This window comes from Symphalangus syndactylus, chromosome 6, assembly GCF_028878055.3.
Source record: "Symphalangus syndactylus isolate Jambi chromosome 6, NHGRI_mSymSyn1-v2.1_pri, whole genome shotgun sequence".
Lineage (NCBI taxonomy): Eukaryota > Metazoa > Chordata > Mammalia > Primates > Hylobatidae > Symphalangus > Symphalangus syndactylus.
In genome coordinates, this window is record NC_072428.2 from 55,093,270 (window position 1) to 55,215,542 (window position 122,273).

At 42.5% G+C, this 122,273-nt stretch overlaps 1 protein-coding gene across 3 annotated transcripts; it reads left to right on the top strand.

The window, feature by feature from the left end:
* The first annotated feature begins 54,960 nt into the window (after positions 1–54,960).
* Positions 54,961–105,636, top strand: POLD3 (DNA polymerase delta 3, accessory subunit). Of its 3 annotated transcripts, XM_063641354.1 has the most exons (13): positions 55,078–55,161; positions 55,625–55,656; positions 56,802–56,857; positions 67,407–67,509; positions 74,797–74,836; positions 76,177–76,309; positions 81,825–82,092; positions 83,305–83,377; positions 88,360–88,525; positions 92,131–92,237; positions 97,508–97,620; positions 99,111–99,189; positions 103,466–105,636. In XM_063641354.1, the coding sequence occupies exons 2-13, from the start codon at positions 55,648–55,650 to the stop codon at positions 103,666–103,668; spliced, it is 1,350 nt and encodes a 449-aa protein (XP_063497424.1). In that variant the 5' UTR covers positions 55,078–55,161; positions 55,625–55,647; the 3' UTR covers positions 103,669–105,636. The 3 variants fall into 3 exon arrangements, with proteins under 3 accessions (XP_055138901.1, XP_063497424.1, XP_055138904.1); XM_055282926.2 differs by lacking the exon at positions 55,625–55,656 and having other exon boundaries at positions 54,961–55,161; XM_055282929.2 differs by lacking the exon at positions 55,078–55,161 and having other exon boundaries at positions 55,648–55,748.
* Positions 105,637–122,273: the final 16,637 nt, after the last annotated feature.

A 122,273-nucleotide genomic window follows, 5' to 3' on the forward strand; every position in this document is an offset into this window, starting at 1 on the left:
TTAAATCCAGATCTCTGCAGGAGTAGATTTTGAAGCTAGTCTTTGAGGTTTGTTCAAACCCCAGGAAGTCTCTTTTTGCTCTTTCCCTGGTTCTCTCAAATAAAATAGCAGGCCTATGGCTTAGCTTGTTGCTGTCAAGAATTACCAGCCTCCTTTTAATTGCTTACCCCCCAAACTTTTGTTGTTGTCAAGAGCACCCTAGACTTGAACTTCTCACACTTTGTTTCAAGTAAAGCCAGTCCCTTTGGGAAGAGCTTCAGAGATTTCTGTTCTTATAGACTGCCTCTTCTCCTGGGCAAAATCTCTGAGCCATGGCTTCAGACTCTTGGTGGAGGTGATAGCCTCTGGTCTTCTAGGCTTGCTGCTTCCTGAATGGAACCTCCTCTTTATCAGCAAGGTACAGTGTGAATGATCAGAGTCCCAGTATTCTCAGCCTGCTGCATCTGTGGAGGGGCCTCTTTTTATGAGTGAGGACTGGGTGGAAGAAGAGAGCCCCCAACCTCTTGGCTGCACTTGCCAGGAATTTAGCTTCTGCAACTCAGAGCTGGAAATGTTGAAAAATGCTCATGACCTGTTCCTTATAGTAATGTACTGTATCCCTTTACTTGGAACTGAGGGAAGTGGGAGCCCCATCTTCCTGGCCACACCTTCTGGATGGAGCTTCCATCACTCTGAGTTGAAGGCAGGGCAGGGAGCAATGAGAAATGGAGGGGGTCATGGCTCAAATGCCACAAATTCTTGTTATTATTACTGAGATTTAGTAGATTTTCTTGAATAAGCATTTCTTCATTTGTTGTATGTCTTGGGACAATTCACAGAGACTTTATTTTCTTTTCCTTTTCTTTTTCATTGTTTTAAATTTAAAATTATAGTGAAAATAGAGACAGGGTCTCACTATGTTGCCCAGGCTGGTCTCAAAGTCCTGGGCTCAAGTGATCCTCCCACCTCAGCTTCCCAAAGTTCTGGGATTACAGGCATGAGCCACCACGCCTGGCCAATTTGCAGAGACTTTAAATGATTGCTTAATAATTTTTAACAGTTAAGGTTGTTTCACTGGGGAATGGGTCTGTGGGGGCTCCTTACTCCACTATTCCAGAAGCAGAACCTCTTTCATTTAACATGTAAAATGTACTTTCCACCCTTTTCTACTCTCTTCTTTTTCCTAGGAAGCTGAAATGTATGGGCTACATCAATAAGGCTCCATGCCTTCAGACTTCCAGTTGCCAATAAATGCCCCAGTAGGAGACCTGAGGGAGGAAGGAGGATGAGATCAGAGTGTTTATTCCCTTGGCTTCCTTCAGTTGTGCAGCCTTCTTTGCTCTTTCATTGTTTTAAATTTCCTTCTCTCCTTCTCATTTCCAATTGCCATTCCCTTCCCTTTCTCTTCTGGCTAGAAGCAGTTACTTCACTATCCCTTGCAACTCCCCTACGCATTGCTTATACCTTTATGAAGGGGAATGGCTGCACTTTAGTCAGGAATAGGCCAAGGCAGCCTTTTGGCACAGCGTGACTCAAACAGGTTTGGAGCGCAGGCACACAACTCCGCACCTTATGTAGCCACACCACGTGAGGTGCTTTAGGTAACCACTCACATGTGCTCGTGCTTGACTGAGCCACTATTGTTTGTAAAAGGTATAACTACCCAGCTGACGCTGTACATATGGCTTGTGCCCCTGGCTTGTGCCCACGGCTCGCACTGAGGCTGGCGCCCAAGCTCGCTCGCGCCCAGGGAGAGACAGAGAAAATGCTATGTCAAAACTCGCTACAATTCCTTGAGTGTTCTTTCAGCTGGCCACCACTTGTCCACTGACTCCCCTCAGACCTCAGTTAGAACATGACAATTGGCATCATGAACACGATCCCAGAGTGAGTGAGCCTTTGGTTCCCAGAGTCCAGGTCGGCCATGTGGCCGCAACATGGGTGGTGGTACCCGGTGGCAGCTGTGCTGCTCAGATGGGCTCTAGTAGAAACCTGGGCAGCAGTAGATAGGCTCCCTGCGAGCATGGAGAAGGCACTGAAGCATCTGAAAGCACAGAGCACTGAGAAGGAGTGAGCCTTTCCCGACAGAGTTGAATGGGTGTTTTTGATTGCACTATGAGAGGTACACACCCAGTCCCTGAGGGGATGCAGCAGAGGTAAGGGCCCCCCAGGTGCCAGAAGGCCTGGTTACACAGCTCAGAAAAAGTGTTAGAAGCTGCCATGAATGGGGACGTCCAGGCATAGGCGTAGTGCCTGGAGGCCTGGCCACAGAGCTTAGAAAAGGAATTAGAAGCTGCTGTGAATGCTATCCTGGGTCCGTCATCTTGGCGGGAGAGACTCCCACTTGGTCTGAGTTTGCACTATAAAGAAGGAGAAGATGCCCCACTCGCAGGGCCCCCCGCCTCGATGGGAGGAAAGGGGGTCCCAATGAGTGACACGCTGACAGATGTGGGTAGATTTGATTTTGGCTGGGGTTGACTGAGAGAAAATTAATAAGCAGCCCAATGAAGTACTATTAACTTTGTGGAGACAGTTGTCTCCAGAGCAGCAATTCCAGAAAATGTCCAAGGGGAAAAAGGACATTGCTGCATGACCTGGTCCCACCTGGGTGCTTCAGCTCAAAGACTACGTGCTGCAGCCAGACGGGGGTGTAAAGCCTTTTCTGTTTGGTGAAGGAGCTGGCCGAGGTGCCCAGCTTGGGGCAACACCAGATGACGGGAGGCCACATGTGAAATTAGCAATTCACTGGTCCACCACCAATGTACAGCAAGTGCTGGTGCTGGTAGACACCAGTGCAGATATATTCTGCGGGTGGATGTTTTACACAGCTTGGCAGCTATGCCATCAATCATGGATTTGATGGACTGTTTGATGATAGAACTGGAACCGTACCACTATGTGGTGGACTTGGCTAATGCATTCTTTTCCAGAAAGCCAGGAACAGTTTACCTTCACGGGAAGGCGACTGTGGACTTTCACAGTGCTGCCACAGGGCTATACGCAGAGCCTCACCATATGTCATGGTCTCGTTAATAATATTGTACTAACCTCTGATTCTCTTGCAGATTTAGAAGTGGCAATGCTCCCCTTTCCTAGAATTAAGATGATGAGGCTAAGACAGCCTTTCTGGCAGCCAAGCAGGCTATTCGGCAGGCACAGGCCCTACTGGTAATTAACCAGGGGCACCTATTTAAACTTGATGTGCATGTGACCACAGATAGTTTTGGCTGGGCCTATAGCAGCACATGGAGAGCTTGAGAACGCCAGCAGGCTTTTCATCCCAAGTATGGAAAGGAGTTGAGCTCCAGTATTCATTGATAGAGAAGCAGTCAGTAACTGCATATGCTGCCCTTTGGGCTCATGAGAGCATGGTAGGACAGGCTACAGTCATCGTGCAGACAACTTACCTGATAGCGGGATGAGTGTGTTCGTGGACAACAACCCCCTGGATGGGGAAAGCAGTTAGTAACTGCATATGCTGCCCTTCGGGCTCATGAGAGCATGGCAGGACGGGGACGGGCTACAGTCGTTGTGTGGACAACTTACCCGAGAGTGGGATGGATGAGTTCATGGATAACAACCTCCTGAACTGGGACGGCGCAGACATCCACTTTGGCAAACTGGGTCGCCTACTTGGAGCAGTGGAGTATGCTGAGCACAAGTCCCTTAGCAGTAGAGTTGCAAGAGATCTTGGGACCTGTAGTCCTAATGCAAGATAAGGCCATGGGGCCTGAGACACCCTTAGACCCTGAACCTTCACCATTTAAGGAAGGGCGTCCCCCTATTCCCAATGGGGTATGATACACAGATGGGTCTAGCCGAGGTGCTACTGCTGCTTGGATGGCTCTTGTGGTCCAACCTAGTACTGACACCATGTGATTTGAAACCAGGTGTGGACAGAGTGGTCAATGGGCTGAACTTAGAGTAGTATGGATGGTGATCACCAAGGAGGTGACACCTATGGTAATCTGTACCAATAGCTGGGCGGTCTATCGAGGCTTAACCTTGTGGTTAACTACCTGGAAAATACAGAAGTGGCTAGTTGGCCACCGACCCATATGGGGCTAAGCCATGTGGCAAGACCTCTGGGAAATGGGTCATCAGAAAGAGGTAACTATCATCTGTCAGGCCATATGCCTTTGGCCACCCTTGGCAATGATGAGACAGATGCTTTGGCCAACGTCTGATGGTTAGAGACAGCACCTACTCGAGATGTGGCCTTGTGGCTACACTGGAAACTGGGGCTAAACTAATGCAACAGGTCAATAAGTGTTGGGGTCTGTCCCTGCCCATGCAAGATATTTGGGAGGCTTGTCAGAAATGCCCAGCATGTGCTCAGACATACCCTAAACGGAGACTGCTACCCAGTGTTACACAACAAGTAATGATATGGCGAGTGCCTTAACCAGGTAGCAAGTAGACAAGATCAGGCCCCGATGGATTTTGTGCCCCCTGGGAGTTTATGGGTCTGTGGTGACACAGCGTGTCCTTACCTACCAGTGGACTAGACTGAATATTGTACTTACGGGTGGCCTTATGTACCTGCCACTGTTCTCCCCAGATGTCCATCCCACATAATGGGGAGGCACTAATTCTCAGTTTTTGCCAGTGCAACGAGCCCCCTGGTGGTTCTACCCCTTGGCAATGACTATTCTTAGAGCGGGTGTCATAACTGTAGAAACACAAGTTACTGCTCTTGCAGAGCACACCGCTTGGGCTCTGAATCACACCCAAGTGGCCCTCCTCCTGTTAACAGGTGAGGTTGATCAGATCAGAGAGGTGGTGTTGCAAAACTGAATGGCCTCAGACTTAATGACTGCTGTCCAAGGAGGCACCTGTCCTTTTTTAGGAACACAGTGTGGTAACTTTGTCCCTGACAATTGGCAGAACATAACAGCAGCCCTGCAAGGAGTCTCACAGGAGATTAAGGTAGTCAAGAGCCTTGCTGACAACCCCCTGCAGGATGGGCATCCCTGGGCTCTAGCCTGTGCTGAGCCCTAATAGTCAAAAGTAGCATAGTTGGGATCCTAGTAGTGAACTATTGCTCTCTGTGTGGTTGTTGTGGGTTATAGATTCAGGGCTCCAGTCTCTGGGCATGTGTCCCTTCCTGGAGGATGGCCTTGGTGTAGGGGGTACAGTATAAGGGTAATGGCTCTGCTTTAGTCAGGAATAGGCTGAGGTGGCCTTCCAGCACAGCATTACTCAGCAGGTTTGGAGCACAGGTGCACAACTCTGCACATTATGTAACCGTGCCATGTGAGGCACATTAGGTAACCAGGTGTGCTCGTGCTTGGCTCAGAGCCATTATTATCTGTAAAAGGTGTAACTATCCAGCTGATGCTATACATACAGCTTGTGCCCACTGCTTATGCCCATGGCTTGTGCCCAAGCTCATTCGTGCCCAAAGAGAAAAAGCCATGTCGAAAATCTCTATATGATTCCTTGAGTGTTCTTTCAGCTGCCCGCCACTGGTCCACCAACTCCCCTCAGACCTCAGTTAGAACATGACACTTTAAAATCATCCCTGGCCAGGTGTGGTGGCTCACACCTGTAATCCCAACACTTTGGGAGGCTGAGGCAGGCAGATCACAAGTTCAAGAGGTGGATCACAAGGTCAAGAGATCAAGACCATCCTGGTCAACATGGTGAAACCCTGTCTCTACTAAAAATACAAAAATTAGCTGAGCATAGTGGTGCATGCCTGTAGTCCCAGCTACTCAGGAGAATGAGGCAGGAAAATCGCTGGAACCCGGGAGGTAGAGGTTGCAGTGAGCCAAGATCGTGCCACTGCACTCCAGCCTAGTGACAGAGCTAGACTCCATCTCAAAGAAAAAAAAAAATCATCCCTTTGTGAAAAACAAAGCAAAACCCGAAAAAACACGTCCTTGAATTATCCTAATTGTGCTATTTTCTGTTGTGAGCCTGATCGGTACATTACCCGTTTCTTCTTCAAGCACTCTATTAGATATTCTTCAGAAATCTATATTAATATATGAAATAAGATGGACATAGGTTCTAATACCAGTTCTGGAAGCTAATTATTGGGGAAAGTTCTTTAGCTTCTTTGAGCTTCAATTTCCTTATCTGTACTATGGATGTCTGATAGTTATTGTAAGGATTAAATGAGATGATGTATATAAAATTACTGGCATATTATCTGTGGTAGACTCGAATATGCTGCATTATATCCCTCTTCAAGGAGGACTCGTTGCCCTAATTGATGGGGGTGTTGCCAGCAGACAAATTCTAGCTGTCATCTCCTTTAGGATTTGCCCTAGTTGTTTAGCAAGCTGCCTTACCCAAGGCCTTGCCCTTCTTGGAGCAGCCCATGTGAGGTGACTGAGCAAAGCATGGGTATAAAAGTTTGGCCATTTTGGCCCACTGTGGGAAACACTGATGGTTTATGTATGTTCCAGAGGTCCCCATGGATTGGCTGAAGCTTTGTCAGACCTGTATAGCTTTTGGGCTTTCCCTCTGTTCAGTGTTTCTTCCTTCTAAGGAATTGGTGCCAGGAGTAGCCCAAAAATGCAGGTGGTAAGATGGGATTTTATTTTATTTTATTTTATTTTATTTTATTTATTTATTTATTTATTTTTTAAACCTGGATCACTCACCACATTGTTGGCCATAGGGACCTCATCACTGGTAACAGAAGGAGCAGAGACAACACCTGGCACAAGATGGAGGTCCGATTGTTAAAACTTTTACCAGTGGCTGGGTGCGGTGGTTCACACTTGTAATCCCAGCACTTTGGGAGGCCTAGGCAGGTGGTTCACCTGAGGTCACGAGTTCGAGACCAGCGTGACCAACATGGTGAAATCCTTTCTGTACTAAAAATACAAAAACTAACTGGGCATGGTGGTGGTGCATGCCTGTAATCCCAGCTACTCAGGGGGCTGAGGCAGGAAAATCGCTTGAACCCAGGAGGCAGAAGTTGCAGTGCGCTGAGATCACGCGACTGCACTCCAGCCTGGGCGGCAGAGTGAGACTCCGTCTCAAGAGAAAAAAAAACCAAAAACCTCTTATCCTTGATGAATTAGGGTTGTATAGACATGGAGGGGAATTCACTAGCTGGTTCAATGTATTCAGCATTTGGGAGGTATAGGAGAAACAGTAACTATTTCTATTGTGGAAATTGAGTGACTATAATGGAATTAAGTGACTATTGATAAATTCATGGATATGTTAGAAAAAGGCAGTAAAAAGCTGCAGGCATTTAACAGGCAATGAAAGCCAAATGTGAAAGCTTACAAAGAGGCTTTCATTTCCTACAGCAAGAAGGCAGAAAAAGCTGAAGACCTGAGCTGGGAATTAATACAGCCGTCAAGCTCCAGAGAAAATTAAATGACCACGATAGGTCCAATACGCTAAGGTTAGTAGAACTCTGGCACTTAGGATGGGGACATGTGGGTATATTTTGAACTCCCAGACTCCTCTAAATCCTCTGAGCATTCAGAAGTAGTGCGCTTCTCCTCTTAAGAGCTAGCACCCCCACCTCCCTCGCTTGTTCAAAGGCAATGCAGAGAACTCAGACCCTCAAGATAAAATGTGCCTCCCTCACGTTGTGCCAAACCCCTATCAACTCCAGTGAGGATGGCACCAGGTTCAAGAGGCTGAAAAAGAGACCCGGAGCCAGCAAATGAGACATAGGGTTTTACTGGGGGCTTATATACAGGGGAGAGTCCAGCAGCGGCGGGCTGGACAAGAGAACAGGTCCAGTAGTGGTACGCTGGGCAGGAGAATTGCAGCTGCTTGCAAAAGGCCTGCAGTTTCCATAGCATGTTCACTTAGTACCCTCCCCCTAACAACCTCCACCTGACAACCTTCATTTAACCCAAAACCCAATGCTTTGATCCCCTGTATGGCCCATGTTCCACGGGATGCACCAGAGGCTCAAATGTTCCTCATTGACAAGAAACGAGTCTGTGGTTTGGCCACTTCCCAATTCCCTAGCTCAGAACACACATTCAGGTGTGTTTGCCATACAGGGTCATTCTCAGGGGATGCTTAAGTTATTGCTATCAGGTGTTCTTACCATACACCTCAGGATCTGCCCCACCTCTGTTCCTAACCACAAGGACTGTAACTAGAGTTAAGTCATGGGCTGGGCCACAGTGGCTCATGCCCATAATCCCAGAGCTTTGGGAGGCAGAGGCAGGAGAATTGCTTGAGGCCAGGGGTTTGAGACCAGCCTGGACAACATAATGAGACCTTCATCTCTGCAAAAAATAAAATAAAATTACCTGAGCATGGTGATGCACCTCTGTAGCCCTAACTACTTGAGAGGCTGAGGTGGAAGGATCCCTTGAGCCCAGGAGTTTGAGGCTGGAGTTATTATTGCACCACTGCACTCCAGCCTGTGTGACAAAGACCTGATCTCTTTAAAAACAAATAAAAAACCCAGAAATCGGCTGGGTGCGGTGGCTCACACCTGTAATCCCAGCACTTTGGGGAGCCGAGGCAGGCAGATCACAAGTTCAGGAGATCGAGACCATCCTGCCTAACATGGTGAAACCCCGTCTCTACTAAAAATACAAAAAATTAGCCAGGCGCGGTGGTGGGCGCCTGTAGTCCCAGCTACTTGGGAGGCTGAGGCAGGAGAATGGCGTGAACCTGGGAGGCGGAGCTTGCAGTGAGCTGAGATGTGCCACTGCACTCCAGCCTGGGTGACAGAGCGAGACTCCGTCTCAAAAAAAAAAAAAAAAAAAAACCCAGAAATTTATTTTCACACAGTTCTGTTGGTCAGAAATCTGAAATCATGGCCGGGCGCGGTGGCTCACGCTTGTAATCCCAGCACTCTGGGAGGCCGAGGGGGGCGGATCACGAGGTCAGGAGATCGAGACCACGGTGAAACCCTGTCTCTACTAAAAATACAAAAAAAATTAGCCGGGCGTGGTGGCGGGCGCCTGTAGTCCCAGCTACTTGGAGAGGCTGAGGCAGGAGAATGGCGTGAACCCGGGAGGTGGAGCTTGCAGTGAGCCGAGATCGCGCCACTGCACTCCAGCCTGGGTGACAGAGCGAGACTGCGTCTCAAAAAAAAAAAAAAAAAAAAAAAAAAAAGAAATCTGAAATCATTTTCACTCAGCCAAAATTAAGGTGTCAGGGCAAGGTCACATGTAATGCGTGTGATTACATTTAGGGCCCACCCAGGATAATTTCCTCACTGCAAGATCCTTAATTACACCTGCAAAGACGCTGTTTCCATATAAAATAACATTTACAGGTTTCAAGGATTGGGATCTAACATCTTTAGCGGCTACTAGTCAACCTACTACAGGGGCAAATCTGGGTTTTCCTTCTCTCTTGTCTCAACAAGGAAGTGTGGTCTTTGGAAAGGAGTAAGGAGACAAGAGACTTTGTTTGCATAGTGACACAATGAAGAAGTTGTGTTTTGGGTGGTAGGTATTTATTTATTTATTTATTTAGAAATAGAGTTTTGCGGCCTGGCGTGGTGGTTCACGCCTGTAATCCCAGCACTTTGGGAGGCCAAGGTGGGTGGATCAGGAGGTCAGGAAATTGAGACCATCCTGGCTAACACGGTGAAACCCCATCTCTACTAAAAATACAAAAAATTAGCCGGGCGTGGTGGCGGGTGCCTGTAGTCCCAGCTACTCGGGAGGCTGAGGCAGGAGAATGGCATGAACCTGGGAGGTGGCGCTTGCAGTGAGCCGAGATGGTGCCACTGCACTCCAGCCTGGGCGACAGAGCGAGACTCCGTCTCAAAACAAAACAAAAAAACGAAATGGAGTTTCACTATTTCATCCAGGCTGGAGTGAAGTCACGCCATCTCAGCTCACTGCAACCTCTTTCTCCCGGGTTCAAGCGATTCTTAGGCCTCAGCCTCCCAAGTAGCTGGGATTACAAGTATGCACCACCGGCCGGGTGCAGTGGCTCATACTTGTAATCCCAGCACTTTGGGAGGCCGAGGCGGGCAGATCACGAGGTCAGGAGATCGAGACCACGGTGAAACCCCGTCTCTACTAAAAATACAAAAAAAAAGAAAAAAATTAGCCGGGCGTGGTGGCGGGCGCCTGTAGTCCCAGCTACTCAGAGAGGCTGAGGCAGGAGAATGGCGTGAACCCGGGAGGCGGAGCTTGCAGTGAGCCGAGATTGCACCACTGCACTCCAGCCTGGGCGACAGAGCGAGACTCCGTCTCAAAAAAAAAAAAAAAAGAAAACAAGTATGCACAACCATGCCTGGCTAATTTTTGTATTTTTAGTAGGGACAGGGTTTCTCCATGTTGGCCAGGCTGGTCTTGAACTTCTGACCTCAGGTGATCTGCCCGCCTCAGCCTCCCAAAGTGCTGGGATTACAGGTGTGAGCCACCACACCCGGCCAGTAGTTAATATTTTAAAAGAAGATTTGGTTTGTCATGTGATGTTTCATTCTGCAGGAGCTGAAGGACGCAAGAGTCTCCAAATGATGTGTAGCTTTTCAAAGATCTCATGCTTCCTCTTCCATGATGAGGGAGTTCTACAAGGAGGCAGAAGTTTAAAGAGACCAAGAAAATGGTTAGGGAGAAGAGGGAGGGAGACCAAAGAGAGGCAGAGAGAGAGAAAATGCCAATGGTCAAATGTTTCCTGGGACTGATCTGCATTCACACACCCTCCCGGTTGATCTAGGCATTGTGTTTATTCTTCCCAGGTGATGGAGAGGTATTCCTGTGGGTGACTGTAATTACAGGCTATAGGAGGTAGGGTACAGATAGTTAGATATTGTTAAAATCAGCTCTGTCCATTCAGCAGAGGGGATAGTTCACACTAATATTTCACATACCAGAGACTTCACTAGATGTTGGGGCTTAAGCTAGGCTGTGTAGGCTGAGAAGTATTCAGACAAGTTATGAGAAGAGTGTTCAGGCAGGGCCAGTGGCAGAGGTAAGGAAAATCAACCGGGCGCCGTGGCTCACACCTGTAATCACAACACTTTGGGAGGCCGAGGTGGGCAGATCACCTGAGGTCGAGAGTTCGAGACCAGCCTGGCCAATATGGCAAAACCGTCTTTACCAAAAATACAAAAATTAGCCAGGCACTGTGGCAGGCGCCTGTAATCCCAGATACCTGGGAGGCTGAGGCAGGAGAATTGCTTGAGCCCTGGAGGCAGAGGTTGCAGTGAGCTGAGAATGCACCACTGCACTCCAGCCTGGGCGACAGAGTGAGACTCCGTTTCAAAAAAGAAGTAAGGAATATCAGAGGTACTAGGACTCTTGGAGAAAGACATTTCTAGAGCATAGCGCTCTTGGAGGGCAGTGGATTAATCTACCCTTTCAGCCTGATAACCCAGCCCCAAGCACTACTAGACACATTACTTAAGGAAGTAGTTAATAACTCCACACAGCATTTCAACTTGGTGGGTCAGTCTTAAGTGTGAATTTTGTTTTTCTTCACCGACTCTAACACAGTTATTGTCTTTTTGGTCCAATATTATCAAGTTTCATTACCTTATTAATAGCCAGACTTTTTTTCATTTTTAAATAAATGAAGCATATGTGGAATTCTAAAGACCTCAGCTCATTTATTTCCTTTGAAAAATCTTACTCCTGCACCAACAAACATCATTATAATGCACCCAGCCAATTTCATTTCAGAACAAGTTGGTACATTACTTGAGTATTGATCACTTGCTTTGTCATCTTATTAGTTAATTATTATTATGGTTACAGGTTCCTTAGACTTCAGGCTTGGTGATATTTTCTTTCTTCTGGATCAGCACATGGAGTACAGCGCACGGCCCATAATGGGCCATTAATAAGTGTTAATTGACATTTCATACCTGAGTTGGGCCAAAACATCAAATTCTTTATGTCAAGGTACAGTTTTAACATAAATGTAATAATAATAATAATATAATAAACCTTAACTTTAGCCTCAAAGTCATTAAAAATCTAACATTTTGGAACACTCATTTTTAGCTTAATTTTTTGTGTAAAAAATGCCATTGTCAGAGGCATGTGAACCAGAGCAACTCAATCTTAAATAGGGGCTGGGTAAAATAAAGCTGAAACCTACTGGGCTGCATTCCCAGACTGTTAGGCATTCTAAGTCACAGAATGAGACAGGAGGTCGGCACAAGACACAGGTCATAAAGACCTTGCTAATAAGACAGGTTGCCAGTAAAGAAGCCAGCCCAAACCCACGAAAACCAAGATGGCAACAAGAGTAACCTCTGGTCGTCCTCACTGCTACACTCCCAACAGCGCCGTCACAGTTTATAAATGCCCTTGGCAACGTCAGGAAGTTACCCTGTATGGTCTAAAAAGGGAAGGTATGAATAATCCACCCCTTGTTTAGCATATAAGCAAAAAATAATAATAAAAATGGGCAACCAGCAGCGCTTGGGGCTTCTCTGTCTATAAAGTAGCCATTCTTTCTTCCTTTACTTTCCTGACAAACTTGCTTTTACTTTATAAACTCACCCTGAATTATTTCTTGCTCGAGATCCAAGAACCCTCTCTTGGGGTCTGGATTAGGACCCCTTTCCTGTAACACAATGACTCCTTTTGTTTGTAATATAGGCAAAATTATAGAATGCTGGAATTGTGAGGAATTTTAGGGATAATCTAGCCTAAAGCTCTCATTTTATACCAGGGGAAACTGAGGACCAAAGACATAAAGTAAAAGTTGGGTGTGGTGGGTCAGATCTGTAATCCGGGCTTGAGGCCACAAGACCAGCCTAGGCAACAGAACCTGTCTCTTAAAGAAAATTTTTTTTAAATTTTAATTAGCCAGACCTGGTAGCATGACTGCAGTGCCAGCTACTTGGGAGGCTGAGGTAGGGGGATCACTTGATATCGGGAGATTGAGGCTGCAGTGAGCTGCGATCATGCCACTGCACTCCAGCCTGGGTGACGGAGGAGACTCTGACTCAAAAAAAAAAAAAAAAAAGTGACCTGCCCAGGGTCATACAATGGGGATCTGAGCTGGAGGAAGGGGCAGGTCAGCTGAGCAGCTGACCAAGACCCATGCCAAAACATCCCTGGGTACCAAAGTATTGCTAGAAATTTAACAAGGTGGGCAAAATTGTGTATATCAGAACTCCTCTGGGACAGAGTACTGTAGTTGTTGTAAGGAATACTTTGATGAATAATGTAAGATGAGAATGAACAGCAATGAATGTTCACTCAGCAGCTTCCTAAGGAGACTGGGTTGGATAAACAAACAGCTTTTGTTTTGCAGAATGGAGTATGCAAGTTTGAGTCCAGGCTGAATTGCCCTGGAAAATAAAGGTGAGGGTTAGTACTGCTGCCTCTGGTGTTCCTTCCAGCCCTTCCCCTTCATGGCATTCAACTGTCCTCTAACTCATGGTTGAACAACAGTTAAAGAAAGCTGATTTGATGTAAGTGTGCTAGTGTCTCTTAGCTACACCTTTTACAGCTAAGAGCTGAGCCCAAACTCTGAGAAGCTGGGGCTAGGACTTGCAAACCACACTTTGCCTTTGCCAGCCTTGTCCCCTGTTAGACTCTGCTGTAAAGGGCCCTAGAGAAAGCTGGAACACTGGAGGAGGGAGAGGGAATCTGTTGCTTCTGTTTGCTTCCTGTCCTGTCAGCAACCCCCAGCAAAGGCCATTCACCTTGACAGCAGCAGTTGGTGCCAGTTTCCAGATTTAGAAAGGCTCTCTGAGAACATGCCCAGATGCAAAGCTTCTAGGTTTTGATAACCGTATCCTCTTCCCTTTATTCCCCCACCCCTGGGGGAGGTAGCTGCTTATAGTAATTCTCTCTGTTATCTCCTTACTCTCGTTTTTCAGTCCTCTAGTGCCTATTTAACTAATTCCCTATATTACATTCTCTCTATTAAAGTGTCTGGAGTGAATTCTGTTTCTGAAGGGACTCAACTGCTGAAAGGTGCCATTATCTTGCTCGGGGTTCCTCCAAGTCAATCCAATCCTAAATGGGAATAATAATAGCTATTGGCTGGGCGCAGTGGCTCATGCTTGTAATCCCAGCACTTTGGGAGGCCGAGGCGGGCGGATCACGAGGTCAGGAGATCGAGACCACGGTGAAACCCCGTCTCTACTAAAAATACAAAAAATTAGCCGGGCGTGGTGGCGGGTGCCTGTAGTCCCAGCTGCTCGGAGAGGCTGAGGCAGGAGAATGGCGTGAACCCGGGAGGCGGAGCTTGCAGTGAACCTAGATCATGCCACTGCACTCCAGCCTGGGCGACAGAGCGAGACTCTGTCTCAAAAAAAAAATAATAATAATAATAATAATAATAGCTGTCATTTATTTGAGGACCTACTATGTGCTCAGCACTTAAATAAATTCTGTCATTTAGTCCTCAAAACAACTCTGGGGTGTATTACACCCATTTTAACAGATGACAAACTGAGGCTCAGAGAGGTTTAAATAGGTTATTTATGGTTACCAAGCTTGTTAGTGATAGAGTGGAAATTCATACTTGCATTTTCTGACTGCCAAACCTATGCTATTTTTTAATTTAATTTTTAAATATACTTTTTGATACGGTTTGGCTGTGTCCCCCTCCAAATCTCACCTTGACTTGTAATAGTCTCCACATGTCAAAGGTGGGGCCAGGTGGAGATACTTAATCATGGGAGCGGTTTCCCCCATACTGTTCTTGTGGTAGTAAGTCTTCCAAGATCTGGTGGTTTCATAAATGGGAGTTCCCCTACACAAGCCCTCTTGCCTGCCACCATGTTAGACGTGTCTTTGCTCCTTTACCGTCTGCTGTGATTGTGAGGCCTCCCCAGCCATGTGAAACTGTGAGTCCATTAAACCTCTTTTTCTTTATAAATTACCCAGTCTCCAGTATGTCTTTATTAGCAGCATGAGAACAGACCAATATACTTTTTTTAATTAGAAGAGTATTGTATATTCTTTATAATAAGTCAAACAATAAAAAATTAACATATAAAATACATGTTAATTTCTCCCTTCTTCCCTGTAATACCTTCACCACTCCCTTATCACCATTCCCCAGCCCACGCCCCAGTTAACCAGTATTAACACCATATTGTGTAACTTGTCACATTTTTTTTCACTAATACAAAAATATAAGCATACAAAGGGCTTATTTTTCCTTTATTTAATTTAATTTATTTTATTTCTTTTAGAGACCAGGTCTTGCTATGTTGCCCATGCTGGCTTCAAACTACCAGGCTCAAGGGATCCTTCTACCTTAGCCTTCCCAATAGCAGAAACTACAGGCATGCAACACCACACCTGGCTGTTTTCTCTTTCGTAAAACAAAAACAAGGGCATGCAATATACATTACTGTGCAACCTGCTTTTTCACGTAACAGTATTTCATTGTCATTCCTCCTGGTTGGTACTATAACTGGGACCACGTTCAGCTGCTCGCTGCTCAAAAGCCAAATAGGAGTCACGAGGGTTGGTGGGAGGAAAAGCAGGTTTAACAGGAGAGCCAGCAGACCGAGACAATGGAGAACTAGCATACAAAAGTGTTAGTTTATACATTTTTACAATTTACCATAGGGTTTTTAAAGAGAAGTTTGGTATGGGAGACATGGGGGAGTGCAGCAGAGTGCAGCTCTGGGTCTTTGTTCTGATGGCTATCTTGGGTCATTGTCTCTCTGGAGGTCTGCTTGGCATTATCCTGACTTTGGTCTGATGGTGGTGACCTAATTGTTCTGACTCCCCCTAAGTGGGAGGATTCCTTAGGGAGGATTCCACAGGGGCTTCCTGCATGGTTTGTTTCAAGATTAGCCTCTGGAATTTCTTTTTTTCTTTTTTTTTTTTGAGACAGAGTCTCACTCTGTCACCCAGGCTGGAGTACAATGGTGTGGTCTCAGCTCACTGCAACCTCCGCCTCCTGGATTCAAGCAATTCTCCTGCCTCAGAAGCCTCCCAAGTAGCTGGGACTACAGGTGCCCTCCACCACACTCGGCTAATTTTTGTATTTTTAGTAGAGACAGGGTTTCACTATGTTGGCCAGGCTGGTCTTGAACGCCTGACCTTGTGATCCACCTGCCTCGGCCTCCCAAAGTGCTGGGATTACAGGCGTGAGCCACCACGCCCAGCCAGCCTCTGGAATTTCTTAACAACATAATTAGATAAGCATACATTGCCAGAGAGAAGTGTCTAGACGGGGAAGGAATGATTAGGTGAGAGGGGAGGGAAGGAAGAAAAAGAAAAAGTGTGATTTTTAAAACTGAGGTCCCTGGTTACAGTACATATAGATTTAACTGGTTTCATAAATAGATCATATTCCATAATAGAATATAAATATATACAAATATATTCAATCATTTATCTGCTCTTGGACCTTCAGGTTATTTCTTTTTTTTTTTTTTTTTTTGCTACTGTAAGCAGTGTTCCCATAAACATTCTTTTTTTTTTTTTTTTTGAGGCAGGGTCTCACTCTGTCGCCCAAGCTGTAGTGCAGTGGAGCGATCTAGGTTCACTACAGCCTCCGCCTCCTGGACTCAAGAGATCCTCCTACCTCAGCCTCCTGAGTAGCTGGTACTACAGGTACACAACACCACACTGGCTAATTTTTTTTTTTTTTTTTTTTTTTTTTTTTGAGATGGAGTCTTGCTCTGTCACCCAGGCTGGAGTGCAGTGGCGCAATCTCGGCTCACTGCAAGCTCCGCCTCCCGGGTTCACGCCATTCTCCTGCCTCAGCCTCTCCGAGTAGCTGGGACTACAGGCGCCCGCCACCACGCCCGGCTAATTTTTTTGTATTTTTAGTAGAGACGGGGTTTCACCGTGGTCTCGATCTCCTGACCTCGTGATCCACCCGCCTCAGCCTCCCAAAGTGCTGGGATTACAGGCGTGAGCCCCCGCGCCCGGCTCACACTGGCTAATTTTTTAAAACTTTTATTTTTTTGTAGAGATGAGATCTCACTGTGCTGCCCAGGCTGGTCTCGAACTCCTGGACTTGGAGTGATCCCCTGGACTCGGCCTCCCAAAGTGCTGGGATTATAGGCCTGAGCCACCTTGCCTGGCCTCATAAACATTTTTGTACATGTATTTTTAGGTAATGATACTTTCGTTCCAACAAAATAGTCTAAAAGAGCGATGCATGGGCCAAAAAGTATATTCATTTAAAAACTTTCTTCCAGAATACTTTCCAAACAGATTATGGTACAATGTAATACCTTCATCAGCAATGTGTAATGACGTCCATTTCCTTACTTTGTAATGATGGAGCTCAGGACATGCTACCCAAAAAACATCAGAAGCAGGAAAATCACTCACACCTTCCTCCTGCCTTATTCTCCTGAAGCAAGTCCTAAAACCTTGGAGGGCTGTTCTGACCTTCCCCTGCAGCAGGTCATAAGACCCTCATTCGAGAAGTGCCCTCCCTGCACCCAGAGGAAAGGAGCCTCCTTATCTCTGAAGACAAAGGATCATGGAGGAGAATCTGAACAAGCAGACCTTGCTAAGTTCCCCTCAATTTATTACCATTAGATCATACTTTTTAATATAACCAAACTTCTCCACCGCTATCCACTTCTTCATCAAAACTAGCATTAAAAATACCTAGGTTTACTAACTTCTTTGATGGGTACGTGGGTTTACCCATTTCTTCAGATTTTTCTGAAGGCTCCTATGTCACATAAAATTTATATTCGATGAATGTATATGCTTTTCTCTTATTAATCTGTCTACTGTTTTAGAGACCTCAGCCATGAACCTAAGATGGGAAGGAAAAACATTTCTTTTCCCTTACATTGACAAGAGCTGGATGTTCTCAATATTTCAATTTGTGTCAGACATATTATTGAAAAACTGTATCCTATTTTTTAAAAATTTTCATTTCTCTGATAACTAGTGAGTTTTAGTTGCTTTTCATATGTTTATTGTCCATCTGCATTTCCTCTTCTGTGAATTGCGTGTTCAAATCATTTGCCTTTTTCTCTGTGGGTTGTTTGTGTTGTGTAGATTCCACATTGCAACTTAAGTGGTCAGTGAAAGAATGGGAACTACAACTCAGTCTTCCAACTCCCAGTCCAGGAATTTCTCTACTCTGGCCTCTTCCTGAACTATAATGTGTTTTTGTTGTTGTGCTATATATTTGTTTTATTGTATTTATGCCTACTATTCTGTAATGTAGATATAACTAGTTTGTTGAACAAGCTAGAGTCATACTCTTTCAGGCAGGAAACCTTATTTTTTTCCCACCAGTTTCTCTAAAATTCAATTTGCCAAATAGGGCTTCCCTTGCCACTTAATGAAATCTTGGGAAGATCTCATAGGGGTGTTTTGGTTGTTGGTTTTTTTCTTTTGGTCCTCAGAGAATGAAAGTTCTCTAGTCTCTTGTAAGATGTTTCCTTCCCATTTTAGATTTATGATCGAGGCCTCCAAAACAGAAGACAGATTAACAAGAAAAAAGCATAACACATTTAGGTTGGGCACAGTGGTTCATGCCTGTAATCCCAACACTCTGGGAGGCCGAGGTGGGAAGATCTTTTGAGGTCAGGAGTTCGAGACCAGCCTGGACAACATGGTGAAACCCTGTCTCTACTAAAAATACAAAAATTAGCTGGGCATGGTAGCATGCACCTGTAATCCCAGCTACTTGGGAGACTGAGGCAGGAGAATTGCTTGAGCCTGGCAGAGGCAGAGGTTGCAGTGAGCCGAGATCAGGCCAGTGCACTCCAGCCTGGGTGACAGAGCGAGACTCTGTCAGGAAAGGAAAGGAAAGGAAAGGAGAGGGGAGGGAAGGGGAGGGGAGGGGGCATACACACATTTATTGAATATAAATTTTAGGTGACACAGGAGCCTTCATAAGGAACTGAAGACCCAAAGAAATTGATAAACCTGTGTATTTTTTTTATGCTGGTTTTGACAAAGAAGTGGATAGCTGTGGAGAAGTGTTACTATATAAAAAAGTATGATCTAATGGTAATAAACTAAGGGAAACTTAGTTTGCCAGGTGCAGTGGCTCATGCCTATAATCCTAGCACTTGGGAGGACAAGGTGGAAGGGTTGCTTCAGCCCAAGAATTTAAGACCAGCCTGGGTAACATAGGGAGACCTGGTTCCTAAAAAAATTTTTTAAATTAGCCATGTGTGGTGGCTCATGCCTGTAGTTCCAGCTGCTCAGGAAGCTGAAGTGGGAGGATCGCTTGAGCCCAGGAGGTCGAGTCTGCAGTGAACTGGTATCACACCACTGCATTCCAGCCTGGGCGACAGAGAAAGAAAGAGAGAGAAAAAAAAAAGCTCACCGGCCATGGTGGCTCATGCCTGTAATCCCAGCACTTTGGGAGGCCGAGGCAGGTGGATCCCCTGAGGTCAGGAGTTCGAGACCAGCCTAGCCAACATTATGAAACCCTGTCTCTACTAAAATAATACGAAAAAAATAGCTGGGTGTGATGGCGGGTGCCTGTAATCCCAGCTACTTGGGAGGCTGAGGCAGGAGAATCACTTGAACCTGGGAGGCAGAGGTTGCATTGAGCTGAGATTGCAACATTGCACTCCAGCCTGGATCACCTAGCCCTGATCTAGCCCTGTGTGATATCAGATCTCCAAGCACGTGGAAGTTGATTTGTCCCCTCCCGAAACTGAAAGGAAGCCTGCAGCGGTAGAGCAGGTGTACAAGGCTTATTTCTTGCTCCCTCACCTCCTCCCTATTCCATAGCACCTGTTTCTGACACCCTCCAGACAGGGTGGATTCAGGTTTTGTGGGGGCTGAAGCTTCCAGAATTTGGGCAGCCTTCTTTATATTAGACAGAATTCTAAGATTATTACCCCCTCCCTCAATGACCTTTGCACTTGTATAATCTCCCCTTTGAGTGTAGGTGGAACCTGTGAATCTGGTGACATCACTGCTGTCATTCTGTTAAGTGGCAAGAGAGATTATCTTGGGTGGGCCTGACCTAATGAGGGAAGCTCTTTAAAAGAAGATAATTTTCAGCCAGGTGCGGTGGCTCATGCCTGTAATCCCAGCACTTTGGGAGGCCGAGGTGGGCAGATTACGAAGTCAGGAGATCGAGACCATCCTGGCTAACACATGAAACCCCGTCCCTACTAAAAATACAAAAAAAAAAAAAAAAAATTTAGCTGGGCGTGGTGGTGGGCACCTGTAGTCCCAGCTACTCGGGAGGCTGAGGCAGGAGAATGGCATGAATCCAGGAGGCGGAGCTTGCAGTGAGCCGAGATAGTGCCACTGCACTCCAGCCTGGGAGACAGAGCAAGACTCTGTCTCAAAAAAACAAAACAAACAAAAAAAAAGAAGATAATTTTCTCCATCTGGCTGCAAAAGAGGAAGCCAGAGAGATGCACTGTGGCTGGTCTGGAAGAAAGCAACATCTGTGCTGTGAACTGCATATGGGGGTGTGTTAGTCTGCTAGGGTGCCATAACTAAATACCATGGACTGAGTAGCTTAAAACAGCAGCAATTTATTTTCTCACAGATCTGGAGGCTGGAAAGTCCAAGATCAGGGTGCCAGCATGGTCAGTTTCTGGGGAAGTCTCACTTCTTGGCTTGTAGTTGGCCACCTTCTTGCTGTGTCCTCACGTGGCCTTTCCTCAGTGTGTGCAGGCAGAGAGAGAGAGTGAGCTCTGGTGTCTCTTCTTATAAGAACACTAAACCTATTGGGTCAGGATCTCACCCTTGTGACATCATTTAACCTTAATTACCTTCCAAAGGCCCCACCTCCAAACTGTCAGATTGAGGTTAGGGCTTCAACATGTGAATTTTAGGGGAACACAATCATTCAGTCCATAACAGAGGGGCATGTGACAAAGTACTTTGAGTGGCCTGTAGGAGCTGAGAGTGGTCCCTGGCTGATAACCAGCAGGACAATTGGGACCTCAGTCCTACAACCGTAAGGAACTGCATTCTGCCAATAACCAGTGAGCCTGAAGGAGAACCCTGAGCCCCATACATGACCAGCACTTTCAGTCCAGCCTGCTGAGATCCTGAGCAGAGACTTGAGTCATGCCCTACCTAGACTTCTGGTATACAGAAACAGAAATAATAAATTTGTAATAAGTGGCTAAGTTTGTGATAATTGTTTATGCATCAGTATAAAATGTTTATTATCAATACAAAAATAATATAAATTTTATAATACATATTTTAAGGAAAAAAATACAAAATTACAAATACAAAATTTGTGAGACTAAAGAAGTCTGTAAGTGAGGGGCCCTGAAACTTAAGCTTCATTAGTCTCAAGGTAAGTCTATCTCTGCCTCCAAGAAGGAGAGAAGATGAAGGAAAAAGGGTGTCAACTACAATATGATGTTGCTGTTTTGGGCAGGACAGATGCCCAAAACCAATTCTATCTCTTTGAAAGGCTTTAGGGGAACTTTTAAGGGATCCTCCCTTGGAGCCCCCAACTATACTTCCCTTGAGAAGCAAAGCTTCTCCTCTGGCTTGGCTCCTGAACTTTAGCAGTCCATCTTCTCTGTTGGGGTCCCAGTGCCCTCAGTGCAATTCTTTTGAGGACAGACCTCTTTTAGGAAGATCTTAGGTCAGTTCCCTTCTTCCAGGTCTACCTCAGTTCCTAGGAAAAACCTGCTTTTGCCCCATGGCCAGTGGGAGAAGAGTTTGCTCTCAGCCCAACCATCTCTCTCCAGTCCTACAAATTCCATTCAGTCTCTCATATTTAAATTCCTCAAGCATATGTCAAACTCCATATCTTATGATCCCCAAACTTCAAGGTAACATGTCAAGCTCTCTGAGTGGTTTTCTTGAAGTCCCCAGTTTCCTTTGGCTTAAGGAAGGAGGAGAATATGGCTCCCCTCCCCTGTGCACTGATTGTCACCCAGTTATTAACAGAAAGAATAGGGATTCAGGAACCCTGAGCTCTAGTCTGGGTTCTGATACTAACTCACTGTGTGTCCTTGGGAAACGTCCTTTTCTATTTCGGGCCTTGCTTTCCTGACAGCTCACTTAAATGAAGATGCAGGACTAGATCCACTCATTTATTCAATAAATGTTTATTGAGTCTCTATTATGTGTCAGGAACTGTCTGGGTATGAGGAATCATCAGAAAACAAACTAGCTGTCTTCTCAGGCCCTACCAGCCCTCACATTCTCTGATGCTTCTCCCCCACCTAGTTCCCACTCACCCCTCAACAGTGAGTGGTCAAGTTCCGGCTGCGATCATGACTGCTTTTCCACCTCAGCAGTGTATAGCCTCTTCTTGCAGGGATATTTATTTATTTATTTATTTATTTATTTATTTCTGACAGCGTCCTGCTCTGTTGGGTGCAGTAATGCGATCAGGGCTCACTACAACCTGGACCTCCTGGGCTCAAGCGATCCTCCTGCTTCAGCCTCCCAAAGTGCTGAGATTATAGGTGTGAGCTGCCATGCCCAGCCCACAGGGACCTTTGATGGGACTACGGGTAAGCTTCCTTTGAAGGCAGCATTGCTGTTTTGGTTACTGCCCATCAACCTGGGCTGTCTGGCCTGGAAGTACTGCCTGGACAACGACAATGGAAAGGTTTATTTGCAGAGGCCAGGAAGTCCCCATGACCCCTCTCCATTCACCTCTGAGACAGGAAGCCCCAGGAGGAAAAAACAAAAGATGAAATGCTGGCTGACTTCCCAGCTTCCAAGTGCTCAGCTGCACTCTGGACTGGAGGATCCCTTCTGCCCAGCGGACAGGGACCTCTTTCAGCAGCTCCTTCCTTGTCATTGATCCCCAGGGCTTCAGTTCCCGTCCTGAGGATCCAGAAGGACTTAGGTGACGTAAAAGAGGTATGAAATGAAGATTGAGTCTCTGGGAAAGGATGCATGATGTCTTATCCTAAGCTAAGCCTCCATGTCTGGGAAGTGGGGGGAGGCTGAATGCACAGAGTGGGAAAAATATTCTCAGTGGTTAAGGAAGCAAGTGACTCACCTGCTCTGACCTTCATCCATCCACTCCCATGTCCAGAGTGACTTCAGGGAGGAGGTGGGGTGGAAGAGATTTCCAAGTCTCAACTTTTTTCTTGAGTTGTTTGAGACCTCTTACTTATGATGCCCCTTCCATCCATCACACTTCTCCCAACAGCTTAGCTAACCTGCCTGGAAAAAACAGTCATCAAAAAGCACACAGCATGCTGAGTAGAAAATGAAAAAGCAGGAGGTGCCTCCACTCTTCCAGCAGCTTTTCCACTGGGTTCTGTGCCTGAGGAGTTGCTCCCCCCAGTCCACAGAGTAGCTGGAATGCATTTTCAAAATTCAACTTTAAAAACGGAGGTGGCCGGGCGCGGTGGCTCACGCCTGTAATCCCAGCACTTTGGGAGCTGAGGTGGGCGGATCATCTGAGGAGTTCGAGACCAGCCTGGCCAACATGGTGAAACCCCGTCTCTACAAAAAATACAAAAATTAGCCGGGCGTGGTGGCAAGCACCTATAATCCCAGCTACTCAGGAGGCTGCAGCAGGAGAATCGCTTGAATCCGGGAGGCGGAGGTTGCAGTGAGCTGAGATCGTGCGACTACACTCCAGCCTGGGCAACAAGAGTGAAATTCCATCTCAAAACAAAAAACAAAAACAAAAACAAAAAACAAAAACAAAAACAAAAAACTGAAGTATAACATTCATAGAAAAGTACATAAATCATACATGTACAGTTCAATAAATTTTGAGAAGTGCACTTCCATGTAACCAACACTCAGGTGGAGAAATAGAACATGACCAGCAGCTCAGAAACTCCTTTGTGCCTCCTTCCAGCCACTTCACCCTGCAAAGCTAAATGCTGTCCTGAATTCTAACGTCAAAAATTAGATTTGCCTGTTTTTGAACTGTTAAGTAGAATCACGTAGTATGTGTTCTTTTGTGTCCAACTTCTTTCACTCATAACAGGTTTGTGATATTCACCTTAGTTGTTGCAGGTATCATTCTCACTGCTGTATAGTATTCCATTGATTGGTTATATCCAATGTCTTTATTCTATCAACTATTGATGGACATTTGGTGTGTTTCCAGTTTGGGGCTATTACAAGTGGTGCTGCTATAGACATTCTTATACATGCTTGTTGATGTAAATAGGGGGGAAATTGCTGGGTCATCTGGCATGTACATGTTCAGTTTTATAAAATACTACCAAACTGCCAAACTAAAGTGGTTATGTCAGTTTACGCTCCCATCAGTGATGCATGAGAGTTCCAGTTGCTCCATATTCTTGTTAACACTTGATGTTGTTTGTGTTTTTCGTTTTGGTTCTTTCAGCAGATAAGTGGTGGTATCTTGTTGAAGTTTCAGAGCAGTATTTTTTTATGAGAAAGGCCCTCCCTTTGATAGAGCAGTATTTTTAACATTCAGATATAGCCAGATCACTTCTCTGGGTCCCCACAGTCTACAGGATTAAGCCTGAACTCCATAGGTGTACATTCAAGGCCCCTTATGATCTAGCAACTATTGACCTATTTACTCGTTGGGGCAAGGCCCCTTATGATCTAGCAACTATGGAGCAACTGTTGACCTATTCAGTTGTTGATGAGGTGGATGGCTTTTGCTTCATCCTACTTTCCCCCAAGTTCTGTTCATGTGGGAGGGCCTGCTATTACCCCAACCATGCTCTTTCACGCTTCTGTGCTGTCCCTCTTTCTTGGGACAGATTCGTTCCTCTTCTTTGCCTTGAAAACTCTTATTTTCCTATTCTGTCACCATTCTCTTGGGCACCCACAGACCCTGTGCTTTCCTCAGTCATAATCCTGACCCCAAGTATGGTGATAATTTGTTTCCATGTTTATCTTCTCCACCAGACTGTGAGCCCCTGAGGGCAGAGCCTGGGTCTGCTTCATCTTTGGGTCCCTAGTATCCAGTGCAGGACCCGTCAGAGTTGGCATCAGTAAGTGGTTTCTGATTGACCACCTGAGTATCCCAGATCCTGCCCAGAAGGAGAGGCTGTGGAGCAAATAGAAATCACAAAAGGTGTCCTGAATCCTGACTTCCATCTCCCTGAACATCAACTGTCCTGGGATCCTATTATCTTAGTGGGAAAGGACCTAAGAAATCATCTTCCCACTGATGGGAATTTCATGACAAGCTACCCTTCCTTCTGGACCTCTGGGAGTAGAGAACTTAATTCTTTCTTTCTTTCTTTTTTTTTTCAAAGCTAAAGCAAGTTTATTAAGAAAGTAAAGGAATAAAGAATGGCTACTCCATAGACAGAGCAGCACTGAGGGCTGCTGGTTGTCCATTTTATGGTCATTTATTGATTATACGCTAAACAAGAGGTGGATTATTCATGAGTTTTTTCAGAACTCAGGGTTCCTCCCCTTTTCAGAGCATATAGGGTAACTTACTGACGTTGCCATGGCATCTGTAAACTGTCTTGGTGCTGGTGGAGAAGTTATTTGTTTCCAGACAAGCCTTTCCTTGAGACTCCACAGCCAGTGACAGCTCTACTTTTGGGGCCACCAGACAGTCCTTCTGAGACAGGGAAGCAGGAAGTGTGCTTTTCTTTAGGCTGTATGGCCCCATATCTGCACTTCGTCTGTTAGCCCAAAAAAAGTAGGTGGCTCTTAGGCCTACTAGGAGCTTGATTTGAGGGCACTCCTGGAAAGCGTCACCCATCACAGTCTAGCATAGCCTCTCATCACTGAGCAGTCATTTCTTTGGATCTTGAAGCTTCTCTGTTCTCTAAGAATCCCTTGTTAAAACAGAAACAAATCAACAAACCAGTGATATTCACCTTAGTTGTTGCAGGTAGCATTCTCACTGCTGTGTAGTATTCCAATGATTGGTTATATCCAATGTCTTGGAAGGGAAGGAGGTTAACATCGAGAACACATCTCCTGTGTAGATGTCCAGGGCTCTGTACTTAGAAGGACCTCCTGCTTAGTTTAATGTTCTACTGTTGCCATCTTTGAATGCTTGATAATTTCTGAAGAAGAGGCCCCCACATTTTCATTTTGCATGGGGCCCTGCAAATTATGTAGCTGGTTCTGATTGAGAATGTCCCATGTGCTGGGTTCTATGTCAAGTATTTTACATACTAGCCTCACAACTGTGCTGAGCTAGGAACTGTTCGCTCCAAGAGGAAATTTAGGCTTAGGTAAATGACTTGCTGGAGGTCACATACCAAGTAAGGGGCAGAGCCAGGATACAAACCCCACGTCTAACTTCAAAGTTAGTGCCTATTCCTGTCCTCAATGCTGTCTCACCAAGAAAAATGCCTTTACTTCCCACCTTCTGGGAAAGCTGAGTATGGGAGAGCAATTCAGGAGAGTCGGGCAGGGGTGGGGGTAAATGAGCTTCCACCAGAGCTGAAATTTTAAGCAAGCCTTGGGAATATCTTTTTTTTTTTTTTTTTTGAGATGGAGTTTCACTCTTGTTGCCCAGATTGGAGTGCAATGGCACGATCTCAGCTCACCGCCACTTCCACCTCCTGAGTTCAAGTGATTCGCCTGCCTCAGCCTCCCAAGTAGCTGAGATAACAGGCATGCACCACCATGCCCAGCTAATTTTGTATTTTTAGTAGAGACAGGGTTTCTGCATGTTGGTCAGGCTGGTCTTGAACTCCTGACCTCAAGTGATCCACCCTCCTCGGCCTCCCAAAGTGCTGGGATTACAGGCGTGAGCCACCACACCCGACCAGGAATATCTTTTTTAATATTGACCTACATGCATATTCATACACAACCACACACACGCACTGTCTCTCACTCAAATGCTCATGCATACACACTCACACCCATCCATATCCACTCACACATACCACCTAGCCTGAAACCTGCCTTTAGAAGCAGTTCAATTATGTGTGCCGTATGGTGTCCTAGAGTGACAACTCCACAAGGGCCCCTTGAGAAGCATCTAATTTAGAAGCATCTAATTTAATCATCTGATTCCCTTATCTGACAGATGAGAAAACTGAAGCTCAGAGAGGGAAGAGACTTGTCTAGGTCACACACTACCAGTGGGCAGAGCTAGGGGCCATAGGCTAGCCTCCTGAATCTGGATTCAACAGCACAGCATGAAGGTGCACTGATGGGAGGGAAGGTGAGATTTGAGCAGAAAGGAAGCTTGATCTTGAGGTCAATCAGGCTTTTTTTTTTTCTTTCCTAGGCACCTTTCATTTGCACCCCACATAAAACTTATGCATCAGTCTCTGAGAAATGCTTTGCTTCTGATGCTGGCTGGGCACAGAATCCCCCTACCTCTATCTAAGTGTTTGTAATAATGCTATTGCTCAAGACCAGAAACACCTGCTTTAAGGGGTCAAGTAGTTTGGATTCAGAAGGCTAAATTGTTCTTTCACTTATAAGCAAAACAAAACACAAAAGCAAAATATAAACAGGACGAGGCATGAGAAGCTTAATTACCCTGTAGAAACAGCAGAGTTTCTATAAAGTAAAAACACAAAAGAAAACAAAACACCACAATCTGCCAGGGACTGCCCAGGATGAGCGGGTGGCAGGGGCTGGGCCCAGCTTTTGGCTTTCTCTGGGCAATCTCCCACCACCAGCGCTGAGACCAAGCTGGGCTTGAGACTGAGTCACGTGGCTAAAGAGCAGGGTTTGTTACTCTTCAGCCATCATTCTAAAGCTTCTCCCCGCATATTTCCTCCTTGACAGATCTGGGTTCAAATTTTGACTCTGTCACTTACTAAGTGATTCGGGGCATGTTGCATAATCTCTCTAAGCCTCTTTTTCCTCATTTGCAAAAGGTATGACACTCAAACCTATGTCCATGTCCAGGGGATTCCCAGGTTGTGAGACTTTCAATGCTAAACCCCGGGCTGGTTACCTTAGGGTATAAGGAGGATAATGTCGAGAAAGCATTTATCACAACACCCAGCACACTGCAATTGCTTTATAAGTAATTGTTATTATCCTTTCTTCTTGCCTCAGATATTTTTGTTTTTGTTTGTTTCCATTGCCCAGGCTGAAGTCCAGTGGCACCATCTCAGCTCACTGTAGCCTTGACCTCCTGGGCTCAAGTGATCCTCCCACCTCAGCCTCCCGAGTAGCAGAAACTACAGGTGTGCGCCACCACACCTAGCTAATTTTTGTATTTTTTTGTAGAGACAGGGTTTCACCATGTTGCCCAGGCTTTTACCTCAGATATTAAAGAGCACCTTTGGTCTGCCATACTTTGTGTTAAGCACTAAGAAAATTACAAACATTTATTGAGTTCACTTTATACTTTATAGAGTATTTTCATGTCCATGATCTAATTTGATCCTTACAAGAGCCCTTTGAGGGAGGCAAAACTCTTAATATTCCTGTTTTACAGTTGAGATAACTAGAGCACAGTAAGATGAATGACTTTTTCAAGGTTACTCAGTCAATAGTTTGCTATGGACCGAATGTTTGTGCCCCCCAAAATCCATGTGTTAAAGCTCTAACCCTCAATGTGATGGTATTTGGAGGTGGGGCCCTTGCAAGGTAATTAGATTTAGGTGACATCATGAGGGTAGAGCTCCCATGATGAGATTAGTGCCCTTATAAGAAAAGGAAGAGACCAGAGCTCACTCTCTCTCTGCCATGCAAGGATACTATAAGAAAGTGGACGGCCAGGGCACAGTGCCTCACACCTGTAATCCCAGCACTTTGGAAGGCCAAGGTGGGAGGATCACCTGAGGTCGGGAGTTCAAGACCAGCCTGGCTAACGTGGTGAAACCCCGTCTCTACTCAAATACAACACTTAGCCAGGTGTGGTGGTGTGCACCTGTAATCCCAGCTACTCGGGAGGCTGAGGCATGAGAATTGCTTGAACCCAAGAGGCAGAGGTTGCAGTGAGCTGAGGTTGCACCACTGCACTCCAGCCTGAGCAACAAGAGTGAGACTCCATCTCAAAGAAAAAAAAATAGAATCCTTTCTTAATCTTTGACCTTTGGGAGTTTAATTATTAAATGCCCTGATGCAGTCTCCATCCTAGGCCACCTAGGCTACTGATAGCTCCTGCTCCTTTTCCTCATTATCAGGCAGGATGCCTTCCTGCAAGCAACAGAAACATATTCCGGCCGACTGAAGCAGAAAAGGAGTTATTGAAAGGCTATTAGGTAGCTCACAGAATCTCCTGGAGGGCCAGAGAACAAGGCTGAGATTTTTCACTGCAAGAGCGGCTCCTAAATTCGCCGTGTAGAACTGGCTCCGTGAATACATGCCAGCTGCTGCTTTGGGGAGGTGTTACCACCGCAGGCACTGTCCAGACGGCAAAGGCCAGGCCCTGGACTCTGCTGCTGGTCATGGCTTACACCGATTCTGCACGGCCTGCTCCTTTGCCTCACTAGCTTCCAATTCAAAGTCTATCTAAGGCAGGTGGTCTGATTTATAGCACTTAGGCCATATGCCATGTCTTGGTTGCAGGGGATTCTGGAGAATTGAGTCTAGCATTTTCAGTTCCTGTGATAGGAAACCGGCTTGGTTTTTAATCAACTGGCTTGTTTATTAATCAACTAGCTAGTTGATTAATAACCAAGCCAGTTGATTAAAAACCATGTATTAGTGCTAGTTGATTAATAGCTAAGCTAGTTGATTAAAATGTATTAGTATTAGTGCCAATGTATTAGTGCTAGTTGATTAATACTGACATAGTAGTTAAAGTATGTGCTGAGAAGAATTCAGGGAGTAGTTTAATTAGAATTTCAGCTTTGGGTGTTGATGGTGAAGTGGGAATACTTTTACCCTGAGTTGTCCTGGGGAGGGATTCTCCGTTTCTGGTTTACAAGACCAGAGTATTAAATTATACTACAACCATCTCATCCTGTGATGAGAAACTCTGGTGGGCTTGCACCTGTAGTCAGCTACTCGGGAGGCTGAGGCAAGAGAATCACTTGAGCCTGGGAGGTCAAGGCTGTAGTGAGCTATAATCGTGCCACTGCACCCCAGTCTGGGAGACAGAGTAAAACTCCATCTCTAAAAATAAAAAAAATTGTAAATTTTTTTGAAAGATGAGGAATTCACCAAACATGAAAAAGAGGTCTGTAGCTCCTCAGCCCAAAATGATAACAACAACATGTTATCTCATCTTTTCTCCACTCTCTCTGTACCTCCAGGCCATCTATCTCTGAATTTCAATTTTTTTTGTTTGTTTGTTTAAAACCAGGACAATACTGCTTTCATTTGCTTTATTTAAAAATCTACAACCTAGTGACTGTATTGGTCATAAGCATGATTGTTGTTGCAATGTGCTACTTATAATGAATGACAGCAAACAAGCTAGGGATTCTGTCTGCCACTTCCAGGCTTTCCTCTTTTTACTTCAATAGGCATCAATGATAAATCAATCTTATGTAGAATTTCTTATAACTTTTTGTATTTTTTGTAGAGGTGGGGTTTCGCCATGTTGCCCAGGCTAGTCTGAAACTCCTGAGCTCAAAAGATCCACCCATCTTGGCCTCCCAGGGTGCTGGGATTACAGGCATGAACCAGTGCTCCTAGCCTTTGCATTTTAGCTGGGTAATGTATATAAGTATAGCTGCCAGGTTTTAAAAATTTTTGTCTGTTGCTTGGTTGGCTGGTTTTCTTGTTTTGGTTGCCCAACATCTGAATCCTACCCCTTCCTTATATTCGGAGAACTCTTGACCATCTGAGCCTTGGAGAGAGGCAGATTTTGTCTCCTATTATGGAAGTGAAAAAGTCCAGATATTTGCTTTCCAGCACGCCCTTAACAGCTAGGGCATGCGCATATGATATAGGCTCAATCAATTAGGTATGTCCTCTTGGAACTTTGATTAAGAAACTTGTGCCACAAAGAAGCAGGGACAGTGGAGAGTTCATTTTGGCAGAGGTGGAGGCAGTGGCAGTAACATCTAGGTATAGGGCAGCAATGCCAGCAGAGCAATGGGTGGCCTTGGGGTCCAGGGTTCAGGGTAGGGATAGAGGTGGCAGTGGTGTCTTTACTGAATTTGTTCCATAGCAGGATTTGGGCTAAGTTAGTACCTGTCTTGGCTCCTTTAGTCTCTGCCATTTTTAAAACAGCTTTATTGAAATATTAGGTTGGTGCAAAAATAATTGCAGTTTTTGCTATTACATGTCTACAATTTGCCCTTTTAAAGTGTAAAATTCCATGACTTTTAGTATATTTACAAATATGTGAGACTATCACCATAGCCAATTTTTATTACCTCAAAAAAAACCATACCCTTTAACTATGATTTCCTACCCCCAACCCCACCCCCACCCCTCCCCAGCCCTGAGCAACCACTGATCTGCTTTCTGTGTACAAATTTCCCTATTCTGGACTTTCACATGAATGGAATCATATAGCATGTAGCCATTTGCATCTGTCTTATTTTATTTAACATGATGTTTTCAAGGTTCATCTATGTTGTGGCATGTATCAGTACTTCATTCCTTTTTATGGCTGAATCATATTCCATTGTATGCCATATTTTGTTTATCCATTCATCTGTTGACAGACATTTGGGTTGTTTCCATGTCTTGGCTATTACAAACAATGCTGCCATAAACATTCATACACAAGCTTCTGTGTGGGCATATGTTTTCATTTTCTGCCCATTTGTTGACCCTAATTCTTCAGGCTTTCTGGTGACTCCATGAGTTACAGAAAATTATCTTAACAAATTTTTTTCTTATTCAAATAAGACAATATTGATTTCTGTTAGCTGGATTCACTTCCAGCTAATTTTTGTAATTTTTTACATAAACAGGGTCTTGCTATGTTGCCGAGGCTGGTCTCAAACTCCTTGCCTCAAGTGATCCACCCCCATCAGCCTCCCAAAGTGCTGGGATTACAGGCATGAGCCACCATGCCCAGAATTTTCTTACTTTTGTTAAAAACATGAGGCCTTTACTATTTTCTTTGGGGCCCAGTTCTTAGTCCCAGGACAAAAGGGCTATAACTGGCTAATGTGACACACTTCCCAGTTAACCTTCAGTGCTCAATTTAATCTTCCTTATACGTTGTTGTAGAGAATGAGATCCAGAAAAGGAAAGTGACTTGCTTAAGATCACACAGCCAGTCAGTGACACAGCTATGACTAGAATCTAGAACTCCTTAAGCCAACTTAATGTTCTTCCCCCTACACTAGGCCTCCTGTCATCAATTCAACAACCATTTGTTAAGCTCTGTGGCCACAGGAGATATGGAAGAAGCAGGGGAGACAGAGTCCAAAGACATGATTTCTGCTCCTGGCTTTGCCACTTCCTATCTTCGTGACCTTGGACAATTTATTCTGTGTCTCTGGGTCTCAGCTATCTCATACAAAAAAGCAGGAGTTGGAGATTGGAGGCTAGGCAGGGAGAGGGGTTGGATTAGAGAAGACAATCTCAAATGCCGACAACCTCCAGAGGGTGTTACTCTTTCATATTCAATCGTATTTTATTCACTTATAATTTATCACCTCCTTTTTTTGAGATGGGGTCTCATTCTATTGCTGAGGCCAGAGTGCAGTGGTGCGATCTTGGCCCACTGCAGCCTCAACCTCCTGAGCTTAAGCAATCCTTCCACCTCCTTCTCCTGAGTAGCTGGACCTATAGGCATGTACCACCACTTCCAGTTAATTTTTGTACAGACAGGGTCTTGCTATGTTGCCCAGGCTGGTCTCAATCTCCTGGCCTCAAGTGATCCACCCCCATCAGCCTCCCAAAGTGCTGGGATTACAGGCATGAGCCACCACGCCCAGAATTTTCTTACCTTTGTTAAAGACATGATCAATAAATATTTCACACATTAAAAAAAAAGGTTTAGGCCAGGTGCAGTGGTTCACGCCGGTAATCCCAGCAGTTTGGGAGGCCGAGGCGGGTGGATCACTTGAGCCCAGGAGTTCAAGACCAGCCTGGGCAACATAGGGAGACTCCTGTCTCTACAAAAAATATGAACCTTGCTGATATGGTGGCATGTGCCTTAGTCCCAGCTACTCAGGAGGCTGAGGTGGGAAGATAGCTTGAACCTGGGAGGTGGAGGTTGCAGTGAGCTGTGATGGTGTCACTGCACGCCAGCCTGGGTGGCAGCGTGAGACCTTGTCTCAAAAAAATAAAAAAGTTTTAAGAAAAAATAATAGTACAACCACCTTGATCAATGGCAAAAATAACTTTTGCCTCAGTGTTGGGAGGACATAAGGAATGATAAGGACCAAGGATCACCATGGTAGTGCACAAGATATTTGGATTTTTTTAAAGCCTGAAATACGATTTTACTAGGACATCTCTTATTCTTTAAATTTGGGCAATTAATTCAGTTAAACTTTTTCACATAGAGCATTTTCTAATTGTTTATTGAGGTCCTATCTTTATTGTTATTCTTCATGGAGGAAGGAGCGGCAATAACTCCTAATGGGAGACGGCAAAAGGAGAGGTGACTCTGCCATCTGCTGCTCACTGATGGTATGTACCTGCAGGCCTTCAGTAGGATTGAGGTGCCACCCTTAAAAAGGATCACCTCTGAAAGGCTTTGTCAGGGACATCTCCTGTTACGCACATGGAGGCCTTATATCCCAACACCTGGAAACCATGAAGCCAGCTCCAAGGTAAAGCCCACAAAACGAATCTGACCTCTGGTAGGCATCAGGCATGTGTTGCCACAGCGCTGAAAGTGTGGCTGGAGAAGGACGAGAGGAGAGGAAAGAGGATTGCGGTGGGAGTCGCCAAGGAAGCTGGAAGCCATTGCACAGCTCCAGGAACAGGGGCGAGGGCTGACGTAAAAAAAAAAAAAAAAAAGAGAGAGAGAGAGAAATGAGTGGATTTGAGAAACAGTACAAGAAAATCCGACTTGATAAGACATTGGATTCAGAGAATGAAGGGCTGGAACTGCCAGTGCCTGCCAATGAGTTGTACTTTGTGTTACCGACTAATCTCTGTAGAACTTCAGTTTGATTATTCATTACCTCCAGCCTATTTTGGCTTCCTACTGAAATCAGGACACAAGGAAATTTGTCACCAGGTAGACAATAAATGTCCCTCCCCACCCCCTGCCAGTCACCCCACTAGTCTTATTAGGAATCCTACACTTGGTAGGAATTGAGAAGTCTTGCGTGTGAGTCCCAAGTTCAGTCATTTTCTGGCTGACTGACCTTGGGGAAAGTGACCAAACACCTGGGAGTTTAGTTTTCTCATCTTCAGTTTACTCATCTGAACAATGGAGCAATGGCAACAATGGCTCCCTTTAGGCTGAGCCAAGCTTCATACAAGCTAATGTCAGACATCGATCATCTTATTGAATTCTCGCAACCCCAGGAAATGGGCACTACCATTACCCCCATTATTCAAATGAGGACACTGAAGCTCTGAGAAATGGAGTGGCTTGCCCAGGGCCATATAGCTAGAAAGTGGCAGAGCTGTCTTTCCAACTCAGACTGCTTAGCTCCAAAGCTTTATTGCTCTGGATCTCTGTCTCAGTGAGCTTTTGCTATAAAATGACCCACCCTGAAACACAGTGGCTTACAACAACAATCATTTTGTTTATTTCACAATTCTACAGTACAGTATATTTATACAGGTCACAGTTTTGGTCTTGGCGAATTTAGCTGATTTATGCTAGATTCCCATATGCATGGGTCTATGGATAGCTGGTGAGTTGGCTCAATCACATATTTGGTGATCGGCAGTTGGCTGGAGCACCCTGATGCTCCTCCATATAGCCTCTCATCCTCCAGCAGGCTAGCTTAGGCTCATTGACTTGGCGGGCTAAAGATTCCAAGTTTAACAAGAGAAGACAGGCCAGATGCAGTGGCTCACACCTGTAATCCCAGCACTTTGGGAGGCTGAGGTGGGCGGATCATGAGGTCAGGAGTTCAAGACCAGCCTGGCCAATATGATGAAACCCCGTCTCTACTAAAAATACAAAAATTAGCCGGGTGTGGTGGTGCATGCCTGTAATCCCAGCTACTCAGGAGACTGAGGCAGAAGAATCGCATGAACCCGGGAGGCAGAGGTTGCAGTGAGCTGAGATCACACCACTGCACTCCAGCCTGGGTGACAAAGCGAGACTCCATCTCAAAAAAAAAAAAAGAGAGAGCAGACAGCCTCTGTGCTCAAGCATGTTTCAAGTCATCGCAAAGCCAAACCAGACTCAGTGTGCAAAGGCACTTTCAAAAGGTGCAGGTAGAGGGAAGGGGATAATTTGTGGTCATTTTTACAGTCTGCCATAACTGCTATGTTATAATCCCTGTTTCACAAGGTTGATCACATGAGATAAAGAACGTGAATCAGCTTTGACGTGAATCAGCTTTGTGAACTTCTATAAAACATTGTCCAGAGGAGCGGCATTGTTTAATGATTAGCACTGTATTCCAATAGTACCTCAAACTCAACACATCTGGTAATTATCTCCATTTTCCAGATGAGGAAACTGAAGCCTAGAGAGCTTAGGGGGCTTGCAGATGATCATACAGCCAGAATCTGAACAGAGATCTGTGTGTGCAGTGCTCTTCAGCAACTTGATTCTTTATTGCATTGTTCTATAATCCGTTTTCCTGAGCAGATCTTGTTTCCCCAACTGAAATTCCTTAAGGAATTTTTTTTTCTTTTTCTTTTCTTTTCTTTTCTTTTTTTTTTTTTTTTTGAGATGGACTCTTACTCTGTTGCCTAGGCTGGAGTGCAGTGGCGCGATCTTGGCTCACTGCAACCTCCATCTCCCGGGTTCAAGCAATTCTTCTGCCTCAGCTGCCCGAGTAGCTGGGACTATAGGCACGTGCCACCAACGCCTGGTTAATTTTTGTGGTTTTAGTAGAGACAGGGTTTTGCCATATTGGCCAGGCTAGTCTCAAACTCCTGACCTCATGATCCGCCTGCCTTGGCCTCCCAAAGTGCTGGGATTACAGGCGTGAGCCACTGCACCCGGCCCTTAAGGACGTATAATAGGTCTTTTATTTCTTTTGTGGCCCCGGTGGTGGCTAGCATTGTACTAAACGCATGGTAGGCACTCACTAAAGACTTTTCAAATGACTGAATCACTCATTCATTTATTTATTCCCTTTTTAAGCAAACATTTATTGAACACCAATTAGGTCCTGGACACTGAGAATACAGAAATAAATAACACAATATTCCTTTTCTTAAGAAACTCGCCTAGTTAAAAAAAAATTCAACCTGACACTGTAATCTAGCATGATAGAATCAAAGGGTTATGAGAGCAAAGGAAAGGAGCCCTAAACTAGCCTGGCAGAGAAGACACTTGCCTTCTTTATGGCTGAGGACACTAAGGAGGATACTTCTGAAGAGAGCACAGCATATACAAAGACTTGTGGGAAATAACACGGTATGTGCCTGGACTTATCAGCAGTCTGTGTTGCTGGAGCATACATAAGAAGCAGCTAGGGGTGAGAGGTGAAGTTGAGGTGGTAAAAAGCTCAAATTTGGTCTCTTTTTTTGGGACAGGGTCTTGCTCTGTCACCCAGGCTGGAGTACAGTGGCGTGGTCACAGCTCACTGAAGCCTCAAATTCCTGGGTTTAAGTGAACCTCCCACCTCAGCCTCCCCTGTAGCTGCGAACACAGTCACATGCTACTATGCCTGACTCATTTCTTCAGTTTTTGTAGAGATGGGGTATGACTATGTTGCCCAGGCTGGTCTAAAACTCCTGGGCTCAAGTGATCCTGCCACTTCAGTCTCTCAAAGTGTTGGTATTACAGGTATTAGCCACAGCACCCGGCCTCAAACTTGATCTTAAAGGCACTGAGAGGGTCAGGCGCGGTGGCTCACGCCTGTAATCCCAACACTTTGGGAGGCTGAGGCGGGCGGATCACAAGATCAGGAGTTTGAGACCAGCCTGGCCAATATGGTGAAAACCCGTCTCTACTAAAAGCATACAAAAAAATAGTTAGCCAGGGGTGGTGGCGGGCACCTGTAGTCTCAGCTACCCAGGCGGCTGAGGTAGAAGAATCGCTTGAACCCAGGAAGCAGAGGTTGAATGAGCTGAGATTGCACCGCTCCACTCCAGCCTGGGTGACAGAGTAAGACTCCGTCTCAAAAAAAAAAAAAAAAAAAAAAAAAAAAAATGGCCAGGCACAGTGGCTCACGCCTGTAATCCCAGCACTTTGGGAGGCCGAGGCAGGCGGATCATGAGGTCAAGAGATCAAGACCATCCTGGCCAAACAACATGGTGAAACCCCGTCTCTACTAAAAATACAAAAATTAGCTGGGTGTAGTGGTGCACACCTGTAGTCCCAGCTACTCGGGAGGCTGAGTCAGGAGAATCGCTTGAACCCGGGAGGCAGAGGTTGCAGTGAGCCGAGATCACTCCACTGACTCCAGCCCAGGCGACAGAGTGAGACTCCATCTCAAAAAATAAAATAAAATAAGGCACTGAGATGCACCACTAGGTAACAAAAACACATTCAGAGCAAGACTCATATGCAAATTTTTTAGTACCAAAACTGGAATTTATCCAACACCCATCGTCTTGTCAGTAAATGAATAAAATATGGTACACTCATACAATAAAATACTACTCAGCAATAAAAAGTAATCAACTACTGATATTTGCACTAACATGAAAGACAATACATTCGTTTGCTTGGGCTGCCATAACAAAGTACCACAGACTAGGTGACTTAATACAAATTTTGGCCAGGTGTGGTGGCTCACGTCTGTAATCCCAGCACTTTTGGAGGCTGAGGCGGGCAGGTCACTTGAGGTCAGGAGTTTGACAGCAGCCTGGCCAACATTAGCGAAACCCTGTCTCTACTAAAATACAAAAATTTGCCAGGTGTAATGGTGGGCACCTATAGTCCCAACTACTGGGGAGGCGGAGGCAGGAGAATCGCTTGAACTTGGGAGGTGGAGGTTGCAGTGAGCTGAGATTGTGCCATTGCACTCCAGCACTCCAGCCTGGGCAACAGAGTGAGACTCCATCTCAAAAAACACACAAATACACAAAAAAAACAAATATTTTTTCTCACAGTTCTGAAGGCTAGAAATCAAGGTGTTGTCAGAGTTGATTTCTTCTGAAGCCTCTCTTTTTGGCTTGCAGAAGGCCATCTTCTCCCCATGTCTTCACATGGTCTTCCCTCTGTACATGTACAAGTCCTCATCTGTTCTTATAAGGACACCTGTCATTAGATTAAGACCCACTCTAATGCCCTAATTTTAACTTAAGTACCATTTTAAAGACTGTCTCCAAATACAGTCACATTCTGAGGTCCTGGAGGTTAGGACTTTGACATATGAATTTGGGAGGGACAAAATTCAGCCCAAAACAGAAGTCATACATAAAAACTACATGTTATATGGTTCCATCTGCATTAAGTTTCTGTTTTTATTTTTTAATTTTGTTGTTGTTGTTGTTGTTACAGGGTCTTGCTCTGTTGCCCAGGATTGAATGCAGCGGCACAGTCATGGCTCACTGCAGCCTCGACCTCCCAGGCTCAAGTGATCCTCCCACCTCAGCCTCCTGTGTATATCAGACTACAGGCATACACCACCATGCCCAGCTAATTTTTTTTGTAGAGACGGGGTCTTGCCATGCTGTCCAGGCTGGTCTCAAACTCCTGAGCTCAGGCTATCCTCCTGCCTCAGTCTCCTGGCTCATGCCTGTAATGTGCTGGGATTACAGGCATGAGTCATCATGCCCGGCTTAATTTTTTAAATTTAATTTTTAAATTTTTTATAGAGAGAGGGTCTCACTATGTTACCCAAGCTGGTCTTGAACTCCAGGAGCTATCCTCCCACTTTGGCCTCCCAAACCACTGGGATTACAGGTACGAGCCACCATGCCCAGCACGTTGCATGAAATTTTTAGAACAGACAAAATTATAGAGACAGCAGGTCAGTGGTTGCTTAGGGCTAAGGGGTGAGGTAGGGATTGACTGTATAAGTGGAGAATATAAGGCACAAGGAAACTTTGGGGACGATGGAAGTGTTCTAAGATTGGATTTGGGTGATGTTTACACAACTATAAATTTACTAAAATTCACCTGACTGTATACTTAAAATGGGTAAATTTTATGGTATGTAAATTGTTTATCAATAAAGTTATTAAAATAAAGCAGTAGGGGGTCATGGAAGGAATTTTACCTGGAGTGGGGGGGTGGTGGTGAAGGTCAGTTTAGCATTTAGAAGCATCTTTTTTTTTTTGAGATGAAGTCTCACTGTGTCGCCCAGGCTGGAGTGTAGTGGTGTGATCTCAGCTCACTGCAATGTTCGTCTCCCAGGCTCAAGCCGTTCTCCTGCCTCAGCCTCCCAAGTAGCTGGGATTACAGGCATGTGCCACCACGCCTGGCTAATTTTTGTATTTTTAGTAGAGACGGAGTTTCGCCATGTTGGTCAGGCTGGTCTTGAACTCTTGACCTAAAGTGATCCGCCCACCTTGGCCTCCCAAAGTGCTAGAATTACAGGCGTGAGCCACCATGCCTGGCCTAGAACCATATTTCTAGTGGTGAGTGTGGAGGACAGACTGGAAGAGGTGGAAATGGAGACAGGAAGACAGCAGGGAGGCTGAAAGATGGCGGGGCCTGTGCTCAGCGAGGGGCAGTAAGGATGGGAGTAGACTTGGCACCTGCTGTTGGACAGGTGATCTGTGGGAAATATGGTTCCCAGGGATGGCCACAGAGGGAGACCAGCTTCCTGGAGGAGGAAATGCCTTGTGAAAGTGCCCAGCAGGCCAGACGTGGTGGCTCACACCTGTAATCCTAGCATTTTGGGAGGCCGAGGCAGATGGATCACCTGAGGTCAGGAGTTCGAGACCAGCCTGGCCAACCAGGCAAAACCCTGTCTCTACTAAAAATACAAAAAATTAGCTGGGCGTGGTGGTGGTGCACACCTATAATCCCAACTACTTGGGAGGCTGAGGCAGGAGAATTGCTTGAACCCAGGGGGCGGAGGTTGCAGTGAGCTGAGATCACGCCGCTTTACTCCAGCCTAGGCTAAAGAGCGAGACTCCGTCTCAAAAAAAAAAAAAAAAAAACGAAAGAAAGAAAGTGCCCAGCAGATGGACGGTCCTTTTGTCTGGCCTAATGGGGTTCTGAAAGGCTGAGATGTATTGACAGAGGCAGAGGATATATTTCTGGGTATGAATCAGCTCTGAGAACAGTGGGGGGCTGGGGGCAGCTCATCAGAAACCCAACCCTCCAGGATGAAAAATGAAGGCATTCCTTACTGACCTGCTATCCCATACTTCCCAGCCTCTTCTAGCCATGCCACCGTCTGGTGGCTCATTTGTGGCCTGGCCATGTGTGTGCCAGGCTCCAGCTGGAACAGGGACTAGTGATGAATTAGACATGGGCCTGGCCTTCAGGAGCTCACAGCAAACCCAGTGAGAGAGATGTGTAAGGAATGGACGCCTCTTTAATTTTTTTAGCAACTGGTGCCAAAGTATCTTGAGAAGAAATTAGGATAATCTATGAAAAACTACCCTATAGCCTCCTGGAACTTGGGTAGAGAAAGGGTGGGATTGTGTTGCGTGAGACAAGGGAGGTTTACACACACACACACACACACACGCACGCACACATACACATGCACGCACACACACATTCACATACGCATGCACGCACACATGCAACACATGTGCGCACACGCACACACACATGCACACACGCACACACACACACACGCACACACACACATGCATGCACGCATGTGTTCCTAACAAGGAGAAGGGGGAAGACTAAAATACCCTGGGCTGGGAAGCTGGCTGAAACAAGGGAATTTTGGAGAGGAGAGACCTCAGGTGGGAAATCTTAGGTGTAAATTGTGTGAACTGTGCAGTGTACCCCTTCCCCCACACTCCTCACATCCTTGGTACACTGCCCAAATCCCCAAATGCCTGATGGGATTGGATATTTCGTGGAAATCACAAGCTGAAACAGAATCTTGCCCAGCCAGATGAGAAGCAGCAGCACCATCTGAACTGTGTTTAATCAGCAGGAGGCCATGAGACAAATGCCAGGAAGGAGGCTCTCAAGCTTCCAGACACAAAGGAATGGAGCAGAGTCAAGGGCGATATTTCAGGCTGCAGCAGAAGCAGGAAGCGAAGGCATGTGGCTGTGAGAGCAGGTGTGTGCTGTTGGATGATGCTGGCGCTACTGCAGTTTGACATTGCTGAAGAGGAAGGTGGAAGAAGGACCAGAACCTGAAGAGCCTTGAACGCTCCTGTCTTCTCTACTAAGAAACTGAGACTTGCCGGACACGGTGGCTCACACCTGTAATCCCAGCACTTTGGGAGGCTGAAGTGGGCAGATCATTTGAGGTCAGGAGTGAAACCCTATCTCTACTAAAAATACAAAAAAAATTAGCCGGGCGTGGTGGCATGCATCTATAGTCCCAGCTACTCAGGAGGCTGAGGCAGGAGACTCCTTTGAACCCGGGAGGTGGAGGTTGCAGTGAGTTGAGATCGTGCCACTGCAGTCCAGCCTGGGTGACAGAGTGAGACTCCATCAAGGAAGAAAGGAGGGAGGGAGGCAGGGAGGGAGGGAGGGAAGCAGGGAAGAAGGAAGGAAGGAAGGAAGGAAGGAAGGAAGGAAGGAAGGAAGGAAGGAGAGAGAGAGAGAGAGAGAGAGAGAGACTTTATTCTAAAATCAACAGAGAACCACCAAAGGGTTTTAAGCAGGGAGTAACATCATCAGATCTGTGTTTCAGAAACATCATCTGGGCCTGGGGCAGTGGCTCACACCTGTAATCCCAGCACTTTGGGAGGCCGAGGCAGGTGGATCATGAGGTCAAGAGATCGAAACCATCTTGGCCCACATGGCGAAACTCTGTCTCTACTAAAAATATAAAAATTAGCTGGGCATGGTGGTGGGCACCTGTAGTCCCAGCTACTTGGGAGGCTTAGGCAGGAGAATCACTTGAATCCAGGAGGCAGGTTGCAGTGAGCCGAGATCACACCACTGCACTCCAGCCTGGCGACAGAGCAAGACTCTGTATCAAAAAAAAAAAAAAAAAGAAAGAAAGAAAGAAAAGAAACATCATCCTAGAACTTGTGTTAAAGATGAACCAGGGCCAGGGAGGGCAGATTGGAGGAGAGATGAGGCTAGAAAAGATGAGAACGAGCAGGCATTTCCTTTATTAGCAGAAAAACAACTTAAAAGAAAAGACTGATGATAGGAGGGCCTGAAATAGGGCAGGTATGAGGAGAGCAGAGGGGTGGTGGAGGCATCATAGAGCAAGGGGAAATGAGGGAAGTTAGTTGGGGAGGTCCACTATCTGATTTTGCCTTAGGAAGAAAATATTGAAAGGTAAGATACTTTAAATTGGTCAACCCCAAACATATGGAGTGTGTACTAAAGTACTGTGTGTCAAGGTTGTACGTAGGAACATGTGAAGCCTCCCTATGGGGTCTCTAGCAGCAGGGCTCTTTGCAGCCCTCAAGCCTGTTTAGGACCTGGGCTCGTCGCCTCTCTGTCCTCATTTCTGATCACTGGGTCTTTGAAGGAAGCTGGATTTCCCCATTAGCTTATCTATAATGCTCACTTGATAACAGACAATAGTCATTGCAGTGGTGCAAGGAAAAGTAGACAACACCTTCCACAAACAATATTCTGTAACTCAACAAAAGGGACTATAGAGCAGAACAATATTTAATTCAATTTCATCCACCCATCCATCTATTCACCAGGCATTCAGTTTCCAGCCGATAAATATTTGCTAAGGGCCTGTCCATTCCAGTTTCAGCCAAGCAGGGTGCTGGGAACCAGGGATGAAAACCTGCACATTGTGCACATGTACCCTAAAACTTAAAGTATAATAATAATAATAAAAGGCCTTTGAAGAATTCCCTTTCCATGTCGCCTCCTGCAGATTCCAGCCTTCAGTTCCTCCAGTCAGGCCTCCCTGACTGACAACACTCTAGACGGAGCAGACCCCACAATGCCTGGCATGCCTTTTCCTAAGACAAACGTCCACCACCACCTCCTAGCCCTGTGGCTTAGACAGACATGCTATGAAGCTCATGACCATCCTCAACCCCTTCCACCTCTCCATTTCCATGTAGTTAATTGGCCAGAGTTGTCTTCACCTTCTATCTTCAGTTCTTCTCACTCTTCATTTCTTAAATTACTGAACTCTGGCTTTTGTGCCTGTCACTCTTCTAGCCGATGGAGACCAAATTCAATGCATTCTTTTTTTTTTTTTTTTTTCTGCGATGGAGTCTCGCTCTTTAGCCCAGGCTGGAGTGAAGTGACATGATCTCGGCTCACTGCAACCTCCGCCTCCTGGGTTCAAGCAATTCTCCTGCCTCAGCCTCCCAAGTAGTTGGGATTACAGGCGCCCACCACCACACTCAGCTAATACTTTTTGTTTGTTTGTTTGTTTGTTTGTTTTGAGACAGAGTCTTGCCCTGTCGCCCAGGCTGGAGTGCAATGGCGCAATCTTGGTTCACTGCAACCTCCGCCTCCCAGTTCAAGCAATTCTCCTGCCTCAGCCTCCCGAGTAGCTGGGATTACAGGTGCCCGCCACCACACCCAGCTAATTTTTGTATTTTTACTAGAGACGGGGTTTCACCATGTTGGCCAGGTTGGTCTCGAACTCCTGACTTCGTGATCTACCTGCCTCAGCCTCCCAAAGTGCTGAGATTGCAGGTGTGAGCCACTGCTCCTAGCCTAATTTTTGTATTTTTAGTAGAGATGGGGTTTCACCATGTTGCTCAGGCTGATCTTGAACTCCTGACCTCAGGTGATCCACCTGCCTCGGCTTCCCAAAGTGCTGGGATTACAGGCGTCAGCCACCGCATCCGGCCAACATGGTCTTTTAACTGTTTGTTAACTTATCTGTCTCCAACCTGGGCCATATGTCTCTTGTATACTATTGTATCTCATATATATAGTGAACTCTAAGAAACTCAGTGAACAAGTGAGGAATGAATGAATGAGCACTTGTTCAAGAGGAACCTGTCCACGGGCTGCTTAGTATCCTGAAAAAATTTTGATAATCTGAAATTTAAAAGAAAACAAAAACTGAAATAAGTTGAGCAAATTGGACTGGGCCATTTAGGAATTACAAAATGGGGAACTGTTGAGAAAATCTGTAGTTAGTCATGGGCCAAAAGCTGGAAGTGGTAGTTAAGATGAGCCATGGCAACAATGGCTGTGTTTACACTAAAATTATGAGGAAACAAAAACTATGGTTAAGCAGAGAAGAAAACAGAGCAGTCATACAGAAAGAAGCAATTAGGTCAAAAGACAATGAGGCAAAGAGAGCAGCTCACTCCATCCAGACTGTGTCTGGAACAGCCCTTGCCCTTCTTTACCTGACATGAAAGCTGAGCCCACGTGACAGCTCCTCAGGAAGCCTCCCTGACCAGCAGTGTTTGGGGGCAGAAACCAATGTTCTCTGAAAAAAGGATCATATGCTTCTTTCTAGCCCTGAATGCCAACCCCACCTGACACACATTGTAAGAATTCAGAGGCCGGGTGCAGTGGCTCACGCCTATAATCCTAGCACTTTGGGAGGCTGAGGTGGGCGATCACCAGGTCAGGAGTTCGAGACCAGCCTGGCCAATATGGTGAAACACCATCTCTACTAAAAATACAAAAATTAGCCTGGCATAGTGGCGGGCGCCTGTAATCCCAGCCACTCGGGAGACTGAGGTAGGATAATTGCTTGAACCCAGGAGGCGGACGTTGCAGCGAGCCAAGATCACGCCACTGCACTCCAGCCTGGGTGACAGAGGGAGACTCTGTTTCAAAACAAACAAACAAAAAATTCAGAAATGATGTGCTTAAGACAAAACTGCCCATAGCCAGTTTCCAGTTATCTTCACTTTTAGCATCACTACTCCAAGCATTCTCCCAGCCCCCAAGGGAAGGGAGAAAGGAAAAAATTTATACAAAGCATATGCAAGGTGGGGATGGGAGGTCCTCCTGCTCTTTTTCTGAATGTCTGAGGCAGCAGAGGTAGAGATGTGAACCTCTGGTGAGCGAGCTGAGGAATAAACAGGCTGGGATGTGAGTGTAGCTGGGAGCATGATGGGGTGGTATATGTATGGAACAGGAAAACCAGTATCACAGTGTCCTCTTGGCTCACCCACTTAGTTTTGGTAACTGAGGGATTTTACACTGATTTTTATAGCGCTGATAAGGTGTTTTAGAACAAGCACCTGGAGGCTTATCTCATTGTCCTTGAGGTCCTACGTCACCAGCTGTCATGAGGGTTATGTGTCCTGGCCTGGCCTGGGTAGCTATACATTCCACAAGACAGTCTATGCAAGATACACATGTTCTCATAAAAGTTTATGATAACTTTAAAAAATGCTTTTATTTTTGAGATAGGGTCTTGCTTTGTCACCCAAGCTGGAGTGCAGTGGCATGATCATAGCTCAATGCAGCCTTGATGTCCTGGGCTCAAGTGATCCTCCTGCCTCAGCCTCCCGAGCAGCTAGGACTACAGGCACAAGCCACCACACCTGGCTATTTTTTTCTTTTTCTTTTTTTGTAGAGATGCGGTTGCTCTGTGTTGCCTAGGCTGGTCTCAAACTCCTGGACTCAAGTAATCCTCCCACCTCAGCCTCCCAAAGTGTTGGGATTATAGGCATGAGCCACCATGCCTGGCCTAAATAACTTTTTGAAAAAGAAGAAATACAGGCTTGTGATGTATTGTTAAAAGTTGTAACAAAGACAGCACTCTGGCCAAGCATGGTGGTTTATGCCTGTAATCCCAGATCTCTGGGAGGACAAGGTGGGTGGATCACTTGAAGCCAGGAGTTTGAGACAAGCCTGGCCAACATGGTGAAACCCTGTCTCTACCAAAAATACAAAAATTATCCAGGCGTGGTGGTGCACACTTGTAGTTCCAGCTACTCGGGAGGTTGAGTTATGAGAATCACTTGAACCCAGCAGGTAGAGGTTGCAGTGACCCAAGATTGCACCACTGTACTCCAGCCTGGCAAAAAAAAGACAGCACTCCGATTTCATTTCTTATATATTGTGCCAAATGAAAGGAAGGATTACATGGTATATATCCCTGGTATCCAGGTCCAAAGTCTTTCCCTGATTTCCTCTGATCTTTGGGCTAGGTGAGCTGCCTCCTCCGGTTCTTGTGGCACGCTGTGATTCCCTCACACTGTATTGCTGTTTACTCTATACAGACTGTAAACTCCCAGAGATGAAGACCATGCTGTGTCCCCATGAATCACATAGAGCCTGGTGTACAAGAGGCCTGTAGCAATGTTTGTTAAATGAATGAATGAATGAGTGATCTAATTACTAAATACATCTGTGTCAACAAGAAATATGTTAGTGTTAAGATTACTTCTTTTTTTGTTTTGTGTTTGATACAGGGTCCCACTGTGTTGCCCAGCCTGGAGTGCAGTGGCAGGATCTTGGCTCACTGCAAACTCCACCTGCCAGGTTCAAGCAATCCTTCCGCCTCAGCCTCCCAAGTAGCTGGGATTACAAGAGTGAGCCACCACACCTGGCTAATGTTTGTATTTTTAGTAGAGACAGGGTTTTGCCATGTTGGCCAGGCTGGCCTTAAACTCCTGGCCTCGAGCGATCCTCCTGCCTTGGCTTCCCCAAGTGCCGGGATTATAGGCATAAACCACCGAGCCCGGTCTTAAGATTACTTTAATCTTATACTCCTTAGTTGACCTGTTACCCTGCTTGGAAAACGTTACCCCCAATAAACCTGTAGTATCCCTGAAGGCTAGCCAACTGGTAGGGTTCCTAAGTTGTGCCCAAGGGCTTCCTTTCCTGTCCAGAGGCCTTGCCTTCTTCCCTCCTCTGAGTTTGGGGATCCTGCCTGCATATAGGTTGATTGCTCATCACCCTGCCCCAATATTGAGCCCTGTCTAGATTTCCCACTGCATGCCCTATCAGAATCATTAGACTCTCTGATGCGATTATTTCTGGGATGAAGTGGGGATGAAGAAGAAGACAGAGGAGGGTCAGCTTTCTACTTCTGACACCTATCTTAGGTTCTTTTTTGAGGCATGGAGGCTGAGGTGGTTCGGTCCTATGGTTCCCACTGCTGGTGGCACCTGACACCAACATCCCCAACAGTTTTGTCTGACCTCTCCTTTGGCTAGAAAATGCTTTGGCTGATTGATTATTCTGGCTTCTGGAGAACTGCTTTTGTTCTCAACATGAGGCACCTATGGTAAGTCTCATCCTTAAGGAATAAGGAGTGAGTTTCTTTTTTTAATTTTTAAAAAAGTGACATTTAAGATGTTGTAGGTAGGAATGGTGGTTCTAGTCCTTTCTGGAGATTGCCTTTTACATTTTATTTTTTTTGAAATGGAGTCTCTGTCGCCCAGAGGGGAGTGCAATGGCAGGATCTAGGATCACTGCAACCTCCGCCTCCCGGGTTCAAGCGATTCTCCTGCCTCAGCTTCCTGAGTAGCTGGGATTATAGGCGCCTGCCACCACACCCAGCTAATTTTTGTATTTTTAGTAGAGACAGGGTTTCTCCATGTTGGTCAGGCTGATCTCAAACTCCCAACCTCAGGCGATCCGCCCGCCTCGGCCTCCCAAAGTGCTGGGATTATAGGCATGAGCCACCTCGCTCAGCCACCTTTTACATTTTAAATAGGGAAACATTACAGAGGACTGGAATAAAAAGAGTTAATTTGACGTTGCTAAATGCTGCATTTTTTCAAAATGAAAATATGTTCATTCTTTTCTGATTATAAAAATGATACGGAATCTTGGCCGGGTGCAGTGGCTCACGCCTATAATCCCAGCACTTTGGGAGGCTGAGGTGGGCGGATCACCTGAGGTCGGGAATTCGAGACTAGCCTGACCAACATGGAGAAACCCCGTCTCTACTAAAAATACAAAATTAGCCGGGTGTGGTGGCGCGTGCCTGTAATTCCAGCTACTCCAGAGGCTGAGGCAGGAGAATCACTTGAACCCGGGAGGCGGAGGTTGCAGTAAGCCGAGATCATGCCATTGCACTCCAGCCTGGGCAACAAGAGTGAAACTCCATCTCAAAAAAATAAATAAATAAAAATGATATGGACTCTTGTTAAAATTTCCAAACACATATAAGAAAAAATAGATATAAAGAAGAGAACAAAAATCAGCCAAATGCTATCGTGTAAAGACAACCACAGTGTTGAGAACATGGGCTTTGGGCACACCTGGGCTGGAAACACATCTTTACCACTTACTACCTATATGGTTTGGGATAAGTTACTTAATTTCTCTGAGCTCCAGTTTCTTCATCTGTACAATAGGGATAATAATTTAAGCTAAGTGACGTCTATAAAATAGAGGTAATAGTAGGTAAGTAATAATACTTACTTTATCGGTCGTTCCAAAGATTAAATGAAAATATTCAAGTAAAAGGCCTAGCATAGTGCCTACACATGCAGTGAATGATAATTCACAGTGAACACTCTTTGAGGTCTCCTTGTTTCTCAATCCTATATTTTCCCCCTTAAATCTCACTGCTTTTAGTGTAATTACACCTAAGTTAGAACAGGCGTGGTGGCTCACGCCTGTAATCCCAGCACTTTGGAGGCCAAAGCGGATGGATCACCTGAGGTCAGGAGTTCAAGACCAGCCTGGACAACATGGTGAAACCCCATCTCTACTAAAAATATAAAAATTAGCCAGGCATGGTGGCAGGTGCCTGTAATCCCAGCTACTCGGGAGGCTGAGGCAGGAGGATTGCTTGAGCCCAGGAGGCGGAGATTGCAGCAAGCCAAGATCGTACCACTGCACTCTAGCCTGGGAGAGAGAGTGAGACTCTGTCTCAAAACACCAACCAACCAACCAAACAAACAAAAAGACTAAATCAGTAAACATTTATTAAGAAGTATTAAATGCTGGAGGTGGTGTTGTCATTATTATTATTATATTAGGATGAGGCTAGTTGTAAAGTCCTACTTAGTTATTTGTTTAAGCAAACCTTGTCTTAGAACTTACATGGAATTGTTTTCTACTCACTCTTCCCATTAACATAAAATTGACCTCAAATTTGGGTCCTTTTTTGGTGAAGGGATAATTGAATCTAACAGGATTGGCTGAGGATTAAATCAGCCACTCTAGGCAAGGTACTCAAAACACGGTATGTGCTCAATCAATGATAGTTATTATCATCCAAGCAATGTATACAACCTAAAAGACTCTTCATCTAGGATTCATGGGAGTAAAAGTACAGAGGAGTTCTCTTTTCTGGTTTACTTTTGACCCTAAAATGAAGCCTTCAGGCATCATCTAGATAAAATACTAATCTCCTGGACACAGTCCTAGGCTTCTTCACTGGCATTTGCTAGCTGTAGTTCCCTTCTAAATCTAATCAAAGGTCTATACTCCCCCCAAACTTCCCTTACCTCCAATACCTGACTCAAAAACTTTCAAGATTAACTTTTATTTGCCTGGACTCTATATTGTCATACCATGTGACACTCAACATATCCAGTTTGTTACTTGGTTTCTACTGAAAGCAATTCTCACTTGACTGATGTGCACAGGAATCCCAAAATTCTGCAATAAAACGTGTTAGAGTTCACTGTACTTATTATTGGTTTTATATGTACAGTTGTAAACTAATAATGAGACGGCAAAACACAGTGTTTAAGATCATGGATGCTGTAGCCAGATTGCCTGGGTTATAATTCTAGCTGTGTTGCTTTGTGACCTTGGGCAAGTTATTTAACCTCTCTGTGATGGAGTTTACTTTTCTGAATAAAGGGAATAATAACATGCTTTACTTTCTAGGGTTGTTATGGAGATTGGATGGGTTTATATTTGTAAAGCACTTGGAATGGAGCCTGTCATATAGTCAGTGGTATATAAGTGTTTGTTATATAATAATAGTTGCCATTTATGGAGCACTTAATTATCTCCAAGGCACAGAACATGTTACTTTCAACCCTCTCAATCATGCAAGGTAGACAAATTATTTACAGTGATGCACGAGAGCTGGCTGGTACTTGCTTATGAGAGCTGAATGTTAAATTTTCAGAAAGTTTGCAAGTCAGTTAAACAGAGCCATTACTAAAAATTAAATTATATAAATGTACAATCAAATTATATTAAACACAAGCCAATATTCAAATTTCATCACTTCCTAAGTGTTTTACTACTATCTATGCTCTTTTTCGTTTGTGGTTTTTTTTTTTTTTAGAACGACAGGTCTCACTATGTTTCCCAAGCTGGACTCGAACTCCTGGGATCAAGGGATGCTCCTGTCTTTGCCTCCCAAAGTACTGAGATTACAGATGCGAGTCACTATGCCTGGCCTATCTATGCTCTTGAGGTTATTTATGTTTATTGGGTCTGTATGGTGGAAATAATGGTGTGATACTGTGCATCTCTTCCTAACTCTGCATTCTACGGCATCAATATCTTGTAGCTTGAATTCTGCTATGTGGAGTATTTATACCACAGAAGTGCAACCACTTCAAATCAGGGCTTTTTTATTTAGCAAGTTGGTTATTACACATTTATCTGTACATCGCTGGACATTATTGTCTCTCTTCTTTTAAGATGATAAAAGAAGTTAAATGATTTGCCTAAAGCCACACAGCTAGTAAGTGGTAAAGCTGGAAATCAGGCCCAGATTTTTGTTTGTTTGCTTTCTTGCTTTTTACAAGAAAAATTGTTTCCAACCCCCATATGCTTTTCATTCAATTACCCTCCAAATTGGAAAAGGAAAAATCAAACTGGGTAGGCCTTAGACACAGAAACAGAAAAGCTATCTCTTCTCTTCCCCTTCCAGCTCTCCTGCCCTTAATGTACACACCCAACCCCCAGCCTACCCAATCCTGTGCGGAGCTGTAGTCATTCCTTTCTAGTCCCATTATCCCAACCCAGACTTGGAAATACCTTTCATTATTTATCTTGATTTGATAATCCAATTACTGCCTTGCTTTGCACCACTTTTGCCCATGATCCCTTCTTCCCAGAATCTCCTTTCTATTGTCCAAGGTTAAGATTAAACCCATTCTTTCTAATACTTCTACCTATTTTCTATTTTCCTAGTTTGAAAAGGCTTGACACTGTAGTTAAGATTCCTCAAATAATCAATTTCCTTAAACTTTTGATTAATGCAAACATCCATATAGAAAACTATATATACATACCAAAAGTATATACCTCAAATCATTTTCACAAACTCAACACACCAAGATCAAGAATATTACCTTCATCTCAAAAGCCTTCTCATACTCCCTTCCAGTTTCTACCCTTCCAAGGGTAACCACTAATCCAGCTAAGTCATTCAACCCTAATATTGGCAGGTCCATTGGGTTGAGCTGGGTGCTCTAAACAGTGTGGTTGATATAGGAGTTAAGAAGAAATCACTTAGGCAGATAGTAAGGGTATAGAAGTTCACGGTAAGGCTTTTCTTTTTAATGAAAAGCTGCCCCAAATCACTTTCTAACAAAGACCAGCCTGTAAAGTTGAGCTGCAGACATAGACAAGCAAGTTGGGAGCTTGCACCGGTGAATGTGGGCAGGAACTAGGGACTAGACATGTTCAAGATGGCTGCTCCATCATCCCTTCTCTGCCAGCCACGTGTACAATAAGAAGCAGACAAGATGGTGCCAGCCAAGGAGGGTTCATTTGCATCATAAGATTAGGGTGGGGATACCAGCCTTCCCCCTGGGCTATGTAAATGTCACACCTAATCGAAACAATCTGTGAGCCCTACATAAATCAGACACCGCCTCCTCAAGCTGGACTATAAAGTCCAGCGCATCTGCCACCATGATCACTAGGAGACCCCTCTCTCTATATATAAAGAGAACTGTTTCTCTTTCTCTTCTGCCTATTAAACCTCCGCTCTTAAACTCTTCGTGTTAGTGTCCTAAATTTTCCTGGCGCCAGACTACCAACCCCAGGGTATATAGCCCAGACAATGTAGCCACCTCATTGTCATCTGCTCCATTTGGCATGGGGATAGTATTAAGGCTCTTCCCTGACCAATTATCTTGACTTACTTCCCACTCCTGTGGAGCATTGACAAGAAGCCTGAGTTCTGATCCCACAGCAACCACCTAATAATCCTGGAAAAATCTATTTCTCTCTGAGCCGCAACAATCCAGTCTCTGAAATATGGACAATGGCCAGGCACAGTGGGTCACACCTGTAATCCCAGCACTTTGGGAGGCCGAGGCCGGCGGATCACTTGAGGTCAGAAATTTAAGACCAGCCTGACCAACAAGGCGAAACCCCCTCTCTACTAAAAATGCAGTTGGGTGTGTTGGTGCATACCTGTAATCCCAGCTACTCAGGAGGTGGAGGCATGAGAATCGCATGAACCCGGGAGGCAGAGGTTGCAGTGAGTGGAGATCGTGCCACTGCACTCCAGCCTGGGCGACAGATTGAGACTCCATCTCAAAAAATAAAACAAAATAAATAAATAGGCTGGGCATGGTGGCTCACACCTATAATCCCAGTAATTTGGGAGGCTGAGGTGGGTGGATTGCCTGAGGTCAGGAGTTCGAGACCAGCCTGACCAACATGGATAAACCCTGTCTCTACTAAAAATACAAAATTAGCTGGGTGTGGTGGTGCATGCCCGTAATCCCAGCTACTCAAGAAGCTGAGGCAGGAGAATCGCTTGAACCCGGGAGGCAGAGGTTGCAGTGAGCCGAGATTGCGCCATTGCACTCCAGCCTGGGCAACAGGAGCAAAACTCTGTCTCAAAATAAATAAATAAATAAATAATAAAATAAAATATGGACAATATAACACATTTGCAGCATTGCTATGAGGACTAAATGAAATATTGCTCTTAAAGTACCTGGTATAGTATGTCTGGTATATAATAATGTAATAGTCAATGATCGTAGATTTCATTGTGTGCAGGTACTGCATGAGGGTTTTATGTATATTATCTCATTTATAACTGGCCAAATAGAATTATTTGATTTTCTCATCTGCTTCCAGTCTTTCACGTCTCAGTCAAGGGCATCACCATTTACCTAAAGATTTATGTTCCATATCTAGGTATTTTCCTTGATTCCTGTTTTTTCCACACTCCACTCGTGTAATTCATCGGCAGGTTTTGCCGACTCTAAAAGAAAACTCAAGTCACTCAGTTCTCTCAATTTCTACTACCACTACACTGTTTTAAAAAATGTATTGGTCGGGCGTGGTGGCTTACGCCTGTAATCCCAGCACTTTGGGAGGCCGAGGCGGGTGGATCACCTGAGGTTAGGAGTTCGAGACCAGCCTGGCCAACATGGCAAAACCCCGTCTCTACTAAAAATACAACAAAATTAGCCAGGTGTGGTGGCGCATGCCAGTAATCCCAGCAACTTGGGAGGCAGAGGCAGGAGAATCACTTGAACCCGGGAGGCAGAGGTTACAGTGAGCCGAGATCACGCCATTGCACTCCAACCTGGGGAACAAGAGCAAAACTCTGTCTCAAAAAATATATATATATTATTTTTTGAGACAGCATCTCACCCTGTCACCCAGGCTGTATGCAGTGGCATGATCAAGTGCTCACTGCAGCCTCTACCTCCTGGGCTCAATCCATCCTCCCACTTCAGAGCTGGGACCACAGACCACAGACCACAGGCTTGCGCCACCATGGCTTTTTTTTTTTTTTTTTTTTTAAGTAGAGATGGAGTTTCAGTATGTTGCTCAGGCTGGTCTCGAACTCCTGGGGCTCAAGCGATCCACTTGCCTTGGCCTCCCAAAGTGCTGGGATTGTAGGTGTGAGCTACTGTGCCTGGCACTGCTACCCTATTTTATTTTATTTTATTTATTTATTTTGAGAGGGGGTCTCACTCTGTTTCCCAGGCTGGAGTGCAGTGGCACGATCTCAGCTCACCGCAACCTTGGTCTCCCAGGTTCAAGCAATTCTGCTGCCTCAGCCTCCCGAGTAGCTGGGATTACAGGCATGTACCATCACACCTGGTTAATTTTTGTATTTTTAGTAGAGACGCGGTTTCGCCATGTTGGCCAGGCTGGTCTCGAATTCGTGACCTCAGGTGATCTGACAGCCTCGGCCTCCCAAAGTGCTGGGATTACAGGTGTGAGCCACTGCGCCGAGCCATTTTATTTTATTTTTAGACGGAGTCTCCCTCTGTTTCCCAAGCTGAAGTGCCGTTGCATGATCTCAGCTCACTGCAACCTCCACCTCCTGGATTCAAGACATTCTGGTGCCTCAGCCCTGGGAGTAACTGGGACTATAGGCATGTGCCACCACGCCCGGCTAATTTTTATATTTTTAGTAGAGACAGGGTTTCACTATGTTGGCCTGGCAGGTCTCAAACTCCTGACCTCAGGTGATTCATCCCCCTCGGCCTCCCAAAGTGCTGGGATTACAGGCGTTAGCCACCGCGCCCGGTCTGCTACCCTATTTTAAACCACCACTATCTTTCACTTAAAAATCTCAGAATGTAAGTTACATGTGAACAGACTCGGTTTATTATTGCTCACAGCTGCAGCCCCAGCACCTCAACACTCAGAATAGTATCTGGCCTTTCTCAGGATTTTGCTATGCTTTGAATGAATGCATGCCGCAATAAGCCTTTGAAGCAGGTACTGTTGTTATTCCCATTTTATAGATAAGGAAATAGGCTCCTAGTGGCTAAAGAATTACCTAAGTTTACACAACAGCAAAACCAGGATTCAAACCCAGTAAGTCTGACTCTAGAGCCCACTCACTTACGCACTACAGCTGCGGTACTGAACTGCACCGGCTTATGCTGAAGTCAATTATTAAAGATTTTTGGGGGGGTGATACTAGTAAAAATTAGAGTTGAAATTCCCCAATCTGATAACTTTTCTCCAAGTTTTCCTGAGAACACAGCTCATGCGCCTCTTCACAGTCTCCTAGGCACAACGATTTGGTTTCTCCCGTCTCTTTCATCCGCCTCTTCTCCTAACAATCCAGAGATAATGAACTCTTTTCCAGCAAATTCTCCTGCTTCTATCCGAAACACTCAGCCTCTCCTCATCCCCTCTGGAAAAACCTTCCCTAATTTCTCAACTCTGAGGGATTATAACAGGCAGTACTTTTCCCCAGTTGGAGCACTACTAAAATTACTTGTTTTCAATAGTCTCCCCTTTATCCCGGCTTTCCCGGGTTTCATCACCCGCAGCCAACCTCAGTAGGGAAATATTATATCCAAAGACATCTGCTGAGAGACCATATTCACTAATGTTTATTACAGTATAATAATAATAATTGTTCTATTTTATCGTTTGTTATTTTTGTTAATCTCTTACTGTGCCTAATTTATAAATTAAACTTTATCATAGGTACGTAGGTATAGGAAAAAACCAGCCAGGAGGCCCCGCAGTTCGGTGCTTCCTGCTAGCTCTGCCTACTTCAGTCTGCGCCGTCTCCCTGACTAGTTTGACCCTCCGAGGGCCGCCGTAGTGCGTCGCCTCCGTTGCCGCGGAAACGACCCGGGACCTGGGAGGGAGCAAAGACGTTTCCCGCCGGCGGGAGCTGTGGTTCTGATTGAGAGAGGGGCTAGACGCGGGTCCCAGCGCTGCCGCACCATGGCGGACCAGCTTTATCTGGAAAATATAGACGAGTTCGTCACGGACCAAAACAAGATCGTGAGCAGCTACTACTGGGGAACGCGGGCGTGCGACCGGGGTCCTGGGCCCGGCTAGGGCGGCGGGAGCCTTGACCCCCTCTCTGCTTGTGGCTTCGTGGGGACCAGGGGAGACAGGTCCCCACGAGGGGACCTGGGCGAGCTCTGTGCCCCAGAGCGAGCGAGGACTCGTCTGGAAGGTCCTGCGGCACACACGGAAGTCCGCGTCCCTTGGGTGGGCGTGCTGGGAACAGAGCCTGGGGCTGGAGCCGCGGAGACCGGGCGCGGAGGGAGGGCCGTTGGCTGAGAGTACTTCTAAGGCGTCCCTACACCTTTCTTTTAAGGTGGTTGGCGTTTAAAGTTTTAAGTTTACAGTTGAGGAAATCGTGTCTTAACTGTGTTAAGTTACAAGTTGCGTAACCTCCAGATACTGTTTCCTCTTCCTGGAAATTTAAGCATTGATAGAGGTTTGATCCGCTTCACAGGGGTGAGGAAAAGATCAAGCGAGATGATGGATGTGAGTGCACTTTGCAAACCGTGATGATTGAGTGCCTGCTGTGTGCCAAGGCACTTTAATCTTTACAGTGACCTCCCCGCACCCCATCCCAGGTCGGTGGTGGTATCCCGAGATGAGGAAATTGAAGCTGAGGGGCCAAATAAGTTGTTTATTTGCGGTTGGTATGGGATAGGCAGTTTTTCAACCTAGGTCTGTCCTCTTACTAATGCTTTCTTCTGCATCACACTGCCTTTGCCTAACCTGTGCAAGTCTTCTAACTATTGGAAGCTTGACATTTGGAATTGGAAGAGACTTTGAGAGAAGACAGTGCAGGCATCCTGGGTCTAGGAGGAATGAAGGCTTGATGCTGGTAGTTCCCAATCTAATCTCTTATAAAAATATTTACCCACTTTGTTCATTTCCTGACCCCTGCACCACCTGTGCCCTTTAATGTTTGCATGGGTGCAACTTTCTTTAGAAGTTTCTGGCCGGGCGCGGTGGCTCACGCTTGTAAGCCCAGCACTTTGGGAGGCCGAGGCGGGCGGATCACGAGGTCAGGAGATCGAGACCACGGTGAAACCCCGTCTCTACTAAAAATACAAAAAATTAGCCGGGCGTGGTGGCGGGCGCCTGTAGTCCCAGCTACTCGGAGAGGCTGAGGCAGGAGAATGGCGTGAACCCGGGAGGCGGAGCTTGCAGTGAGCCGAGATTGCGCCACTGCACTCCAGCCTGGGCGACAGAGCGAGACTCCGTCTCAAAAAAAAAAAAAAAAGAAGTTTCTGAGACATCACACTTCAAAGTCATCTAGCTTCTGGATGAGTTTTAGGATGGCTTTGGCTGGTGGCCCCAAATAAAGACATCATGAGGAAAGGGCCCGAGTAAAACAAGGAATGTGAGGAAAATGAGAGTTTTTTCTGTTGGGTATGTTCAGCCTGTCTTTTTAGATTACTTTTCATTAGTTCATGAAACAAACTTCTTAGCATTTTTAAGATAAATAGGTCCTGCCTACCCAGATAGATAGTTCTTGACAAAACTGCAGTGGCATTTATTTTAATTTATAAGGCATAGTCATCTAAGAATAGGAATCTTTAGCAACAGACTCTCGGTTCTGATCTGCACTCTGGAGTCATCTAATAAAACATTTGAAAAATTTTTTCTTCTTACAGGTGACATACAAATGGCTGAGCTATACACTAGGGGTTCATGTTAACCAGGCCAAACAGTAAGTCCAGTTTACTACCAATTTTAATCACATTGGAGTTTTTTTTGTTGTTGTTATGCTTTGCTTTTAACTCTACAGATAGCCTATAGATTAGAGCTAATTTGGTTTGCTGGCAATCGTTGGCATTTCTTGGCTTGTAGCTGCCTAATTCCAATCTCTGCCTTCATTGTCATGGCATTCTCCCTGTATGTCTGTATCTTTGCATGTCCATCTTATATGAACACCAGTCATACTGAATTACGAATCCAGCCTACTCCAATATGATCTTGTCTTAACTAATTACATGTGCTATAATTCTATTTCTAAATAAGGTCACATTTTAAGGTATTGGGGGTTAGGGCTTTAACATACCTTTTTGGAGACATGATTCAGTCTGTAATATGGATACAACAAATTTTGTTTATTCATCATTAATGGACATTTGGGTTATTTCCATATTTTGACTGCTATGAATGATGCTGTTATGAACACTCATGTATACAACATTCACGTATAAGTGTTTATATGAACATATATTTTCAGTTATCTTGGGTATATGTGTTAGTCCATTCTCATGCTGCTATGAAGACACACCTGAGACTGAATTTATAAAGACGAGGTTTAATTGACTCACAGTTCCGCATGGCTGGGGAGGCCTCAGGAGACTTGGCGGAAGGCACCTCTTCACAGGGTGGCAGGAGAGAGAATGAGTGTCAAGCGAAGGGGGAAGCCCCTTGTAAAACCATCAGATCTCGTGAGAACTCACTGTCATGAGAAGAGCATGGGGGAACTGCCCCCATAATTCAGTTATCTCCACCTGGTCCATCTTTAACATGTGGGGGTTATTACAATTCAAGTTGAGATTTGGGTGGGGACACAGCCAAACTAGGATTGGAATTGCTGGGTCATGAGATAATTCTGTATTTAACATTTTGAGGAACTGACAAACTATTTTTCAAAATGGCTGCTCTGTCTTACAGTCCTAACAGTATATGAGTATTTCAGTTTCTCCACATTCTGGTCAACACTAACACTTTTTTTTCCCTCAGACTTCTCATGGATGAACTTTTTTTTTTTTTTTTTTTTTTTGAGATGGGGTTTTACTATGTTGCCCAGGCTGGATCTGAACTCAAGGATCCTCCCACCTCAGCCTACCAACTAGCTCTACAGGTGTACATCACACCTGGCAAAAACTTTTTATTATGTCTTATTTTAACCATCCTAGTGGATGTGAAGTGGTATCTCATAAATTATGTTGATTTGCATTTTCCTAATGATTAATGATGCTGAATATCTTTTCATATGCTGCTTGGCCATATCTTTGGAGAAATAGATATTCAAAATTTTGCCCATTTTTGTCATTGGGTATTTTTGGTTGTTGTTGAGTTTTAAGAGTTGTTTATATATTCTGAATACAAGACCCTGATTGAAAAATGATTTGCAAGAATTTTCTCCCATTCTGTGGATTGTCTTTGTACTTTCTTGATGGTGTGCTTTGAAGCACAGACATTTTTTGTTCTTGTTGTTGTTGTTTGAGACAGGATGTCACTCTGTTGCCCAAGCTGGAGTGCAGTGGTGTGGTCTCAGCCCACTGCAGCCTTGACTTCCCTGGGCTCAGGTGATTTTCCCACCTCAGCCTCCTGAGTAGCCAGGACTACAGGTGCGTGCCACCACACTCAGCTAATTTTTTTATTTTTTGTAGAGATGGAGTCTCGCCATGTTTGCCAGGCTGGTCCCAGGCTGGTCTTGAATTCCTAGGCTCAAGCCCCTGCCTTGGCCTCCCAAAGTGCCGGGATTACAGACATGAGCCACCATGCCTGGCCCATGGAAGTTTTTATTGCTGATGAAGTCCAATTTATTTATTTTTCCTTTTGTTGCTTATGCTTTTTTAAGTTTAAATTTTAAAATGATTAAATTTTTTTAAATCTTACTATTTTTTTTTTTAGTAGAGACAAGATCTCGCTATATTGCCCAGGCTGGTCTCAAAACTCCTGACCTCAAGTGATCCTCCTGCCTTGGCCTCCCAAAATGCTGGGATTACAGATACGAGCCACTGTGCCCGGCCTAAGAAGATTTTTTTTTCTTTTCTTTTTTTTGAGGCAGAAGCCTTGCTCTATCCCAGGCTGGAGTCCAATGGCATGATCTCAGCTCACTGCAACCTCCACCTCCTTGGTTCAAGCTATTCTACTGCCTCAGCCTCCCAGGTAGCTGGGACTACAGGCATGTGCCACCACACCCGGCCAATTTTATTGTATTTCTAGTAGAGATGGGGTTTCACCATGCTGGCCAGGCTGGTCTCGAACTCCTGGTCTTAAGTGATCTGCCCGCCTCGGCCTCCTAAAGTGCTGGGATTACAGACATGAGCCATCGTGCCCAGCCAAGATTTTTTAAATTGACAAATAAAGTTGTATATATTTATTGTATACAACATATGTTTTGAAGTATATATACATTGTGGAATAGTTAAATCTAGCTAATAAATGTATTATATCACACAGTTATTTTGGTGGTGAAAACATTTAATGTCTATCATCTTTGCATTTTTCAAGAATATAGTATATCATCACTATGCTATACAATAGAGCTCTTGAACTTATTCCTGTCTAACTGTAATTATGTATCCTTTAGACTGACATCTCCGCATTCCCCCTCCCCTAACCACCTCAGCCTATGGAAAGAAAATTCTGCTTTCCACTTCCGTGAGATCAACTTTTACAGATTCCACAAATGAGTGAGATCGTGTGGTATTTGTCTGTGTCTGGCTTATTTCAGTTAACATAGTCTCTTCCAGTTTCATCCATTTTGTTGCAAATGATAGGATTTTATTCATTTTTATGGCTGAATAGTATTCCGTTTTGTAATACACTATATTTCCTTTATCCATTTATCCATTAATGGACATTTGTTGATTCCATATCTTGGCCGTTGTAAATAGTGTTGCAGTAAACATGTGAGCGCAAATATCTCTGACATACTGATTTCATTTCCTTTGGATGTATATCCGTAGTGGGACTGCTGGATCATATGGTAGCTCTATTTTTGATATTTTGAGGAACCTCCATACCGTTTTACATAATGGCTGTATTAATTTACATTCCCACCAACAGTGTATAAGCATTCTCTTTTCTCCATACCCTTGTTGTGTTTTCTTTTTGATGTGTTGCTTGTGCTTCTGCAATAATATCTAAGAAGGCTTTGCCTAACCCAGGGTTGTGAAGATTTACTTTTGTGCTTTTTTCTAAGATTTTTTAGTTTTTGCACTTATATTTAATTCTGTAATCCACTTAGAGTTTAAAGAAATCATTGTTATCACTATATTTAAGTTTTCTACAGATCATGTGCTTGTTAACATATTATTATTACTATTATTGTTTTGAGACAGGGTTTCACCCTGTTGCCCGGATGGAAATGTAGTGGCGCAATTTTGGCTCACTGCAACTTCGGCCTCCCAGGCTCAAGTGATTCTCCCTCCTCAGCCTCCCAACTAGCTGGAACTACAGGCGCATGCCACCACACTTGGCTACTTTTTGCATGTTTTGTAGAGACGGGGTTTTGCTGTGTTGTGCAGGCTGGTCTCGAACTCTCAGGCTGAAGCCATCCTCCTGCCTTGTCCTCCAAAGTGCTGGGATTGCAGGCATGAGCCACTGCACCTGGCCATGTACTTGTTAACATTAGAAATGCTTCAGTTGGATGGCTGTGGTGGCTCAGTTGTATCAGTCCCAACACTTGAGGAGGCTGAAGTAGGAGGATTGCTTGAGCCCAGGAGTTCAAGATGAGCCTGGGCAACATAGTGAGACCCCCATCTTTATAAAAAGTTTTTTTAAAACATGAGCTGGGTGTGGTGGCATGCACCTGTAGTCGTAGCTACTCGGAAGACTGAGGCAGAAGAATTGTCTGAGCCCAGGAGTTCGAGGCTGCAGTGAGCTATGATCACACCTGCGTGACAGAGCAAGACCCTGTCTCTAAAAGAGAGAGAGAAAAAAGGAAGGAAAGAAAGAAGAAGAAAGAAATGCTTTAGTTCCTACAGTAAGACTATACTAAAGCTTTCAGATTAGGTGTTAGTTCAAGCTAATTTTTAAATGAATCACTGAAATATATAAATATTGACTATGTCTTCTAGGAATCACTTGGAGTTGATTTTTTGTGGATGGTGTAAGGAAAGGGTCCAGCGTCATTTTTTTGCACATAGGTATACAGTTATCCCAGCATTTTATAATTCTTATTATTGTCTTGGCATTTTCTTGCTAATTATACGTCTTTCCCCACTCGAATATAAACTCTATGAACGCAGGAAACTTGTCAGGTTCATCACTGTTCTGATTACTATTGCTGTGTCAGAAATCACCCCAAAATGTAGTGCCTGGGAACATCGTTTTATTATGTGCATAGATTCTTTTGCTTTGGAATTTGGATAGGGCACAGTGGGAATGGCTTATGTCTGTTCCATGATGTCTGGCATCCCCGCTGGAAAGTCCCAATAACTGGAACCTGGTCATCTTTAGGCCTCTTTATGCACATGTCTGGCTGTTGATTCTGGCTGTCTGTTGGGCCTTTAGCTGGGGCAGTGGACTAGAGTGCTTGCATGTGGTCTATCTGTATGGCCTGGGCTTCCTCACAGCCTGGTGTCTCCAGGTAGTCAGACTTCTTACATAGAAGCTCAGGGCTCCAAAAGCTTGTGTTCCAGCACAATGTAGAGCCAATTGCCTTTTCTGACTAGCCTCAGAAGTCAAGCAGTGAATAACTGGCCATACCAGATTCAAGGAGTGGGCTCTGCTTCTCAATGAGAGAATGTAGAAGAGCATATGGAATGGAAGATGCTGTCTCAGCCATCTTTGGAAAATATAATATGCCACAGTTATTCTGTCTTCAGTGTCAGGCACACAATGAATGCCAATACATGCTGAATGAATACCAAGCACTATGGTTTATGTTTGTTTTGAGATAGAGTCTCACTCGATTACCCAGGCTGGAGTGCAGTGGTTCAGACATGTCTTCCTGTAGCCGTGACCTCCTGGGCTTAAGGGATCCTCCCACCTCAGCCTCCTGAGTAGCTGGGACCACAGGTACACGCCACCTTGCTAGCTGATTTTTTTATTTCGTAGAGATGGGATCTTGCTGTGTTGACCAGGCTGGTCTTGAATGTCTGGGCTCAAGCAGTCCTCCTGCCTCAGCCTCCCAAAGTGCTGAGATTATAGGCATGAGCCACCATGCTCGGCCTCACTATAGTATTTTCACAAACATTTCTCTCACGTAATTTTTTTTTTTTTTTTTTTTTTTTCTGACGGCATCTCACTCTGTTGCCTAGGCCGGAGTGCAGTGGCAGAACTCGGCTCACTGCAGCCTCCGCCTTCCAGGTTTAAGTGATTCTCCTGCTTCAGCCTCCCGAATAATGGGGATTACAGCGCCCGCCACCACGCCTGGCTAATTTTTGTATTTTTAGTAGAGACAGGGTTTCACGATCTTGGCCAGGCTGGTCTTGAACTCCTGACCTCGTGATCTGCCCACCTCAGCCTCCCAAAGTGCTGGGATTACAGGCTTGAGCCACCGTGCCCGGCCTCATACTGTTTTTTTTTTTAGCATTATTTCAGGCTATGTCGTACAACAGTAAACCTGACAGACAAGGTCCCTCCCCTGGTTGATTTAAACAAGATAATTTCAGACTGTGAAAATGCTGTGAAAGAATTAAGTTGGGTTAGAGAAAGCAGTATGGGCAATACACTGTACTCATCCTGGGGAACATTATGGGTGGAACTTATCAGGAGGGAAGATTAATGAATTAAAATGGGAAGCTGTAATTAATCATATGTGTAGGAAGTGTATCTTGTAAGAAGTCATATATGTTGTTATTATTATTATTATTATTTTTTGAGATGGAGTCTCACTCTGTTGCCCAGGCTAGAGTACAATGGCGCAATCTCGGCTCACTGCAACCTCCGCCTGCGGGATTCAAACAGTTCTCCTGCCTCAGCCTCCCGAGTAGCTGGGACTACAGGCACATGCCACCATGCCTGGCTAACTTTTTGTATTTTTAGTAGAGATGGGGTTTCACCATGCTGGCCAGGCTGGTCTTGAACTCCTGACCTGGTGATCTGCCTGCCTCGGCCTCCTAACATGCTGGGATTACAGCTGTGAGCCACTGTGCCCAGCCTGTTGTCATTCTTATTTAAGAATATTTTATATTTTGTTTATTAAAAAATATTTGGCTTAGGCCGGGCACAGTGGCTAATGCATGTAATCCTAGCACTTTGGGAGGCCGAGGAGGGCAGATTGCCTGAGCTCAGGAGTTTGAGACCAGCCTGGGCAACACGATGAAACCATGTCTCTACTAAAATACAAAAAATTAGCCAGCATGTGCCTGTAGTCCCAGCTACTTGGGAGGCTGAGGCAGGAAAATCACTTGAACCTAGGAGGCAGACATTGCAGTGAGCTGAGATTGCGCCACTGCACTCCAGCCTGGCAACAGAGTGAGACTCTATCTCCAAAAAAAAAAAAAAAGTTTGGCTTAAATTAGATAAAACACGTTTTAAAGACTCAAAAAGTAGGCAGGAATTCTTTCCCTTTTTCTTTTTTTTTTTTTTTTTTTGAGATAGGGTTTTGCTCTTGTTGCCCAGGCTGGAGTGCAATGGCACGATCCCGGCTCACTTCAACCTCTGCCTCCCAGGTTCAGGTGATTCTCCTGCTTCAGCCTCCCGAGTAACTGGGATTACGGGCATGCGCCACCATGTGCCCAGCTAATTTTGTATTTTTAATAGAGACGAGGTTTCTCTATGTTGGTTAGGCTGGTCTCAAACTCTCGACCTCAGGTGATCCGCCTGCCTTGGCCTCCCAAAGTGCTGGGATTACAGGTGTGAGCCACCGCACCCGGCTGTAGGAATTATTTTTTAAAATAAGAGTTTGCTTTGCATTTTCTGTTAATAATATAAGAGAGAAGAACTGGGGTCAATTTGGGGAGACAAGTGCATAGAGGACAATGACTGATGATATGGGCAGGACTATTAATTGTGGAAAAAAGATAGTGCATTTGGCCAGCAAGCTTGCGAGCATCTTGGGCATGGTACCTGCCTGTCATGTCTTCCTTTAGCATGGTCCAAACTAGCATCAATAAACCAAAACGTTCATGGATCTGTTAGCTCATTTATCCTTCTAACACAATTGTTGCAATGGAAAGAAACATTAGAGGGCAAAGAGGAGGAATCAGCAAAAATCCTGACTAGGGCACCTTTTTGTATTCAAGGTGTTAACAGTCTAGAAGGGATGCCTCATATGTAAAATAAGTAGTTAGAAGGCAGGGTGATATGTGCTGTAATAATAGATATGGGATAAGATTTGTTAGAGCTTGGACGGCAAAGGCTCATTGTCTAGGCATGATGGCTCACTCCTGTAATCCTAGCATTTTGAGAGGCCAAGGCAGGAGGATCGCTTGAGCCCAGGGGTTCGAGGCCAGGCTGGGAGATATAACAAGAGCCAGTTTCTACCAGGAAGAAAAAATAATAATAATAACCAGGCATGGTAGCATGTACCTGTGGTCCTATTTACTTAGGAGGCTGAGGAAGGAGGATGGCTTGAGCCCAGGAATTCAAGGTTACAGTGAGCTGTGCCACTGCACTTCAGCCTGGGCGACAGAGTGAGACTTTATCTCTTTAAAAAAAAAGATGTGCCCTGGTGACCTGATGGTGTTGGGGAAGGGTTCATACTTCATAGAGGAGGTGACAACTGAGCTGCTGTCTTGATGAGAAATTAGGTAGTTGAGGCCTGAGAAGAGCCTTCTAGGCAGAAGGAAGGGCATATACAAAGGAATAAAGAGAACTGTAGAATGTTTCATAAGGATGAAGATAGTGTAGGTATGATGGGGAATGGTCAGAGATACAGGGCCCAGAACAAGAAGGGTCTTACCTGTCATTGCTAGAGATTTGAAGTTGATCCTTAGGGGATGAGAAGCTACTGAAAGCTTTGTTACACTTTTTTTTTTCCTCCCTTTTTGTGGAAAACGAGGTCTCGCTATATTGCCCAGTCAGGTCTCGAACTCCTGAACTCAAGCTGTCCTCCCGCCTCTGCCTCCCTGAGAGCTGGGATTACAGGCGTGAGCCACCGCAACCTGGCGCTACTGAAAGCTTTATAACAAGGAATTATATTTCAGACAAGACTCTCTAGCAACCTTTTCAACATCAACAGTGACTAATAGGCATTGCAAATTTAATATGCCCCAAAACCTAACTCCTGACTTCTTCCCTCAACACCTGCTTTTCCTGCTTTTCCCCCATCTCAGTGAATTACAGCTTCCTTCTTTGGGTTGCCTAGTCCAGTCATTTTTGACTCTTCTTTCTCTTACACTTCAACACAGTATATCAGCAAATCCTGTTGTTTCTCACTTTAAAATATACCCAGAATTCATTCACTGATTACTACCTGCACTGCTACCGCCCCAAACTGAGCCACCAATCATCTCTAGGCTGGTTTATTGCAATAGCCTCCTAACTGGTCTCCTTGCTTCCTGCCTTGCCCCTCTACAGTATATTGTCCACATAACCTTCTCAGATCCTTCTGAAAGGTGAGATCACATTACCTCTGCTCTCAACTTTCTAATGGCTTCCTAAAGTCCTATGGTACTCACAAAGCCCTATGTGCCTGGTACTCTGCCCTCTCTCCCCTGCTACTGTCGTTATTCCACTACAGCACACTGGCCTCCTTTCTGTTCCTTGGATCTTGCTGACCTTCCTGCCTCAGAACCTTGGCATTTGCTGGACTCTCTGCCTAGAACATTGTTTCCCAAGGTATCCACCTTGCTGGCTGGCTCCCTCCCTCCCTGCAGGGCTCTGCTAATGAGGCCTTCCCTAATCACCTTATATAAAATAACAAAACTTCTCAGGCACCCTCTGTCCTCCTTAACTTACTTAATTTTGTTTCCATAGACTTACTGTCATCTGAGATTATATATTATATGTTTATTGTGTGTCTCATTTCTAGAATGTAAGCTCTAAGAGCAGACTTTGCTTTATTCACTGTTCTTTCCCAAGGCATAGAACATAAAGTAACCACTCAGTAAAGTTTTGTTGACTGAATGACTTGATTTGCATTTTTTAATCTTCACTCTGGCAGCATCATGGGTAATGAAGGTGAGGTGGGGAGGAGAAGAGGAATTGATACTTGGAATTGAAATAGTCTAGTCAAGAGATTTGGAGGGCGTGAAGTCAAGAATTACTTGGGAAGGAGAGCTGATGAAACTTGGCAACTCACTGGATAGGAAGAAGTGAAGGATAATGACTCCCAGATTTCTGGCTTGCGTGGTTTCAGCAGATGATGTTGTTGTCAGGGATGGATGAAATAAACCGAGGAAAATATGTAGTAGGGTGACCAGCCACCCTGGGTTTGCCCAGGATGGTCGGTTTTGTCACTGCAAGTTCCACATCCCAAGAAACCCCTCAGACTCAGGCAGACAGGAATGGTCAGTCATTCTAATACACAGAGTGAAAAAACAGCTAAAGACAGAACACTAACAGTTAAGGAGAGGGAGGAGGTAGAGAAGTCCCTTCAGAAAGTGAAGCAGAAGCAGTGAGAGGGGTAGCAGGAGACTCAGTGGGGCATGGTTTTATGGAAGCTGAGAGAGCAGGCTCTTCAAGAAGAGAGTGAACAGCAATGTAGGTTGAGTTTCTCTGGGGATTTTTTAATTTCTAGCTGTGCTTGGCAGAAGTATATTATAGAGAGACTGTAAATGTTTCTCGAAATGAAAGACATGTTATGTCTCTTTTTGTTGTTTTTGAACTAGATTATTGAACGGAGCCAACTTCTGATACTTGCTGGATCATAGAGTAAAAATGAATTTAGAGATTTTACTAAAAGCAACATTATTTCTGCATTTAGTATTTGGCTATCTCAGGTTAATGAATTATTCTGAATACTGGGCAATGTGAGTAAGCTGTTACATTCTGCAATTCTGAACCAGCATTAAATCTGAGTAATAATAAAATTGGAATTTCAGAGCTCGACATTTGTGATCATATACTTAGTAGTTCTTAATGTTTTGGAGTAATTCACTCTTCAGAATCCATTGAAAACTCTCACACATCTCCTTCCAAAAAAGCACATAAACATTTGCTGAAACTTTAGGGTTGAAGGGTTGTAGATGGCCACCTGAATCCCAGGTTAAAAGAATCACTAATATAATATAACACTCCTGTTTACGCCTTGGGATATTAAGAGGCCTAGACAAATTAATTAACTTATCCAGAGCTTAGACAGTTACCAAACTACTTCTTGATTCAGTGTTCTATTTATTATGTATCATTTCCACTGTTTTAATGCAGGTTCAGTCCCTCTTGGTCTATTATTAATCTTATTTCAGTTAATGTACTGATCACTGTGCCAGCTCCAAACACGTGAACTCTACTCCCCATGTCCTGTCTAAAGTCCATCCTTTTTTTTTTCAACTGTCCATAGGCCAAGGAAAAATGCTGCTGTTCAGAAAATTTGATGGACTACCAGATTTCATATATCTTTTAAGCCATTAATTAAGAGTTGATCACGTAAAAACTCTTACTGGTGACTTACTTGTGCCTTCTTTTCTTTGGAATAGGATGCTGTATGATTATGTTGAAAGGAAACGAAAAGAAAATTCAGGAGCCCAACTGCATGTTACCTATTTGGTGTCTGGCAGTCTCATTCAGAATGGACATTCTGTAAGTCCTCAGAGCCTTGTAATGAGCTTAAATGTGTTTGTGTTATGAAGAGTGTTATAACATAGTTCAGGGGAGAGAAAAAATTAAGATTCTGTGTTATAGTAGTTTTAAAGAGCTATTTGATGGTGATGATTATTTTGGATTTTTAGATTAAATCTAAAACTGAGAAGTTTGGGTAATATCTTGGCTGTGATGCAGAGACTGTATCATTATTATGCAATAAGATGTTAGGAGACTGCTTCTGTTATTCCCTATATCTCATTTTTTCCTCTTGAAGGTATATGGAGAACAATGGTGTTTAATTTTCCACCTGTTCAAATTTCAAACCATGAATACAAGTATTCAAAAATTATAATTTTTTTAACTGAACTTCTTTTAATTTTGAACATTCATTTGGGTAGGCTTATGTCTAACTGCCTGAAGGGTAAGAGTTTTTGGCAGGAGCATAGCTAATGCAGTGCATAGGCTGGGAACATTTTATTCTCCTTCCTCTTCTTTTTGTAGTCCCACCTGGTATCTGGTCATCTGGCAACACAGGTGACTGCTAGATTTCATCATCCTGACTGTAAAGCTTTCTCAGGTCTGCTTGACTTTTCTCTTAGCTATTTTCATGTCCCTCTCAGGGGCACAGGGATCATTCTATTACTCCCATGCCTTGGTGGCTACCAGAAGCTCTGCTAAGATATCTTGTTCCCTCTCCTGCACCAAACTGGGCCTTGGGAACTTTAATAATTCCCCCTCTCTGGCGTCCTCCCAAAAGTAAGGCATACCTGCTCCTTTCTCACTTCCTCAAACTTCCTATCTGAAGGTTCTTTCGGGCATAAAAAGCCCCATGGGACTTGGCCCAAAGGTCAGGTGGCCGCTTCTCAGAGATCCACTATGTTTCCCTCTTTCCTTTGATTTCCCCTCAGAATCATAAGTTCAGAGCCCTGATTTGTCAAAATATTGACTGGATTTGTTTTTTAGCGATTGAGTCCCCAGCATGTGAGATTTAAAACTGAAATGTCAGGCTGGGTACAGTGCCTTGCTCTTGTAATCCCAGCCCTTTGGGAAGCTGGGTTGGGAGAATCACTTGAGCCCAGGAGTTCGAGACCAGCCTGGGCAACCTAGCGAAACCCCATCTCTACAAAAAATACAAAAATTAGCCGGGCATGGTGGCATGCGCCTGTAGTCCCAGCTACTCAGGAGGCTGAAGTGGGAAGGATCACTTGAGCCCATAAGGTCAAGGCTGCAGCGAGCTGTGATTGCGCCACTGCACTCCAGCTTGGGTGATATAAAATAAAACTGGAATGTCAATTTAGTAATTTACAAGGAGCAACAAAACTGCTAGAGGGATCCGATCCTTATACTCTTTAGCCAACATATTCTTTTCTTGTTTGCAAGCTATTTGGCAAGCCAAAAGATAACCAAGATATTTACAAGTGTAAAATAAGATGTCATTTATATCTCTGAAGCAAAGTTAAACAGATGTGACTCATTTACTTGCAGAGATAAACCTGTCTCCAGAGTTCTGCCACTGTAGAGCTCTTGAATGGATACTGTCAAAGTTTATAGCTGATTGTCATATTTTCTTCTGTTTCCAGGGTCAACTGACCTTCCGTCTCCTTCTTTAGTTATGTCAGTACCCTCAATCTAGTCATATTCAAGCCTTTACTTGGGAATCATTATGTTTCTTTAAAGCAGTGATTTTTATTTTTTTTTGGTCATTGATCCCCTTGAGAATCTGAAAGAAAAATGCATATGTTGACATTCATAAAATTTTGAGTTCATGGATCTTCTGGAATAGGATCCAAAGTTAAGAATTTATGTTTTAAGATAAGGTAGATTTTTACTCAAACTGACCTAAGAATCTAAGGATTCTTAGATAGTCTTTATGGTTGGTCTTCAAAGTCCAGGGTTTTCTTGGATGACACTGAACGTGTTCAAATTGTGTTCCTCAGTGCATATTTCTGAGACCATTTTTCAAAATGATGTATAACCTATAATCAGTTAAAAACTTCTAAGCCATGGCTTGCTTATAAAAAGTTATTCTGTTTCTAAGTATAAGATGGTATTTAAATTCTGCCTATCTTTTTTTAGCAGGAGAATGCTTTTTCTTTTTTTTTTTTTTTTGTTTGTTTGTTTTTTTGAGACGGAGTCTTGCTCTGTCGCCCAGGCTGGAGTGCAGTGGCGCCATCTCGGCTCACTGCAAGCCCTGCCTCCTGGGTTCACACCATTCTCCTGCCTCAGCCTCCCGAGTAGCTGGGACACAGGTGCCCACCACCACACCTGGCTAATTTTTTGTATTTTTAGTAGAGACGGGGTTTCACCATGTTAGCCAGGATAGTCTCGATCTCCTGACCTCGTGATCCACCCGCCTTGGCCTCCCTAAGTGCCGGGATTACAGGCGTGAGCCACTGCACCCGGCCGAGAATGCTTTCTCAAACAAAATCTTCATCAGAGTTCTATATATAAAATTTATTAAGAGTGGGGTTGCTGTGGTTGAAGTGGTTGTGAGGATTTCGGAGCCCTGGACTTGCCCTCCCAATAGCCTCACTGGGAAGCTCTGTGGAACCCTGTAGAACGAACTGACCAAATGTGGATGCTTACCTATGCCTTTTTTCCCTTAAAGGGAATCCTCCTAAGGAAAGGCAAATTATTAAGCATTATGATCAGGTTTCGTTCTTTTAATTCTCTATTAATAATTTCCTTTTTAAGTTTTTAGTGCTTCTAGAAAGAAAAAAGACATTACGCGGCTTTGTATGAAATTTATTATTATTATTATTGTTTTTTTTTTTTTGAAACGGAGTCTTGCTCTGTCGCCCAGGCTAGAGTGCAGTGGCGTGAACTCAGCTCACTGCAAGCTCCGCCTCCTGGGTTCACATCATTCTCCTGCCTCAGCCTCCCGAGTAGCTGGGACTACAGGCGCCCGCCACCACACCCGGCTAATTTTTTTTTTTTTTTTGTATTTTTAGTAGAGACGGGTTTCACCACGTTAGCCAGGATGGTCTCGATCTCCTGACCTCGTGATCCACCCGCCGCGGCCTCCCAAAGTGCTAGGATTACAGGCATGAGCCACCGCACCCGGCCTTGTTTTTATTATTTATTTATTTATTTATTTATTTTTTGAGACAGGGTCTCACTTTGTCATCCAGGCTATAGTGCAGTGGCAGAATCTCGGCTTACTGTAGCCTCGATCTCCTGGGTTTAAGCCATCTTCCTGCTTCAACCCCCCTAAGTAGCTGGGATTACAGGTGCTCGCCACCACACCCAGCTAATTTTTGTATTTTTTGTAGGGACAGGGTTTTGTCATGTTGCCCAGGCTGGTCTTGAACTTCTAAGCTCAAGTGATCTGCCCTTCTCGGCCTTTCAAAGTGCTAGGACTGCAGAAGTGAGCCACTGTGCCTGGCCTGGATTTTTTTAAATGTAAATAATTTTTATTTTTCCAATGATTATTATAAAAAATGTTTAACAACATATAGAACGGGAAAGCTTTCTTCAAATCTCATCCCAGAGATTCTTCCAGAGGATTATTTGAAAATTTCAAGGAAATGTTTGGTTGGTTCTTTTTGTAATGTGAAGAACTGTCAATCTGATCTATGCTTTATGGGTTCCCTATTAGCTTTTCATCTAATGATTTTAACTGAGATTAGTTTTAATCATTGCCTAAATCATTAATTCACTAAAGGTTACAAAATGGTGATGTTTTGCCTTGAACTCCTGGGTCCAAGCAATCCCCTTGCCTCAGCTTCCTCAGTAGCTGGGACTGCAGACATGCACCACCACGCCCGGCTAATTTTTTATTTTTATTTTTATTTTTGTTAGAGACGAGGTCTCACTATGTTGTCCAGACTGGTCTTAAACTTCTGGGCTCAAATGATCCTCCACCTTTGGCCTCCGTAAGTGCTGGGATTATAGGCATGAACCACGGCACCTGGCCTTTCTGTTTTTTTAGCTGTAATTTTTCTATGAATAGTTTTCTTTCATCAACTAGCCATGTTTTCCCTGTTATGCTAAGAACAGAGGGCTTACCCCCTCCTAGGCTCTGGGTTTGTGGATGCTCCCTAGCTCCCGTGTCCACTTTAATAGGAACCCATTGAATCAGAGCTCCACTCTGGTCTGCATTGTTTTAGCACCAGCTGGCATTTCCATTCTGTTGTTTTTATGTACTTTCAGTATCCCCCAAGGCAGTATATAGCCACACTGACCTGTGGTCTATTCGGATCTTCTCATGAGGTGCGAGTTACTGTTTTTAGGGCTCTTACTGCAAACTGCATAGGTTTTGAGTGGTTCATTCCTAATGGTCTGTAATTTTTATAATAAGCTCTGTAATTTTTAGTGTGCAGTTTTACGGAACATGACTTTTTTATTCCCTTGAATAAACCAATGAAAATGACATTTTTAGGAGTGCCAGTTTTAAGAGAAAACACATTATGAGAACATTAATAATCCCAGCTCAAACTTATGGTTACACTTTTTAAAAAACTTATTTGATGTTTAGATTGCTGTTTTTTTTGTTTTTTTTTTTTTTTTTTTTTGAGACGGAGTCTCGCTCTGTCGCCCAGGCTGGAGTGCAGTGGTGCGATCTCGGCTCACTGCAAGCTTCGCCTCCCGGGTTCACGCCATTCTCCTGCCTCAGCCTCTCCGAGTAGCTGGGACTACAGGCGCCCGCCACCACGCCCGGCTAATTTTTTTGTATTTTAGTAGAGACGGGGTTTCACCATGGTCTCGATCTCCTGACCTCATGATCCGCCCGCCTCGGCCTCCCAAAGTGCTGGGATTACAAGCGTGAGCCACCGCGCCCGGCCAGATTGCTGTTTTTTTAATGTTGTGAATTTTGGTGGTTCCGAACATTAACAAAAATACCTATTTGCTTTAGACAAATATACGAGGTTTAGAAAAGCAAAACCAATATTATTACCAACAATTTGATTACTGAAGATAAGATTTCTTTGCAGTTCTTTGTCTGTAGGATATGTCCTGCTAAGGATGCACAGTCATCCTGTATTTTAGAATCACTTGAAATAATTCCTCACTGTACTGAAGACACCAATATCTGGTTCAATTCAATTTTTTTTTTCCATTTTGCTTTCAATTGATAGGTTCCCTCCTTTCCCTTACAGGTAACTGTTACATTGGGTTTGCCTTCTCCTTCCATTGTTTTATATATATATATATATTTTTTTTTTCTTTTTTTTTTTTGAGGTGGAGTTTTGCTCTGTTGGCCAGGCATTGGAGTGTAGTGGTGTGATCTCAGCTCACTGCATCCTCCACCTCCTGGGTTTAAGCAGTTTTCCACCTCAGCCTCCCGAGTAGCTGGGATTACAGGCGCCCACCACCACGCCCGGCTAATTTTGTTTTGTATTTTAATAGAGACGGGGCTTTGCCATCTCAGCCAGGCTGATCTTGAACTCCTGACCTCGTGATCCACCCACGTCGGCCTCCCAAAGTGCTGAGATTACAGGCGTGAGCCACTACGCCTGGCCTGTTGTATATATTTTAAATATAAGGAAATATATATTCATTTTGCCTCTCTTTGTTAGATAAGTGTTTTCATATGTGCAACCTATTTTGCACTCTGCTTTTTTTTTTACATAACAGTAGATTCAGAGCATCACTCCACAGCAGTTATAGAAATATTCCTCATTAATTATTATAGCCACATAGTGCCACATTGATAGGGATACCTTAGCTTATTCAGCAATCCCTTGTTGGTAGCTGTTATTTACGATCTTTGGCTATTACAAATATTAATAGTGCTGTAGTGAATAGCTTAGTGTCTGTGTGTTTTGTATATTTTTGCTAGTGTGTTTCAGGGTTACATTCCTAGAGTAGGATTGCTTGGTCAAAGGGTGAGTGCATGTGTACTTTTGTTGGATATTGCCAAATATCACTGTTTCTTTTTCCTACCAACAATGTATGAGAGTGCCTGTTTCCATATAGCATTATGTTATAATGTGTTTTAGGGCTATTTATATTTCTTTTTCTGTGAACTGTCTGTTCCTGCCACTTGCCCTTTTTTTTTTTTTCTTTTTTGAGACGGAGTCTTACTCTGTCACCAGGCTGGAGTGCAGTGGTGCGATCTCAGCTCACTGCACCCTCCGCCTCCCGAGTTCAATCAGCTGTCCTGCCTCAGCCTCCCGAGTAGCTGGGACAACAGGCACGCACCACCATGCCCAGCTAATTTTTGTATTTTTAGTAGAGTCAGGGTTTCACCATGTTGACCAGGGAGGTCTCCATCTCTTGACCTCGTGATCTGCCTGCCTTGGCCTCCCAAAGTACTGGGATTACAGGCATGAGCAACCGCATCTGGCCTTTCTTGCCCATTTTCTAAAGAGTTGTTAGTCTTTGTTTTCTTTATTTTTAGAAGTTGTGTATTAACCCTTTGTGATGTAAGTTGCAGATTTTTTTCCGCTTTATCGTTTGTTTTTGTACTTAAAGTTTTTTTTTCATTTAAAAGTTGTTTTTTTTTTAAATAGATTATTTTAGTTATTTCTGGATTTTGAATTATACTTAGGAAATATTCCCTCTTTCTTAGGTTATAGCAGGTTATAGAATTCACACATGTTTTCATGTGCATATGTGTGTTCTTCTCTTTTTTTTGAGACCAAGTCTCACTCTGTCACCCAGGCTGGAGTGCAGTGGCACAATCTCAGCTCACTGCAACCTCCGCCTCCCAGGTTCAAGTGATTGTCCTGCCTCACCCTCCTGAGTAGCTGGGATTACAGGCACCTGCCACCACGCCCAGCTAATTTTTGTATTTTTAGTAGAGACAGGGTCTCACCATATTGGCCAGGGTGGTCTCAAACTCCTGACCTCAGGTGATCCACCCACTTCGGCCTCCCAAAGTGTTGGGATTACAGGCGTGAGCCACCACACCCGGCCTTATTTTTTACATTTAAATCTCTGATCCATTTAGAATTTATTTTGGTATATGATGTGAGGAACAGATCCAATTTTTATCTGGTTCCATGTGATTATACAGTAATTCTTATTAAATCACTCACTAAAAAGCCTTTGCTCACACTGATTTGAGATGCTGTATTTTTTTAATTGTAGTACTGAAATCTGTGCTAGATCACTTTCCTTAACCTTATTGAGAAGTTTTAAGATAAGCAAATTATTATTTTTTTCCTGAAAGTAAGCAAATTAAAAGTGAGTCTGACCTTATTAAATTATAACATATATTTTAAGGAGTGCCTGGTGTTTTCCTAATTTCACATCCAAGCACAATTGAATTATTGGGGCAAGGAAACTAAAATTGCAGATTCTTACATTAAGCACTAATAAAGTGTTATTTTCTTACAGTGCCACAAGGTTGCAGTAGTGAGAGAAGATAAATTGGAAGGTAAGTGTTTTAGTGACTTAGCAAGTTTTTCCTCTTATGGCATCAATGTAGGTGCAATAAAAAATCTGCCTCTAACATCTGCGTATAATATATTTAGCTATTTAACTGAATAGCCCAATATTCATTTTATTAGTAGTTTTTAAAGCATGTTAAAATATGATACTACATCTGCCTGACTTCCCATTTTTAGGGCCAATAGCTGCTGACATTTATAAAGCACTTTTATCACAGAATTTCAAAACTCGTGACACATGCAGAAACTGTTACGAATACCATATGAGCTACCTCATCAACTGTAAAAAGACAGTGGCAGTTTTTTTAGGAAACAAGTTAAAGAATGCTTTTCTGGAAGCCAGAAAGACTTCTAAATAACTTCTAAATTAAATTTGTCTAACTGTTTCAAGACTATCAGTGCTACCATTCGATTGTTTAAAAACCCAATTCAAAGGAATTTAATAACAGTCAGGGTCCTCATGATCTTGGACCTATATCTCAAGACAAAACCTGTACCGTTGTACTTTGTATATAAAGGCTCCTTGGCCTGCAGGCCCCATTTCACAGATTGGGACTGAGGAAGGTGGAGGGCAGCCCCACGCCAGGGACACAAAAAATATGTGTATTTTAAAAAGAAAGAGCTCTTGCCCATAGGGGTAGGGTGGGGGTATTTTACCAAATTTAACTCTGAAGTATTCAGAGTGGTGGGTTTGTCCACTTTTTACTTTCTGAATTCCCACAGTGTTAAGCAAAGCAAAATTTCTTTATTCTGTAGATATGTAATGATTATCTACTATGTGCCAAGCTCTATACTAGGCACTGGGGACATGGAACAAGTTAGCTGCAATCCCTTCCTTCACGGAACCTAACATTTGTTCTTGTGGTGTTGTGTTTCTCCTCCGTGGAATTACCTAGTTAGTAATTGTTTTTATTATAGAGTTGCTTTCTCTAAACTAAAATTGAAATATATAAATGAGTATTCTCAGATAGAAATTACTTAGTCCTCTTTAATTATATGCTATAGTGTAAGGCTCTTTTCTGACCGAAAGAAAAAGATCATCGTAGTCATCATCAATCATTAATATTTACTAAAAGTGTCCACTGGATGACTGATACCCTCACAGGTGCTGTCCTTAGAAATGACTCACCACCACCTACTTTGTCATAATGTCCCCATTGCAGACAGAAGAGTTGATGTTTTACTGTATATTTGGCTGTGTGGCCTTTTAGAGTTTTTTGGACCACCACAGATTACAAATGCTTTAATGCAGAAGGGTTTCTTGTTAAAGTCCCCACATGCTATGAAGTTTGTATATTAACAGACTGCTTTTCCTGTTGACTTGTAGCAGTGAAGTCCAAGCTAGCTGTGACTGCCAGCATCCATGTGTACAGCATCCAGAAAGCCATGCTAAAGGACAGTGGGCCTCTGTTCAATACTGACTATGACATCCTTAAAAGCAACTTGCAGAACTGCAGCAAGTAAGCTTCTTAATGTTCCTTGTGGGCTTCTTTACGAATTGATTTTGTAAGATGTTTACACAGTGGCTGCCTCTTAAGAGTGAATGCCAAGTCTAGTAAAACCCCATTTATCTTGCAGTAAGAAACATGCCTGGTTTTATTAGTACATCATAAGGTGAAAAATAGCAGCCACAACCCATATTGAAAACCCCAGTGGACTCCCCATAAATCTATTTCTCATGTATTTATCCTGTCACTGCCACCAGAAATGTTTGTCGTGCCCTAACTCCCTTCCCAGTCTCTGCTTGTCTAAATCCTACCCATCCTTCAAGAACCAGTTCAAATGTTGTCCTTAAAAAAACAGTTCCTAATTTGATATCCCTCTACTTTTCATCCAAAAGCAACTTTTTCTTGAGCTTCCATAGCCAGGATCAGGTTTTTTAAATCTTTTGTATCCTTAACAGCACAAGGAGGTAATGGACTATACTGCATGTACATTTTGGAAATTGGTGGTCACAGGCTTGAGTTGTGGCTTTGCTGCTTAGTAGCCCAGTGGCATTGGACAAATTACTTAAACTCTTTGAGCTTTGGTTTCTTCGCCTTTAAATTTCATGTAATAATGTCTCCTTTGTGGGGTTGTATTGAGAATTCAGATCAGTTCCCCAGACATACATTGAGCACCTACTACTTTGACAGGTACTGAGCAAAATCATTTGAATTCATTCAGCACATATCTCATGAGTACCTATGACATACCATACAGTATAGAGTGAATGTGCCCGCGTACCTTTTCATGTAACTGATGGGAGACAGGCAGTTATGGTACGGTGTAAGAGTGCTGTAATAGGAGGAATATTAAGAGAAGACGTTGGCGGGGGCACTTATCTCCCACTTTTGGATGGATAGAGTGAGGGGACAAGACTGTTATAACTTATGACACTGAAGGTCATGATATCTCAGTTGAGGCCTGACAGCACAGTAGAAATAGCCAGGCAAAGGAAAAATGAGAGACTAAGGACAGCTAAGAGAGAAAACATGCTTATGCGGAACCACGATCGTTTTCTATGGCTGCAACTTAGAGTGAAAGGTAGGAAATAGTTAGACAGAAGACTAAAGAGGCCAAGCAGGAATTACATTATGCTTTGACTACTAGGATAAAAATTTAGACTCTATTCTGAGAGCACTGAGGAGCCACTGAAAATATTTAAGCAGATGGAGTGAAATTATCAAAATTGCATTTTAGAAAGATTGCTCTGGCTACAGTATTGATCAGAAGAGAATAATCTGGAGGCAAGGCCATCAGGGAGGAGAAATGTGGCAGTAATCCAGGTGGATACGACAGTTTTCTGCTGTTGGGGATGGAGAAGTATGAAGGTTAATGAGTCATGACCATCAAAAAACCTCAATGTGGCCGGGCACAGTGGCTCACGCCTGTAATCCTAGCACTTTGGGAGGCCGAGGCAGGTGGATCACGAGGTCAGGAGATTGAGACCATCCTGGCTGACACGGTGAAACCCTGTCTCTACTAAAAATACAAAAAATTAGCTGGGCGTGGTGGCGGGCACCTGTAGTCCCAGCTACTCGGGCGGCTGAGGCAGGAGAATGGTGTGAACCCAGAAGGTGGAGCTTGCAGTGAGCAGAGATCACTCCACTGCATTCCAGCCTGGGCGACAGAGCAAGACTCCATCTCAAAAAAAAAAAAAAAACACCTCAATGTATGGTAGTGGTTGGGGACAAGGTGTGTGGGGGTAGGGGATGGTGGAAGACAGCCTTTCTTGGTATTGAAAGGTTGATACCCGTGCTTCTGGCTTGGGCAGCTGGATACTAAGAAGGAGAATATAAAACAGGAGGAGCAGGCTTTAGGAGAGAGAAAAATGACAAATTGCGTTTTAGAGATGTTGAGTTTGAGAAGCCTGTGAGAAATCCAAGTGAGGATGTCCATCGCAAAAGATAGGTGAATCTAGAACTAAGGAGAGAAATCTGGGGTAAAGATCGAGATTTTGGAATCAGAATAGTAACTGGGCCATAGCAGTAGATACAGTTATCAGAGAGAATGTATAGAATGAAAGAAGGGCAGAAAGTAAAACTCTAGGCCAAATTACTAGTTATGTGACCTTGGGCAAATTATTTAACCTCCCAGTGCCTCCCTGTTCTTGTCAGTAAGGCTGACAGTAGTACCAGCCAAATAGGGTTGTAGAGGATTAAATGGACTATTATATGTTAAGCACTTAGAATAGCACGTGGCACATGGTAAGCACTATTTAATGATAGCTGCTTTTCAAGGGAAGAATAGAAAAAGAGGGGCCCAAGAGGGAGCCACCAGAGATAAGAGTATATGGGGTTTCAGCCCCTAAGGAAAGAGATTCAAGTAGGAGGAACCAGTCAACAATGTCAAACATTGCTGAGAAGCCAAGTAAGTTAGGAAGTGAAAATTGTCCATGGCATTTAGTGATAGCCTTGGTAAGAGCATTTTCAGTGGAGTGACCAGATTCTGGTGAGCTAAGTAAATGGGGACAGAGGAAGTGAGACAGCAAATATGGACAGCTCTTACCAAGAGATTCGACTGCAAAGCAGAAAAGAGGGTGGTAGCTAAGGAGGGATTGAGACGGGAAGGATATATACATTTCTCAAGTTGAGAATGACTTGAACTTGGGTTGTTAGAAAGGTGCTATAGGAAGAAAAGGTTGAAAATCCTGGGGAGGTGGGATGACTGATAAAGATGGTTCCTCAAGGAGAGAGAGATGTAGAATTGCCATAGTTTCTGTAAGTTCCATGAGAATAGGGATCATGTCTAAATTGTTAACTATATACCCAAAATAGTGCCTGGCACACCAATAAGTAGTTATTGAGTGAATTAATGATAGACATTAGTTCTTTTTTTTTTCTTTAGCTCAAAACCTTGAGTATAATAAGCATACAAATATTTATTAAATAAACAAATATATGGCCAGAGAGTAATAATTTACAAGTCTCGTCTTTTAGGGAAGGATTTCAAGAAAATATTAATACCCTGATAAGTTTATTTGAAATATATTACTAGATTTCAAAAAATTTTTAAATCTAGTTGGGTATTCCAGGCTCTAAAAATCAGTTCCCTTGTTGTATCTAGCAAGTAAGCAAACAAGAATAAAAGTGACGCAAAAGTTCAAAATGAAATCTGCCAGGGCCCACTAAAATAAACATGGCAAGTAGAAATGTGGTAATAGGAAGCACTTCAGTGAAACTTTACCTACATACTTAAAGTATCCTCAGTAGAAAAGCGAATTTATCTCCAACAAATGAGTTTGTATTTGGTCCTGAGAATTATGGGCCAACTGAGATCTGACTTATGATTTCGTGTGTTTTAAGAAGTGCCGTGACGTGAAGAAAGTTGAAATTTTAGGATTGGGCAGAGATCTCTTGTCATCAGACATACTCCTAGCCTAACTCGGTCTCTTCCTCATTGCCAATTCCTGGTCCTGACCCTAAGGTGTGGAATTCAGACCAGAAGGAGAAAGAGTTGTTTGAAGGCCAACTTTAGACGTTGACAGTGAAATAAAACATTACCCTTTTCCTTGTATGTGGAAGCACTGCAAGGTCAGAGAGGAAGAGCAGTGGGTGAAAGCAAATGATTTCCGTCTGTTCTTAACTCTGATGCATAAAAGATGTGTGTAAATACAGAGTTTTCTGATGAAGACCATAATAAATCAGTGGAAGATTTTTGGAGCTTTTGACTCTAGCTTTGGGGCTGCCCAGTCTAAAGTTACTTCTGAGATGAAATGATGTATCAGGGATTTTTTTTTTTTTTCATTAGGCCAGGTATTCTAGCAGTTAATCTTGAAGTTGTGCCTGGTTGATCTTTAAGATAATTGCTATCACCACGTAGTTTAGAAATCTCCCACCCCAAGTTGAAGGTGATACACTAAAGAAGGGAGAGAAGCCAGAAGCCTCACTTTCATTAACTTAGTCATTCTTTCAACATGTCGTTTCTAACACTTTTCTATGTGCCAGGTCTTGAGCTGGGTGCCCGAAATAAAAAAGATAAATAAGACTTCAAGGAGGTCTTACGTATGCTCAATAAGCGAGACTGGGAAAAATAAAATATTTTTCTTTGTTAGAAAAAGCTGGGGAACTTTGCTTTAAGTACAATCCTTTGAGAAGGCTAAATCAATTACCCATTCACAATGTGGAATGTTACATTATGGATTTGTGTGAAACGGCACTTCTATAATGGTTAGAGAGAGATGTATGTTCCCTTTAATATGCCACACAAGCTGTTCCACCAATTTTCTTCTCTTGGCCTTGGGCATACTTACTTGTCCGGTGCCGTTAGTATTATTAGAAATTATTAACAAATGGCTGTAAAGGACTATAGTTTATAGGAGCCAGTGGCTCTGCTGCCAGCTTCTCCCATTTTTTTTTGTTTTTCGTTTTGAGACAGAGTATTGCTCTGTCGCCCAGGCTGGAGTGCAGTAGTGATGCTGGCTCACTGCAACCTCTGCCTCCTGGGTTCAAGCAATTCTCTTGCCTCAGCCTCCTGAGTAGCCGGGACTACAGGCGCGTGCCACCACGCCCGGCTAATTTTTGTATTTTCAGTAGAGACAGGGTTTCACCATCTTGGCCAGGCTGGTCTTGAACTCCTGACCTCATGATCCACCTGCCTTGACCTCCCAAAGTGCTGGGATTACAGGCGTGAGCCACTGCACCCGGCCTCTTCCTTGTTTTAAAGCATGATTTATTTATTTATTTTGAGACAGCATCTCACTCTGTTCCTAGGCTGGAGTTGAGTGATGAGCTCATGGCTCACTGCAGCCTTGACCTCCTGGATTCAGGTGATCCTCCTACCTCGGCCTCCTGAGTAATCAGGGCTATAGGCATGCCCCACTAAACCCAACTAATTTTTGTATTTTTTGTAGAGACAAGGTTTCACCATGTTGCCCAGGCCCGTCTTAAATTCCTAGGCTTAAGCAATCTGCCCACTTCAGGTTCCCAAACCGCTGGGATTACAAGCGTGAGCCAATGCACCCAACCCTACAGCATGATTTACTCTGGCCAAGAGAGTTGCCAGGAAATTTGTTAATATTTAAAGCTTAGTTTTGATTCAGTCAATATTTATTGCAAATCTAGCCCTATCAGCGGAAGGTCTTTAAAAACAAGGGCTATTTCATTTCCCAAGGATAATGAAATTACTGCATCTTTTATTATTGTTGGTTGCATTCCTACTCTTTTTGAATTAGGATACTTTTTTCAAAAAAAGCAAGAATATTCAATTGGTGGCAGAAGGCACCTAATTCCAATCCTATCTATTACTAACTGGATGTATAACCTAGTACAAGTGACTCACTTCTCTCTGATATTTGTTTCTTTATGTAATAGTTTCATACAACATTTTTCTAAAGTCGATTCTAAACAATATTAGAGTTAAGTATTGTGTGGAAGAAGCAAGAGTTTGAAAATAAAGTTTTATACTGACATTAGTTTTTTTTTTCTTTTTTTTGTTGAACCACCCAAGAATGCATATGCTGACATTAACTTAATGTAACATTTCTGTCCCCAGATTTAGTGCTATACAATGTGCAGCTGCAGTCCCTAGATCTCCTGCTGACTCCTCTTCATCTTCCAAAAAGTTTGAGCAGTCACATCTTCACGTGTCAAGTGAGACACAAGCCAACAATGAGCTGACCACCAATGGTCATGGCCCACCTGCATCCAAGCAGGTTTCCCAGCAGCCCAAAGGAATTATGGGAATGTTTGCCTCCAAAGCTGCTGCTAAAACCCAAGAAACCAACAAGGAAGCGAAAACAGAGGCTAAAGAAGTAACAAATGTAAGTCTTCTTTGAAGATACCCCTTCATTGCAGCTCAGAGTGGGTAACTAGAAAAGCATTAATGGTTCCAGTGGTAGTAGTTTATTTATATAAGATTCTGATATTCAGTTCTGATTTTTCTACTTTAGTTTGAACCCTTTAATACTTGATATTGTTATCTGAAAGAGTTCTTTTGCTTTTGATAATGATTCTCACCAAACCTTGGATTTCCTTTGCAAAATGGTAATGCCTACCTTGTGCACATTACAAGATTGTTGTGAGACCCAGATGAAAACATGTGAAAACACCTCAAGAATTGTTAACGTTCAAAAAAATGTTTATTTGCAATATGTCATTCTGAGGAACATCTTATATTCTGGGCTTTGCAATATATACCTTCCTTCCTAGTGTATTTCCCATTCTTATACTTTATGTGGGTTTTTTTGTTTTGTTTTTGCTTTATTTGCTTCCCTTAGATTTTTGTTGTTCAGTCATCTGAACTAACTTAAGGGCATTGACTTAAGAAAAGTATCATTAAGATACTATTTTAAAAATCCAGAAAAGTATAATTATTGTTGTTACTATTATTATTATCACTGTCATTTACCAGTGTCAAGTGTATTTAATTCACATCACTGTCATTTTCAAGCATCTATCTTGGCAAAGAAGAAGGATGGAGGAAAACAGTAATGTTTATTGAATTTCAACTGTGTGCCAATGTCTTTGTTTAAATCCTCTTATCAGTTCTGTGAGGGAGATATTAACTATTTCCCTTTTGCATATGGTAAAACTGAAACCTAGACTTAAGTAATTTGCCTAGAGCCCATATTGCTACTAAATGGTGGGAACCAGGAATTCAGATCTACTTCTGATGATTAAAAATGTAATGTTTTAGGTTTTCCCGCTTTGTGTACATACTGCCTCTGATCTTTTTTAATTCTGTCAAATTAAGTAGTTTTTAAATGTGCTCAAGAAAAGTTTAGATATATCCATGGATAATTAATTTTATAAGATCTATAAGAAACTAAGCTTTAGAGATTAACACCAGTTACTATCTGGTGTGGATTATTGTTCTAGATTTGTTCTTATATCTAACACCTATGCGTTTTGGCATGATTATATAGAGACTATACCATCACAACAGTGTGCTATAGAAGAGATTGTTTGAGACTGCTACTTCATGAACAGCCTAAATGCCAGCAAAAAATCATATGTGTTTTCTGTGCTTGTAGGCATCTTCAGCAGGCAACAAGGCACCAGGGAAAGGGAATATGATGAGCAACTTTTTTGGAAAAGCTGCTATGAGTAAGCATATTCTTACCTTACTTTGACTAATGAATGAATGTTAATGTAATGACATATTATACCTGAAGTGAAAGCCACTTTGTCTAGTTTTTGCCTATTCAGGAGACTACCTGCATTCTAACATAAATTTACAGTGTACTGCCCAATATATTGATGAAAGTAACTCAGCTGGAACTTTATGAGTGAGTTAGGCTCAGTCGAGAGCTCTTCAAGAGCAGTTTTTTATTCCTGGTTTAACTTCCTGCCTTGAAAAGATAAATGAACTATTTGCTTCACAGGGCCCTTGAAAATGGGTGATTAAAATAAAAGGGAGGCTGCCTGGCTACGCAGTATAGTGTTGAGGTTAATAACGTGGATGCTAGAGTCAGTTTACCTGGTGTGACCTTTATTTCTTCTATCTCTCAAGGGTCCACAAAAGCAAATATTTTGCCTTTCTTCTGTTATTTTTTGCAGATTACTCACAGTAATGAATTAGACTTCCAGTGTGAATTAGAAGGGCCCAAGTAGTAATGGACATTTAAAAATCTTTTTTGAGAAAGCAAAAATCTTCTTTATTTTTAAAAAGATACTTAAGTAAGAATTCTTTCGTATGGAAAGAACCAGTAGTCACATATTTTCATACTTCTCATATCAAGTGTACATCCCCTGAGAGTATGTGGTAGAATACCAGGAAGAATGCAGGAGCCACAGGATAATTATGGCACACTTTCTTGGAGCATCAGTTTTACAAAGATTTTTCAAGGAGACATTTTGTTACATGCCTATGCAAGCAAAATTAGTTAGAATTCTGCCTTTCCATGATGGCTAAATTGGTGGTCACAGGAGGGATTGGAGTGACTTTTTTTTTTTTTTTCATATTCTGCTTATGTAAGGGTGACAGTTTTTGTGTTTGCTATAAAAGCTATCAGAGAACATTTTTGTGTTCTTGCAGCTCAGAATGGGTAACTAGAAAAGTGAATGGAAAATGTGATACTTAAAGGTTACTGGAAAGCATTATTGTATTACTGCAGGCAGGCATAATCGGTGCACAGGGAATGCTTCCTACTTCTGTTAAAACAGGTCCCCAACCTACAGGCCACTGATGGGTAGCAGTCCGTGGCCTCTTGGGAACCGGCTGGCACAGGAGGTTAGCAGCGAATGAGCGTTATTATGCCCGAGCTCCACCTCCTGTCAGATCAGTGGTGGCATTAGATTCTTATAGGATTGCGAACCCTATTGTGAACAGCGTGTGTGAGGGATCTAGGTTGTGGGCTCCTTATGAGAATCTAATGCCTGATCTGAGGTGGAACGGTTTCATCCTGAAACCACCGCCCCCTACCCCCTACTGCTGCCCACCACCACCCCTGTCTATGGAAAAATTGTCTTCCATGAAACCAGTCCCTGGTGCCAAAAAGGTTGGGGACTGCTGTGTTAAAGCATCATGCTGTCACTGACCTGCCTGGCTGGTATGGGCCACTGTACCCAGTCAGAATATGGTTTTTTGGCAGCTTTGATGAGACCCACCCTTTTGTTGGTTGATTTTTTAATGCATTTGTAACCTTAAAAACTCAGTGAATTTTAAAATTCTTATTTTTAAAATACATAAAATATGTGATTGTGAATTGTTAAAAAAAATCAGACTATACAGAAGTATGCTTATTTAAGTCATGTGTTTAGTTAGCAAATAGATTGAGCACCTGCTATGTGCTTGGCATTGTTATGCAGTGGTGATACAAGAGAGAAAAAGACAAACAAGGTCCCTGCCCTCAAGTCCTTATATTCTACTGAGAGAGATGGACAAATAAATATGGAAAAAAACCCAGGCATGGTGGTACATGCCTGTAATCCCAGCTACTCGGGAGACCGAGGCAGGAGATTTGCTTGAGCCCATGAATTCAAATCCAGCCAAAAATATAGCAAGACCCCATTTCTAAAAAAAAAAAAAAAAAAAAAGAAGGGAAAGGAAAGAAAGAAAACATTTAAATAGTGGATGATTGTAATTGCTAGGTAGGAGTAATAGGGTGTTAAGATGGCACATAACACAGTGAGGGGGAAAACCTAGATAAAATAAAATACTATTAAATATTAATCTAAAAAAGAATTGCTTACAAAGTTTATTTGACATTTCTTCAAGGCTGAATGTTCAGAGTAAAATTATGACTTTTCTTTATTGTATTCAACACGTGACAAGATCATTACAATGAAAATGAAGCTCGAGAATTGGATGAAGAGAGTTCATTGTGGGGAGTGGGGACTTGAACCATTTAAAACTTAATACTGCACAGTAACAAGTGTTGGCAAGGATGTGGAGAAATTGAACCCTTGTGCTCTGCTGTAGGGAATGTAAAATGATGTGTACTCACTTTGGAAAATGATGTGGCAGTACTTCTAAAAGTTAAACATAGAGTTTACCCAGCAGTTCCTCTCCTAGATATCTACCCAAGGGAATTAAAACTGTATGTCCACACAAAAACTTGTGCATAGATGTTCATAGCAGCATTCTTCATAATAGCCAAAAATTGAAACAATCCAAAAGTCTGTCATCTGATGAATGGATAAACAAAGGTGATATATCCAGACAATGAAATGTTATTCAGCTATAAAAAGTAATGAAGTACAGATGGATATGTGATATGACATGGATGAACCTTGAAATATTAAGTGAAAGAAGCCAGATAGAAAAGATCATATATGATTTCATTTGTATGAAACGTCCAGAATAGGCAAGTCTATAGAGACAGAAAGTAGGGGCCAGGTGCGGTGGCTCACGCCTGTAATCCGAGCACTTTGGGAGGCTGAGCCGGGCGGATCACGAGGTCAGGAGATCGAGACCATCCTGGCTAACACAGTGAAACCCCATCTCTACTAAAAAGATACAAAAAAATTAGCTGGGCCTGGTGGTGGGCGCCTGTAGTCCCAGCTACTCAGGAGGCTGAGGCAGGAGAATGGCGTTAACCCAGGAGGTGGAGCTTGCAGTGAGCCGAGATCACGCCACTGCTCTCCAGCCTGGTCGACAGAGCAAGACTCTGTCTCAAAAATCAATAAATAAATAAATAAATAAATAAAGGTTGTCAGGGGCTGGACTGGGGTTGAGGAGGAATGCTAATGGGTTCAGGGTTTCTTTTTGGGGTAATGAAAATGCTCTAAAATTGGACAGCAATGGTGGATATACAACTAAAACGCACTGAATGTAAAGTGATGAATTTTATGGTATGTGAATTATATCTCAATTTTTAAAAGTAATGCTTTATATGTAATAAAATTCAGCATTGATGACAAAATTTAAAGGTCATAATTGGTTATCTTTATTTGCTTGAAAAGGTTTCATGTTTTCTTGAGTATAAGAAGGAAATGTTTTTAATCAGCTAGAAGATAGGTGACTTGATCATTCAGGTAACAAAAAAATGTCATTAAATTTTCCTTAATAATCGCCTTAAAATGTTGCATTGAACTACCTCTTTACCAGTTAATTGGCTATTGGTAGCTGCATATATGTTTAAGTTGGAGGTCTCAAAATTCTGTGAAACCAAGACAGAAGAAATTCTGGATGCTGAATCTAATGTTTGATCAGTGGCATTTTAATTCAGATCAGTTTTCTGTAATTGGTAAATTCAATGCAATAGCCTCTCTTTCCTTAATCCATAGATAGGTAGGAAGTATTTGGAGGTTTTTTTCTCCTAATGATGCAATTTTTAAAACAATTGCTATTAAAACAATATAATTTATGTGATTGCAAAATTTGCATAAATTTTAAAGCTACACATGTGACTCCAGTGAACTGTATTTTTTGGATTGGCTGTTGACCCCTAGACCCCTGGAGATGCATGTTTACTCTCCTGTACAATTTGGGATATTTGAGAGGCACTGATACTTGAGAACAACAGTTGAAAATGCAAGAGTATGCCATCGTTGGGAAGGTGGATTCCATCTTTCGCATTTTCCATTCAAGTCTTCAGGAAAAAGAAAAGTATAAATAGATTGCATTTTACACTTTGGTCCATCACCTACACCTTCAAATAATACACATTATTTATAAATTATTATACTAAGCTGTGCATAATAGCCCAGACTATGATGCCAATTTTTTTCTACACTGTAGATGGTTTAAGCTATTATACAACATATAACCAAGACTACTTATTGAAGCACCTCCAGCTATTGACAGCTTTCTAATAGTATATTGTGACTTTACTTGTGAAAAGCTATCACTAAGTACAGCGTGAAGGCTAGATGACATGCTTCTGTAGTTCCTCAGATGGCTAGGCCTGTTTGCATTTCTTAGTTCTCCCTGGTGCGCAGTAGTCATTCTTCAGCTTGGTGTAGGGAAAGGTTAAGGATTTGAGGAGTTAAACTGACTTTGGTTCAAATCCCAACTCTTTTCTGTCAGTGTTACCTTGGATAAATCATTTAACCAATACTGATCTCTTTTAATCCTTATAATAATCTTGTAAATATTATCCCAGGTTTAGAAAAGACTGACTTAGATAAAATAACTTGCCCAGAGTGAAGTGGGGTTTGAACCAAACTTCTTTGACTCCAAAATAGTCTTTAAATTTTATCATTAAGGTAGTAGTGAGATATTAAGGGTATCCAGGCATTAAAAGATAGAATATATAGAAAGTAAAGGTCTTGCTGCAAATCGTTGTCACCAGTGATTGTGTATTGTTGGGAAACATCTTGCAATCCTTATGATTCTTGATTTTCCTCATCTGAAAATGAGAAGGATGATACCTCATAAAGTTGTATTTGTTTTTTCTAAGCCTTGCTTTTACTATCATTTAGCCTGGGGGCTGTGATACAATGAGGGATTAGCAGGGGGCAGAAATGAAAAGTTATACAGTTAGAGTGGTAGTTGGAAAGGAGGAATGTTTTCTGAATAGTCCATGAGCTCCTTTTTGCCCCTGCTCCTAACATACTACCTGGCACATGGTAGACTGTCAAAAGAATGATATATTAATATTGCATGATGGGGTCATATGTCGTCTGCTATACTTTATTTATAGATAAACTTAAAGTCAATTTGGACTCAGAACAAGCAGTGAAAGAAGAAAAAATAGTGGAGCAGCCTACAGTGTCTGTCACTGAACCAAAGCTGGCAACTCCTGCAGGCCTGAAAAAATCCAGCAAAAAAGCAGAGCCTGTTAAGGTGCTGCAGAAGGAAAAAAAAAGGTAGGAAAATTTTGTTGCTTGTTGGGGAAGAGTCTCTACTGTGAGTGAGAAGGTCTCTTTGGGCTTATTGACAGCAGGCAGTTTTCAGTTAAGTACTAAATCCCACTTAATGCCTTAGGGATACAACTATACAACCAAAATGGAAAGAGAAGCCCAGTAGCTTATCTAGTGGAGTAGGACTGTGGGATCAGCCAGTTTGGATGATTTAAGGACCAAAGTCATTTTTTTGGCCTTATTGATCTAAATTGATTGTTAATTTTTGTTTTAAATTTGTGGACATGGCATAAGTGTGCCTAGTTGTGTGTGTGTGTGTGTGTGTGTGTTTCACTTCATGAACAGTTACTGTTTCCAGTCAAGTTTAAGAGAAAAACTTCTTTGTTTTCTTTTTATATCAATGGGTTTATTTTTCAAGTGGTAAAATGTAATTAGAAAAGAAAATAAAAAGCACATAAGCTATTAAACCTAGATCCAGGAATTGGAGACACTACCTCATAGTTGGTAGAATTAGTCTGTTGAAAGAAATTCTAAAGGACACTGTCAACGCTGATAGGCCTAGAAAGACGACTTTTGTGGCAAAGTTGGGACTACTCTCGTTGAAAACATCAACAAAATGGTGAAATTTTAGAGTGTTAAAGCCCTGTCCAGTGGGCCTCACCGCCTAGGAACATATGACTTGTATGGATTAAAATGTCCACAACCATGGATACATCACTCACTGTTGATGCTTATTGCCAGGAATGCATTCAGTATTTCACTACTAAATGTGATGTTAAATGTAGATTTTTAATAGATGCCCTTAACCAGATTGAAGAAGTTGTTTTCTGTTCCAAGTCTACTAAGAGGTTTTATCATGAGTGGGTATTTAATTTGGACAGATTTTTTTTTTTTTAATTTATTGGATGCTCAGATGGTGTTTTTATTAATGTGGTGAATTACACTGATTTTAAAATGTTAGGCCAACCTTATGTTCTTGGGATAAACTCCACTTGGTTATGATGTATTATCCTTCTTTATATATTGCAGGATTAGATTTGTTAATATTACACTAAGCATTTGTTGCCTGTGTTTATGAGGGCTATAGGTCAGTTACATTCTTTTCTGGTAATGTCTTTATCAAGTTGCTGTGTCAAAATTGTGCTAACTTCATAAGATTAGTCATGTGCTGTGTAACGATGTTTGGGTCAACAGTGGGCCGCATATATGACAGTGGTCTCATAAGATTATAATGGAGCTGAAAAATTCCTATTGCCTAGTGACATCATAGCTGTCATGACATGGTAGTGCAACACATTCCTCACGTGTTTGTGATGATGCTGGTATAAACATACCTACTGTGCTGCCAGTCATGTGAAAGTATATCATGTATATTAATAGTTATGTATACATAATGCTTGATAATAAAAATGACTATGCTACTATAATTACTGCACTATACTTTTTATCATTTTAGAGGGTAGTCTTTCTACTTACAAAAAAAGTTGACTGTAAAATAGCCTCAGGCAGCCCTTAGGAGATATTTCAAAAGAAGGCATTGTTATCATAAGAGATGACAGCTTCATGTGTGTTACTGCCCCTGAAGAAGACCTTCCGGTGGGACAAGATGTGGAGGTGGAAGACAGTGATCATTGATGATCCTGATCCCGTGTAGGCCGAGGCTAATGTGTGTTTGGGTCTTAGCTTTCAACAAAAAAAGTTTAAAAAGTAAATAAAAAATTTTTAAAATAGAAAAAAGCCTATAGAATAGGGATATAAAGAAGAAAATATTTTTGTACAGCTGTACAGTTTTTTGTGTTTTAAGCTGTGTTATTACAAAAGAGCCAAAAAGTTATAAAATTGAAAATAAAGTAAGCTGTTTATTATTGAAGAAAGAAAAACATTTAAAAATAAATTTAGTGTTGCCTGAGTATCCAGTGTTGATAAAGTCTACAGTAGTGTACAGTAACATCCTATGGCCTTCACATTCACTCACCACTCACTCACTGACTCAGTCAGAGCAACTTTCAGTGCTGAAAGCCCCATTCATGGTAAGTGCCCTATACGTGTGTACCATTTTTAATCTTTTTTATACAGTATTTTTACTGTATCTTTTCTCTTTTTAGATGTTTAAATACACAAATACCGTTGTGTTACAGTTGCCTACAGTATTGAGTACAGTAACAATGATGTACAGGTTTGTAGCCTAGGAGCAATAGACTATACCATCTAGGTTTGTGTGAGTATACTCTGATGTTCACACAGTGAAATCACCTAACAATACATTTCTCAAAATATGTCCCTGTCATTAAGTGATCCATGACCGCAGTTGGGAGAAGTTTCCTCTGTTTTCTGAAGGAGTTTATATATACGTGTATATTTTTCAAATGTTTAATAAAATTTACCAGTGAATCCAGGGCTGGATTTTATTTGTGGGAAAGGTTTTTATTGTGAATTTGATTTAACTAGAGCTGTTCAAATTCTCTAGTTCTTCTTGGATCAGTTTTGACTGAGTTGTGTTTTTAAAACTCAGTCAAAATTTGATCTAAAGTGTTGAGTTTATTGGCATAAACCTGTTCATTATATAACCTTATTCTTCGAGTTTGTAGAACCTGTACTCAATACGGATTTCTTTACTGTTTCATTCCTGATTGATAATTTATATTTTTCTGTTTTCAAAATGGGTTTTATAAAAGGCTTATTAATTTTATTAATCTCCCAAAAATAACAACTTTGGCTTTGTTAATTTTCTCTTATTTTTTATCTCATTGATTTCTGCTCTTATTGTTTCCTTTTACTTTGGGTTTAATTGTTCTTTTTCTAGTTCAAGGTAGAAAGGAAAGTTGGTATTTAAAGTTATATAGGACATACTTGATGGCAAAGATTATGTCTTGTATATATTTGTTTCTCTAATATTCAGTAGGCCTTTGATAAATTACTTGTTGGTTGCATGAGGAGTGTGATGGAGTATCCATTCATCCAGAGGAGCTAAATAATGTCACGATGGAGTCTAAGTTGTTTTTTTTTTTATTATGTCATTAGAATCACCTTAAAAGGATATCTCTGCCTTTGCTCATATCGTTCTTTCTCTTTAAAATATGTTTCCCCTTTCTACATGATGAACTTCTACTTAGCTTTTAAGTTTTCCAAATATGAATTATATTCCATAACATTTTATTTGTCCAGTTAAATCTACCACATTGCCTTATAGCCAGTGGTGCTTGCCAGAGCTTCTTGAAAACAGTATTTTCTTCTGTATCGTTGCATTCTCAATGGCTAGCAAAGAGCCTTGTAGGTATGTAGTAGCTGCTTATTTAATGCTTGTTGGATAATTGAAAGGCCAATCAAGGAAGTAAGAAGGAATTTGGAAAGATTCTTGATAACCTGGTTGTGGCTTCCAGCAGTCTCTAGAGAACTCTAGAACTTTTTTATTCAAGTCACCTCATGAAGTGACCTAGTTGTAGTCAGTTAGCAGAGTATCCTTAACAAGAGTCCTTATTGGACTATTTGGCCATCCTTTTCTACCCTCTGGAATTAAGACCACGAGTTATAAAGCAAAACCCATAAGAGCATGTGAATACTTACATTTTTGTTCTGTGTAACACACTTAATTTATTTCTGGATGGCAACAGGGGGAAGCGAGTAGCGTTATCTGATGATGAGACAAAGGAAACTGAAAACATGAAGAAAAAGAGGAGAAGAATCAAACTTCCTGAATCTGATAGCAGTGAAGATGAAGGTTGGCATTACCATTCATTTTGGGTTAGGAGGATCAATTTTACTTTCAATGTTCAAGGAGCTAAAAAAGTAATGGATTAAGGATCACCATGAGGTAGTAATTCTAACATTAAGAGACACCATAGCACCTCTTTCTGTTTGAAATCTGCGTTAGCCTTTTGACTAGAACCATGATCTTTTGGAAATTTGTCAAAATAACACAGAGGGAAAGAGGATAAGAGTTATTATTATACATACTAAGACTTTTCCTTTTCTTTTTTTTTACTTTTAAGGGGAGGATATTCCTTTAGCTACCTTCATGTGAATCTTTTAAGAATTGTGACATTCTAGGCAGCCAGGGTATTACTGGTGGTGGTCCACACAGGTAAAACTAGGGTTGACTGGAACAACCTACAGTGTCATTGTTAGAAGGGAATGACACTGTGGACCCTTCTAGTTTTAGGCTGTGGGCAATGTTGTAAGATAAGCAAACCTCATAAGGGCAAGAGTCTTACCGGGAACATTAATATGCTTTTTAAAAAATATCAAGTATTTTGAAGAGCCAAGATCTTGCCCCAAATTGTATAAAGTATATAGAAAAAGAAGGAGGCTAAAAAGAAAGTTAAATGGGTTGAACTGATATGCTGGACGACTCTACCTTGAAAAGCCCACTTTGAGACACAGTGGTGAAAAGTTTGAACTGCTCTAATCAATTGTCCATGAATTCATGGCATAATGGGTATAAAACATTTTAGGTAATGAGGGGAAATCCAGTCCAAAGGATTTCAGCATCACATAAAGATACAGAGACAAACACAAACAGATACTAAAAGGGAGAGTAAAGAAGAATAATGAATGCAAAAAAGGAACCTACTGAGCTATCAAAGGACAAAATGAAACTTGTAAGATTCTACTTTTTCCAGAAACTACTCTAAGAGGAATTGAAAATGGTAAGAGAGGCTTCCGAAAAAAGGATATTAGCTCAACTATACAAGTGAGTGAAAAAAAACAAATTGTATATACAGATGACAGTAATGCAAAAGAAATGAACAGACCCAAGAAATAGTAGCAGGAAGTTGAATCTGATAGAGGTGTAGCATCTTTGACACTTCTGTGGATTTAGATTCTACCATTCATGCTATGTGTTTAGAATTACAGCCCGTGATATCCTGTGAGAGGTACAATGTCCTTCCGTGGTTTTTAGTGGCTCTTTAGAATGGGTAGGAGTAAGACACGTGAGCATCCCAGAGAGGCAAATGCTATATTTTCATTCCATTGTCATTTATCAGAATGTTTTGGCCAAGGCTGCTGAAAGGAACAACTCCATGTAGACACATGGGAAAATAATTGGGAAGTAAATGTAGGAATAGGTGCTAATTGGAACAGTCTTCCCTATTTCCAATCAGTAAAAGACCTTGGGAAGATTTTGGAAAGGTCTTTGAAGCTATCAACCTAATGTACATTAAAAAGCTAAACTAGATACTCTAGTATTAGTAAAGGAGTCAGTTCTAAGTTAAGGCATGACTATGGTTGGTTGAGCACTCATTATATCCTTCTGAAATATTCCCTATAGTTCTGATCTGTAGCCTACAAAAATAATACTGTTGGGTGATTAGAAATATGAGTGGGGTTATTTAGTTTTGAAAGGAATGTGAAGAAATGCGATAGAGGTGCACAGCCTATAGTAACAGATGATATAGAGCAGAAGCTCTTAGATTTTTTTCCTCTGGCAAAGATAATTTTTGGCATCTGACTAAATTTATAAACCTCTGCCATTTTATTCTTAAATTTCGTCTTTGTCTCAAAGCCAGTGGGATTTTTTTTTAAACCTTTACACAGTCTCTAACTTATTATTGCTTTATTTCTGTTACACTGAATATGTCATATTAGTTCAATATGCTGTCTTCAGCCAGAAGTTAGAAAAGGAACAGCAGGAGTAGAGAAAATACAAGAACTTTGGAGTCAGGCAGACCTGGGTTTAAATTTTACCTTGACCACTTATTGTGTGACTTTAAGCAGATTAGTTAATTTGTTTAATTCTTTGTTTATGCATCTCTAAAATGGGGATTTTTATCATAGATGGTATAGGCTTTTCATGAACATGAAATAAGATGATGTGTCAGAAGTGCCAAGACAGTGCTTGGTACATGGTTTTCTTTTGTTTTGTCTTGCTTTTTTTTTTTTTTTTTTTTTTTTTTGAGACAGAGACTTGCTCTGTCGCCCAGGCTGGAGTGGTGCAGTGGTGCAATGCATTCTCGGCTCACTGCAACCTCTGTCTCCCGGGTTCAAACGATTTTCTGCCTCAGCCTCCTGAGTAGCTGGGATTACAGGTGCCTACTACCACGCCCAGCTAATTTTTTGTATTTTTAGTAGAGATGGGGTTTCACCATGTTGGCCATGTTGGTCTTGAACTCCTGACCCTGTGATCCACCTGCCTTGGCCTCTCTAAGTGCTGGGATTACAGGCGTGAGCCACTGCACCTGTCCTGTTTTTTCTTTTACCTGTGTCTGGAAACAAGTTCAGATAGTTTTCTTATTACTCATTCTACTCTTCCTGCTGAGGTGCCCATACTTGCAAGTACCTTCAGTTTTTTCAGAAAATTCCCTTCCACTTCTGTTTGTAACTCTCTCCCCAAGGGACTGTTCCTTTCTCTTTTACCCCTGCGGGGTCATAAGCACCTTTAATAGTTCTATATACTCTCTTTTTAAAACAAAAAAAAAGGCCAGACCCAGAAAGAAATAACGTTAAGAATAACATCTACATTGCTAGGAAGAAATGTAGTTTTAACTGATATATTTAAGTCTTTGCTAATATTTTCAGTCCTTGCAAGTTGCTTATGGAGAATGTTAAGCAAATGATCCCCATTTTTAGGTAAAGATAGGTATTTTTAAAAAATAGTCCTAGGAAGCTATGAATGGTTTCCATGAATTCTAATTACCTGTCTCTGCCAGAGAACTCTTTGACACACTGGATCTATGAAATTAGTTTCATTGCAGTTTTTATTCTATCCCAACAAAGGTTGCTTTCCTGGAATAAGTGATATTTCATTACTTACCTTCTGCTTGAAGAGCTGCAGATTGGCTACAAATCTGTTTAAAATACACCAGTGCATCGAACATTCTTTATGTCTGTGTCAGTAAAAATGTATTGAGTGGGGATGTTTGGCTTGGTAAAGACTAAGGCAGACAGACATATGTTCTAGTACATGAATGGCGGCAAGTTTAAACAAAGTAGTAGATATTTACAATTTTAAAAGTCAGATAAAAATAGAAGTTTTATAATAGATAATAATCTCTACTCTCTGGCTCATCTAATTTGACTGATGCTTCTTTTGTCAACTTTCTCCCATCTTCCTTCCATCTTCCAGGGATTTGCTGAAATTTCTTAATCATTAAGGGCTCTTGACTCTTCTACTATTCTCTTCCCTGTTTGGGAGAGTTACAATGTTTTACTCGTTTATTATCACAGTGTTTCTCTCAGGGAGTGTGTGGAAGGAAGAGAGAGATATATGTTGTCTTCCTTGACCTGGATGTTCCTCATCCCAAATTTAGTTCAGAAAGTGGTGGTTTTCCTTTATTTAAGTAAATACACACACACACACACACACACACACACACACACACACACACACACACACACACACAGTTACTCTATGTTTATGCCAGGGAAATCGTGGTGTCTCTGCCTTTTTGGAGCTCCGAGTCTAGAGTGGGGATCTAGATAAACATTTGACTACAGTGCTGTGAGAGGGGTCTTAGAGGGTGTCACTAGGATTGTTTTCTTTGGTTAAGTCAACTGGTTTCAGAACTGGAAACAGAATAAGAACGCCTAAGTTTATTTCTGTGAGTCTCAAAATTCCTTTGACTTTCTCATTGCCTAAATTTTCCTCCTCCCATTATAACACATCTACCACTGTGGCCCAGCTTTCTTCATAGCTGTTCCTTCAGAACAATGGAGGCTTGCTTCTGGGGTTTGACTTTTCTCTTGCCTGAGCTCCCATCATGTTCTAGCCTCCCAGAGCTGGCTAATAGCTGGACCGCTTTCCTTTTGTGTTTCTCTCTCTTGTTTCCTAGAGCTTATAAAGTTTTTGGGGCCCATTTTATACTTAAAGTGTGTAATTTATTGTTCTTTCTGGCTCTTGTTCTGCTTCACCTCTTTAGGCCATTTGGCCTTGAACTCTTCACTGTCATAATTTTTAACACTGACCTAATCAGCTGGGAGAATTTCAGATCCAAGACTTGTGTTAAGAATTTGAATACAGCCAGGAGATTCAGGGAGCAGGTGAGGCTAAGTTGCTACCCAGTCCCCTGACCAGCACTTTCTTTGTGGTGATTGAGTAGTAGGTCAGTTGAGGATTTTTACTTCCCCTCTCATGGGCTGTTTACTAAGACCACCAATTCTGCAATTGTTGAGAAATGATGGGATCCTTCTGGTGGTGCTCATGTCTTGGGTGATGCCACTTCCACAGCAGTATTTTTTTCCTAAAAGCGTTCTTTCCTGTTAACCTCACTGTAGCAGAACAAGACTTATCAGTGAAGCAGTCACTAGAAATATGCAAAATATTAAGCAGGTCCTAGTTGTTAGAGCTTAAATAATGATAATCCTTTAAAAGATGACTTCACCCACCTCCAAGTTTATACTCTTAACATCAGCTGGAAATTTTCAGTCTAACAAACATCTCAGGTGATTAAAAGTAACCCTTAGGTCACAGTGAAAGACTCTGGCATGGAACATTTGTTATAACCTGAGGATTATCTGCACATAGATCTTGAGAGAGAATGTCTTGTCCTCAATGGTAAGGTGGCATGGGATAGTTGGAATAGCAAGGCTGTAGAATTGGATTGACTTAGGCTTAAAACCTCTTGTCTCAGTTATAAGCTGTGTGACCTTGGCAAGTTTAGGAACCCCTCTGAACCTCTATTTACTGTAATGTGCAAATAAGAAAATCTGTCTCTTAGAGTTGTTGTAAGAATAAAGTGAAATACATGGCATATGGAAGGCGATGAGTGGATATTTGTAAACCAACTTCATAATCTGACTTAGCTATAAAAGAAAAATTTAGCTAAGATACTTCTGGCTGTAATAATTCTTGATTCTCTGATTTTATTTGTATAAAATTAATAAAATATGTATTTTAGAGATAACTATATAACTGCAAAGTTCTTGGTTATCATGAATTACTGCTTGCTAAATCCCCTTTGCTGGACATGTCAATTTAGAGAACCAATGGAGAAGGCATTATACCAGATAGTGCTTGCAGTTCTCTGATCTAAGTCTGTTTCATTATTTCAGTCTTCCCAGACTCTCCTGGGGCTTATGAAGCTGAGTCACCATCCCCACCTCCTCCTCCGTCTCCACCTCTTGAACCAGTGCCAAAGACTGAGCCTGAACCTCCTTCTGTCAAGGTAAAATTATACTGGGATTCTTGCATATCCATGTATCCTTTATGTCTTAAGGACCTACAACCACTATGCTAAATCAGTTCCCTTGCTATATACTTCACAAATGCCAGTAGATGGCTCTTGTCTCATTCTGCTCTCCTACAGGTTGTACAGAATGGGCGTTCCCTCCATTCTTACCTGAAGGGAGATTTCGCTAGCGGGTATAGTCTCAGGAACGTTGCAGAGGTGGAACCTGGGAGCTGTTCTGTTTTCATGACCTTCAGCATCTCTGCTCTGCTGTACAGCTCCTGTTAGAGTGGTGTAAAAAGAGATCCCCCCTGCATCAGAGCAACATGTGAAAGACAGAGGGGAACAAACAAGTTAACACACGTTTGTTGCTCTTCAGAAGCAATTCTGGAAAAGGGCTGGATGGGAAAACTGTCAACCAAAGGGGAAATACAGCTTTGAACTCTCTTCAGCTGCATCTTATCTACATCCATTAGTGTAGATAATGAAGAGTTGAAAAAATAGTTGCTGACAATTTTTTTTTCCTTCGTGTCTGTTAGTTTTTCTTAATTCGTTGTGTTAAGACCATCATTTAAATCTTATGCTGATTCCTCATTAGCTGAAGAGAAAATGGGATGAAAGAGACCAGTGGAGATAAAAGGAAGTTGATATTAGTAATACCTATTTCAGACTAAATTAGACAGCTATAATGTTGAAGTGTCAAGGCTGGCCAGGCGTGTTGGCTCACACCTGTAATCCCAGCACTTTGGAAGGCTGAGGTGGGCAGAATGCCTGAGTCCAGGAGTTTGAGACCTGGGCAACACAGGGAGACCTTGTGTCTACTTTAAAAATATCTGGGATGGTGGCACATGCCTTGTAGTTTCAGCTACTTGGGAGGCTGAGGCAGGATGATCATTTGAGCCCAGGAGTTGGACTATTGCAGTGAGTTATGATTGCACTTCTGCACTCCAGCCTGGGCAACAGAGTGAGACCTTGTCTCTAAAAAACAAACAGACAAAGAAGACAAATGTGAAGGCTGACATAGCAAGTATCTACAGCAAGGGCATATGCCACAGAAATCCCTGGTGTGGTTTAGGGGCCATCCCTGTGTACTCCCATAATATCTGCCTCAGCCCTCACCACACTGTATTGCAGTGGTCTGCTTTCCTTATCTCTTTCTTCCATTAAGGTCCTTTTCCTATCTGTCTTTTTAACCATGTTGCCTGCACTACCTAACAATAGTTTATTGACTGAATGAACAGAACACAGTTCTTTCTTCAGCGTGCTACTTTGCTTCTTATGAACAATGAAGTATCAAGCCTGTGTATATAGTGGGCGTAACTTGTCTGTGTGATGGGGTTGGTTCTCTAAAACTAATGTAGAGTTTCTCTTTAAACTTTTTATCATAATGGAGTATTGGAGAGTGATTAGTATAGATGTAAAAGCTTTTGTTGTTTTTCTGTATAACATAATTGATCAGCTTAACATTGTATCCTGTCATCTTTTAGAGCTCAAGTGGAGAAAACAAAAGAAAACGAAAACGCGTACTAAAATCTAAAACTTATGTGGATGGGGAAGGCTGCATAGGTAAGACAAATATTTGGCTCCAAATCCAGAGATAGAATCTCTTATTACCACAGAGGCACCATAATCCCTTTTAGAACAGGTACATCTCAAACTTTAATTTACATGTGAATCATCCCCAAGTGGTACTGATGCTGTTTGTCTGTGGCATACACTTTGTGTAGCACAGTGCAAGTCAGAACACCTAGGTTCTTGTTTAGGTCGTACACTATAAAAATAAGCACAGAGATCTTGGCTAAAAGTTATGTCGTCTCTGGTGAAGAGTTTCTTATCTATGGAATATCCGCTTTGCCTAAATGTGCGGTTGTTTTGAAGATTCAGGTGGCATAAATATATCCAAAAACAAGATGGAAACCACAGTACGGGCTTAAGATGTTATCATAGACATTGAGAAGCTTTTTTTTTTTTTTCTAGAATGTTTGTTTTTATAAATTTGAACAGTGGAAAAGAAGCTACAATGATTAGACTGTAATCAAGAGTCATCTTTGGTATTTGGTTCCATTTGTTCTTCAGAAGGGTATGACTCATCCAGATTGCTTCCTTTATGTTTCCTATTTGTAAGCCATGTTAGGTAAAAGCATGTGCTTGTTATGAAGGCCTAGGGAGGAATTAAGAGTTCAGGCTTTGAGTCTTTGGCTAGTTCTTCAGCCATGTTTTAGCTTCTTCTACCCTTTCCATAATCAAACCAGACTTCTGTGGAGCTTTTAAGATTTAGCACTTGAGGTTTGATGGGATGCTCAGATCCTGGTACTGTATTTTTGTGTTTGAAAAGAGTTGTGGGTTTAGGCTCTTACCTTTGTTAGTTGGATAGCCCATGGTTGTCATTTTGCCTTTTGTGGCACCTGCCACAGCTTGGATCTTCAGAGAAGGTTATTTTCCCTGTTACTGATTTTTTTTTTCTAGTTCAGACTTGTTTTTAAAAGATTGGCTCTGAAGAATCAACCTTTCCAGGTTCTTAAAACTAGTGAAGACATTTTGTCGTCTGTGTTCCCTGTCCCACCATTCCCCACCTCCCAGTCCTCTGAAAAGGCCTCTGCCATTTTAATTGTAGCATGTGATTGGGGAGTAAAATTCTTTACATGTGGAAATTCTGTCTTTTCAGTGCCAAATTTCTTGTGAACCTGTGAATTCTGGACTTTGAATGGGTTTTTTTTTTCTTTTTCTTTCTTTTTTTTTTGGCTTTCAGTCTTTTAATAGTTGCCATTTTCAGGCCTCTTGGTTTGGCCGTGGGTGATATGTATTTACTGTTGAATTTCTTAATTCAACAGTGTATTTTTTAAATTTAAGAGGACAGAAGTTTTTTCCTCCTCTTTCTGCCCCAAAAGAAAAAAGTCAAATGTCTTTGTGAGAGTGAGAATTCATTGGGAATTTGTGGGTAATTATTTATTGCTTTGTTTAAAATATAGTACTCGATTTTTGGCCAGGTGTGTGATGTGGACTTTTTTGCACTCCTGTCTCCAGACAGGACTGTTAAGAGCCTTGGATGCAACAGTGAAAACAGTGCTTACATTGCACTTTTTTTTTTTTAAAAAGGTTTTTGGTCCAAGCTCAACCTAATGAATCTTGGCTTTGGTTACCAACAAAGGAGTTCTGCTTTCCTCTCTCTGCTCAGACTGTTCCAAATGTACCAGCATAGGGGGCTTGCCCTGTCCTGTGCTGGGTCAGATTTGTTCTGTGGGTTTAGAAAGCTCATCTTTCTTTCTTTGTGAGTTTGCAGCAGAAACTGGGGAGTTGGGCCCCTGAGATAAGTTTGGAGTAGACTCCTGGACAAGGGAATGGGTTTCTAAGAGCAGAGCAGTTAAATGGAAAAGAAATCTGATGTTACCTACGAAAACCAGGTTTGTTTGCCTTTTTTTAATGGCAACCCAGAAAAGTGGCATGTTGTTCAGCTAAAATAAAGGCCCTATATTTTTAATGGAGACCTTCTTTTTCCTGGGGTTTGAGGTAGCTACAGCTTTGAATATAGAAATATTTCTTTTAGCTCTTACAGTATACTGAATATGCTGCTAAAGAAATTTTGTTGGTGCTGCCCTGACTGTTTTTTAACTCCCCCGAGCAATGTCTCACACAAAATTGGCAATGAGACAGCCATTGGTTTCATTAATAAGTAATGAAATAATAAGCTAATTGATGCTGAAGTATAATGTAGACATGCTACCATTTGAGTACAGAATATACCTTATGAAGGAGCAAAGTCTTATACCACAAACTAGTGGAAAGTAATTTCCTTTCTGCATCTGTAGATGGCTCTTCAGACTTTTCTAATTTAAGATACTGAATAAATAACAGCTCGTAATTTTGTCCCATTAATTCAGTTACATAATGTTTTTGAAGATGCATGTGAGACGGAGGTGGTGTTCTGGGGTCTAATTGCTGAACGAATAGGTATGCCATGGGAATTCTCTAATTATCCTAGAGCAACATTTCTCAAACTTTGCCGACTATGTGCATTACTTGAAGATCTTGCTAAAATTGAAATTGTGCATCAGTAGGCCAGGAGTGGGAACTGAGAGTGCATTCCTAATAATCTCATGGGAGATTCCGTTGCCTCTGGTGTGTGGAGCATAATTTGAGTAGTAAGGCCTTTCAGAATACTTAATATATATCTAAAGTTTATCAGTATTTTTTAGCCTCTAAGTGAACATCAAAGTGAATTCTGGGCTCTTACAAAATTAAAGACAAACTCTGGGAACTCTCTGGGAAGGGATTGTTGATTATGCATCCTTAATGGGATTAGCTGGATAAGAGGGAAGGAATGCTCCAGTGGCAATTGCACTTCAACATTTAAAACAGGGAAGGAGAGAACATTAATTCCCAGAGTGTGGTCCCCAGACCAGCAGCATCAGCATTATCTGGGAGCATGTTAGAGAAGCAAATTCTCAGGTCCCACCCCAGATCTGCTGAGTCTGAAACTTGGGAAACAGAATCTGGCAATCTATGGTTTAACAAGCCCTCCAGGTGGTTCTGATGCACAGTAAAGTTTGAGATGATATCTTAAGTAGCAGAGTAGGTATTAGGACACAGATACATTTGATTCCAAAGCTTATGCCTCTAGAACAATTTGATATATTTTATTAGAAAGAATTATCAATAAAAGCTTGAGACTGTCATTGTTCTTTAATGGGAAAAAAACACCTTTTACTTTAATCATTTGAGCATTTATTATGCATATTAGGTTACGCTTTTCAGCTAAGAACGAGCTCTTTGCCTTCAATGTTTCTCTATCACTTGCTGCAACCAGGAAGGCTGAGAAAGAACTTAGATAGCATTGGTTATACAGCTGCCACAGCTCTCTAAAATTACAGAAAGGTGGCGTGCTGTTTCTTGTGGTTAGTGTATGTGTTGCAGTAGTGTAGATCCTCCTCGGTTATGTGACGTCATGGCTGGAAGCCACTATCTGTGCCTGTGTCCTTTGGGGCTTGCTCATAATGACTGCTTACTGTTATAGTTCTTTTCCAAGTTTCCCTTGGGAAGAGTTCAGTGAGTTTTAATAGCAGGGGAAAGGCAATTTATGCCTTTGGCTGATAGGGAGTAAGAAAACTGGTAACTTTGTTTCTCATTTTATCACTGTCATTCCTTAAAACTAACACGTGTGTCATCCGATAGCGTTTGCTTGAGATAGTTAACCTTCATGATATAGACTACTACTAAATCTTGGGTTAATTTGCAGCCATTAAGAACTAAGAACCAAACAGTTGAGTAACTAATCTTCAATTCTCTGTACCTAGGATGTGCAGAGAGTGGGTGGCATCAGGATAGAGCTAGACAGGAGGGTCCATGGTGAGCTTGGCTAAACAGAATGGAGGCAGGCAGATAGGCCAGCAGTTTAAGACCAGTAACGGGAATAGGCAGGCATTGTGGGTCAGAGAGGTGATGCTTAAGAAGCCAGTCAAAGCATGGAGTTAGAAGTAAGTGTTTGAGATATAGACAATTCGGATATAGAGTTCAGGAAGTTAGCTAGCATAGGCCAGGACCCAAATAAAGGATTTAGGCAATTCACTGATAAAGGGCCATTTAAAGGCATGGGATATAGCTGTGAGGGAGAAAAGTGAATGTTAATTCTAAGCATCAAATAGAGACTGTGTGAGCTCAGGATCCCACATACTTCCTACCTTAGGCTAGATCTGATCTCCCAGTGGGAGAAAGATTCAGTCATAAGTAAGCATATTTGCCTTGATCAGAGAGTCTGAAATGATTGGGGTTAGCAAGACATCCCATTTTCTTGATAGAGTAAATGATTCAACCCACCCATGTTCCATTTTTTTTCTCATCCTACCAGTGACTGAAAAAGTCTACGAGAGTGAATCCTGCACAGATAGTGAAGAGGAGCTTAAGATGAAGACATCCTCAGTACACAGACCCCCTGCCACGACTGTGAAAAAAGAACCCAAAGAGGAACGAAAGGGCCCCAAGAAAGGGACTGCTGCTCTGGGCAAAGCCAACAGACAGGTGTCCATTACTGGCTTCTTCCAGAGGAAATAAACTGCCATCTCTGGTAGATCAGAGACTTGGAGTGGTCAAGGGACAAGACCAAGAAATGTACTCCTCACTTACTATGTAAGTTCATCTAGATCTCCACCTCACCTGTATCAAAAGACTGTTCTTTCATCCTGTGAGGTTTATACTATTTCTGGTTTTTAACCAAAAGGAAATCATCTGGAAGCAGGAGGCAAAAAGCTGTTACCTTCTAATGACATTTAAAAAGCACAATCTTTGACCTGTCCAGGAGAAGGATTTACTCCAAAATTATACTGGAACAGTTTTCAGAATTCTTACTGAAGCCATTTAGTGGCTAATCCACTGTGCCCCACTCACCCTATGCCCTGGTCCGCATATGGCACAGGAACTGTTCCTTCTTGTTCCTCTGTATTCTGAGAATTCATGTGGGTGTTTCTTATCCTTACATTCTGCTGGATACATTTACCCCTCTTGTCTTCCTCCAGTACCACACTTCTGTCCCCTAACCTCCTGAGGCTGTTCTCTGTAAGCCTTTTAAGTTTTGATTGGACTAAAGGCTGAAGTGAAAATCTCCCTGTAATCCTCTTCCTCCATTATGCAGTACACGGACACCTGGCTACAAACCAGGACATGGCTTGTGTTCTGTTCCTTTCACAAAAGCTCTCTGGGACCTTCACTTGCAATTAGTGGTTAGGGAAAAGCCTCAGGCAGAACACAAATAGAAATTTAATGATGTGTTCAACTCCACCAGAAATTACCTCGAGTCAGCATTGACGATATTGGAGGAGCTGCCGTGCTGCTGACACGGGGTGTGCTTTATGCTGCTCTTTGCGGTTTGTTGATTCCCCCCTCCACCACTCTCAGTACCTAGAGAGTGAAACCCGTACAATGAGATAAAGACTAAAAAGAGAAATCCCTTCCTATATACAGTGTGCTACATTTACATAAAATTTCTCCTTCTTAAGAAAACAGAATATTCAAAAACAGCACTTTTCCAGGAAGTTAGTGAGGAAGATAAGGCACACATTTATTTATAAATGGATGTTGCTCCTTTGTATTTTTAGCTCCCCTATTTGCTTAAAAGTACAGGCTCCCCAAGAGAGGATGGAGAGGGAGAGACTGAATTGTTAATAGGTCTAAATATCAAAGAAAACATTTTTATTAGTTACTTATGGAAAATCATCTATTACAGTGATAACCTTCAAGTGACTTCCATTATGGCTGGGCAGGCGGTGAGCTCAGTGGATTGCAGTGGTGTGCTGGTGATTTTGCACAGTGAGCTCTGTGGAAGGGGTCAGGCTCAACTGCTGATGTGTCTCACATGTAGCAGACAAGGGGTGTCTGACCGGCTTCTTCCACCTCAGGATGGTGTATGTCGTAAGTGATGCAATCAGCTGTCTCCTTTTTAAGGTTGGGATTGTGCTGACCTTGGGATTAACATGAGCTTCTTTAGCAACCAAGCATGAACTTGATTAAGACCAGAAGTTTGGGAGATGAGTCCTGGCATTATGTCTAGGACTAAAGCAGTGGCTTTGTATAGCAAGCTGAGTAAAGGTTGACATATCCAAAACCCTTTCTTTTTAAAATGAAAAAGGATGGAGAGAAGGATGGAAAGCCTGGACTTAAACCTTTAGAAAAAACTTCTGGAGAGAAATCCCTTTTAAACAGTTATTTTTGTCATTGCCTCTGGTCATTTGTCTAAATAGGAATGGAAAATTAAAAGCAACAATCCAATCTTTTTTCTAAAAATTATGCTGGGGTCTCAACTAAAACTGAATTTGAATTGGAAAATTCTGGTGCTGGTTGGAGTTCCATCTTGCAAGGGATAATACAAATCCTATGATCTCTATGCCCAATATGCTGCCTCAACTCAGAGCTGTCTGCAAGGCTTAGTAAGTATTGAGTGGTGGTTTTTTTTTTCTTTTTATACAATACCATGTTAACCACATGAGTTAAATAAATTTGAGAAGTTGTTTTAAAACAGGCTTCAAACTGAGTATCTGATGAGTCTCTTATTTGACGGATGGTAACAGTGTTGCAATTATTTAAACTCTGAATGGGAAGAAGGCTGGTTTTCAGTTGATGTTGTTAAAACTGCATACCCATAGTCTGAGATGAACAAGTTATTTGCTGCCTTCATTGTTTTTTTCAGCACTGGGGAAATGTTAGTTTCAGCCAACCTCATTTTTTAGTTCATCTAGAAGAAAATCTAGCACATTGTATTAGTTTGGCTTTATCACTTGCTAGCTGTATGACCTTGGGCAAGTTTCACAGCCTCAAGTTCTTTATCAAAATAAAACTAAAATGAGTTACCAAGGGTTGTCAAGACTAAAGTCAAGTGTATGTAGCATGAATTCGGTCCGTGATGGCGGTCACATATGCGCTTTACAAATGGTGGCTTTCTTTCTGATGTCGTAAGTGATGTAATCAGCTAGCAACTTCCTGAAATGTTATCAGTTATACGACCCAGGTGGTATATTCTTCAGTCATTCTGGCTGTACATGTAGTAAAAAGGGGAAGATGTTGTCCTATTTCATGAAAGGTTTAAAGAGAGTAGATATTTTCCTATTGAAGGAATTATAGATGGCTATATTTACTGTTCATTTATTGTGTATCTACTATGTGTCAAGCCCATGACCTGGGGACTAGAGGATATAATAGAAACCATAGAATTTGGCACTTGATCCTCACAATTTAGTGGAAGGGAAAGCCAGTAAAATGAAATGACAGTGCCATATGTGAGTGCAATGTACAGGGTCCTCCAAGAGTTCCCAGGAGGATGGGTATCAAGGCAGTCTTCCTGGAGCAAGCAGTTCTTTGAATGATGAGCAGGATTTCGCCAAGCAAAGAGGAATGGAAATGACTTTCCAAGCAGAGGAGCATGGCTTTTGGGAGAGGTGGGCTGTAGAACTTGAGAATAGGGAGGAAACTGTATTCAGAAATGAAGTTGCGGCCTTGCTAAGCAGTTTGGATTTGATTTGTAGATAATGGGGGCCAACTGAAGAAATTTAAGAAGAGTAACAGAAGTTGGTTCTCAGTTAAGAGTGACAGCCAGTGTTTACTTTGATTTTGTATCCATGATAGTATTTCTACCCTTGCATATGCACATTGTATCTTAAAATTCTAGCAGGATTAAAGAAAACCATCTTGGTTAAAACAAGGCTGCATAATTCTGGCAGTCAGCATAGACAATTGCAGTGTTTCCCTTGTCTTCCCCCGTCAATATAGATTTCTGTAGCAGAATCAGTTTTTTAAAGTGATTTCAAAAGCTGGTATTTCTTCTTTGACACTCTCAGTGATGAGCCTCCACTCACCTCCCTGGAAAAAACTGGGAATTTGGGGGCAGAGGGGGCTGGTAAACGAGAGAAACAGTTCTCTATTCCTTTTCTATCTTTGTTTCTTTAAGAAGACATTAGTTATTATACAGGAGAGGGCTGAAGAGAAGGGCCATATAAGGAAACTAAATAGTTTCTCCAGGACATGAGTAGAATGAGTGCCTAATAATGTATTTGCCAGAAACGTACTCTGTGTCAAGACTCGTTTTGGTAAACTTGTCTCCTTTCATTGGTTCCAGGATCTCAGTATGCTGTAATGCAGCTTTTACCACCATGAAATATTTTGGGGCTGCCTCGTTTTGTTGTGAGAAGGCAGTATTGCTTTCTGAGTTACTGCCCTGGCAGCTCTGTAAATTAGCCCATGCTGTCACCATGCCCTCTCTGAAGGGCACATTGTACCCAAATGACTGCGTTTAGGATTGACTCTTACCACTCCTTGCTGCATGACACTTCTCTCCACTTGTATCTGTGTCCAGTTTTTTGTGTTCTTACTTGCGGACCACCCACAGATTGCCACCCAGGCTCTTTAGCCAGAGAAACTTGGTAAGGCTTCTGATCCAATATTTTTCCATTGGATCAGAATCCACCTTAACTCTACAATTCCCCTTCTACTTCAAACCCTTAATGTTTTCTGAACACCCACTCCCCTTAACTGTTCTCATTTTCTCTTTCCAGACTCCCTGTTTCTTGAGGTTTCACCTTGGCTCCCCGAACCTTCTTTTTTAATATTCAGAGTTCTTCATGGCTGCTTCTTCAGCTTCATTCTTTTGGTGTTTTAGGCTTTCTCAAGGCTCTTCGTGGCATATCTTTTACTGGACTCTCTTGAAGAATGGAAAAACTACTTTGTTTAGTGTCTGTTTGGGATCAGTCAGATCCAAAGCATAAAGCAGTTATTGGAAGCTAGTTATGTTTAGTCCTGGATAAAATACTTCGGGGATTGTAAGAGCGCACAAGTTACCATTCTGGAGTGACAAGACAAACATACTAAATAGCATTTAGCATTTGAGACAATGCTTAGATGAGTGATAGACATGGGACTTAATAATTTAGGAATGAATTAGGATAATCATTATGGGCAAAATGTTATATTCCTATGCAAAGAACAATAAAAGATTTAAAGAAAGAAACAGGCTGAGGTAGGCTCACCATTTTACTGGGTGTTATTCAGCTATTTGAACTTCACTTGCCACTTGTACATTCATGGTGTAAGTAAACCATGATTTAGTGAATCTTTAATTAATGGAATTATTTATGTTGTGCTTTAAGCATGAGAGTATTGACGAGAAAGCAAGCAGTTACAGGAATTACTTCAAAAGGCAGTTTATACAATATAAAGTCTGTATAGGCTCCACTCAGTTTTGTACACACTCAACAATTTTGACCTACTAGGGAGGCAGGATGCCGGGATGGAAACAACACAGGCTTTAGAGACAGAGGACACTGGATGCAAACCCTGTCTGAGGCACTGACCTTAAGCAAGGTATGCATCCTCTCTGAACTTGTTTCCTCATTTTTAAAAATGAGCTACCCACCTACCTTAAAGGGCTGCTTTAGGGCGTTAATGAAATAATGCATGGGCAGTCCCCAGTATTTTGACACATATTAAACTAATACAAAGCAGAGTAACTCACATTTACCTCTTTTAATTCTCATAGCAGCCCTGTGAGATAGGCACTTTTATTCCCATTTTGCACATGAGAAAACTGCGGCAAAGAGGTTAAGTAACCTGCCCAAGGTCAGAGCCACGATATAAATCATGACAATTTGGCTTCATTGCCCTCATTCTTAACCACTGTGCCATATCGCCTCTTGGCTATATATTAGTTCATACTTCCATACCACCCAGTGATGATTGATGTTTCTTTTTTTTAAGACAGAGTCTCGCTGTGTCACCCAGGCTGGAGTGCATTGGCACAATCTTGGCTCACTGCAACCTCCGCTTCTCAGGTTCAAGCGATTCTCTGCAACCTCCGCTTCCCAGGTTCAAGCGATTCTCCTGCCTCAGCCTCCCGAGTAGCTGGGAATACAGGCGCATGCCACCACACCTGGCTAATTTTTGTATTTTTAGTAGAGACGGGGTTTCACCATGTTGGCCAGGCTGGTCTCGAACTCCTGACCTCAGGTGATCTGCCTGCCTCGGCCTCCCAAAGAGCTGGGATTACAGATGTGAGCCACCGCGCCCGGCCTGATTTTCATTTTTATAAGTGAAAGTGCAGCTGGTTGTTCAGATCCCAGATTGTCAGATTTGAAGGCAATCTTAATGTTTATCTAAATCAACCTCTCATCTGATGTCTGCATCTTCTCTATAGCATCCCTGCCAAGTGGTCTGGATTCTATAAACCAAGATTCAATTATGTTCAGTATACCATATTAACTAAATTACAAAGTTAGATAAGTAGGCTAATAAATGTTAAGAATTTAAAGAGAGGCTGGACTAAAATTAAGTTTTCTGATTAATTTTAGATCACCAGGAAACTTCCAACTAGAGCGTACTACCGTAAGCAGTCCATTTAATTGCTTTCAGTTTAAGTTGAGAACATTGTTTTCCTTGAAAAAGTTTGTCCGATTTTTGGCCTTGCCTCTGACTTAACATTTAGAAGAAAATCAAGAGGACATTTGGCATTTGTGCCCTGTTTAAGCCATGCTGCAGGTTCATAGGTTGAAAAGTGGTCCTAGGGTGCTTGCAAGTGGGTTAGGGCTAGGGTGGTGTTCTCCACTTTGAATGTCAAAACCTTGTTTTCCTAGGATACTTGGTTTCAAGCTTATAAGGTATGTGAAGATTACATAAACATAGCATAACGATGGTACAGTGCAGTGGTCCCCAACCTTTTTGGCACCAGGAACCGGTTTCATGGAAGACAATTTTTCCATGGCCAGATAGGGGAGATGGTTTCGGGATGAAACTGTTCCACCTCAGATCATCAGGCATTAGATTTGCAGAGGAGTGCACAACCTAGATCCTTGCATGTGCAGTTGACAGTAGGATTTGTGCTCCTGTGAGCATCTAATGCTGCAGTTGATCTGACAGGAGGTGGAGCTCAGGCAGTAATGCTCTTTGCCTGCCTGCTGCTCACCTCCTGCTGTGCAGCTAGGTTTCTAGCAGGCCACAGACCAGAACCAGTCCACAGCCCGGGAGTTGGGGACCGCTGGTATAGTACTTTTTAAAGTTCTATCCTGGAATGGGACATACAGAAGGCAGAACCATTTTTCTGCAAACCATCAAACCTGATAGGAGTGTTTTCCCTTGTCCCTCTTCGTTGTATTCTATATGTATTTAGATGGTGCTTTACTTTATCTTACTTCATCCTTATGATAACCTGCAAGGTCTTTCTCTCCCACATTTTGCAGAAAACAAGCCCAGGGAGTTGAGCTAGTATGGCCAGCATCTCACAGTGAGAAAGTGAGCCAGGGCTAGAACCTAGGTCTTGAGACTTTGTGTCTTCAGACTCTGCATCATGTGACTTTCCCACAGTATGGCAACCCCTAGGAAGAATATATTGGTCCACTTACAAATGTGGCTTGAGTCATTAAATGCTTGCTTATTTGCCCAACAACTGTGGTGGCTACTGTGGATCCAAGAAAAGTACATGACAAGTTCTCTGCCTTCCGGGGAATGACCATCTGTTGGGAAGGCAAAAAAACATGTACATATTTGTACATTTCACAGATTTTTGACTAAAAGTTTACTATGTACCCAGCACTGGTGCATTAAATACTGGGGATACAAACATGAATTTCTTGCCCTTGATACATTTACTATCTAGTGAGGAAAGAGACAGACAAATATGCTATAATTATATTATAATAATATTTATAAAAGTGCTTACCATGGGCCCAAATTTTTGCTAGATATTTAATACACTTTCTCTAATCCTCACAACACTTTATTTACACATGAAGACAGGAAGGCTCGGAGAGTATAAATGATTTGCCCAATAAGTGGCAAAGGTGAGACATGTCTCTGTTTAATAATTTATAATGAAATGTTAGAGAAACTAGTATATTTGAACGCTTGTGATTAGCAAACCTGCATGGAAGTCAACTTCCCTTTGGGTGGATCAAAAGGAGCAAAATGAATTATACCTTTACAATTGTCATTCTCAGGTAGGTGTGATCTTGCCAGTAAGTCTGAGTCTTTTGGCTACGATCTTCAGCTTGTATCTCCACATAAGGAAACCACACCAGTGGACTATATGTTAGGCTAGAGATGAAGGCTTTCTCCCCTCTGGTTGGTGTTCTAGCTGGCCTGGGGAGAGGGCCACATTTGAACTCTAGTCTTTCTGACTTTAAGTCTATATTCTGACTACCGTACCATGTCCTTCCTCCTCCTGTGTAAAGGAGGTGTGTGTCCATAGGTCAGTGTGGACCCAAGAAACGGTTGCCTGTGACTGCCTGAGGGATTAAGGGAAGATTCACAGAGGAGGAAGTGCTTAAACAGGTCTTGAGAAAAATAGGAGTTTGCCAGATGGAAAGTGAGAAGGGCATTCCAGGCAGAAGGAACAGGACATGCAAAGCCATGGACACACGAGAAAGCACAGACTGTTTAGAGAGTTGTAAGTGGTTTAGTGAGAGGCAGAATGGTTGGCTGTGAGGCCATATAAGTAGGCAGAGGCCAGCTCACAGAGGTCTTTGCTAAGTACTTTAGACCATGCACTATAGGTAATAGCCACTGAATTTTAACATGTCAGATTCGTACATTAGAAAGATCAGCTTTAGTAGCCTAAAGGTATAAAGTAGATCATAAGTAAGAGCCAAATTGAACCTGTATCTTGAGTTAGACAAGCAGAGGAAAATAATTTGAAGTTAGATCTAGTTTTGTTTTAGGCAGATGACTCCTTTGATCCCCTTGGAAACTCAGGAGAGGAGAGTATTAGGAGTGACTTCAAACGTGGAGTGATTAGCCTTTTGCTAGGTTGTCTCATGCTTGGAAATTCTCTGGCTCTTGCCTGAGCCATGGTCCTAGTTAAACCATGGAGATGGGATTGGTTCCACGGTTTCACCAAGGATTCATGTAGGCCATCCTCTGACGCACATACACACACTGATTCAGACCTGGAACTGACTGCATCTCCCTGGAATTCTTTGGGTCAAAAATGACCCGTAGTCCTAGACTGATCAACTAAATTCATCCCAAGTCTTACTATACACGTATTCTATGCCAGATGCTTTCATATACTTTATATCATTTGATCCTTAACAACTTTGTGAGGTGTAGGTATCAGCCCAATTTGATGAATTAGGAAATTCAATGGTAGAAAGGCTGTCCAGCTAGCACGTGGTAGAGCTGGGATTTGAGAGGCAGAGTATCCTATTGTCATCCATTCTTAGTGTAAGTTTTTTTCCAGTGGCGTGAAGTGTTGTAAACATTCTTACATATCATAAGTGACATTCATATTACACATTGAATGACCATTATACTTAGGAATGTACCAATGATTTAATTCTTCTCTAGCAGTAAGTTTTGCTGTGAACTCCAAAGCTCACCCCTAAAATACAGGAACAGCTATCCTGAAGCTCCTGCATGAAACCCCCCACTCTATCTTAGAATTGTGCATAGTTCATAATATGTGTTATGTGTCTTCCCAGCCTGTACACTTTAGAAGCAGCAAAGCAGCAAGAGACAGTTGCTTTTTGGCTACGTGCAGTGGCTCATGCCTGTAATCCCAGCACTTTGGGAGACCGAGGCAGGTAGATCACTTGAGGCCAGGAGTTCGAGACCAGCCTGGCCAACATGGTGAAACCCCATCTTTATTTATTTGAGAGAGAGAGAGAGAGAGATACTTACATTTTGGAAAGTACTGTGGCTGCAGTTGGAGAGCAGACTGGCCCACTTTTTGGTGTTGTAGAAAGTCCTTGGACTTTAGAGTGAGGCAAACTGGAGTTCATGCCCTTTTACTATCAGTGTGACTCCCAGAAAATCACCGAATTTCTCTGAGCCTCAGTCTGCTCATCTGTAAGATGAAGCTTGTATCTACCTCAAGGTTATTGTGAGGATTAGAGATAACAAATGTAAAGTGCCCAGTTTATAGTGGTTGGGTTTTTATTGTTTCAGAGTAATGCTTTGGGCTTTGATCTTACCTGTGTGAGAAAAATGAGTTGTCATACTTTGTTAATTTTTTTGCCAACTAACCTTTATTGGAGTGCCTACTTTGTGCTGTAGACAACACATCAGACTGTCAAAACTGAGGTTCTAACAAAGTGAGGAGGGAGGGCTAATGGACCCAGTGTTTCCTTGCGGTTCTGCTCACCTGTCAAATTCCTGACTCCCCTTTGTCCCATCAGCACCCCTACCTTTCAGGTGGGCTGCGTGTCATTCTATGTGCTACACAACACACCCTTGTTTCAACCAACATTTCTACTTGAAGTCATTTAGAGGAAAGCCAAAGGTCTGAGCATGCATTCTATTTCCTCAAGTACAGACATCAGAGAATGCTGTTTATTAATGAAAAAATAAACAGATCTTTAGCAGCAAAGAAGCCTCTCCCAGTGATGTATGGGGTGCTTGGGCTATCGTCACGCCTGCAGTTTGAGCCCATCTGTTTTCTCTGTTCACCTCCTGAGCACTGTCCCCTTGTGGTTTGCATCATTCCTTAAGACCAGCCAACTCCAGCCCTCCTCAGTCCACTCATTCAATAGCTGTCTTATTTAAACACACACACTCTCTCTCTCTTTGGGTGCCAGATGTGAAGTTTCAAGGCAGCAGAGGCCGGGCTGGCTAGTACCATGACACCTGCTTTAGCAGGCAAGCCAGTCAGCTGCTGCTTCTGATGATGTTGGCTCTTCTTCATGGACAGCATGAGGGTTTCACCCCACCAAGTGCACACACAGGCAGCTGAGGGAGCCTCATAAATTATGGTTTTGTTTGTTTACTTCGGGCAGACAGCGTGGTGTAGTGGAAAGAGCCCTGCACTTGGACACAGAAAGCACGGGTTTGAGTGCTTGGTCGTTATGTGCTTTCTGTCTACAGAGCACCTCTTCATAGCACTTATCACTATCTCTGCTAATTGTGTATCTGTTTATCTGCTTATTAGCTATCTCCTCCACCACAATATAAGTTCTAGGAAGTCAGGGACTGTCTATCATTCTATCTCCAGTACCTAGGACAGTGCCTAGAACATAGTAGGCTCTTAGAAAATATTCATTGAATGAATTAATGAATTATAAAACTGCCTCTTATACTCACTGGCCATGTGATCCTGGGAAAGTCATTCTCTTCTCTGGGCTTCAGTTTTATCAACTCAGTTGAAAGCATTAGGTCTCTATCCCTGATGCTGTAAGAGTTTAAGAATTCATTCATTTAACAAATTACCTTGTGTCTCCATAGAGGGTACTGCCAAGCCCTAAAACTACACAGTCATGAACAAGGCAGAAACAGAACGTGCCCTCAAGGAGTTTTGAAAGAGAGAGACAACCAAATAAAGAATTGCATGAACAATTATGTAATGACCATTGTGATAAGCCTTATAAAAGGATCTGTACAGGGCACTAGGAGAAAAACCACATAGGAGGGCCATGTTGGGGGTTGTCAGAGATTTCTTGGTGAAAGTGACATTTAAGTCAGACTTTACAGACAAGTAGTTGACCAGGCAAAGATGGTACAGTATTTCAGGGAGAGGGAAGAGCGTTTGTGAAAGTCCGGGGTGGGCATGTGGCTGTAGCCTGGTGACCAACAGGGAGGTCATGCCAAGATCAGGCTAGAGAGGGAGGCTGGGCCAGATGGTTCAGAACCTCGTCGGCTATGGTAAGGACTCTGTCATATCTAAAGACAAAGGGAAGTCGTTGAAAACAATTCCTGTCATTACAAAGGCTTTACTAGTACATACAGAGGGGAAAACTGGACTCAGCCTTACATGGCTGTCAGAGGTAGATAGAGCAGATAGTACCTCCATTCTGTAGCTGAGGAAATAGGCCCCAGGGATGATAGGTAACTTACCAAGACCACTAGGCAAGTCAGTGGTAGAACTTGATCTCTAAAATTTTAGTCTACTTTTCTCAATACTATATTACATTACAAAGTTGAGAGGGTTTTCTTTCCCTTCACATACTCTAGATGGCCAAATTTTAGACCTAAATGCCTTGTAATAACAGCTCTCATCTGCAAATTGAATGTCTCGAAAGCAATTTTTAAGCAAGTCTGTTAGCGACAAATCCCTCCAGAGCATTATGCTTGCATTTTGGGTAACTACAACCATATCTTTGATGCCCATTTTAGATTATTGTTAGGATAGATTGTTAGGAATAGAATTACTGTGTCAAAGGATATACATTTTAAGAAACTTTTCATACATATTGCCAACTTGTCTTCCCAAAGGTTGCATATCATCATCAGTATATGACAGTGACTTTCTCAGTGCTTCAAGTAGTAGAGATCAACTCTAATTTAAGCAAAACTGAATAGAGCCTACTTTCTAATTGTACATATTTTGTTCACTTAGAGATAGGAAACTCAACCAGGCTTTGGCAATTTGAATTGAGGAAGAAGATGAAGCTATAGAGATAGTGCCCAAAGGAGGCAGAAAACTCCCCAAGGCGTTGTTCACTGTGAAGAGGCACACAACATAGACATTAAAGACAGGAAAGTGAAGGCAAACTCGATTGTATTCTACTAAAGGAAGAATCTTCAGCATTGTGACATTTCTGCTAAAAATAACTCCAACTTGGAAAAGCCCTTCCTCTGGCTTGCTAGAAAACTAATTGGAGATCCTAACTTGGAGTTTGTTGCCATGCTTGCCCTTGCCTCACCAGAGGTTGTCATGGACCCAGCTTTGGCAGCACAATATGTCATGATTTACAGGTTGTTCAGATGTTCTCCCGAATGAGAATGATGATCTGTAAGAAAATGAATCTGGAGCCCAGCATCAGAAGTATAGTTTTACAAGCATCTGTGCTGTGCTGTCAGTGGTGTAGCGTGTTTGCCATTTTATTGTGTAGCTAAGCAGAACATGTGCTTTATCTTTGGGATGCTGAAGGAGATGAATGGACTTCAAAAATACCTTCAATTTTGGGACCTGCATATTTAGCTGTTTTGGTTGTTTCCTTCTGGAGTTTCATGTATATTAGGTTAGTGCAAAAGTAATTGTAATTTTTGCCAAAGTATTGCAAAAACCACAATAACTTTTGCACCAACCTAATATTTCACATCATAATATTCAGTGGTGAGGATCTTATTTGACTGCCATTCCCATTCCTTTTCATTTAGAAACAGAATAAAGTTGTATTTCAAATACCTAAGAGAGAGAGAGACACACACACACACACACACAGAGTGTGGCCCATAACATAAGTAGAAATAAAATACTTGACAAAACTAGCACAAAGGATGGGAGGAGGGAGTATGGAAGTATAGTATACTCTTCTTCTTATGTTATACTTGAGGTGGTATATTATTTTTAAGTTAATAACTTTTTAAATAATTTAACTGTTTTAAGTTAAATATGCATATTGTAAACCTGAGAGCAACCACTGAAAACCACAATGTAACTCAAAAGTATAGTTAATAAGCCAATAATGGAGATGAAATGGAACACTAAAATTACCAATGAACACTAGAAAAGAAGGAAAAAAGGACAAAGAATAGGTGGGACAAATAGAAAGCAATAAAAAGACATTAGACTTAACCGTATCAACATTAAATGTAAATGGAATGAACAATTAAAAGGCAGAAATTATCAGGCTAGATTTTTTTTATAAATAGATACTGTGTGCTAGTCTGTTCTTGCGTTGCTGTAAAGAAATACCTAAGACTGAGTAATTTACAAGGAAAGAGGTTTAATTGTCTCATGGTTCCGCAGGCTGCAAGCATGGTGCCAGCATCAGCTTAGCTTCTGGGGAGGCCTCAGGGAGCTTTTACTCATGGCAGAAGGTAAAGCAGGAACAAGCATGTCACATGGCCAGAGCAGGAGCAAGAGAAAGAAGGGGAGGGGAGATGCCACACACTTTTGCTCAACCAGATCTCATGAGGACTTACTATTGAGAGGACAGCACCAAACCATGAGTGATCCCCCCAGATGACTCAAACACCTCCCCGCAGCCCCGACCTCCAAGATGAGGGATCACATTTCAACATGAGGTTTTGAGGGGACAACATCCAAACTATATCGTGCTGTTTACAAGAAAGCATGTTAAGCATAAAGATGCAGATAGGTTAAAAGTACTAGGATAGAAAAAGATTGACCATGCGTACACAAATCATAAGAAACCTGGAGTGGCTATATTAATATCACATGAATAGACTTCAGAACAAGGAGTGTTACCAGATGTAAAGAGACATAATAAGAGAATTAATCAAGAAGATATAATACTTGTAAACGTGCACACACTTAATAACATGAAATAAAACAGAACTAAAAACAAGTAGATAAATCTGTAATTTAGGGGAATATAGAATGATGAGGCAGGACTTCTGGGATGACAGAGAAGAAGCTCAGAAAATCCTCTTTAAAAAGAAATTGTCAAAAAATTGATTAAAGGCTTACAACAAATTGAGAAGCATTTATTCATGAAAAACTACGGACCCTCAGGTAAAAATAGTGGGAGTCTGTGGTGTTTTAACCTGGGGCTGCTTCCAACCCACCTGCTCTCCTCTGCTCCCCACCAGCTTGGTCACCATAGTAATTGTGCTACAAGGAAAGACAAATCACAAAAACCTGCAGCTTTGCTGTGGGAAGGGGCTCACTTGATTTGAAGCAGAATTTGAAAAACTGCACGCCCAGGGGTATTGAAAGAAATAATAGCAGTCTCAGTGACAAACTAACAAAAAACAAGCAAAACCAACAATTCAGCTAGCCTGAAGTTGAGGTCCTGGTTGGAGCAAGCAAGGGACCAGGAAGATAATGGGAATGAGAGCCATAGTGAGCCTCAATAAGCTGCCACATATCCCTAGCAAAGCACACGTGCAGGAGAGACCAAAGAGTGCTTTAGCTATCCACATACACCTGGTAGAACTTGAGGCCATGCACACAGGTAGAGGAAATGTGAGAGTGCCCAACAGAAAGGAAATGCTGAGGCAGACTTGTGAACTGCCTGAATTTTTATGCATTTCCCAACCCACATGTAGATGTGTGACATTGTGGAAAGTAGAAGTCTTACTGGCTCAAGGTATTTGAGCACAACCTCTGATCAATCATTGGCTGACCACTAAGCAATACTGACATGGGCATAAGCCCTCGCAGCAAGGCTTAAAAATAAAGACAAGAATTTAAGAACAAAAATGAAACAAGTGAGAGACATCAATGGTCCCGCACCACAGACTCCATAGATTTAGTCTAGGCAAGTTACTAACAAAAGCAAAAACAACCCCTAGAGGGGAAATGTCAGATTTCATAATTGCTAGAATATATTATCTAAAATATCCAGTTTTCAACCAATGCTATGAAATATGCAGAGAAACGGGAACATGTAACACATAATGGGAAATAAAATGATATGCAAGGCTTGAAAAATTTTATCAATCAACTTGACCTAATTGATATTTACAGAACACAACACTCAGTAACTGCAGAATGACTGTTCTTCTCAAGCGTGCATAGAAGACAAACCATGGGGATTTTTACAAAATTCAACACCTATATTTGACCAAAAAAAAAAAAACTTTTCAAAAAGCAGGAATAGAAGAAAACATCCTCAACCACCTGCTAAATGGAATCTACAAAACACTAAATACCATATATCATACTTTGTGATGAAATATTGAAACGTTCTGAGTTTGGGAACAAGGCAGGGATGTCTGGTATCAGTTCATGCAATATTATTATGTGACTGGAGGTTTCAGCAAATGCAATAAGATGAGAAAAGTAAAAGTCATGCAGATTGAAAGGAAGGCATAAAACTATTTTCAAAGAACAAACAAGTAATCTACAAAACAACAAAAATCTAGGGCTAATATGTGAATTTAGTAAAGTGACAGGATACGAGGCCAATATACAAGATTCAATCTTTTGTATACCAGCAATTAGTAATTGTAAAATTAAAATAACATTTAAAATGCCATTTATAGTAGTGTCAAGAACATAAAATATTTAGGGACAAATTTAATGAAATATGTTCAACATCTCTACATTAAAAGCTAAACCAGTGATGACAAAAACTAGGTTATTTGAAGTTTTTCTTTTTTTTTAATGTAGATGCTTATAGCTATAAAATTCCCTCTTAGTACTGCTTTTGCTGTATCCCATAGGTTTTTTATGTTGTGTTTCCATTATCATTTGTTTCAAGAAATTTTTTGGCCGGGCTCAGTGGCTCATGCCTGTAATCCCAGCACTTTGGGAGGCTGAGGCAGGTGGATCACGAGATCAGAATTTCGAGACCAGCCTGACCAAAATAGTGAAACCCCGTCTCTACTAAAAATGCAAAAATTAGCCAGGCATGGTGGCGCGCGCCTATAATCCCAGCTACTCAGGAGGCTGAGTCAGGAGAATCGCTTGAACCCAGGAGGCGGAGGTTGCAGTGAGCCAAGATCTCACCATTGCACTCCAGCCTGGGTGACAGAATGAGACTCCATTTCAAAAAAAAAAATTCTTCATTTCTTCATTGACCCACTGGTCATTCAGGAGCATGTAGTTTAATTTCCATGTGTTTGTATAGTTTCCAAAATTCCTCTTGTTATTGATTTCTAGTTTTATTCCATTGTGGTCAAAGAAGATGTTTGATAATATTTCAGGGTTTTTTTTTTTTAAGGTTATAAGACTTGTTTTGTGACCCAACATATGGTCTATCCTTGAAAATGATCCATGTGCTGAGGAGAAGAATATGTATTCTGGAGCCACTGGATGAAATGTTCTCTAAATAACTATTAGGTCAGTTTATTCTGTAGTTCAGGTTAAGTCTGATGTTTCTTTGTTGATTTTCTGTGTAGGATATCTGTCCAGTGCTGAAAGTAGGGTGTGGAAGGCTCCAGATATTATTGCATTGGGGTCTATCTCTCTCTCTTTAGGTCTATTAATATTTTCTTTATATATCTGGGTGCGCCAGCATTGGGGGCATATATATTTACAATTGTTATATCCTCTTGATGGATTGATACCTTTACCATTATATAATGACCTTCCTTGTCTCTTCTTACAATTTTTGTCTTGGCAGTCTATTTTGTCTGGTATAAGTATAGCTACTCCTCTTTTTTAAATTTCCATTTGCATGGAATATTTTTTCCATCCCTTTATTTTCAGTCTTTGTGTGTCTTTATAGATGAAGTATGTTTCTTATAGGCAATAGATTATTGTGTCTTTTTTTTTAATCCATTCAGCCACTCTGTGTCTTTTGATTGGAGAACTTAGTCTATTTACATTCAATGTTATTATTGATAAGTAAGGATTTACTTCTGCCATTTTGTTGTTTTCTGGTTTTCTTTTCCTTTCCTTCCTGTCTTCCTTTTAGTGAAGGTAATTTTCTCTGGTGTTATGACTTAATTTCTTGCTTTTTATTTTTTGTATATCTGTTGTATGTTTTTTGATTTGAGGTTATTATGAGGCTTGCAAATACTATCTTATGACTCATTATTTTAAACTGGTGACAACTTAACACTGATTGCATAAACAAACAAACAAAAAGAAAACTAATAACTACACTTTTTGTCTCCCCACTTGTTAACTTTTTGTTTTTATTTATACCTTATTGTACTGTATGTCTTGAAAAGTCATTGTAGTTATTATTTTTGATTGGTTCATCTTTGAGTATTTCTGCTTAAGAGTAGATTATACACCACAGTTACAGTGTTATAATAGTCTGTTTTTCTGTGTTCTTACTATTACCAGTGAGTTTTGTATCTTCAGATGATTTTTTATTGCTCATTAACATCCTTCTCTTTCAGATTGAAGAACTTCCTTTAGCATTTCTTGTAAGACAGATCTGGTGTTGATGAAATCCTTCAGCTTTGAAAGTCTTTATTTCTCCTTCATGTTTGAAGGATGTTTTCATCAGATATACTATTCAAGGGTAAAAGTTTTTTTCCCTTGGGACTTTAAATATGTCATGCCACCCTCTCCTGGCTTGTAAAGTTTATTAGATGCCTCAAGGTACTCAAGTTAAATCTATTTGGTGTTCTATCATCTTGTACTTGGGTATTTGTATTAGTTCATTTTCATGCTGCTGATAAAGACATACCTGAAACTGGGAACAAAAAGAGGTTTAATTGGACTTAGAGTTCCACATGGCTGGGGAGGTCTCAGAATCATGGCAGGAGGTGAAAGGCACTTCTTACATGGCAGCAGCAAGAGAAAAATGAGGAAGCAAAAGCAGAAACCCCTGATAAACACATCAGATCTTGTAAGACTTGCTATCACAAAAATAGCACAGGAAAGACTGGCCCCCATGATTCAATTACCTCCCCCTGGGTCCCTCCCACAACATGTGGGAATTCTGGGAGATAAAATTCAAGTTGAGATTTGGGTGGGGACACAGCCAAACAATATCATTCTGCTCCTGGCCCCTCCAAATCTCATGTTCTCACATTTCAGAACCAATCATGCCTTCCCAACAGTCCCCCAAAGTCTTAACTCATCTCAGCATTCACCCAAAAGTTCACAGTCCGAAGTCTTATCTGAGACAAGCCAAGTCCCTTCCACCTATGGGCCTATAAAATCAAAATCAAGCTAGTTACTTCCTAGATACAGTGGAGGTACAGGTATTGGGTAAATACAGCCATTCCAAATGGGAGAAATTGGCAAAAACAAAAGGGGTTACAGGGTCCATGCATGTCCGAAATCCAGCAGGGCAGTCAAATTTTAAAGCTACAAAATGATCTCCTTTGATTCCAGGTCTCACATCCAGCTCACCCTGATGCAAAAGGTGGGTTCCCATGGTCTTGGGCAGCTCCACCCCTGTGGTTTTGCAGGGTACAGCCTCTCTCCTGGCTGCTTTCTCAGGCTGGCATTGAGTGTCTGTGGCTTTTCCAGGTGCACGGTGCAAGCTGCCATTGGATCTACCATTCTGGGCTCTAAAGGACGGTGGCCCTCTTCTCACAGCTCCACTAGGCAGTGCCCCAGCAGGGACCCTACATGGGGGCTCCAACCTCACATTTACCTTCCGTACTGCCCTAGCAGAGGTTTTCCATGAGGGCCCCACTCCTGCAGCCAACTTTTGCCTGGGCATCCAGGTATTTCCATACATCTTCTGAAATCTAGGCAGAGGCTCCCAAACCCCAATTCTTGACTCCTGTGCACCCGCAGGCTCAACACCACATGGAAGCTGCCAAGGCTTGGGGCTTCCACCCTCTGAAGCCACAGCCTGAGCTGTACATTGGCCCCTTTCAGCCACAGCTAGAGCAGCTGGGACACAGGGCACCAAGTCAATAGGCTGCAC

Coding starts and splice junctions, on each gene's coding strand:
- POLD3 (XM_055282926.2), top strand. CDS start 55,102: ATGGCGGACCAGCTTTATCTGGAAAATATAGACGAGTTCGTCACGGAC. Junction 55,162..56,801: donor TCACGGACCAAAACAAGATC/GTGAGCAGCTAC, acceptor TTCTTCTTACAG/GTGACATACAAATGGCTGAG. Junction 67,510..74,796: donor TCATTCAGAATGGACATTCT/GTAAGTCCTCAG, acceptor ATTTTCTTACAG/TGCCACAAGGTTGCAGTAGT.